At 39.2% G+C, this 144,179-nt stretch overlaps 3 protein-coding genes and 2 long non-coding RNA genes across 12 annotated transcripts; 3 read left to right on the top strand and 2 right to left on the bottom strand.

The window, feature by feature from the left end:
• Positions 1 to 69,921: 69,921 nt before the first annotated feature.
• Positions 69,922 to 84,753, top strand: LOC134872487 (uncharacterized). Its single transcript, XR_010166803.1, has 3 exons — positions 69,922 to 70,007; positions 80,492 to 80,690; positions 84,613 to 84,753. It is a non-coding gene; the product is annotated as an uncharacterized LOC134872487 (long non-coding RNA).
• LOC134872486 (core histone macro-H2A.1) lies at positions 73,495 to 89,018 on the bottom strand. 6 transcript variants are annotated; one of them, XM_063895811.1, is made up of 10 exons: positions 88,779 to 89,016; positions 87,953 to 88,164; positions 86,227 to 86,427; positions 85,689 to 85,795; positions 85,351 to 85,542; positions 84,626 to 84,733; positions 81,911 to 82,010; positions 78,493 to 78,582; positions 75,874 to 76,048; positions 73,495 to 75,081 (listed from the first exon to the last, which is right to left on the bottom strand). In XM_063895811.1, the coding sequence occupies exons 3-10, from the start codon at positions 86,396 to 86,398 to the stop codon at positions 74,916 to 74,918; spliced, it is 1,110 nt and encodes a 369-aa protein (XP_063751881.1). In that variant the 5' UTR covers positions 86,399 to 86,427; positions 87,953 to 88,164; positions 88,779 to 89,016; the 3' UTR covers positions 73,495 to 74,915. The 6 variants fall into 6 exon arrangements, with proteins under 6 accessions (XP_063751881.1, XP_063751882.1, XP_063751883.1 ...); XM_063895812.1 differs by lacking the exon at positions 87,953 to 88,164 and having other exon boundaries at positions 88,779 to 89,018; XM_063895813.1 differs by lacking the exon at positions 88,779 to 89,016 and having other exon boundaries at positions 84,626 to 84,730; positions 87,953 to 88,221.
• Positions 89,019 to 93,409: 4,391 nt separating this feature from the next.
• Positions 93,410 to 102,115, top strand: faxdc2 (fatty acid hydroxylase domain containing 2). Its single transcript, XM_063894685.1, has 9 exons — positions 93,410 to 93,617; positions 94,826 to 94,869; positions 96,570 to 96,667; positions 97,174 to 97,277; positions 97,828 to 97,949; positions 99,687 to 99,892; positions 100,381 to 100,486; positions 100,593 to 100,759; positions 100,995 to 102,115. The coding sequence occupies exons 1-9, from the start codon at positions 93,599 to 93,601 to the stop codon at positions 101,149 to 101,151; spliced, it is 1,023 nt and encodes a 340-aa protein (XP_063750755.1). The 5' UTR covers positions 93,410 to 93,598; the 3' UTR covers positions 101,152 to 102,115.
• A 9-nt stretch (positions 102,116 to 102,124) lies between these two features.
• On the bottom strand, positions 102,125 to 141,768 carry larp1 (La ribonucleoprotein 1, translational regulator). 3 transcript variants are annotated; one of them, XM_063894681.1, is made up of 21 exons: positions 141,157 to 141,768; positions 126,934 to 126,998; positions 126,299 to 126,364; positions 123,074 to 123,145; positions 120,690 to 120,852; positions 118,505 to 118,639; positions 117,635 to 117,781; positions 115,834 to 115,996; positions 114,702 to 114,846; positions 114,091 to 114,265; positions 113,653 to 113,834; positions 112,950 to 113,048; positions 112,162 to 112,488; positions 110,904 to 111,027; positions 110,208 to 110,413; positions 107,425 to 107,531; positions 106,841 to 106,998; positions 106,568 to 106,712; positions 106,246 to 106,355; positions 105,951 to 106,078; positions 102,125 to 105,653 (listed from the first exon to the last, which is right to left on the bottom strand). In XM_063894681.1, the coding sequence occupies exons 1-21, from the start codon at positions 141,530 to 141,532 to the stop codon at positions 105,429 to 105,431; spliced, it is 3,318 nt and encodes a 1,105-aa protein (XP_063750751.1). In that variant the 5' UTR covers positions 141,533 to 141,768; the 3' UTR covers positions 102,125 to 105,428. The 3 variants fall into 3 exon arrangements, with proteins under 3 accessions (XP_063750751.1, XP_063750752.1, XP_063750753.1); XM_063894682.1 differs by having other exon boundaries at positions 112,950 to 113,030; XM_063894683.1 differs by lacking the exon at positions 123,074 to 123,145.
• On the top strand, positions 112,108 to 121,894 carry LOC134871782 (uncharacterized). The gene is made up of 3 exons (XR_010166735.1): positions 112,108 to 112,314; positions 118,430 to 118,669; positions 120,655 to 121,894. It is a non-coding gene; the product is annotated as an uncharacterized LOC134871782 (long non-coding RNA).
• Positions 141,769 to 144,179: the final 2,411 nt, after the last annotated feature.

Here is a 144,179-nt window from a genome sequence, read left to right as displayed (position 1 = left end):
GTTGCTGGGCGGGTTTGTGTACAAATGCAAACATGTGTGACTAATTCGTTTTCGGGAGCAGCAGACAATGTATGCTGTGTGTGTGTGTGTGTGTGTGTGTGTGTGTGTGTGTGTGTGTGTGTGTGTGTGTGTGTGTGTGTGTGTGTGTGTGTGTGTGTGTGTGTGTGTGTGTGTGTGTGTGTGTGTGTGTGTGTGTGTGTGTGTGTGTGTGTGTGTGTGTGTGTGTGTGTGTGTCATAATGAGCACAATAGTCTGAAGGTAAATTCAACCAGGGAAACGGTTTCAAAAAGTAATTTCCCAAAGTTTTCATGCATATTTTTGGGTCTTAAATATATGATGTGGTTGTTCACGGCTGGATAAAGGACCAAACTATACTTGTAAATCTTTTGAAATTAACACACAATTGTTTTTTTTACAACATTAAAGATAGTAGTGATATTTGTGATATACTAAAAGATATATTAATAGGACTTTAAATTAAAAAAGTATTGCAGCCTAGATATAATGGAACCATTAGATAAAGAGAGTATGAATACAACAGTATAACACACAAGAGCAACAGAAATTAGAAACGTTTTTTCTTGTACTCTTTAATTTTTTTGTTCATGTTGCACTTATTATTACAATTATTTAACTTGAACTGAGTTATTTCATTACTTTTACCATCATTTTTGTACTAGAAATGTTTACAACTTATACAATTTAAGCTCCAATGTCTATAATTGATCATTATCTTGAAATTGTTATATATTTACATTTTTTGCCTTTATTTGATGGATTAAGAGTGAAGTATTACATGCAACAATGGTCCCATGTTTGGAATCAAACCAGGACATTTTACAGTTATGTGACATGTAATTTAACCTTTGGGTTACCAAGGCGCACCTAATGTCTTTTATTTTTAGCTGTTTTAATGCTGAATTTTCTACAGGGTGCCATTGTTTCCACCAGGTGTTTTTCTAAGTGCAGCAAAGGCTCTAAAACAACCCCGAGATCATCTCAGGACACTATAACTCTACTTTCAAAATCCAGACTAATAAAAATGTTGTCAGCAAGGCAGGGTGACCCCATCCGTCCAATAACAGGCGAAAACTCTGGGATGCAGTACTCCCTTCAAATAAATAATTGAGTTACGACATTAACATAAGGACATTACTCAACAATGAAAAGAAAGAATTCAGTGAGTATCATAATGTCATCAGGATCCTGTGTGGGAAGAAAAAAGTGTATGACTTCCAGTACATTGTTTTGTCTATACTGTATTTATAGAATTTTTAGAATTTAAAAATGAGAAATATACACCCCTTGCTCAAGTTGCTCATGAAACCAACATTGTTGCAAAATGCTTTTCACCACAACTAAAGACAAAGCTACATTTTTAACTGATGCATCTTTGGATGTGATACAGCAGCTCTTGTAATGTACTGAACAAACCCAACAAAAACTTTAAATACTGATCAATAGAGCAGCAGAATTTTAACATTTGATTGCAACAGTTCTGGATAAATGTTCACGTTATTTGTGTTTCATGGTGTGTGTGTCTTAAAGCTTTGACTACCGTGTGTGTGTGTGTGTGTGTGTGTGTGTCCTGCATGTGTGTTTGACAGAGTGTCTACCTGTGTGGCAGTAGCTAAGCCCAGTAATCTCTGTTTGTCTCAGTCTGAGAAGTATAATGCTGTGACTCATTCCGAGAACGGGTGTGCTAACAGGCAAAGCATTATCTATCATAGCAATCAATAGTCGCCACTATAATTCACTAAACTAATCCTCAAATGCCAAATTAATATGTTAAGTATAGATGTCAATGCTCTCTTGTGGTGAGCGAGTGTGATTTTAATCTGCTAATCCTAGAAATATGTAATTTCTTTCATTCAGGACTCCGTGGGTGATGCTATGCTGTTTCTTTTCTTGAAAATGATGTTTATTAGAGGTGGCGTTCCGCTCTCTTCAGCCGTGATCGTTGTTGTTGGCAGCGCTAACTAAGTAGTTTGTCTTCTGTTTAAACTAAACAAACTGCTTGTTCTGCTACCAGAGAAGCACTTAACTTTAACCCCATTGTCTATTCATATCTGCATATTTCAGCCTGTTATCTTCGTCTTTTGCTCAGTGGGTGTGTAAATTCAGCACATCTGGAGCTCTAATGAATATTTTCTGTTTCAGTCTAGGTCTTTGGAAAGCTCAGTCCTTGAACAAACCAGCGTTCACCTAGGAAACTTTCCAAACTAGGAATAATCAATCTCAAGTAACCACATCTCTTCAAGGTCTAGTTTTTTTATTTTTTTTTACAAAATACTTTATGCATTATCTACGCATGGCAACCATGTGGGTGGACATTGTGAGGTGTGAATAAAGCTATTATTGAATTAATTACAGTTGGCACTGGGCTGATAACTACCATAAAAATATCCAACAACAGCAACTCTTGTCTCTTATTTTTTGTTCCATCTCCTGCTCTTCCACCATTACCTTCTCCATATTTCTCCATCTTTCACTCCCCATATCTCCTTTCCCATCTACCCCCTTGCCCTCCCCCTGAGCCCCCAATCCATCCATCCCTTCCACTTGTTGTGTAAAACCAGCTGCTTCTCTTTCGCTCTCTTGGGCTGGTGAGCTGAGTGCTGAGAAGGAAGAAGCTCAATCCAGCTGGACATATTTCACAGGGACAGACAAAGAGATACAGAGCTAAAAAATGGGGAGAAAAGGGGGGTAGAGAAATAAAGAGTTGGGGACAGCGGAGGTACACAGTGAGAGGCCAAGGCATGAGGGAGAAAAACGAATATGAGGAGAAAACTGAGAAAAAGAGGCCCAGAGACATATTTCAGTTTGTAGAGGGGGTCTGTGTAGGATGTCAGGCTTTGATCTGGCCTACACATTGCGTGTGCGTGAGTGTAAGTGTGTTTAAGTGTGTGTCTGTTTGTGTGTCTGGCCTGTGAGAGGAGCTGATTGCCAGAGGACAGGGCTAAAGGATTAGGGAGCTGCTCTCCTGTTCTTGCACAATAGGCAGAAAGACTTTAGAGAAAAACAATGAGATATACAACTGACTATACTTATGACTTAAAATGTAAAAGAATAATAGTCTAAAGATAATAAGAGTGGTTTAAAAAAACAGACTAGAGCCAACATGTACTGTCCAGGTGTGTTTCCTGCTTTTGTTTCCAACCTTTTCTCTGGTTTAATCAGGTAGAGTAGTGCTTCAGTAATCCTGTGTGTGTGTGTGTGTGTGTGTGTGTGTGTGTGTGTGTGTGTGTGTGTGTGTGTGTGTGTGTGTGTGTGTGTGTGTGTGTGTGTGTGTGTGTGTGTGTGTGTGTGTGTGTGTGTGTGTGTGTGTGTACGCCTGCAAGTCACACTGAGGTCTTGTAGAGATTGGAGTGGCCTTGAGGTCAGAGGTCAGATAAACACAGCTGGCACTCTCCTCCTGGCTGTCTTAGAAAATCTGTTTTCCTTTTTCTTCCTCACCAGTCCGTCTTTCTTTATCTCCCTCTCCCTCGTCGATGTGTGTCAGTCATATTTTGTATCACTTCTGTCTTCCTTGTGATCTTTCCTTCTCCGTTTTCTCTCTTCTTTCTTACACTTTTGCGACTTTTTCTTGCCCTCTCCCTCTTTCCTCCACTAATCCCCTTTTTTTCTGAAGTATTTTTTTACCATGTTCTTTTTGCGACTCTTACTGTCTTTTGTTAGACCCTTATCTCATACATTCATCAATATATTTGCTGGGCTTTCTTCCACTTTTTTATCACTTAAAATATTTGCTCTGATGTTCATGTCTGACTGTCACTCCTGCTTCCTTTTTATTGTTCTACTCTGTCACATTTCAATTTTTCTCTCTACGAGGAATGCTCCCTCCATTCCCAGATCCATCTCTTCTCCACATTGTTTTCAATAAATCAGGCACTTCTGTCTCTTTGTCTGGCTTTTTATCTGTGACCTTGTCAGAGGTCTGTCTGTCTACACTACATGTTCGAAAGTATGTGGACACCCGAACCATATGTGATTAATGGACATACGTTTCAAAATCCATTTTTCCATCATAACAAAAGGTGTGGGCCGACTGACAAACATCACCATCCCTAAAGTTTTGTATTGTTATGTTCCCTGTTAAGCCTAAAACCCTATTACTTTGCCAAAATGAGGCAACTTCTTTTTAACATTTCACAGTAGATGTTTAATCTTGCTTTCTGTGAGCACATGTCTTTGACTTTCAGTATAATTTGAAATACACACTGAAGAGTATTTCTGTTCTGGTGGAGTTTGTGGGGCAAAGTCCATTTATCCCCTATGGTATCTTCTTCCCTGGTCCAATTAGTCACCTACTGCGGTTGATGAAAGCATCTCCACAACAACATGAGAAATTGTCTCCCTCAGTTTTGTCAGTTGCTCTCAGACCATCCATCACTACTTCCTCTTTTTAGTGTCAGAGGACATGTTATACATCAGCACAATGGGTCTCAGCAAGGTGGATGGGGACTGAAGGGTTTTGGTGATCAGAAACAAGGGTGTGAATCCCCACCTTGACCGGAGAAATCATGACCGAAGAAGATTAGGTGTAAATCTCTCTCCTTACTTCATAAACATACTGAAGGTGCCCTTGAACAAAGCCTGTTCGCTCGGCTGCTCAGAGATCAGCAACGCACAATTGTGGTTTTATTGATGTGAATAACAAAAAAGACGTGTATAAATCAAATAACAGAACAATAGAAAACAAAGAGCTTAGGTATAGACTGTAAATGTTGAAGCAGGGTCGTGTTACACAGGTGAAGCAAAGTTTAACCTTTCTGCTAGATGTCACCTGATTTTCATTTTGTTACTATTGCGGTCGGATTGACTTAATGCAGCGGATATGATGAGTGTTCTCAGACATTGTTACAGTAGGCGTGCACTTTTTTTATAGACGTATTCATCAGCAGGTGTAAGGAATTACACCTGCCCTTTTGTCAGGCTTTTGTTGTTGTTGTCCCTACTCTTTGGCACGTCTCTGGTTTCGCGGTATTAGTCAGATCCAGTCTTGTGCATTACTGACTACCTGTCTTGACAGCAGCTCTAGCTGGTTTGATTGCATAGTTGTATGCAGATATCAACACTGTTCAAAAGCAGACTTGGAATAATTCATGCTCCCCCCTCCCCTTCCTACCGCTACAACTAGCTTCACTTCCATTACTGAATGTCTCACACCAGCTCTACCTGCTTAATATGAATACTGGCCTGCTGCAAGGTAGGCTGGGATGTCCGCATCGCATGCAAAGGAGTTGGTTGGCTCCTGACAAGAGGCCACAGCTGCCAAATGAGAGACAATTTCATCATTGTGTTCATGTTACAGATGGATGGCAGTGTTGACAGACAGGCGGAATAAATTGGTGGGGATATCAAGGAGACAAGCTTACATTTCACGGCTGCTCTTTTTTTTTTCACTCTTTCAGTGTCAAGGTGCATTTTTATTCAGATGAGAGAGGATGAGAGACCGTTGGCCTAGTGCACATGTTTTGTTTAAGGGATTTGATGCAAAGCATTTGTGTGTTTGAAGATCAACCTTTGCATAACTGGGCTGTGGCAGATGGGCAAACAGGAAATCAAAATGGACTGTTAATGGCTTTAATTTGTGGTTCCGAGTGAACCACAAATTAGTTTAATGTTGACATGAACTGTTCATAGTTATTGGCAATATGTACAGCACATACACTAATGTTCAGTTTCTGTTCATTTCAGAAGATGTTTTCTCTTTCTGCAATGGCACTTTGTTTGGATATTTCATTGTGAAAACACACAAGGCCCTCAATGCTCTTGTCCAATATTTTTGTAGATTCATAATTTTATTTCTCACACAAAAATAAACTATAATATATTTTGGAATGACCTGTGAAGCCAAGTCATTTGTTGTAGTAAAAGTCTTGATCAAATCCCAGACAATAATAAGGTCTTTTTGAAACACTGTTTTCATTTTTTCTGAAAGTCAAGCTGTGCTTCAACTGCCAATTCTCTCCGGCAAGAAATGAACAGTGTTGTAAATGCACAATCTGCTGGAAAAATCCTGACATACTCCCATTTTAACATTTGTTTTGTAGCCAGACGTCACATCACATGTTCAACACACATTTTTCAGTCCTCTGGCTTTGGCCAAACACCTTTACTGTTGAATTACGTCTCCCATTTAGAGAGGGGCTGTTAAGGCACTCTTGGAGAAAAGGCAAGCAGTATATTAAGTCCAATTTCCATAAGCCTGGCTCTAAATTAGACATTTGGTGGTACTTTAAGTAAAACCTAAAGGTAGCAGAGGCCAGAGTGGAGCCAGAGAGATCAGGAAGATATATGGTGACATCAAAGCTGTTCTTTGCACGCTACAAAAACTCAACAGCATCAGAAAAATCTACCTAATTCAGAAGTGAAAGAGGGTACACATGAATTTCTGTTTCTCTGTTTGTGCACTTTCAGCATGTGTATGTGTAAAAGAACTTTTAAGCATCCTTTAAAGTTCATCATTGTTATTTATAGCAGCAACAGACAACTAATTTTTGGCAACAAAACTGATAAACCCACTTCATGTAACCTGCCTAGTGCCAAACAGGAGACATTTAAAGCAAAAACACAATTGACTGCATCAGCGTTATAAGGTGATAATATGTAATTGTTCTATAAACATCTTTTTGCCCTGCCCCCAAGAGGCCAAAAAAAACTAAATAAATTGCAAACAAGTTTTGAGTGCAATTTGCTAGTGGTATATTGCTAGCATTTTGCCAAAGATAACAAGTAAAATATGTAACATTCAAAGAATAATGGTGTGTTTTACTTACAGAATTTATATTTGCATTGGAGCGAATACCTATTCCCTCTCACATGGGTCCCTTTGGATTTTTGGTATTCTGTCTCCAGTTTGACGTTATATAATTGGCTTTCCATTGCATCAAGATTAATGACCAACAACTTGAGATGTCAGTGTGATGTAAAATATGTCTGCATGGTAGAAGTGAATCTGTCATGAAATCCAGTCACCAGAGGAGGAAAATCTGTGTTTCTCCTATCAAGGGGCCAGGTCTTTGGACTAAATAGCAAATTTGTATCTATTCTGCAGGGTTTTTGTAAAGGTATTTTATTATAGTTTAAACAAGCAAAAGTATATAGCATGCCTCAGGGAGACATGAATGTAACATTACGTGGCTGCACATGTCAGACCTTATGAGACAATATCCGGTTTTGTTAGAAAAGGTACGAAGAAACAAGGGGAAAAGCTAAAATGTTTTGGAAATTTGGCAGTTGCCATCATGTGTGAAGGACAATAACTGCTTTGTGTTTTTTCTATAACAAGTTAAAAAAGAAGTTGAAATGAAAGAAGAAGCCAGAAAATAGGTTATGATTCTTTTAAAATCTTTCTGTAGTCATGTGCCATTAAGGAACAATAACCTTAAACCTGCTCTCCGAACCTGAACTTAATGAAGCAGTTATGCTTTGATTTCATGTGCCAACACTGGCATTTTTAGGCTAAAGGAGATGGTTGCCACAAGACAGTAATTCCCTACCACACATATAATTAAATGCGATTACATACCTGTATCATTAGCTCTGCCTTTCCCTTCTTGCTTTCCTTTGATGTTTTACTCTGCAGTTCTTTTGAGAACTATGATTGTGCGACTTAAAATTAAGTTAATTTTTTTCTCTGTTGTAAATTGTGTGTGATTACAGATATTTCCCCATTTGTTGCAAACTGGTAACCCTGCCCATATCTTGGCCGTTACAACCCCAGATAAAAATCATTAGACATTCTGATCTAAAACGATAGCTTCACTATATAAATTAGAACATAATTTATATTTAAAAAGGGACTCAACAACATCTCATGCTATTATGACCTATGATTCCTCCACATTTGATAATTCTTTCATTGAATCTGCATTTTTACATGCAACTCAGTTAAGAAAATACATTTGAAGTAAGTGGTGAAAAGTTCCTTTCTAGTGCAATCTAATGCAATACATTTTTAGATTACAACTATTGACATCATTGTATTTAATGAAAGCAATGTGTTAATACAATAGCTATTCAATAATATAATAAATAACAATGACCGGGACCATTTGATGTATTTTATTTTATATTGCTGTTTTACATTCACTCTAGTATACATTTTTTTTGAAGAACTAAAACAGAGCTCAAGTTCTATAGAATTTTCTATAAAAAGCATTAGATTTGATCAGCAGAAATACTTTTATTATCTGTCTATTATTATGGATGCGGTTATAATAAATCTGTTATTTTTGTTTATATGCAATCATAGGAGAAACATTCTTCTTCTCCTGCTTCTTATTTAAATAAAAACTGAAATGTTGTGACAGAATGATTGTGGGGTAAATCCAGAGGGATGAACGTGTGACAGCCATACCATTGTGTTGACAGCATTTTAAGGAAAAGTCCAACCTGAATTATTCAGACGTAGCCAGTGAGGTCATTGCACACAGAACCCATATGAGCCCTTCATAAGCCCCGTCTGGAGGGAGGGTAAAAGAAAGAATTCAAGGAAGAATGACAGAAAAAAATAAAGCCACAGAAACGGTGAAGACAAGTTGGGAAAATCTGAAAAAGGCAGAGAAGTAAGAGATAAAAAGAGAGAAGTAGGCAGTGAGAAAGCAAAGACTTACACTGGACTTACTGTAAGTCCTTACCCTGCCACCCTGCTAGCTAAGCCTAATGCTGACACCTAAGTGGCCCTCATTAGTCCGTTAGGAGCCACCCTGGTCAGCACGTGTGAGCGAGTTGGAAGCAGATACAGGAGAGGAGGGGATGTGGGGGTTAAAGTGGGGATTGGCTGGATTTGGTGCAGCGCAGATGTAACCCGGTCTCTCTGCTGCTTGAGATACGACCCCTGTTTACGAACCCATATGCAGAGATTTGTTTCCGAAACTGGAGATACTGCATCTTTTGAATTGTTTCATAAAACTGTGTTACCAATTTGCTACAGAGCCACACTGTGTTGCGGAAGAGAGAGTTTACATTTGTGTGCCTGTTGAATCCTTCTTATTCCCTTTGGGGGGAATGTGGTTTCTTCACTGCTCAGCTCGAGGTTCTGACTGTGTCTTTAAAGCAGCAAACACACAGCTTCACTGTCTTAGCAGCCTTCACACAGGCTACACTTACAAAGTGCAGACCAAAGCCTGAGCTTACACCTGTAAATGTGCCTCACTGTAACTGCTTGTTATAAGCCTGTGAGCCTCCACAATCCGCCAGTACAAAGGAAATTGATGATAGGGTATTATGGCAATATGGTAAATATGGCCCACCTTTAGAAGTGCCTGAGATGATATATTAACTCTGTTTCCCCAAGTGCAACTGTACCAACATGAGCTGCTTTTTAGTTTGTAATTAGATGATGGCTTTTAAGATCAGTCACTAGATGAAACAACATTATTATTAGGGTTCTTTGTCTAGATTTGAACAGCTTAAAGAATAATGATTGTTTAGCAAGAATAATTCTTATTCATTTTCATCGCGCAAAGTCATTCAAATAAAGAAGTTCTTCTAAATCGGTACAAAAGTACAATAACGATGCCAGCATGACTGTTATATACCTCACACATCATTTCCCATGGTTTTCCAAAATAAAGCTAGCAACAGGATGATTATCACTGATGTCTAAGTATTAGCAATGCTTCTGCATTTTCTTCAACATGCCATGTCTTAATAGTTTCATACTAGTTGGAAATCCATAAGCTTAACATTTTAAGTTTGAGCCAGGCTAAAAAAGTGGTTGTATTCCACTAGTTAAATAATTGTTTGTTTTTTTTAGCTAAAATGGTAGTTTGAACGAATACATTGCTTTAGTATATATGTGAAGCAGACAAAATGCTGAGGAGAATCTTAAGGGTTCTTTAAGACAGTACACACTGGCAGTGTAAGATATGTATCTTGAAATTTAAACCCATTTTTCTGTAAGCAAGACCAAACCCACTGGATACACATAGACAGCTAATCAAGATATGTTACCTTTCAATAGGGAGCCGAAGTCCGGATGCCGCCTCCAAACTAGCCGCTGTTTCATTAGTTTTCGTGAATCAATGCGAATAAGTCACTGAACATTTTTATCGACCGTCATTCTGAAAAATAAAACGGATTTGACATCAATCCTTTTAGGTAAATGAGAACCAGCATCACCTGCTTTCAGATATTAAAACATTTATGGTTTTAACAAGGAAAATAAATACACTGCCTGGCCAAAAAAAAGGTCACACACTCGGTCCAACAATATTTTATTGGACCGCCTTTAGCTTTGATTACGGCACGCATTCGCTGTGGCATCGTTTCCTCACGCTTCTGCAATATCACAACATTTATTTCTGTCTTGCATTCATTTATTTCCGTCTAGTATTGATGACGGGAGATTCGGAACACTGCGCAAAGTCTTCTCCAGCACATCCCAAAGATTTATCAATCGGGTTCAGGTCTGGACTCTGTGGTGGTCAATCCATGTGTGAAAATGATGTCTCATGCTCCCTGAACCACTCTTTCATAATTTGAGCCCGATGGATCCTGGCATTGTCATCTTGGAACATGCCTGTGCCATCAGGGAATAAAAAATCCATTGATGGAATAACCTGCTCCTTCAGTATATTCAGGTAGTCAGCTGACCTCATTCTTTGGGCTCATAATGTTGCTGAACCTAGACCAGACCAACTGCAGCAACCCCAGATCATAGCACTGCCACCACAGGCTTGTACAGTAGGCACTAGGCATGATGGGTGCATCACTTCAGCCGCCTCTCTTCTTACCCTGATGCGCCCATCACTCTGGAACAGGGTAAATCTGGACTCATCAGACCACATGACCTTCTTCCATTGCTCCAGTGTCCAATATTTATGCTCCCTAGCAAATTGAAGCCGTTTTTTTGAGCCTCACTGATAAGGGGTTTTCTTACGGCTACACAGCTGTTTAGTCCCAATCCGTTGAGTTCCCTTCCCACTGTGCGTGTGGAAATGCTCTTACTTTCACTAATAAGCATAGCCACGAGTTCTACTGTTGTTTTTTTACTATTTGATTTTACCAAACATTTAAGTGATCGCCAATCACAATCATTCAAGATTTTTTTCCGACCACATTCCTTCCTGGAAGATGATATTTCCCCACTGTCCTTCCAGTTTTTAATAATGCGTTGGACAGTTCTTAACCCAATTTTAGTAGTTTCAGAAATCTCCTTCGATGTTTTGTCTGCCTGATGCATGCCAATAATTTGACCCTTCTGAAACAGATTAACATCTTTTCCACGACCACAGGATATGTCTTTCGACATGACTTTTTAACAAATGAGAAGCTACTCACTGCATCAGTTAGGGTTAAATAACTTGTTGCCAGCTGAAACATAATCACCCATGCAGTAATTATCCATTGGGAGGCTCTTACCTATTTGCTTTGTTAAATCCAGGTGGTGACCTTTTTTTGGCCAGGCAGTGTATATTTCCCATTCAAATGTACAAGCACAGCAGTAGTTTCTTCAATTAGCTATAATTTCCAACTCCACACACTTAGCTATGTATAATATCTATCTAAACACTTCTTTTATGTATGTGTTGTTAGGCATTTATTTGTCTTGATGATTGGCTGAACCTAACATTTTAATATATTCCATTTTTTAGTTATCAGTATTATTACGATTGTTGGCACATCACGAATACCTTTTAATAATACAGGGTAAGATCGTATGATGTGTCCAGTGTTTGCCATGGACATCAAAAGACGCAATGTTGCATTTTAAAATTTGTCCTTTACTTTAAAGAGAATATCACGTTTTTTGCCTTAAAAGTAACAACAAGACCTTAATTTCTGCCCAACCAACAATAATGTTTCCTTTGCTCTGCTGTATAATGAGAAGTACAGCCTCATGAGGCCGCCGGTGTGGTTACACACTTTCAGGCTTATAGAAAGTAAGTCCACTAAAGAGTGGATTTATTAAAGATCAACATTGATGTGGTGTTACTCATTCTCCCAGCTGGGCCTGACAAGTTGGTCAAAGGGTGGCTTTGCTCTACTAACATTAACCAACAAGACTCATACAAAATAAAACACAGTTTGATAAATGAACAGCAACATCAAACTATAAATGTTAAGTCCTGTTTGTATCAGCAGAGCTCCTCTAAAGTTCAACAAAACACAATGATAGAACTAATGTTAGTAACAACTTTCAATACTAATTATTACGAGTTCAGTGCCTTTGAATGGCTGCTAAATGTGAGTTCAGGAAACAATGGAGGCTTCGCTTAGTGACATCACAGCCTCGGGTCAAATGTTTTGCCTGTTTGTCACAAAGTCACTCTGATGAGGAAAGGTCACACACACATGCACACGTACACACACACGCAAACAACACACCACAATCGTGCAGGTACATAGGTATGTGCATACAAAGCAAAGGACCCAGAATGCACACACAGACGCAGATGCTTATACACTCTCTTTCTCCCCCTCTCTGTCTCTTTTCCCGGCACAATTGGAGTGTCAAAGTGTCACAGGAGCATTTGAAAAGCTGTAGTTATAACAGTTAAGGCAGGGCATGAGTGAGACGCAACACTGACACTCTTAACCTGCCTCCATCAACACACATGAACTGCCTCACCGGCAGAGCAACAATTCTCTCACGGCGTCAGTCAAAACAAAGTGCACTGTTCACACACTCTGCGCTGGCCAAAAAGCTCTTCTCCTCTAAAAACAATACTTATTTGTTGTATCCATACAGAGAGCACAAAAACATCATGCTGTTCTCATGAAATCAAAAGACCCCTGAATCCCGGTCAAAGCCCCTATTTCCTATTGATTTCACCTGTTAAATCCACTTCCAGCATAAAGACACAAAAAATAAAGTTTACAAAGGGATTTTCTGGATTACATGGGGCCTGTGAAGAGGCTGCAACTCAATATTGAGAAGATGGTCTTAATCGTTTCTAAAGTCCCTGTAGAGTATATCAGCGTTGTTCACAATCTATGCTGTGGCCCAGAGGTTAGTCATGGGGATATTAAAAAGAGCTTTGCGAAACAGTCTTGGGATATTGACATGAGAAAAAATATTGTCTTGTAGGATGTCGCCAAATCTATTTAGACTCTCCTCTAGTGTACTGAATGCTGGATAAAGTATCATTGTTGCAGACAAACATAGATTCTCAGAGAACATCTTTATGGTATTCCTGTTTATCAGTTTTATTGCCTTTATTCTGTAGTCCAACTTTAGATTGAATCTCTGCATTCACTGTTGCTGAACAGCAGAGATTTATGACCTCTAATCATTGTAGCGACTCTTGGTTGCGGTTTATCTTAATCATCCACCATCTTGTTGTGTCGCCCTTGACGAGTAAAAACTAGTTCCAACCCTTTTATAAAAACAAAACAACATACAACCTTGTGAAGTAATCCACCCTTCAAGCAGCCCACATAATTTCCACTCTGAAAGATTGATAGGGATATTTTACACCCTCATTGTGTTTACAGTAGAAGTGGGTGTAGATGTAACATGCTGGTGAATGTTTTATGAGCCTATATCCCTTTGGTAAGATGCACGTGGTAAACTACACGCTGCAAGGATGTAATGAGGGATGATGATAGCCTGGAGAAGTCAGAAGAGGGTAATGAGGATTGGCTAGGTTGGGAAAGCTTTGCACAAGGCTTTGGCTCCTTTTACGATGGGCAAGCATGTGTACAAATTAAATTGATGCTGAAATGCCTCAAAAGTCAAATGGCCAGTGGTTTGAATGGTTTTAAACTCTTTGCTGCTATCATACCATAGCCCTTCTGTACTGTATATGTACCTGATTCACAGAGATAAAAGGCTTAATTTGTGCTGAACACTAAAACATTTTCAGCTAGTTCCGGGTTTTCCCATTTCTAGTTAATGAAATAAACCTCACTTGAGCTTTATTGTATGATTCCTATTAACAGAGTTTGTCTAGTTCTTATGGAGTAGATTTGGATTTTCCTCATCTTGTACACTTTAAGGAGTCTCACGTCCAGTGTCGGCTTAAAAGATTAGATTAAAATTTTGTTCTTGACATTGGAAATCAACCAACTTTACCTCAATTCAATAATTCCATGAATTAATTTTAGGTTGACACTAAAAAAAGTAACCAGTTCATTTACCTTCTAAGTTAATGATAAAACATAAAATATGCCACCTAAGACACTCATGGCAAATATGAGCAATTAAACAATAAGTTTGTGATAATCTAGTTTTAACCATCACTATTTCTAAGAAAATGCTTCCTGTAGAGCAAGAGGAATGATTTAGATCTACATCTTGTTGAGGTTAAGTGGAGGAGGTGAAGGACAGAGTAATTATCACCGCACAGGTTTTCCCTCCAGTCCTTTTCGCTGTCTCTCACTGTCTGTATTTCTTTTCTCAACATGACAGAAAGCCCTCAAGGATGACCTGTCAATCACTGTCGTCACAGTAACACACACACAACCACACACATGGAAGAGGTATTACACATGTGAACAGATTAATGGAAATGTTTAACTAGCAAGAGGTTGGAGAAAGTGCCGATTACAGACGCAGATAGAATTGATATTACATTTTTTTTTTTTTATAAATATGAAAATGAAACGGAAATATGCAAGATCATGCATGTGCACACAATACAACGGAAATATCAACACACCCTAATGATTCATCATGACATTACCATTAAGGAAACCTGTAAATGATCTTTTGTCAAATTGGATTTCAAATTGATTTGGAAACAAAAGTTTCCTAGAAGGAGTGGAAAGCCTGTAAGGCTTGGGTGAAGTTCAACCGTCTCATGATGTCTGCTATGCTCCACCTTTGTGAATTAGACAAAATGAGCAACATTTTATAGTTATAAGGGAGTAGAGTGGTGTAATGTTGGGGCAGGACATAACACACCAAAATGTGTCACTTGGACAGAGAAGGGCAGTTTTAATTTTTAGGGAGGAACTGCTCAGGCTGCAGCATGACATCAACTTGACGTAAGAAGGGAGACTTTTCCTGGAATTTAATGTTTCCATTTCATGGGAATTAAAAAAAGTATATAAAAGAATTCATACAAAAGATTCATAATTTATTAATCAAATATACTTTAGATCATTTAAAAGATATGCTACACATCTTTTAATAGATGTCTTAACTTTTATCAGCTCTCATTTCCATTATGTTCAGCATCAACATATAATGCGTATTTAAGCTACAGTAAAGGGGTAATCCAACATTATCAACTATTAGCGATCTTTAGGTTTGACCAATGTGGCATTATCATTTTAAAGTTTTTACCATTTAAGTTTTTATTCTGAGACTGTCTTGTAATTACAAGACAGTCTCAGAGTTGAAAGACATTCAGGAATAGCATCTTTTTCCAAAACAGGTCTATCAAAATGTAAGTTTGTACACTGATCTGTAGATATATTTCTTCTCCTGCTACAGTACCTGGGATTGTTTAACAACCTTTTGAAAACCCTATTTTCTGAGACATCATCTGAGCCTCATCAGACAGACAGAGTCTTGTAATCCCCTCTCTCAAATATCATCCTTTTTTACATAACCCATACTGCTCTTATACAGCTGTGCTACAAATGGTTATGTCCAATGTGCAGCTTTAGAAATCTTTAACCTAAAGACACTACTGGATGGAGCTTAGGCTACTACATCACTGACAATTATTTGGTATTTTTAAGCCTTACCCATTCACAATGTGAATGTATGTTAATTGTGTTTTTTGTAGTTCAAATATTTTGTATCATTTCATATTGGAAAAGTCACACCAATTTAAACTATTAGGCCAACGCAACTCCACTATAGCAAGAGTTAACATGAATCACAATTATAAGTAAACAGAGTCTTTCCCTGAGCTGCTGAAAATGTGAATTAACCACTTAAGTGCCACAATTTCTTTTGAATTGACAAATTTGATAATAACATGTCTCTGTACAGGACAGCAGGATGTTGTTTTTTCTGGCCAATCCAGTGCCTATTTATCTTTGTTTAGCTTTTACATCAAAGTTTTGGGCACAGTGTTGTGTTTGGGTGTTAGCGTGCTAAAATTTTGATCTAGCACTAAAAATATTGGCCTTTGCTCATGAACCAAAGTATAGGACAAAGAGAAAATGTTACCCTAAGTTGACAAGTGCGTGGTTCAACAAAGGTAATACAAATCACACTGAGTTTGAATAGTCTGTAACTTAATGCCAATCTGTCAAACCACTATAGTGATACATTAAAACTAAAAAACATTATATTAGCCTACTTGTGGCACTGGATAAAGTCAGGTGATCATCGAACAACAGTACAATCCAAATGTGTAAGATAAACCTGTTTAATGAACTGCTGATTGATATATAATGGTTCACAGTGAGCCATTGTTATTCAATGCATTACATCAAGATATGGGTGCAGCGTTGATACAGTTCATTAGCTGTCAAACACAACCTCCCACGTCGTTATATAAAATGGTTCATGCCAGTTTTGTGAGTTATGTTCAGCTCTACTGGACATGCATGGTCTACGTCTACCTCTCACACTTATTTATGAGTCATACGTCTGTCAATACATACTGTCAGAGCTACGCAACCGAAGCGCGCTAACAACTAGTGCCAAGTATGTTGCAAAAGTCAGTGCGTTGCTTCCCATGGCTTCATTTATTCTGAATGTGTTCAGGTGATTTCTACTTTTTCAGGACTTTGAAATGTTGTTGATTCAGAGTTTACAGGAAATGACAGTTAATGTTTTGTTTTAGTATTTTTTAAACAAAGGCTTTTTCCTTGTGACTGATAGCATGAAGGCTACTGGTATTTGTAGTTCAGTTACAAGGTCAGATGAATGCCAAGTTATGATTGAAAAGATTTTTGCTTTGTCATACTTAACTTGTCAAAACGCTTTCAATCCATAGAAGGCAAAGCAGTCCGAGGCCAAAGAGATGCTTAACACATTTAACCTTTGGTTGGCTTTCAGAATATTGACACCTGTGGATTTTCAGATATCAAAACATTTACATTCTTCTAATGCTAACTCTTGGGTTTGGCTGCCTCGGGACATGAGAGTTTGTTTACAATATAGATCAATGGAATCAATCTGCGTTTATTTCCTCTTTCGACTCCCAAGCTGTTGTTTATTCTGTCTTGACTTGAATCATTTGGGCAGTAGCTAAAGCGAATGACATGTGTTTCACTCTGTATGAAAATACACATCAACTCACTGACATTTACAATGCATCTTACTGGATATTCCAGACTTGCTGTTGATCATGTTCAAGTCAACAAATCTAACATGGATGATAAAACTAAACAAACCATTAAGGCTGACATTTATTAATCCAAATTTATGTGTGGTTGTTGGTGGCAGTAGCTCTACCAATTATGTCTTTAATTGCTGGTTATAAATCTATTTTAAACCACAATCAGTCTTCTCCATGGCTTGCTAAAATGGTTTTGTATGTGTCTCTCCTTCTCAAAAGGACAATGCTAACAAGTCAACAGTCACTTTAAAAGCAATGACACATGCTTTTACATTGTTTGACTGTCTGTCATCTGACTATAAGTTAGTGACCTCATTAGGGACTGGCGTTGTTGAGATTTGTTGTCAAATATAATATTCCAAATGACAGGTTTTAGACTTGAAATATGAAATGTAAATACAAGCAGTTAATCAACTGCTTGTATTTACATTTCTTATTTAAAAAGTCAGTATTATTATTGTAATGAGTGATTATTGGGCCTTGCATGGACATATTTGTTCTTGTACAGCACGTACGAGTGATTTAAAGCAATGTTTTCCATTCACCAATCAGTGAACAGTAAAAACTTTTAATGGTCCTTTTTTAAAGCAACCAAAAGACAAGTGTGAAAACTTTACTCCAGTGTGATAATTTGTCTGGTCCAGAGAACTCTTAACAACTCCAATAACAAATGTCAAGGTCTCCATTTAATAAGTATTTTTGCCTCTTGACATTCGCTTCGGTGTCTCTGGTGTCAAATTTGTCCTTTCATTTCCCTGAAAACATACAGTATATGTCTATATGCATCTTTCACCCTTAAAAAAGTTCCAGTCTTCTTTAATTGACTCGTCTACAAGATGGGCTTTCACGTCCGTCTCTCTTAACAACCACATCCACGATTCACCCTGCAGAGGATAATGGCCAAGAGAAAAGGTGCCTTTAGGTGCCTCCAAGCCTTCTATTTCCTGCTACCTTAGCCTGATTAAAACAATTGAGAGGGAACATGCGGGGTACTTGACCCAAACGGTGCATCTTACCAAATTGCTTTTGTTAGGTGAACCCTGCGCTACGCCTGGCCTGCCTATCTGCCCGTGTCCAGAGGGGATTTGAGATGCATATACATGAGCGCTGCAGGCTGGGAGGGGAGTCAGGTGGAGATGTGGAGGCCAATTTAGGCCTGGCGGGAGAGGTGAGGAGGACAAAGGAGGACGGAGAAGAGGGCAGGAGACAAACCTAATAGAGCTTGCTCCTAACAAGCCCCATCTCTGGGCTTTAAATATGATGTCACCACATCTTCTAGTCTTCCAGCTATACTCACTGTTTGCCACTGCATAATTTCCCACACTTATTTTGTTACGCTAGTTATTCTGCTTCCTCGTCTTTTCTCCTTTCACACCAATTTGGATGGGCAGCAGAGAGTTAAAGATTTTTTCTCTTTCTGGCTCATTTGTGGAGGCATAGAACAGACAGGTTTTTGTGTTTGTTTGCATGTTTGTATGTATCTGTCTTTCTCAGACAGGTGCTTTGTTAAGCTGCTGCCAATCATTGTCTGGGTTGTCTTCTCCTGCCGAGGGCCTGAGTTTTTTTTCTTCCATGCACCATTTATTTGAGAGGGAAACTAAAAAGCTGCAGACAGATTCAGGAGATAAGATTACATATCCAAGTTTTACTTCCCTTTTGACATTTCTCATGCGTCCCACGCTGAGTTTGTGGAGATGGAGTTTCTCATTACAGTGCTTCAGGCCTGGCAGGTAACAGGTCAAAAAGTTTCAAGACGGCTTTGTTTAGGTGTGAGGCAAAGTCACAAAGACAAACCTTAAACAGATATTTTTGCTTAATTTGAATAAAGGAAACACTTTCACAACGACTATGTGGGAACTTTTAGTTTACTATGTACTACAGTACATCTTTTAGGAAGTTGTGATGCGGATACTGTTACTTTTTCTATGAGGCTGTACTTTCATACAGTGATGCTTTCGACTCAATGCTTGCATTAGCATGCTAACATGCTCAACAATGCTACTGTGTATGCTGAGGTATAGAAGGTAATGTTTAACAGGTTAAGCATGTGAGTGTAGCATGTCAGCATGCTTAAATGTGGTCATTAGCACATTAACACAAAGGATGATAGGAATGTTGTTAGTTTTAAAGGTCTTTGGGCATGAACTAAAGTACTGGACATATTGAAATTGTTAGCTGGAAATCATAAAATACAAAAATGTCTAAACGTTTTTATGGCAATACATCCGATAGTGGTTGAGATATTTTTGTCTGGATCAGAGGCGTGGACCGTATGACCGATGTTGCAATCCCCAGAGCTACGCTGCTTGCATAGCTCAAAATTCCCAGCATGCACCATAGCCTACCAAGCCAAGGAGACACTAAAATTGAGGAAACATGAAATGCAAAACCTCCTTTGACCCCAGAAAACCTCATGAACATGAATAACTTCTTTAAATGAGTTTTGTTACCACTTGATCATTCAGGAGACGTGCTGTCATACATGGAGGGTTAAACTGAGGGCTTGCCTCCTTGTCAATCACAGCAACAGACAAACATCTCTTTTAAAAATCAACTTCATCCCCCTGCCACTGACCCCCTGTGCCGCCATGCTCCTATTGACATCTGTGTTAAACAAGGCCTCTGACAAATCTTCTCTCTGCAGGCTTAGATCAGCTACCTGGGGAAATCACAGCTGTCTGAGTGTGTGATTGTTTCGACGCATGTGTCATACATATCCATGATGCCACTGCTCCTCTGCCAACATGCAAGTGCATGTGTATGTTCGCAGCATCCAATATGCTTTGGTGTAACGACTCCTGGGGGTAATTGACAGTCTTAGACTCCCTTGTTTAGGCTGGTCTCAGGGGGGGCAGTTAGGCTGCCTGCACTCATAGCCGCGGACGTCCACTCATGGAGAATGCATAGACGGATCTCTGGTGTATCTGCGGATTAGCTGCATTGTAAAGGGTAAGGAGCAAATAAGGCCATGGCAGGTGAGGCTGTGTGTGTGTGTGTGTGTGTGTGTGTGTGTGTGTGTGTGTGTGTGTGTGTGTGTGTGTGTGTGTGTGTGTGTGTGTGTGTGTGTGTGTGTGGTGTGTGTGTGTGTGAGAGTAAGATTTTGCAAACTGCTCTGAGTATTCAAGAAGTAAATATTAGATGTAATCATGGCTGGAAAAGTTGGCTGGTTTGAGATTCTGATTATTCATTTAATGAATAAGTAATGCAAGAAAGAAGAAAATATATTAAGTTTATAGTGCAATGAAAGAAAAGATTGACGGGAACAAAAGACTTGCATGAAAATAACAACTATATTCAAAATATAAATCTTTGTATTCAATTTCTGACAGCACTTTATTTTGCATCAAAAGTGTGAGACATACTGTAGGACCAGAGATGTCCCAGTTGGTTATAGTGTGTTTTTCGGTAGATCTCTGGCTCCCTCCTTCACATGCCGCATGTCCTCTAAAAAGTACATTTGGACATTTTTTCACAAGGATCGAAAAATGTTAAAAAGTATGATCAGCATGATTTACAGTGGAAGTAGTGATTTCTGCAGTAGTAGAAATGTTAGCCTTGTTACGACAGTCGTACTTGCTATTGTGTTTAATTGGTTCAAAGATAAATTGAGAACACAAACAAAGAGCACCACCCCTAACGGAGAATATTTGTATATCCTTTCAAGTTCTTCTTCTCTTTGCAGGTATTTCCTCATTGATACTACCCACCCACGGTCAGGCAGACATGACCCAACCTGTGGCAGGCCTGACGTGGTGGGTCTTTGCCTGCGGTGGCAGCATTAGCAAACACTACCTCTCATCCAGAACATCAAACAGGGCAGGGCCTCCAGGAGGGACCAGGGGAGAGGTAAGTACGTTTTACGGATGTTGTGTTTAATAATGTTTGAGTTAACATTTGATGAGCACTTGTACCCACAATGACTTAGCATGATCTATTTTCACAACAGAGTGCTCTTCTTATTGAGGCATACGGGGCTAATTATAAAGCCTTGGATTTATTGGTAGTAACAATAACAATACAAAAACAGGAGTAAGACAACATAACAGCAACACAAAGGATAGGGTCGCAAACTCCAACTTAGCTGTTTGATTAGCAGTTTGTCTTAAAGCTGCATAGGACATCTTAGGACAAATAGGTTCAGTGGTAAAAATAAAAGCTGAATAAATCAGAAAGGTACAGAAACGGTCACAAGTTATTACTATCATACACAGAAATGTTGTTTGGATGGAAACACAAATCTCTTACATGCAGTGTTTTTGTTAGTTTGACCCATGAAACCTGCAGAAATAATACTGATAATGCGCCAGTGGTGGAGATACAGTACATTAAATTGATAGTATCATTATTTGTAGTATTTTTTTACATTGATAAAAGAGAAGGTGCAGCAAAGCACACTGAGAATATACTGTATGTGCATATACTCAGCAGCTCACTATTGTAAGTCAACTTCATTCAATACCAAGATGGAGATGGTGGACATGTGAGGCAAGTGTTGGTCCCATTACAGATTTCCTGTTTTATTAACTGTAACGTACTGTATATTTCCCTTGCCATGAACAAATATGTAAGAAAAACTACACTTGGAGAAAGTGGATGTTAAAACATTTTGTCAATTACTTGTATTGTAATTGATGATGTATAATCACGAAAATGCAGAAAAGCCTTTACTTGATTCTTCTTTTACACAGATGTTTTTATTTTATTAAAAGCAAATGAATATTCATTATTTCCAATCAAATGTGGTTTGGTTACAGTTTGGCAAACTAGCTGGGGAGACACATCAGTTTTATTCTGCAGTACTAGACGTACATCACCAGATTTAAAGTATGCTAAAGAAGAAAAATACATTTGTTTTTTGTAGGAAGCATTTATATTTCTGAAAAGTCTTTTTGTATTTGTTTCACTCTCATATAGTGTTGTTATCGTTCTTAAGAGAATCCCCATTTGCCCCCAATGTGTAGCTAGTCGAGTGAATAGAGTGAATTCAACAAACTACTTTAATGATTAATACCAAAAACCAGACTGCGACTGGTATATAACCCAGAACGTTTTGAAAGTAGAAAGTTTATATTACACTATCATACATATTTCATTCAGTTTATAACCTTCTGAACATACCTTTGTCATATGATGCATCCATTAGTGTACATACGTTGGTTGTGTTTTTACTGTTTGTTTGCAAACCTTTTGAGTTTTATTGTAATGCAAAAAGACTTGTTCTGCTTTTTCATGATCAGACCTCACGCATCTCCCCTAAAACATGACAGCAAACAAACATGACGACGTGAGATGTAATCAACTGTTCCTCAAAACAGCAACCGAGATCACAACACCTCAACTGATGCGCTGACAGAGCAGCACAGCAGCGCATCATTTCAATGATCATCAAAAGTCTGTATCTCATGCTTCCCTTGATTCCACATCTGCTGCGGGACAAAAAACACCATTTAGTGATTGTGTAAAATTCTGAATCCTGTCAGGCATGTTAAACAGGCGTGAGAGATCACACAGGAGGTATTTATTTTATTGTCTCTGTGTGAGTCTGGCAGTCACGCTTGGCTTTACTGAAACTCCAGAACAGAACAGATTAGACAGATGTGATAAATTGAGTATGATTTGACAGTGCATGGATCCAAGGAAATAACTTAAAGACATTTGAGTCATCATCTGAAGGAAGATGCTTCAAGTTTTTTATGCAAGGTTTTATGCTTTTGATGTGCCGTATTTGGCAAATTCAGCTGTTTCAGATTTCCCTTGATGTTTCACAAAAGATAGCTATCTTGAAGTCCTGAAGAATATTAAAGCACATATTAATACATTTATAAATAAAAAAACATGTTTTTAAAAACGCATAATATACAAGGCAAAATAATTATTGTAACCTTCAATTATGCAAACATAAACAAAATAAAGCAACCCATGAGATGGTTTTTACAAGACAAACCTTGGCATTCATTTTTCAGTTTATTCATACACAAACACATAATCGCTTCCAGGTCTGCATGCCATTAATCTTAGTCATTTGATTATACACTGTGGCACTGTATTGTCTAACATCGCGTGGTGGTTTCTGTCAAAGGCCGACAAACCCTTAGTGCATGGGTGTGGTTCTCTCCACTCCAGACGGATGTTTGGTTGGCGTTTTGGCTAGTTGGCAATTTGATGTTCAGAAAAGACAGTTTTGTCCGTTGTCTGGAATTGAAAAGCTGTTGGATGCTTTTTTTTTTTTTTTGAGTCTTTGTGTTGGGATTTTACCTGATCAATGTTTGGTCAGCTAACATTGTTGGTTTGTTTAAGTGTTACCACTGACTTTATACGATTTTGGCTGCACAGTCTGAATTTGTACTACATGATCTGCCCGGAAGATGCTGCTTGCTAAATTGTTGAATCTGTTGTCCTAAAATAGGGTTTTCTAGGTCTAGTAACTGCCAATGAGCAAAACCCCACACTCCTGGCGTTAATTTCATATCCGTTCTTCTGACCAGTTGCCATTTTGTCTGTTGTCTGGTTACCTGTTTGTCAAAGTCGTTGGCTGGTTAGTTGGTTAGAGCGCTCACTGCATCATCAGATACAATGCAACTCCCTCCAGGCAGCCACCTATGCAAGAGGATTTTAAATTAAAGCTACAATTGGCCCAGGTGATGTGAACCCCATCTGGCTATACACAGGAAAACCAAACTGTAAGCAGCCAAGCAAAATAGTACACAAACTTGGTCATTTGTAATCTCTGTCAACATACACAGGAGACCGGCAAAGGATCAAGATAATGCTTTATGATCTGGATCCGTATTGGCTTGTTTATCTCCTCCTCCTCCTCATCCTCCTCCTCCTCCTCCTCCTCCTCCTCAGAGAGAGAGAGAGAGAGAGAGAGAGAGAGAGAGAGAGAGAAGGGACAGATGTTGTTTAAAAAGTTTAATCCTCGGGTCTGTGAGGGGATATGTGGCTCTGCTGTGTGTCACTGCTGAGGCTGTAACAATGTTTGGCAGCTTCATTGAGAATCAGCCACAGTCATCTTTTTATTTTGTTTTATTCTTTGTTGTAAAACTGTATTTACATGTTTGTTCATTATGTAGCATTCCATCCAGACACATGTCACATAACAGTGACTGAATAAGACTTAATTAAAGAAAGAGAGCTAGATCAAACAGAAAGAAAGAAAGAAACACACAAATCGACTATATTAATGCAAATGTGGAGTTTGATTTAAGATAAGGTATATTTATGTCCCAAAACATGACATGTATTGGAAATGTGTAGATTAATATAACATTTTGTGCTTTATCATTTTAAGAAACAGGCTACCAAAATGCAATTGAAGATATATTAAACACACACAGTAACAGATACAAGGTGAAGTATCTACTGCAAAAGATATTAGGAAATAAAATGCCTTTGTGTATTGAGTATGTGGGCAAGTACGATGCACACACACACACACACACACACACACACACACACACACACACACACACACACACACACACACACACACACACACACACACACACACACACACACACACACACACACACACACACACACACACATATGAAATACATTAAAAGGACAAACGTTATGTAGTTAGTTTGTGAAATCAATAAATTTGACTACACATCATAAAGAAGGTGAATCCTTTCTGTTCTACACATTTGATTTTCATCCGATATTTCGTGCTCACCTAGCTTCCTTCCCACGTCTTTATTGCAGTTGAGTAAACATGTCACACTTCAAAACGATCCGAGTGTCATTATCAGTTATGACTAAGACTCATCCCAGTAAGCCTGACTTTCATGGATCATCGGCAGCCTCTTTAGTTGATCCAGCATCAGTCATGAAGTTCATGGGTGGGTTGCTATCAATCGCCACTGTAGCTGTAGCTGCTCCTGTTAGCACAACAGCAAATCTTATGCATTTACTTCAGCCATGTAAATCTTTTTTACAACATGACACAGGAGTCAAAGTATAAAAAAAACAGTTGTTAACAGCACTCATGCTGCAAAAACTTCTGACAATTAAAATAATAAATACATTTTGCCATCTTAAATTCTTGTTATGTGATTCCTTTAACTCAAACCAGTAAACCACTAGTTGCTGGAGCAAATCATAAATAAGATCCATCCATCAACCTTCAGACCTACTTCACTCATCGTCATTAAATTGCAAAATAATGGCCTCAGTATTTTATTTTCATTAAAACAGGTATGCAGCTGTAATCTTGTACATTTTTACAAGATTACAAAATATGTATGGCAAACAAAATGCAGCTGCATAGTTGAGCAAACTGATGGAATTGTTTAGTACCAATTAGTTTTTCCCACAGTATACTGTATCTGCACATAGAGTATTTAATAAATATACATTAGAAAGCAGCCAATCTTGAAAATCTAACTATATTTTTTATGTTTAAAAAGCCTATGTTTAGACCTGGCAGCACTTTTGTCAGGCATTTCATTGTTGCAATAGACCAAACCATTCATCATTCATTCATTAGTCTTACCATTCTCAATCACATGTTTGTTCAGACAGAATACAGGATGAAGGTGTGTGTAGTCTGGGTGTTATTTCCTGTCCTATTGTGTGTTGTCACACAGCGAAATGGTGGGAACCATCGCAAACCATCACTGCTCTTTTCACAGGAGTGTTTGTCTGTGTTTCTGTGTCTGTCTGGCTGCGGTTTCGCACACAAACTAGTTTCTGCTTGCCATGCGGCTGCATCTGAGGTTCGGAGTGTGTGTGGGTGTGTGAGCGCGCGTGTGTGAAATGTGTACACGTGTATGTGTGTGGTAAGAAGCCTCAAAGCGTCAATCAAATTTAAACCCAAAGATAAAAGGAAAGGGATGCCCTTCCCTGTCTTTTAATTATGGTGTTTGGTGATGGAGTCAGGAAACTTAGATGCTAATGTAGCGTACAGCTTCTGTTCTGCTTACCTGGTAAAGAAAAAGATAAATGATCCTAATGTGAACTCAGTCTCATGCTTAATTAATCATTAATCACGGGGAAAGGGTGGGACGCACCTTGGGAGAGCCAAGATAAAAGCATTAAAAGTCTGGTGGCTTAATTGTTTTTATATTTCTCTTAAAATATGATGGTGCCGCAGGGGAGGATAGGGGGTTAAAAGCAGAAAGTATAGTTGCCATGGTAACGTGGGTATATAGTAAATTGTTTAAGGTGGAAGGAGAGGCTGGAGGCAGACAGGTTAATCCTCTCCAAGCAACCAATTACAGACTTCCTTCTCCCATTCTTCCTCCCCCCTATAATCTCACTGACTCACCCTCACACTCCCTGCCCTCCTCTCTACCTGACTTTTATCCAGCTCCTCTCCTCTCTTTCTTTTCCTGCCAGTATTGGGAATTATGTCAATAATGTATGATTCTGCACCTCAGGAATGACAGCCGAGTCAGGAAGTAGTGTTGTGTGTGCTGAAAGTAAGGGTGTGCACGGGTGTGTAGCACAGCATCTTTTCGTAAAGCTATTATCCCCTGGAGGTGTGGTAGTCCTGCAAGTGGTTAATGTGAGGCGACTAAAGGCCTTTAAGTTAAGGTTGTGGAAAAATTGTAGGTTTTTTTCAGGTGAATGTTAATGAAAATATGTTCTGATCCATGCTTCGTGTCACACGTTTTATTATGCAGATAAAGTAACTTCTGTATGAACATTTTGAAACTGAAACACATTTAAGCCAGACTACATGTCTCTTCTGGTACATAAATGTTTTGTTTTTTTTACTGCCGAGGAGCAAAGTGACAATTGAATTGTTTCAGTGTATTTCAGGTGGTGAACACATTTTCTACTTGTTAATCTGTTATCATCTTGTAATGAATTCATTTTAGATGCATCATAAAACAATGTGAGGCAGGAGAGGCAACATACTGGAAAAGACAAGATAGTTTGGTGAGGCTTTACACTGTGAAGTGGCAGAATACTACCTAGTTATTTAATATCTGGATTCTGAGGTTGGTCTTGGTCTGACTTCGGTATTGTATTTCCTAATGCAGTTCTTAAATGCTGAGTTTTATTCATCGTATTCTGTTTAAACTGAAAGCAACTTTTCATTTTTAGTTTTGTCTGTTTTTCTTCCCTTGTCTGGATGCCATTTCTTAAGATTTTGAGCTAACCATATCCAGCTTCAATGCGAAAAAAATTCTCACTTTGGGTTCTGGGTCATGCATTAATGTGTTTCAACCGACTGTTTGCTTTTTCACTGTTTAGACACTTAAAAAATAAACCCTTTCATTCTGCAAGTCCCCATGAAGTGCAGCCAAATAAGACACAGACTCTAAACACAATAAGCTTTCACTTTGTGACGACTGGCGACGTGTGTGAGGGGGTGCTGGTTCTCTGCAAAGCAGCTGCACACTCTCAGACAAATCTCAGCCTTTCTTCCAGACACTGATGAACACCAAAAGAACATCTTAAAGTAATTACATAAATCTGATCCCATTAGAAAGTCACAGCGAAAGTAAGTGTTACCTTAGAACTTGCAGTGCCTTCTTACATGCATGTTAATTATTATAATTCACTGAAATTAAAGCATTATAGTAGTGAATGAAACTGCCATGCACTGTATTCTTTATTTAGATTTTTTGAATTCATGTCAATGTTAGCACCACTTGATCAAAATATCTTGATCTTATTCCATATTTTTGATGTGAGTCTAAATCAGTCCTTCAAAAGATATCTAAAATCTAAACATTGTTACAGATAACCAGGTTTATAAAGGATGTTGTAAATACTGACAGATTCATATTCTATTGCCATTATGACGAAGCATTTGGCAACAAGGCACTACATACATTTATTTAACATTGTAATGAAACACATGGTAGAAATGGATCAAAAGAAAACCTAAAAGAGCCTTCAGGACAGTCTGTGGATGTTGTGGCTGACCCTTTGACGCCCCAATTAGGCCGCTGCTTCTGGGGTGAGAGTACCTCAGGGAGGGCCTCGCCCTGGAGACACTCTCCTTCCCCCTCGCTAAGTCTCTGTGCTGGGATTATAGATGGCTGGGCTGCAGAAAAAGATGATTCACAAAGCTTCTTGCCCTTTTTACTGTTCCTGGAGAAGACTAGGTGTGGAGTTAGTGGGGGAGGGATGGAGGTATTGTAGGTCTTTGCGCATGTGCACAAATGTAAGTATATCTTCTTGTACATTTCCATTTGACTGGTGACGTGTTGTTAAAAACTTCCCTTCCTATTAAGGTGTGTGTGTGTGTGTGTGTGTGTGTGTGTGTGTGTGTGTGTGTGTGTGTGTGTGTGTGTGTGTGTGTGTGTGTGTGTGTGTGTGTGTGTGTGTGTGTGTGTGTGTGTGTGTGTGTGTGTGTGTGTGCATGTTAGTGCCATAAGAAGGAATTGCACAATGGGTTAGAGGATCTAAAAATGCAGCTGACTGCGCTGAGATCCTTTGCTCTTTCTGCCTTGTACTTTGCCACACTGCAGCGTACATAGCTTTACGTTTTTTAAATGGTGATGCTGATGTTTCGACATATTGCACTTAGAAACAGCCCATTCATAAATTAGCCATCATCACACACTAAGGATTATGTAGCTTCCATTTCCCATGCAGCTCCTCAGGTGGAGGATGACATTGACACCTTTAGGGTCTCCACTTCAAAGGGCTCATCACCCTGTAAGGCTTTTTGCACTGCAGCATCCAACAAAATGATTACAGGTGCTGGGAAAGAGGAACAATGGGAAATAGAGCATATTCAAAATGTGTGGTGGAATATTATTTTCCTACAAAGGGCTACACAGGATAATATTTAAATAAGAACCTAAATTATGGATAGGCAAAAACTAGTGGACTCCTTGAACACATTTGGGAAAACTTAATTTTAATTTATTAGGTGATGTGTTGCTTACTGATACAGTTTCCTAGTTAGAAAAAAAATCTGTTCATGATTTTATTACATCAGATTCGTTGTGCTATTTTGGTGTTTAGCAATTTGTCAATTGGAATAGTTAAAATGTCTTTAGAGAATATACCTTTTTACTTCTTTATGCATTTTCTAATGAAGAAATGATTAATTAAAACCGAATAAACAAAGTTGTAAAACAATAATGAAATGGTGTTAAAAAATATAAGGGATTTATATACTGTTATATTGTAGTGCCCTGTTTATGCCCCTAAGCTTGCAGATTTTTCGCTGGACTGTCTAGTTCTTTAAACAAAATGTAGAATTATTCTGCACATAAAGTAGCAATCTTTTATAATTTCCCTTTGAATGCTGTTAAATATGTTTTACCCCATGTTCTTAAGTCTATTGCCATGAGGTATTTGTCCCAATTACAGCAAGGTTGACTCTCTTTCACTATGTACTTTTTTTCAGCTAAATCCTACCGGTTTGGTTTGAAATCATTGGCTTGGTTGGTATTTCACATATGTTAAACGAAGCTATATGGCGCTCACATATGCTGCAGGTGTTCCTTTTGTTATTGCAAGACTACGCAAGGCAAATTGTAGGAACCAGTCGTTTAATTTAATGCATATTATTTGATAGACAGTGAAGGAATTATTATATTTCTATAAATATCACACATTTATTTTTGATGTTTTCATATTGTTACCATGTTTTGAAACAGTGAAAGTACAGAAAATCTTGACTTCATGGTTTAGAAAAATGCGGGCTAAGCTGAAAGTGAAACAACATAGGTTTCAATCAAATATTCCACTGCTCTCAGCCAGACTCAAGACATGACACACACACACACACACACACACACACACACACACACACACACACACACACACACACACACACACACACACACACACACACACACACACACACACACACACACACACACACATACACACAAACACAAAATGACGCTGTTGGGCATTGGCAGGCATAAGAAAAAAACTGAGGTAGCAAAGAGGGAAAAGAAAAAACTCCCTGAGGTAGCTTGTAAATTGTGCTGGAATGCCAACGCAGCCAATCAAATGGCCGAGACGGAGCCAGATGTGTTCATACAGCAATGATGATGCTAATGCAGCCAATTAGAGCTGGGCCGGCCACTCTCCGTTTTCCCCCTCCACAATATCAATGGCAACATTTATCCCCCAATAAAACAGACATGATCTCAGGAGCCTGGACCCTGCCAGGGCTTTCCGTTCCTGCAAATTTCAGTTGATTGTACAGTGCTTTGCCTGGAAGCACTTCGATGGATGATTACTGAGCTTGTATTACATGTTTGAAAGGGAGATTCCAACATTTTTTAGGGGTGTCTCTCTAAAATGTGGAATTCTTCACTGGAATATTAAGACTTAAACATGCGGTATTACTCCTGACACATAGACAAACATAGCGTTGATACATTCACTATGTGCACACATACACACACACACACACACACACACACACACACACACACACACACACACACACACACACACACACACACACACACACACACACACACACACACACACAACCAGACAGCAACTCAGGCGGCAGGATTAACCCCCTAAGGTTACAGTATGAAGGACACAATTACCTAAAACAATTAAAAACAATGGTTCGAAAATCAGGAATGTAGATCTCTCTAAGTGTCAGGAAACGAGTTTAGGTGTTCATTCCTGCTTTTTGCTGATAACTGCAAATCTCTCAAATCAAATCAATCTCTTTTTTAAAAATTGTTTTAACATTATAAAATGTAAGATTGGTTTGAAAATGTCGTGAAGAAAGATGGCAATTACTCAAACATTAGTGGAATGTAGGAACTCTGGACTAAATCAATACAACATGCTGGTAACAATGAAAAACATTCAGCATTACTACAACAACATATCCTAGAATAAGGATTAAATGTTCTCATTACTTCACGCAATCTTTCCTACAATAACTAGGCGCATATTTCTCAAAGCTTGGTTCAAAAAAGGAAGCTAAGCAAGAAAAGTAAAAAGCAAAAATAAAACAGAACACAGAGTCGAATGGAAACCTTTTATGTGTGCGTTTGATATTTTTGTTTGTGATTATTTGATGGTTGACACATTTAATATTTTTTGGGGATTAAAATAACAAGTTTAGATATGATGATAATTATTATTTATTCTACATATTTTTCTGGACTACATATTTAATTTCCCAGTTTATATTTTTGGCTTGCAATTCACAAACGTGCGTTGTCTTTCAGAGGCTCTTTTTGTACGCACAAATTTAAACTGAAGTTGTAATGTAACACGAATCAAATCCTGCACAATAAATGAGCAATTCACTGTAATCCAGAAGCCTAATTACTATATTAAACCTGCACAAAGCACTTCCCTGTTGGGAAATAAAGGTTTCCGTTCTCTATTGTTGGAGGTGTCTGAAAGCTCTAACTGCCATCATTAGTCAAAGTTCACATGCGTACATTTTCCTAGCAAATAGTCTCAAATAATCAGATTTTCAGTGCCACTTCTTGTGTCCTAGATTTATTAAACACATTACTCAGATTGCTAAATATTAAAGTGAGCAATTACTCAGGGTATTATCCTACAGTGGACTCATTGTTTAAACGCAGCGCTGTGTTTCTGCCTGCCTGCTCTGTACCAGCAGGAAGGTATAGAGAAGTTGCAGCTAATCTTGACTATGCATCTGAAGACTATTATGTCGTGATCCACATGACAATGGTCCCTTAAGCCTCATAAAGCCTGCTGAATTAGCAACTTAGTTTGTCTTAATTGCTAGTGTAATTTTCTGGATAAGGTGTGTGGACGCTGTAAAGACACACTGTTTGTGAACACGCATTGTGTCACATCAAAAAAAAATTAAAAACCTATTTGAAATGCAGAAAACATGTAGATGTGATGTGTTTATTCTGCTAAATGCAAGGTTAAACAACAAAGAGATAACACAACAGTATGGTCTTCTTGTGTCTTTGCTCATTGATTCTTTTGTGAACATGGGAATTTAGTGCTTAAATATAAAGTTTTAAAAGTTTACGCTGCAAACCTGATGTCATCGGAATTTCATACTTAGAAAATAAACATAAATCCCCACCCTTTTGCATTATAGGAACAAATATATCAACCCCTATAAAAATGCTTTAAAACTAATATAAAATAGCATGTACACTATAGTCTATCTTAGGTGTGGTGGCAAATGTGTTCTTTTTGGCAGAAATAGGGAATGAAAAACTTGGCCCTCATGTTAACAGTACCTGCAGTGTTCTCTTCCTCCCATCGCACTGTGTTCATATTTTATTCTGCATTATGCTCTATAAAGATAACATGTTCAGCATTATCCGTAGTGATCCCTACATCTGCCTTGTCATGAGCAGCATCACTTAGCAGCTGTGTTATCTTCCTCAGACAATGCTTCATCACTGGATTACACTTTAATTGGCTGCTTTAGCTGCCTGCATTCTCCCTGGATCTGCAGAGCAGAGATCTTAAAGTAGCACCAGATACACTGAGGGTTTTTACCCGCTACGAGAGTCAGCAGGCAGGAATGGAAACATATTTTGGAAACTACTAAACTTCAGTTGATAGTACAATCCAACACTTGGAACATGGTTTCGTTTTTAGGTATTAAGCATGTAAATGGGCAAAGGAATTACCCAAATGTGAATAAAAGCAGAGGCAAATTGAGAAATTTTTGATCAAAGCAGGGCTAGGGACACAAGACCTTCAAAACCATTGGAATATGTGCAACATGCGTTATTCTTTATGTGTTTGCATGTTTTCATACAGTTTAAGAATTTTAAGAAACACTCCTTAAATGTTGTATAGTGCCTAACTGTCCCCCTGAATCCTGAAACATTTTCTTAAAGCTCATGAGAACTCAACAGGATTCAGGCACACTGTAAAAAAATCTGTACGGCCCCAAAAAGACTAGGGCTGGTCGTTTAAGTGCTGGTTTTTTAAGCTCTAAAGGGTTTTGATTTAATTCCCTCCCATAAAAAGGTGAGCAAGTTCAAAAGGACAAACAAACTTCCAAGAACATGTTTTCCCTCGAAGTTCTTCACACATATTCCCTTGGCCTTTTTCCCAAATGGACAAAAACATCTGTTAATTTCTGAGATTAACCTGAAATATCATTAGGACTATCTGGCTGAATTGGATTAATTTAGTTGTTGCTTTTATTGATAATTAATTAAACCAAATAAAGGATCCAGAGTGAGGCTTTAATGCAGTAAGGGTTTCAGCTTGGCTCAGCCAAGGCCTTATGTAAGGCCCTGCAGGCTGACCTCACATCTGCTGCACCGGCCTACCTAGGCAAAGCTTTGTGTGTGTGTGTGTGTGTGTGTGTGTGTGTGTGTGTGTGTGTGTGTGTGTGTGTGTGTGTGTGTGTGTGTGTGTGTGTGTGTGTGTGTGTGTGTGTGTGTGTGTGTGTGTGTGTATGTGTGTTTGCATGCATGCATGTGTGTTTGCATGCATGCATGTGTGTGTGTGTGTTTGAGTGTAGCTTATGGCTCTGCTGGCCCTGAAAACAGCCTTTATATGCCTGTGAGGTTTTTTACAAAGCGCTCTGCCTGCTTTTTGAGGTTAGTCTGTGTGCTCTCACTGCAGGAGACTTCAGCATCAACTCAAACTCCATATCACGTCATTTGAATTCTACTTTTTTATTGGATTGTTATTATGTTTCTTTCTCATGTTTGCTCTGTACAGTGTTACGTAAAACCTTTGGATTTCGAGAGTCCTTTCTCAACATACTCACACTTTTCAGTTCTACATATTTATGAAAGTCTCAACCATAACAGGATGGACTTGTAATCTAAAATATGCATTAAGGCAGATATGAATGGTGGAAAAAAATAGGTAAATATAATAACCACGCATAAATTATGAATTGGCTGTTATTTATTTTTTTAAAGAGAGAATATAAATAATATTACATTGAATTAATTTGGACGTTTGAAGAAAATGTAGATGATAATTATCTCAATTAAATATTTACTTGTTAATTGTACTTAATTCTTATTCTTATTATGTTTGGTATGTGAATATATAATAATATATCTCACATTGTTGTTACACTTGAGTGTATATTGAGTTTCCTTTACACACACACACACACACACACACACACACACACACACACACACACATACACACACACACACACACACACACACACACACACAGATTCATGTCGTCATGGCGTCCCTCAGCTGGAGACAGCGGTCTAAAGGCTGGAAATCGATCCGTGTCCATCAGATCCAGTGACATTTTCTGCCTCTTCTGGCTCCTGTTAGATGAGCTCTTCTGATATTTTTGACTCTTCTTGTTTTTTCCTTTTTCTTTTTCTGACCCCATGTTCTCCTATTGTTCTTCCTCTTTCCGTGAGAACCAAAAAGCCCGAAAAGGCTTAATGAATGTCATATATCCTTTGGATGGATGTTTGCCATTTTACTGCCATTTGTACGTTGTTTTCTTTTGTATTTTAAAACCTTCTTCGGGTTATTTTTAAATCTTGAAGCAAAAACTGGAAGTATGTGTTTATGTTCTTTGATGTCAACCAAAGATAGGTAATATGCTTATGTAAAAAAAAAAAAAAGGGTGTCTAAACATTAAAGAATATATTAGAAAGAACACTTCCAAGTGCTGCAAGAAATCTTCCTATTTTTTCTCAGTTATTTTCTTAAGGAATATATTTGTTCATGTATAGGTTATTTTTCTATATGTCTGTATGTTTTCTGTTCACTGGAAGCTAAGAAACATCAGCCGTTTTAAGTATCAGGAATCTCTGTCGCTAAGAGGCTTAAGTGTGGAACAATAAGGAGGGTAAGTCCCATTCCTCATGAGGCAAAAATAAAAAAAGAGCTGGAGCCCCCCATAAAGTCACACAAATGCATACCTTTTTTTCTTTCTATTCGTTTCATGGTGAATATTTATTTTTCGTTTTCAAAATACATTTCAAGATGTTCTCCAACGTCTAAAACAATTCCTTATTATAATATATATTTAGGATACTTTTCTGTAACTCTTTTTACACTGACCTGTTTTAACCACATATTATCAACTAGATTCACACATTTTTTTATTGACTGATTAAGCTGTATCTGCTCCTCATTTATCATCAAAGTGTGATGCTTTTTTTGGAAACTGTATTAAACATAAATCATAACGTGTCTTCGGAATATTCCGTTTTAAGCGACTAATCTGGCCACAGTTAAGCCTGAATGTGTCAGTTTTTATCTGCTTACTTTCCTTTTAGTCTGTATTAAAACTTGAATTCCGCTTTGATCCTTTTTCATCCTCTCACTTCGTAAAAAATAAATAACGTAAATGTATTCTTAACACGAAGATTTTCTTTGATGAGCGAAATATAAAAAGTATTTTCTGAGAGTAAAGCTTCGTTTAAAGCATCTCGGCCATAACAAAAAAAGTACAGGCAGTATTAACGACTAATTTCTCTGCGTGTTAGAATTAATCAACATTTCTTTATTTAGAGAAAATGGCTCACGAGATTCAATTCTTTACACTCTAGATTGCGGCTTTTGTTCAAAGTGGTAAATCTCTTAAACTGTTCAAATTAAAATGGATAAAGACACGTACGTAGACACAAATAGTTTCCAGCTTTCAGTAGTGGCTTAACAAAGGAGGCTAAATAAATGCGCTGTCATGGAAAAGTTAACAAGGCCCCGTCGGCAGACTGCACGTATGGAAATAGACAGAATAACCCATATATTTTACGCTCAATATATATTGAACATCGCTTTGGTTTTTCTTCTAATAAGGGTTAATGCGTTAACACGTGTTTTATTACAACACGGTCATTGTGGCATTATTCAATCATTTTATTGTACGCACAATATGAGTTCAAATACTTTAAATTTAGCAAAAAATGAGAAGATTAAAGTTTTAAATCTGCAGCAGCCAACCTGATTCTTTTTTTTCTTCTGCTGCAGGTATCAGAATCGGATGTATTGCCTAACGGAATTGGCATGGTGAATATAAGAAACATAACAATAGAAAAATAAAACAATGTAAAAGTAGTAAAATTAACCTTGTTTTTATTTTAACTGAATGCTCACGGAACAAATCTTATTATTATTATTATTATCATTATCATTATTATTATTATTATTATTATTATTATTATTATTATTATTATTATTATTATTATTATTATTATTATTATTATTATTATTATTATTATTATTATTATTATTATTATTATTATTATTATTATTATTATTATTATTATATTATTATTATCGTTATCATTATTATTATTATTATTATTATTATTATTATTATTATTATTATTATTATTATTATTATTATTATTATTATTATTATTATTATTATTATTATTATTATTATCATTATTATTATTATTATTATTATTATTATTATTATTATTATTATTATTATTATTTTCTTTGCACAAACAGAGCGAAGTCCTTTTTCCTAAAAGCTTAATTCGTATCTCCTTTTTTTTTTAACCAAACGGTCTGTTTTTGATTGAGGCCTAAAGGTCAGCTATGGAGTTTTTCTTTTAAAGCATCTCTGACTCCGGCTTTGTGGCCAAAAGCTAACAATAAAGCCCTAAACTATCCTTGAAATAACAGAGATTTTTTTATCAAGCCTCTGAACACCCTTTTTCCTTCAGAAGGCTTAAGTGCTTTCAAGTCCGTAATAACTTTGTATACAGTGTATGTATACACACTAAGCTACAACAAGGTGATAATAAACTGGATGCTAACTGCTCATGGCAAGGATAAAGCCCAGCAGAATTAGCACTGGCCCTGAGTTTCATTTCAGAAAAAATAAAATTGATAGCTTGTCAATACGTTTTGATTAACATTGCTGTGGTCAGTATAGCCAACTTGATCACAAAACCAGGCAATTTTAATCAAATTCCTCCATACAGCAGCTTCACTAGAGCAGTGTGGGATTTTACTGTCATCAAGAAAGAAAATGAGCTCTGATTGATGCTGAAGAGTGTATTTCTTTTAAATGTAGTCTTAATTTACATATTGTAAACCACCTTTTGTTTTCCAGTCTGCAATTGAACTGCTTGAATTTGTAATCTCTCAAGTGCTTGTAACTCAACACAATCTTTTAATCAATCATTTGGACAAATAATGCTTGAATTTAGGTACTCAAGACAGAGATGAAGGACAAGAGCTCTCTAACAGTGTCTTTATTTTTTACATTTTCATTCCCTTACGGCAAAAAAAAAAGAACTTGCACGAAAGTTGTGACTGCTTTGATGGTCTGCATGTGCATTTTTATCACACCAAAAACGGAACACAGAAACCCTTCAATAATGAGTACCAAAACTACACAGAGTGTGTAAGCAGTTATTTCTAATAGACCTTATTCCTCCACACACCCGTCCTCCAGCAGCTTGGTGTCTGTCCTTTGGGCCCAGAGCCAGCGTTTGTACCACCATGAATCATTATACCTGAAACAGCTGCAGGGATCCCTCTCATGCACTCCTCAGTGGCCTGTGCAAGTGCTTTTCATCAGGCCTCAAGTGTTGTTCATGCATGAGTATCGTTGATAACATGAAGCTTAAACACACACACACACACACACACACACACACACACACACACACACACACACACACACACACACACACACACACACACACACACACACACACACACACACACACACACACACACACACACAAGAGCATGTGAATGTGTTATCAGCCTTAGGGTTTGCAATATTTGTTTTGACTAAATATCAGACATGCACTTGTCAAAGTGATCTGTTAGACACCTGTTATTAGATTTGATCCTCCCCGCATCTTTTATTCATTCTTTCAATCATTCATTAAGGTTTGACATTAATTACAGTTCTCCCAGAGTGTCTAAAAGATAATGAAATGATTAATTATGCTATATTATAAGCTATTCCATCCCACTAACATTCAACGAGTAAAGACAAATTGACTTTTTAACCCATGAACATATACATTAACACACATCATGTGGGCATTCCTCCTTTTCTGTGAGTCTTGCACATTCCTCTTTATATTTTACACATTTTTGTTAAACGCTACCTCTTTTATTACTGCACAGCTCTGCCACTTTCTGATATACTTCACATATTTAATTCCTCAGGTATATCTATACTTCTTCCTTACTTTCGTCATTTGTTAGACCAAAGCGACTGATACGGATTCTGAACAAAAGAAACGTCTTACTTTAAGATACTGTATGTAGAGTGAATGCGAACAAACCTGTGATTTAAATGTTTAATCTGAGGCTAGCAAAATCAGTGGCATCTTTTAAATAACTTCTTAAAACTCTAGAGCCTGTCATTAATAATGCCACAACTTGATTTGACTCTATCCTGGTTTTATTTGATTTATTTTTTATTATTTCCTGAGTTGTAAAGTTGTATAGTTTTTGGAGTGGGTTGGGGATTGTTTGACCTCATGTTCTGCACTGAAAAAACTGAAACATTGACTATAATTAAATGTGTTTTGTTAACAGATTTCACATAACTTTAATAGGGTAGTTGAACGCAATACTATTCATATTTGTTATTTCAACCTAATATTATTGCTTTCAACTAACTTAATTTAGTAATGTGAAATCTGTTAACATAATAAATGTGATTAAAGTCAATGTTTCTGTTTTGTCAGTGTGTTGCTGCCTTAACAGATTTATTTTTTATTAATGTACAGCATTTAGTATGTTTTGAATAATTTTGTATGAATTAAGTTATGATTATTATATTTAAAAAATGATAGTTTGGGCCCCTTTAGGATGATTTGCTCTATTCCCCCCTGCTGCTCTGACGCACTGTAATAAGTGAAGAATTGGATGTCTCTGTGTCTATATCTGCTGCTGTTAGTCATGCAGAGGCCTCCTGTCCTCTGGGAGACACAGAGGCACTTTCTCAGCCCGGCTCTGCCGTTCCGTGATAATGATAAGGCCTTAAATCCCTCTGTAGATTTGACCTTTGTCCCCTGCCCCCTCCTCCCTTTATTTTTAAACTGTCTTGTGCATCGAGGAGTTGCGATCTGGCCGGTGCTGGGAGGATTAGGTGTATGTTTGGGCAGAGGTGACTCCAGGAGCCCCCCTCTGTTTGGTTTGGCAGCCCCGCAACCACCACACAGCTGCTTGCAAAACCCTGCTTGATCTACCAGATACCCAAAATCATTATGTGGTGTTTGTTATGGAGTGGGGAGAAAAAGTGAGGAGAAAAGAGAAGAAAAAAAGAAAGGTTTACTTCTGTTTGAGGAAGACTTTAAGGGGTTTGAAGTTTGGTCACTCAGACATGTTTCAGACGTCCTTTCAAACTTGACTGAGATGTTTACATTCTACTTCCCCTTTTAAACTCTTATCAGCAGCCTGTTGATTGAGATCATGTTATACTGCGCAACGTATTCCAACAATATTTGTTTCAAGAACAATCAGAAGCGGTCTAACAAAACGTCTCCACAACTTATGATTTTAGTATTGTTTGGTACTGTAATTTTAAGATGACAATTTATATCTGTAATATAATAATAAGTATGTCTGTCAAATAAATGATGGAGTTAAAAGTACAATGTGTCCTAAGTACAAAATAACCTCGTAGCTAGACTTAATAGCAGTGCATGAATAAATACACATTTGGGCTCAGATATGAGTTGGATTTCCAAATCACAAAGCAAATTTAGTTCAAAATGCTATACTTTTTCAACATTAAATGGTTCCAATATTTCATTACTTAAGGAACCCCAACAAAAAGTCTCTTTTATAAGGTGAATAAAGGCTCTGCATATTTCTCTCGACTACCTGAACCCGTCTGATACATTTGAACAGTCGAGCAGTCCATCATTCTTACCAAGACAAACTCGTCTCACGCTTGACAGTTAATGGGTTTGGCCCTCTGATTAATTGTGATTAATGGGAGCTCATTCATAACCCATTGTGTGGTTGGTCCTGTCTGCTGTCAGTGTTGCTGGATACAAAAGAAGCAACAGAGTCCAGTCAGTGAAATAACAACAAAAAGAGACAAACTACTGCCCCCTGTTGGACCACATGGAAGATTAAGCTCGGCTGCATGCTTTGAAAAAGTAAAATGTAATACATGATTAGTTTTTTTTCAAGAGAGATAAGCAGGAGATAAACAAACACGCACATACACACAACAAAAACACACAGGAATTATAAATAAGATATATATCTCCTGTGTCAATTATTGTGGTAATATGAAAAACACATGAAAAATGTAGCTGCGAGCAGCGATCAGGGGGTTTAAGCCCATATGGGAATGTTAATAATTTAAGGCTGTCAGGGGTCAAGAGCTACATGGGAATGTTGGGAATGCTGAGAGCAGAGGCTCTGGCTCAATCACAAACATAATGATATGGAAACCATCCACAGGAGGTTGTCTTTTTTTTTCATTTTAATATGTTTATCCAGTTTTATATCAGTGTTGTTTTGATGGGTTCACTGCTAGCTTCCTGTTTTAGGAGTAAATCCTGTATGATGTATGCTTCGGTAGGAGGGCTTTGTGTGCACGACATGTTTGACCGGGAGTGGATAAATCTACTGTGAGTTCATGTAACACACCCAAAATTAAAGATTGGTACTAGAACATCTAGATATCTCAGTCTCTACATCCAAGCATGGTGTTTTATGTCATTATTAATGCCAAAGAAGGAACAGCATTTCAGATTCCTTGAATAGTTTTCCAGATGTCATTGAAGAAGAAATCTTGAATGTTACTTAAACTACTTGTTTCAAATAGTCTTTCCTACTCCTTTTTACTTACAGCTTACTTTTTTCTTGCAAGAAGTATCTAGATAGTATTGCTTTTTTTTCTGGGCAATATATTAAAGCAACTGTTCGGTGTATTTGTGATATTGTTAGTGATTTTTCCAAAAGGTGTAAAAGGTTTTCACCATGTTAAAATTCCTTAATGAGACAGTTAAACATGGGCTATTTTGCCTAAATCCTTGTGGTTGGCAAGATTTGAGTTTCTGAAAATGCTTCTGTTTTCTTTTCTATGAAATTTAAGTGTCTTTTTGCTTGATTTCTGTTCAGTTTCGGTTCACTCTCCTTGAACTCATAGCGTCCAAAAACAGAGCAAAAAGAGAGACTGAATGTAAGACTTACATTCATCAGATGAACACCTCATAAATACTCCTACCTTCATTATTTCAACTTTAGTTATTACCTTTATTCTATATTACTCTTTGTGTATTTTTTTTTTTTGTGCACACAATTCTACCATGCTCTCACTGATCTCTCTCTCTTTCTCTTTCTCTCTCTCTCTCTCTCTCTCTCTCACTCTCACTCACTCACACACACACACACACACACACACACACACACACACACACACACACACACACACACACACACACACACACACACACACACACACACACACACACACACAGCACCGTGCAGCTCAACAAGATCTGAGGCCAGATATTTGATTTACACCAGCAGGGTCAAAGAGAATGCATTAGCCTTCTTTTGCAGGAGAGGCAAAGGGAATGGCCAAGAGTTATAAAGTGGTCGGACGGATGCTGACACATGGCCCTTCATAACAATCAGTAGAAGAGTGAGATGCACTGGTCCTGACCTCCTCCACACTAACACCATGATCTATACACTCCAGCCCCCAGCTTCATTCACCACACTCTGCCAAAAACACCAACTCCCATGTCCCACCCGCACAAAATCTGCCCAAAAAGCTCAGGTTTTTATTCTGCCCTTTCTCTTTTCATTGACTTTTTAGCACTTTTTTGAGCTGAAAGTATTTTGTCTTCCATTTAGTTTCTAGATGAGTAATTGTGATGATGTGTTGAAGTCTTGTCTCTCTTCTACATACCAACTGAAGACACAGAGCGAAGGCCGAGCTACTCCCATTTTAATGTGTTTTCTTAGGGTTTTGGGTTTTTATGTCTGTCGTAACTGCTCTTTATCTATCCATCTGAGCTGACTAGATATAGATACTAGACAGTATAAAGGTGAATCAAGCAGATTTTTAAACTGTAAAATAGCAAAAACGGCACCTCATTTATGCATTGATTAGTCCTTGTTTAGGCCATCAACTATCACATTAATTGTGGACTTTTTAGAATGTAATGTTAACATGTGCAGTGAATTGTGAATTATTTTTAATCTTAAGCTCTATACATTGGTATTGCTGTTATTGTATTTAAATTTCACTTTTTTATATCAAGTAAAATATGAAACTTACCTAGCATAAAAGTATGTATGTATTTAGTTTGTTTTCAAGCTTATCTGAGTACATACAATACAGTTCCTTACTTTACAAAACAACTGCAACTACAGTATGTTTTGCATTTCATGTCAAAGTTGGATTAGGATTTTACTCTGTTCACTTTAAACGTTTGGCCTTTTTGTTTTGTTTTAAGTATACTAGTTTAAAACCTGCAGCTGCTGCATCTCCCGGTCTGACTGTTCTTGAGTGATGTTGCCATAATCCAAGAGCTCAGTTTTTATAAATTCTACTTTGTTTTCAATTCTTCTAGGATTGACTGGCTGTTCTCAAATGACGTTGTTGTTTGCCCACTTCTCCCACGTAATGGCAGCCAACTGGAAAATAACCACCACCAGCGTTTTTAACTGGATGTGCCCAACTCCTAATATTGCCAAACAATGTTACTCGAATAAAATATGCACTTAGTTTGGTTAATTGGTGAATAATAGAATGAGGGTAAATCATGCATTGCACATTGCATTTAATAGTATTAATAAATAAAAACAAAAAAAGGTCCGACTCTACTACAGTTTCACATTCGGCTGGCAAACTGCTCTCTCTCTCACACACTCTTTCTCTCCAGGCCTCTCTCAATGTTTACATCACTTTTATAACTCCAGGATGACAGACACAGACCTACTACAGTCCAAGTTATACACACACACACACACACACACAGCACACACACACACACACACACACACACACACACACACACACACACACACACACACACACACACACACACACACACACACACACACTTGGGTCTGGACAGCATCAGGCAACACTTTAAAGTGCAGGATCCCCCTTTTTACAAGCCATATTAGGCTCACATCAAAGCACACTGCGCTTCAGACCAGAGTTTTCTGGTCAAACGAACGTCTCTGCCTCACAGCGCAGTGATGAAGCACCGCAACACAGCGCGTCACGTCTGACCCGACACCAGCATACCTCCACACAGATATTACAACATGGACTGAGAGCAGGGCACTGAAGAATTCACCTTTGAACTCTCAACTACAGGCTGCATTTAATCCCAGTGACTGTTGGATGTTTTATTTTTGGGTTTATTATGGATGCAGTGTGACATTGAAGAGGTTTGACAGTGTCTGTCTTTGCTTTAATTTGAGATTACTGGTATTGTAAATATGTGTTTGAAGAGTTGTTCCTATTTATTTTCTCTAAATATTCCCAAAATGTTAAGAACAATGTGCTTTTTCAGTTTTTGTCTTCCAAACAGGATTTGGCAGCACATCAGGAAATAATCCACATACATCCACTTTTTTAAATGTTATTAATAATTAAACTAAACCTGTAAAGCTCTAAAGCTATTTAATCGTAGTCTTAAATAAACGTACATGTGGTGGACTAGTTTGTATAACCACAGTTGATTTTAAAAGTCAAACTAAAACTTTTGAAGACACAGAAACAATATCGCTCTCTTCTTGTTCATTTCATATTGCTACTGAACTGGATTTTTTTTTTGTTTATTCAGGGTGTTGGAGAACAGTGAGGAATATTTCAAAGCAATCTTTTATTTTTTCTTCTCCTGTCGATAATCTCCTGATGAAAAGCACTTTAAAGCGTCACGCAGAGCCCTGCTTAGCCATTGTTGCCTTAGTGTGTTTCATGCCTGGATTCTCATGCAGTGCAGGTAAAACGCTGCATGTGTCATTAGAGAGAATGGCGTTGTCAGAGCGCTGAAAAACCTCATACATCAATCCTCTCCAACTGTAGCTATGGCAGCAAGAAAATAAATAATCGGGCTCGTTACGCAGAATCATGTTGACAAAGAGCAACTATCTGTCTTTTTGACAACAGCCGAGTCCTTCGATAAACACTGCAGCACCAACGGCTGCTCACTGACACTGTAGGCTTTGTTCAAAAGCATTACGTTTCAATAGAGTGTACACAAGAAAGTTGATCATGACTTCAAGTGTTGTAAATGGCTGAATGTTAAGGCCACTGTACAATAGTTGATAATGTTTAATGTACTTGCATATCCTCGGAAATCTGTTGTTGCTGTATGATTTACATGTAGTAGCAGCTGTAACGTCATGTACACTGCCTACCTTTAGCCCACTCCAAACTTCTGACTATTTCTGCCACTTAACCTTTATCTCCACTTTTTCTCTTTAAGCCTCTTCTGTTTGAAAATGGCTCACTTCCATCGTCACTGTAGCAGTTAAATACTGGATCAATTGGAACGTTTTTTTGGACAAAAGCGTGACTCCTTAACGCAATACATCACGGCCACTTGGCATGAAACAACAGCAAACTTTGTCCTCTGTAGAAAAAATGTCAGACAACATTTTTCGCTTGGGTTTCACTTGCCACTCCTCTTGCACTGTCAAACATACATTCAGACCACCTATTCATCTGCATTTGTGAACTCTTTGTTTTAGACTCAGTTTGCTTCTTCAATGAACTGTATTTCAAAAGGGGAAACACCCTTTAAGATATTTTTTTTGTGCAACTGTACCACCCGTCAACTTTGTTGTCTCAGAGCTGCTGTTGTCCAAAGTGTTACTACCCACCCCAATGCCATACATGCAGTTGCTCTTTCTCAGGTCACAACATTGAAACCAGACTGCATACAGTATGTCTACTGAGTATGCTGTCGATGCTGTTGTGTATTACTTTTTTCATAATGCAGAAAGTTTTCCTGCATAACAATGTGACTGTTACTCACACAGTATGCTTACATTAAGCCTTTAATCCAAGATGTGTCTCATTCAAGTCACCAAATGAAAAATCTAATAAATAATGGTGGAAAAAGTGTACCTAATCAAGTACAATTCTGAGGGACTTATACAGTACATTACTTACGATGAGTATTTCAGTTTTATTCTGTTCTTTTCTGCATTCTACTTCATTTATTTGACAACTGTACTTACAACTTACTTTACAGATTAGGATTTAAAAAAGAATATGATCAATTTATATTATATGGTGTACCGACAAAGATTTAACTGTACAACATTGTTTAAAAAGTTTGGAAGCTTCAAGTCAACCAGTTTGAAGTCAAAATGATGCTCTCACACTGCAATAACAATGACAATAGAAAATATAAATTATTAATAATTCATTAATAAATGATAATAACAATTCAAATGAGTACCCTTTTCCACAGTTAACAATTATTAAAGGGAATTACATTTTTTTTAGAATGTGACGCCATGTTAAAAAGCAGAAAATTATTCTATTTAGCTCATTGTTTTACATGACAGTTTCCCAGGGAGTTTCCGTTTTAAGTTGCCTTGTTGTTGTAGTGAAATCTGTGCAATGCTCCTTTTTAACCTTGAGGTAGTTTGTTGGTCGATCCCATAAACGTTTAAAGGCCCAGTCATCTTTGGCCGCAAGAAAAAGCAGTCTTTGGAGATTTGGTTCGGTGTAACATAACGTGTTAAATGAATTAAAAGTTTATGGCTCAATTAGGGACCAAACTGTATTGTAACTGTAGGCTGCAATTAAAAAAACAGCCCTTATCCAGAGGTGTACTGGTAGCTGTCAAAGTTATGACCCAGGAGGAGCAGGGAAGCTGGTTGACAGTGAAATAAAACCAACACCAAAGCCTCGCAATCCTGTTATCCTTTAGGCCAAAACACATCATTTAAAGTGGATGAATACAACAGCAAGCTCTCTGCTAACAATGCTATTTTGCACACAGAAAAGGTCTATGGAGACACTGTTTCAGAAAAAAGAAAAAATAGCTGCAATAACGGCAGCTTGGCCTTTAATGAACGCCATGCAAAACACAGACTGTGAACATTGTTGATGTTTTTCTGGCAGGGAACACAGACAACTCCACATTTACAAGCCGTTTCTTGGTTTTTATTTTTTTTGTATGCAAAATGACTCACTCCAAGGCGTTTTCACTGCAGAGCAAACCGTGCAGAAACTCCCATTCATCAAACAGGTATGTGTATGTTGTCTTTGCTCACAGGAGGGATGCAGAGAAAAAGGGCCTGTGAGTTATTTTAGCAGTGTTTGGGCTTCCCTCCAAGCCTTCATACCATCTTTGAGCTGTCCTATCTCCCACACAGAGGCCCAGGGCGGTAAGGGGATGGCAAAATCCCTGCAGGATTAACACAAAGTCCTCTAATGGAGCCCGAGGTGCAGAGACCCTGCACACAGCAACAAAATTTAAAGATCACCACTTGAGCTCTTGGTACTTAGGCTAGAATCTCAGCTTCTCTGGCTCCTGGTGTTTAGCAGCATCGCGGGTGTGGGTTTGCATCTGCTGATGGCTAAATTTTGATTGTTAAAACTGGAAAGTGGCATTAACAGTTTGCAAGTGGCTGTGAAAGCTTGCTATGGTGCTGATGGGTTGATTACATTCTCAGTGATTATGTAATAAAGTGTCTCCTAAAGTCGGAGCTGTATATATTTCAGGTTTCTGCTCATTTCTAATTAACCCTAATCCCGGTTTAACACTGAATATATCCACTTCTGGGCCTGGTTTTAAGGAAGTGTTTTAGGCAACTAGTGCTTCCGTGTTTTTTTTTCCTAGTCAGCACCTCTTTCTGCTTGTGGCCTATGCATTTCTGTTTTTGCATGTCATAAATTTAAAAGCACTCATTAGCCAACTTCCTAAAACCACAGCAACGCTGACAAACTGTGAGGAAATGGTCATTTGCTATTGTTTGAGCAGGGATTCATATCTCCTCTAGAGAGACAGAGGGAACAAAGACGTAGAGAGAGATAGGCCACGTTGACCGAAGCCTCCCAGAATTATTCCCCCAACTATCTTCAAGTCATTGGTCATTAACAAGGATCTGATGGGCTAATTGCCATTAGTGATGGTTGTTATCAGTGCAGCTTAGGAGGCCTATTGCCCAGTGTGAAGTTTGTGTATGTGTGTGTGTGTGTGTGTGTGTGTGTGTGTGTGTGTGTGTGTGTGTGTGTGTGTGTGTGTGTGTGTGTGTGTGTGTGTGTGTGTGTGTGTGTGTGTGTGTGTGTGTGTGTGTGTGTGTGTGCGTGAGGGCCCTCGCCCTGAGGAAAGACTCTTGGGTAATCCTGTGTTGACCAGAGGGCTTCGTGGTCCATTACAGGTCATGGCTCTAGACGGAGAGTAAACAAATTCCTAACTAACGAGGGATGAGGAGGGAGGAGGCCAACCTTCACACCCTCATCCTGAAGACACAGCCTCTCTTGTTTCGTGGAGTCAAATCAGGACGTGACTAATCACTCTTCCCCCCCATTACAGGGTTGTTGAGTTTTATGTTGTTATGATATGCCTCGAGTGTCATCTTTTTTATGTCCCATGGATTGGTGTACAACTGATATACTTAAACAACCATGCAAACATGCAAGAGAAGAGAAAATACCAAGGAATAATGGAGATGACCATTTTACAGTTTGATAAATAATAAATAATGATACCATTGTTTGAATATTATTATGATAACACTCAATTTAACAACCCTCATACTTGTTGAAAGGGTAGCTGGCACTTTCTCTCACATCCTTCATCATGTAAAAGCTGACTGTGCTGTTTTAGCCCACATTTCCACAGGATCAAACACAACATTGCTGCTATTTGTATAGCAGTTGCAACGTGAAGGATTTTATAAGAGGGATGAAAAGAAATCATTGTATTTTTTGTCAGAGGAGTTTGGATCTGTGCCGCTAAACAGTTTAGCTTGGTTAAATATGTTTAATTAGGGTAAATACACTCATTTAAACTAAACTGTAATTTTGTAGGTACTTTCCAGCTTTTACCTGAACACCATGATGCAATTATCATATGAAACAACAAATTAAAAGTTTTTGTTAAACACACAGACAAGAGATTTCTGCTCAGACTTGTGTCTTACTTTAACTGTCAGTATCTACCGAATATAATTGCCTTTCTTCTTTTATTATGACATTCAGAGCTGTAACCAACAATTTTTATCATTATCCATTATTCTACCGAATCATTTGGTCTAGCAAAGCAGAAAAGAATTTACATGAGATTTATTTTTCTTGTTGCTTTTGCTTTAAAAGACATTTAAAATATAAGGTATTTATCAAAAATGCTGATTTATTTTCAGCTCCTTGAATATACTTCAATCATATTTTTGATAAATCTCATATCTGTTTGTTCAAAAAAGGCTCTCGAAACTTATCCCATTGACTCACTATAGAACTAATTCCATCTCTTATGTTAATGCAAACTCCTTAGTTGCAATTTAAAACATCAGTAGGTTATTTTTACTAAAACCTTTCAGCTTGAATACTAAATACTTTTAATCCGCCTATGCACACAAGTTGACACTTCCTCTCGTCCTGCTCTCCACGCCTGGTTTACATAAGCAGCCGCTCACAGTGGATTGTTTCCTCCACGTTAACATGCAGATCAGATAAGGACAACATTCCCGCCCTCACTAAGACTCTGGAAAACAGTCACTCACAAATCCATCCTCTCAGACAATGACATCAGTAGGAAGCCGCAGAGTTACACAACATTTACCTCAACTCATCAAGCATCATTAAAACACGGCCGCCCTAAATGCTTATAGAAGCAGAGATGATGCCAACATTCAAGCTGCAAAAGCATAATTATTCTTATCTGCCACTCTAAACTTCTGTTTCTTTCTAAATTAAACACTGGTTTTGTTTTTTTTACAAATCGACCTTTGTGACCTTGGCAACCCTGATTTCAACTGACCTTAAGAATGAAATCCAGATGGAAATCTGATTGACCCCTGCAGTGTGAAGGAGCGTTTTCATCTTTGTTCCACTTTACTATCACAGAGGGGCTGGAAGGCAACCCCTAGCATAAAGTTGGCAATTCTCTTAGTTCAATAAAAGAATATTTGGGTACAGTTTCAACATTTTTCAGTTAGGTCTGACCCAACTCGGGAGACCATGTGTGAAGTGTCATCCTGCAACTTTTATTAGTTCGTTTTCAATGAAAGTCTCATAACAATTTCCAGTATAATATGTTTGCATCATATGTAATGTGTGATGTTTTACAATACAATTGAACTACTTGAAGTATACAAACTGCTGTGTTCTAAAGCAAAGCAAATATTTATAAAAATAAAAAATTATTTTTCTCCTGAGTAAATCTGAAGAACCTTTGCTCAGGCTTAACTCCTAGCTGCTATGCTTCCTTATCTTAGAATCACAAATCCACATTACACTTCATTGACTCTCCCACCAAATATTTAACCTTATAAATGATTTTTAGATTACTTCGCTCAACAGCTATGAGATGGATTGCCCTGAAATGTGGCATCAATGCCCTCCTCTGGATAAATTGGAATACCTTTTTTGATTCCTTTACTTTTCATATAGTGCCACCATCAGGTCTAAATTTAAAATGTTCCGACACATTGATTTAATACACCTGAAAAACTACGACCATCAGCCTCAGTACTTTGGGTTGTGTGATAATTAGTAAACATTAGAATGCAAAACTAAGATAGTGATGAATACTAGTCTATAAATATAATACGATGCTGAATGTCAGCATAATAGCATTGTCATCATGAGCAAGATGATTAGCACTTAGCAAAAGCTTTACTGTGAAGCCAGTGTAAAAATATCCTCTGTGGTAGACATCCAGTATTCATAATGTTACTTAAGTAAAAGTACAAAAGTATTAGCGGCAAATACATTTACCAGATCTCAAAGTATTCATTATCCAAAGTGATCCTTTTTGGAATAATTATATCACTTATTAATAATAAGTGATGCATTAATGAGTCTCATTTCAATTTGGCAGTTGGAAAAGTATGAAATAATACCCTTTTATACTGTGAGATATCTCAATCCGTGATAGTGCATCATAATGTTTTAGTTGATTTAAAATTTGTATTAATAAAATTAACAAATTAATATGAACAAAAGCAACTAGTAAGTCACTTTGTCAACAGAATGAAGAGCAAAATGTTAAATTTGTGCAGCTTAAATGTATTGAAGTAGAAGTATAAAGGTGCATTAAATGAAAATAGTCAGTGCATGTACCTACAGTACATGAGTAAATCTACTTAGTTACAATCCACCGCTGGTCACAACCTAAGCACAGTTAAAGTTTGTATCATAAATAGCTAATTTGCTGTTCCTCTGGTGGAAAGCTCATAAATACCTGTAATTTTTTGATGAAATTATAAAATATAAAGAATTCTTTATCTGCATAACGTCTCTTTGTGTAACCCTCATCTATAAGCATCCTGTTATGTCTGGTCAAATCTGTTAGTTATGTTTATTTATTATGTCTGTCATTTCATGTTTAATCTACTATTTATGTCATACCAAGTGAGGTGTTCATGTATTCACGTCATGTCATGTCTAGTCCGGCTGCAGTTCCGGCCCTAACAGCCATGTTTCCAGGTCAAGCCCTGGCCGCTATGCTCCCAGCTGCAGTCCGGCCCACTCCAGCTACTCCTGTTCTGTCGGCGGCCCGGCTGACTCCAGCCCCGCCTTTCCTGTCGGCGGCCCGGCCGACTCAAGCCCCTGCTGTCCTGTCGGCGGCCCGGCTGACTCAAGCCCCTGCTGTCCTGTCGGCGGCCCGGCCGACTCAAGCCCCTGCTGTTCTGTCGGCGGCCCGGCCGACTCCAGCCCCGCCTTTCCTGTCGGCGGCCCAGCCGACTCCAGCCTCTGCTGTCCTGTCGGCGGCCCGGCAGACTCCACCCCCTGCTGTGCTGTCGGCGGCCCGGCCGACTCCGGCCTGGCCTGTCCTGTCGACTCCGGCGTCTCCGGCCTTGCCGACACCGGCCTCGCCGTTCCTCTTGACTCCGGTCTCGCTTGTCCGGTCGACTCCGGCCTCGAATCCAGCCTTGCCTGTCCAGTTGACTCCGGCCTTGACTCTGGCCTCGGCCCCTGCCTCGACTCCAACCTTGCATGTCCAGTCTACCTCACCCTCGCCTGTCCAGTCAACCCAAGCTTCTCCTATCCAGTCGACTCCAGCATCACCTCTATCCTCAGCCGTCGAGTCGACTCCAGCCTCGCCTGTCCAGTCGACCCCAGCTTCGCCTGTCCAGTTGGGGGTCCCATGACACCTGTTCCGTCAGGGGTCCCGCCGACATCTGTTCTTGTTGTGTTGGGGGACCCGCCGTCACCTGTTCTGCCGGGGGTCCCGCCAACTCCGCATCCCGTCAAGTCGCTGGTCCCTCCGACACCTGTTCCGTTGGTGGTCCCACCGATCCATGTCCCTTTCCAGTCGGGGGCCCGGCCGACCCATGTCCCTGTCCTGTCGGGGGTCCCGCCGACTCAAGTTCATGTCCAGTTAACTCAAGCTCATGTCCCGCCAACACCTGCACCGGCTCCATTGGGGGTCCTGCCGTCACCTGTTCCGATGGGGGTCCCGCCAATCCAGGTCCCTGTCCAGTCGGGGGCTCCGCCGACTGAAGCTCATGTCCCGCCGACTGTAGTTCATGCCCCGTCAGTGGTGCTGCCGGCCCCTGCACCTGTCTCTTCCGGGGTCCCGCTGACACCATTACCACCCGGGTTCCCGCCAAAGCCATGTCCTCCCTCTTCCGGGTCCCGCTGACACCATTACCACCCGGGTTCCCGCCAAAGCCATGTCCTACCTCTTCCGGGCCCCCGCTGACACCATTACCACCCGGGTTCCCGCCAAAGCCATGTCCTGCCTCTTCGGGGGTCCCGCTGATACCAGTTGTTACTGGTATCAGCGGGACCCCCGACTGGTGCTCCTGTCTCCTCAGTGGCCCTGCCGCCTCCTGCTCCAGATGCTCCTTACTTTCCTCCAGAGGCGTCTCGCCATCCTACAGCCCGTCGTCCAGAGGCGTCTCGCCGTCATACAGCCCGTCATACAGCCCGTCATACAGCCCGTCGTCCTCCAGCCCGTCCTCCAGGCTGTCCTCCGGAACTGTCTCGCTGCCCTTCGGAGCTGTTCCGCTGTCTTCCAGGCCGTCCTCCGGAGCTGTCTCGCCACCTTCCAGGCCGCCCTCCGGAGCTGTCTCACCACCTTCCAGGCCGTCCTCCGGAACTGTCTCGCCGCCCTCCGGAGCTATACCACTATCCTCCAGGTCGTCCTCCGGAGTTGTCTCGCCGTGGGCTCCGCCCATGTCTCTGGCTTCCGGAGTTCCCTTACCACAAGCCCTTTCCATGCTCTGTCTCATGCTCTGCCTTGCCCGTGGACACCCTCCTCGTCCTCTGCCTTGCCTCCAGGTCGTCCTCCAGAGTTCCCTCGCCATGGTCTACGCCCTTGCCTCCGCCCCTGTCTCCGCCCGTGTCTCCGGCCTCCGGAGTTCCCTCGCCGTGGCCTCCGCCCATGTCTCCGGCCTCCGGAGTTCCCTTGCCACAAGGCCTGTCCGTGCTTTGTCTCATGCTCTGCCTTGCCCGTGGGCCGTCGGCCCGAGACACCCTTCTCATCCTCTGCCTTGCCCCCGGGTCGTCCGCCCGAATCCCGCCTCCCGACCCCCTCCACCCACCCTTTTGGCCTTGGTCATGCGTCCCTCCTCCAGACCCCTTCCACCCACCCTGTTGGATTTTTTGGGACTTTGTTGGGACGTCTGGAATCCGTCCCTAGAGGGGGGGGGTACTGTTATGTCTGGTCAAATCTGTTAGTTATGTTTATTTATTATGTCTGTCATTTCATGTTTAATCTACTATTTATGTCATACCAAGTGAGGTGTTCATGTATTCACGTCATGTCAAGTCTAGTCAAGCCCCTGTGTTTCATGTTGTGTCTCGTTTTCCATTTCCTGTTTTATTTTGTACTTACCTTGTTTCTCATTGCAGGCCCTGTTACTTTCTGTCTTTGTGTGTTTTCCTGCCATTGTCTGCCCCGCCCCTGATTGTTGTCACCTGTTGCCCTGGTGTTTCTGCCTCCCCTCCCCAGCTGTGGCTTGTGTCGTGATTAGTGTCTTTGTATTTAGTCCTGCTTTCCCTTGTGTTCTCTGTCAGTTCGTTGTCGTCTTTCATGTATCAAGTCAAGCGTTTTTCATGTCTTGGATTTCCCTATCGTCTTCATGTGTTCAAGTCAAGTGTTTTTCATGTCCTGGATTTTTCCTAACTTTGTATTTTTGCAAAACAGCTTTGGAATAAAGCTCGCCTTTTGTTTGTATCCATACCTGCCTCCCTTTGTTGCTGCACTTGGGTTTCCCCAAACCCTGACACATCCATATTGGCCTTTACAAACCCATTAGCAGTTTAGAGCCCCTATCTTCCACTGACATGACAAAACATTACTCACAGTCAGTGATATTATCTCTTAGACAGTTAAAAAAGGAACACAGGTCACAGATCAGATCTTCATGTCTGACACAGTGGCCTCGGGCTGTTAATACTAATTTAAAACAAACTAAAAATGTTTACACTCTTGCAAAGTATAGACACACTTTCTCACACACACACACACACACACACACACACACACACACACACACACACACACACACACACACACACACACACAACCCGCCTGTCACGTCAGAACAATGACACATAACTCAAGCTCTTTACATTTTCAGACAGTGCAGCAGCCGGACGCCCGGAGCGGTGTCTCCCCCTGACGCCACACATGTCATACTAACATGTCACCCATGTCAGCTTTGTTTTAACACCTTGGGGAGGAAGTAGGCGGAAAAGCAGCAGTACAGCTGACAGACAGCCTCCTCCGACCCGACTTTCACTGCTTATCTTCCTGTGATGCACCAGCTAAATATTGAGAGCATGTGAGCATTGCCCCTCAGATATTTGTTAACATGATGTGTGTATGATAGCTGCAGATAGTGATGGGTATTACAAAAAATACATAATAACGCCAGTCAATTGACCTCATCATTTAGGGTCAAACTAACATTAGTCTTACTTAATATTATCAGATTTTTACTGACTGATCTTTAGTTGTGTAAACATATGTTGCAAGGTGACATTTTAGGTTTGTCAATTGAATGCTTAGCTGAAATCAAAAACTCTTAACAGTTTGTCAGACAAAGAAAAAGCCTTGTAGGAAGAATTATATGTTGTCAGTGAACATTTTTAGTTTATTCATTCCATTTTATAGCAGGAAGCAGACAGCGGTTGAATCCAGTTTAGCGCTGTCCTCTCTGCAGAAAGAGCGCTGGATTGTTGATTTAGAAAATGCAGGGTTTGTTGAGTCTGTCATGACAAGTAAACACACTGAACTTCATCACCATACAAACAAGAGAGCAGGTTCCAAGCTGTGCGGTGAAGATGTAAAACATCATCATCTGCCAACAGGGAGAAACACATGCGCTTTTTTGTCGCTCTCACTCAACCAGATATTAACACGTATCTCCAAATAGTAACTCTTTTTAACAAGTAATGATTAAAGGCTTGCTTCCTTGACATGCAGGTCATTAAATTGATCAATAACCAGCACATGTAACCTCTCTGATGCCACAAACACAGCCAGTCAGTAATGAGCACCACAGATTCCTCTCTGAATCTACAGAAGTGTTTGTCACGATTGCTTTCTCTCTGATAAGCACACAGCTTTGTGCGGTTCCTGTCGCAACACAACGGCAGGAGGTAATCATTCACCAAGAGTCAACAAGACCCCTCGACAAACACAACGCACACAGGTATGCATATGGAATGCTGGAATGTGTTCAGGTGAATGCAGATTAGGAAAAAGAGAGGACATTTAAGATCCTAACATTGTTGTGCATGAACCCTTTCTAAACTCCATTTCATGCATTAAAAATGTTCATACATTAAAATAGCTTTATCAGAAGTTAAAAAGCTATTTATTAATCTTCTCTAGTTGTAATAAGCAATGGTCAATGGGGAAGATTACTTTTATTTTTTACTGTTTTAAAAAATGTGGGTTTTTTGCCAGATGAGAAATCATTGTGTTAGTGATTGAAGTTACGCACTTGATGAATTATTATACAGTAAAAAAGTAGTTCATAAATTACAAAATGTACGACTATAATTTTGCCTTAGCTACGAACGGTTGGCAGCTCTTACGGTGTACATCATCATAACGTTATGTATGCCTTATTATGAAAGGGTAATGATTATTGTTGACCATATAAAGGGAATTAAAAAATGTCCACTTGATTTATCAAAAGAGCACAGACTGGTGCCATATGTTGGCCCACCTTATGCCACAGAAACAGCAGTGAGAACAAAGGCCTCAGCGGATCCAAACAGCATATTCAGCCCTATTAACTAAATATCACACTGTACATCCATAGATTCATGCATTTCATCATGGTGGCATACAATTAGACATCAGGATCTTTCCTCAAACTGCATGTGTTTTTAATAAAATATTAAAACACATTCAGATGAAAATATTTGCAGATGGATTCCTCGGATTCTTCTTCTGTGTGTGTGTGTGTGTGTGTGTGTGTGTGTGTGTGTGTGTGTGTGTGTGTGTGTGTGTGTGTGTGTGTGTGTGTGTGTGTGTGTGTGTGTGTGTGTGTGTGTGTGTGTGTGTGTGTGTGTGTGCTTACAAAGTGTCAGTGATTACCCCGGTGTAATCAAATGGGGAAGTTACCACAGTATCTCTTTAAAGCTTCCCACTACTCCCCCCTCTCTCTGAGGGTCCCTCAGTGGGATGAAACAAATCTCATAAATACTAGCATTGAGGAAGGGAATGCACCTTAACAAGGTAACTCTAGAGGCGGCCTCAATGGAGCCAATGTGGACCAGCTGTGCAGACTAATCTGTTACCTTACAGGGGATTTGGGGGGACCATGTCAAGTTTAATTGAGCATTAATTACAAACAGTGCAATTTCCCAAAGAGATGGATCTGGAGCGTGATTAGGGGGACCCTGATTTGGATTCATTGAATCCAGTTTTCCCTTCTTTTTGGTCCCTCACACTCTTTCTTCCCGTTGGTCTTTTGCTGATCTCCGGTTACCTTGGGTGGATTTAGGCCTCATTACTTTAATTTGTCAAAGGAAAATCTGGGAATGTCTAAGGGTTTAGTTTAGGAAATTAATTTCAAACGCTCTGTGGGCTCTGTAGTTTAAACATTTAGTATTTGTTTTGGTCCTGCTAACTGTGTTGCTTGTGAGATATTATGTCCAGGTTGAAATATCATAATTTTTAAATTTAATGCTTGGATTTTTAAATTTTTATTTTGAAAACCTTTTTGGGATCCCCTTATATTTCCTGCAACTTAACCAGCCCTTTAACATTTGTGGTTATGAGGGTAACATTAGGGTGACATTAGGGATCAGTTGTTGATGATCCCTCTCAGGATAACTTAAAATAACTTTGATGACCCCTTGACTTTGCTCTGCTACCTGCCTTCATCAGGTCAAATATTTCATTATTTCCAATATATTTTAAATATTGAACAAATTAAAATGGAATAATAGTATGGCTTTCTTGTTTATTTAATATAACTTGATTTTAAAATGTTGCTTATTATAAGGAACCACCCACATTCAGCTTCAAATGACTATGTTCATTTTTAATACAATCTCTATTAAAGCGCTCTTTAAAAAAGCACCTTATAATTAAGGTCTTATATTCAATCTACTTTTTGGCATATGTTATGACATCCCTCTGCCAACAAGATATCAGGTTCCCTAATCAATTATACATACAACACTGACTTGCAAAGCACTACACACAGACACATAGACACACAAACACACACAGACACACACACACACACACACACACACACACACACACACAACACACACAGACACACACACACACACACACACACACACACACACACACACACACACACACACACACACACACACACACACACACACACACACACACACACACACACACACACACACACACACACACAACTGATATAGTCCACTGAGCTTCATTTGAGCCCTTATCAGCCTGTTCTTCTCAACTGAAGTGTTTGCTTCAATTACAGCACTTGACCCAGACCTCTGCTGTATATTGTGTGTAAGTGTGTGTGTGTGTCTTATTTGATATGTGTGCCTCAAGCAGAGGACTGTGTGTGAATTGCATGTTTTAGTATTTAGTGTGTGCGTCTGTGTACATACTGTAAACAAGACTGTCTGATTGCAAGTACTTCTGTGTGTGTGGCATTGGTGGAAAGTAACGAAGTACATTTACTCAAGAACTGTTCTTTGGTGTCACATTTGAAGTTCTTGTACTTTCCCTGCAAGCAAATGTTGTACTTTTTTTCTCCACTACATTTATTTTACAGATGTATTTACCAGTTGCTTTATAAATTCAGATTTTCACACACAACACCACTTAGGAAAAACTTTTAAATTAGGATTATTTGATATATATTAAACCATCAAATTGTTTTTTAAGTGACTAAATCAATGAGTGGGTTCACAGAAAATTAATTGGAATTAAGATTTATTCTGTTCAAATATTTAAAGTACGTACATTTTCCTAATCATACTCAAATACTTTTACTTAAGTATCACTCTCAATGCAGTATTTTTACTTGAAATTTAGTGTTTTTCCAGTGTGTTGTTAGTACCTATACTACTAAGTAAAGAATCTCAATAGTTTTTCCACCACTGATGTCTGGAGGGGGGGGGATGAGATACTCTTGACAAATTGTGTGAACTGTAATAAGTCAGGGACAAATGATACTGTGTGTGTGTGTGTGTGTGTGTGTGTGTGTGTGTGTGTGTGTGTGTGTGTGTGTGTGTGTGTGTGTGTGTGTGTGTGTGTGTGTGTGTGTGTGTGTGTGTGTGTGTGTGTGTGTGTGTTTGTTGTAAAGAGATTTACAAGCTATCACTTATGTTTTAAAGAAAGACAGAGTGTAGTGCCGTCATCACTCAATCTTTTACATTTTTTTGTTTGCAGCAGCTGTGAGGCGATCCCTCTGTCAGGATTTTCCTCAGCAGCAGCTGCTGTTCTGTCCACTGCTGCTTCCTGTGTAACCTGCAGATGATCTGGAACATCTTCAGCCGGTAACAGCTGGTTTCTGACACCTGTTGGAAGCGCTTTAGAACCTCTTGCTGTCTCTCACACACTCTGTCATCTCTGTAGCAAAGGCAGCGGATTCAGCCGCCACTATACATTATAGTAATTAATACATAGGAGCCAAAACTTAAATCAAAAGTAAAATCAGTTGCAGACAAAAAACATTGTGAAAAAAGCACTATGGCATGCGGAAAGAGATGTACACACCCACATACAGGAACATACACACACACACACACACACACACACACACCCAAAAACACTTCAAACTTGTTCAAATTCATATAATAAACAAGCTCCACAGTTATTCAGAAGTCCATAAAGCATGTTAATCAGATCACTCAGTCAATACAGATGCCATTATGTGTTGACTTGTCACATGTGATGACTCAATGAAATAGCGCATGGCATTCTACCTGTGAGCTTTGCATTTTGTTAAAACAAAATTGTGTCTTAATGACTCAAGAGGATGGGGATGGTATCAAGTTTGTTAACAACAATAAGCATTCCCAAAGCTATTGGCAATGAGAGCAGTTGGTGGTGATTGTACCCAGTGTTTCCAATGGTTCTTAAGCTGCAAAATGTAAAAATTATTAAATCTAAAGACTGAATACCAACCCCAAAATAATTAGCTAATAGTTTGCAAGCTAGTTGTAAATGATTTCAAAAACAATACTCTTTCTGAGACATTATTATAGATTGCTTATTTTCTTTATTGTACCTAGACAATCTAATAGCATATCTCAGGTACATAAATCTTATTTGATTGAGTTCAACTGACCTGACTTAAAAAGGGGAGGAAGGGTTTGAGAAAAATGATAAGAGGATGAATAAATGGAGGGCTGGAGGAAGGAGAGTAGGGAGGGTTGAGGGAGGAAGGCAGTGTTGTTTTATCTTGACCGGCTCTGAGTGGTCGCCCCCTCAGTCAAATATACACGTCGACCCCAAGGCTTTCATCTGCGCTCAGAGAAAGAGATGGAGCCAAGCTGCTGGCAGAGGATATACAGTAAAAAAATAAGCAGCTAAAACAGGCTGGGATGACTGGCTGACACGAGAGGGGGAAATGGGAGGGTGTCATGGTGTAAACACAACTCAATCCTCTGAGGCCATGATGTGTTCTTTGTGAGGGGAGGGGAGTTAAATTGGGTGTGGGGTGTTGGCTTGTTTTTGTCCTTTATGAGCAGGGAGGGAGCTGCGAGTTTAACATGGTCATCTATGGAAAAGTGGACCGAAATAGAACGCAATAAAACCAGATTTCCATCACTAAATGTTGGTGTCACTCAAAGGGTACAGTTGAAGTACCTTAAGGTAAGCTGTGCGGTTTTCTGGTAAACAAAAGAAAAGTCATGTTTACATTCATTATTACTCACCAAAATGCATTGTGTTGATCCATGAGGTTTGACAATCAGGTTTAATGCATTTTCTTCGTCATTGTTTGATCATTTTTTGAAAGTAAGATTTACAAACCTTCAAAATCTTATATTGTTAAGTTCTGTGGTTACTATATGCCAGATCTTCCCAAGAATTGTTGCTCCACTGAAACGTGTTACCACAAAAAAATATATAAAAGGTCAAAAGTATCTTGGGATACTAAGTGAGAATGACAAGTTTTCTACAGACTGTGATGGAAAATGTGAATCATCAGTTGAGGAAATACTTGATAATACTAAAACGGAGTGCTATTGACAAGACCAAAATAAACAAATACTGAAACAAAACGTGAACAGTCAAAGCCAATCAACCAGTTTTAAAGTTACAGTTTAAACTACTTGTCTGTCCGAAAGATGTATAAGTACAAATATTAAAAATGACAAATGTGTTTGTTTTCCATTTGGTTTTGGTTCGATCTATGATTTGTCTCCAGATAGGCCTGTTCTCGTTCGAATACAAAAACATCCTCTGCCTGTCCACAGCACTTATATACAGTACGCCTAGTAACAAATAAACAAATCCTGAACACAAATGTGAATGTCTGGATCTCATCGGGTGTGCGGTTGTAAACAACGAGGTCCTCTAACTTTTCTCTTGTCTCTTGCATTTTTGATTACAAAATACTCAACATTTAAAATGTTTTGACCTTAAAAGTTCGTCACTTCTCGAGAAGAAAACACCACTTTGTGCAATTAATTTAAGCAACCTGTGATCTTAGTGATTTGAATTTGAGGGTCACAAACCAACACAGGTTTAAATTGATAAGCATTTTCTTGTATGTTTATTGTTTATTGTCACTGAGGATCAGTGAAAAAGTGTCAAATTTAGCAGAAGGAATTCCTGCATGTACTGAATGTCTACAGTTAGAGTTTGCAGCAAAATGGAGAAACACATTGTGCAGCTAATCAAAAACTCAACAAGGTACCTTTAAATAAATGTAATATTAGTGTTTTTAATAAACAGCCTTTTTTGTATTTTTTGCTTGGTTTAAAAACATTAGGTGCATGTTGTCCCATTGCGCGAAATTCAAAATTCGGTGCTGTGTACTTCAATTATTAAAAACATTTCCCTTTAGTTGAGCTTGACTTATATAATGCTTTTGAAAACCTTGAGTTCTTCACCAAAACTTAGTGGAGTTTTGTGGGTTCAAAGGTCATGTAATAGTTTTACTTCTCTATGGAAACTCGTTAAAGACCAAAAATAGCTTTAGTTTTTATGTAAAAAATAAAAAATAAAAACATTTCCTAAACTAATCCCTAACCCAATATGCCTGATTCATCTTGTTTTTCTACAGAGGTAATAAGTCTTCTGGCCGTACAGTAGCCCCCCTTCAATGCAACAGCAGGTTTTTGTGACAGAGGTTTTGGTTACAGACTAATGATCAATAACAGATTCATGTTTAGCCTGAGAAAGAGATAGAGAGAACATCTCAAGACAAATGACATACATGTTACATGGCTGAGATGTTGAGTCATTTAACCATGTCTGACTGTCATACCATCCTCTCCATTCCTGCCCTCCTCTCCTCCCATCATCCCTCAGTGTCATGTTTTAGAGAGAACCAGAACGGGGTGTAAAGATGATCTGAGGTCTTCAGGAAGAAAAGCCTCTTAAGGTCTAGACATCGCTGACATTTTCTCTGGTCACCTATGGCCTCCTCACCATGTGTCTGTGCTCATCAACATTTTTAGTCTTCGATCAATTTGATTTTTCTTTTTTTTTTCTCTTGACACATTCCACTGCACTGATTGCGTTTCATGAGTGCGTGCAAAGTGGTTGCCGCTTTTGAAGTGGTAGAATCAATTGTTATAAGTCACTGACATGGTACCCTCTGCTTCGACATGGCACCACTCGCAGGACATACTTTTCCCAATGACACATTACTCTTCCGTGGTTGTCTTTCAGATACTTTTTCATGTAGACACTGGCAGCAACTTTGAAGCTGGAAATAAAAGAAAACCATGGTGAGTAACAAGCTTCTCCCAAGGTTTCATCTAAATCACAAACCAGCTTTGAAATAGTTGTTTTTACTGATTTTCTATCCCAGGGAAATAAGTTGTAAAATTTAGCGTGACCCTTCACTTTATAACCATCTGTCAAAAAGCTTGTGTAATGTGGGCTTAAATTAGTGGAATAAGCTTGAGTCGCTGAATAAAAAGGCCTTAGACCATCTACTGGCCTCGTGTTGTAGTGTTTTCTTTAGCATGGTCCCCAGAGGATGAAGCCAGACAACTTTGACGAGCACCTTCCTTTTTCCTCTATTCTCCACCATGAGGTTCACATGTCTAGTATAAGTAAATTGTTTTGGGAACCTTTCAATGAATTGCCATGACATTTGCTATCAACAGTCATGATCCCTTCAAGTTGAAATGTATTTGCTTTTCATCTAGTGCCATCATCAGATCCAACACATTTTCGAAAAAACACTTGTAAGCATCCTCTAAACTGACATGGTTCATATAGTTAGACAATCCTTAACATTATAAAAAAGTCAGCTTGTTAGCATTGTGAGCATGTGTTCAAAGCACCAACTACCTCAATCACTATTTCCACTGGTGTATTAATATATCTCCAGCACTCTTACCAATTATACATCAGGCTACTAGCAGCAACATGAGCTCCTGTGTGTTGTTAAAGGTCTGTTATTTGTATGTTTGTATGTCTAATGAATGAGTGTTTGTGTTGTCGGGCTGCTAACAGGGGCGACGGCAGGCTGCTCTCTGGTTTCAGATTGATTCAGCTGCATGTTTCTGAGGATTAGAGCCAGTAGCCAGCCAGTCTAGACTGGTCTCCAGTTACACTGGACGCACACAATGACTGGGACGCAGACAGAGAGGACACCATGGACAATATGCTTAATAGGCGGAGGGGAAAAGAGGTGTGGGTCTTTGATTGTGTTTGAGGGTACAGTTGTAGTTCCTCATGTTTACATGTGGGAGCGAGTTAATACTGAAATAATTGCAAGTCGATGGACAATGATGTAATCAACAACAAATTTGAGGATTTTATGTGTTTTTTTTCTTGCAATAAATGTATTATATTATAGGTTTGAACTCTTGATAGGACATCTTTACAGACATAGAGTTAATCAAATTGTGACACTCCTTGTAATGTTTGTGTCATCTAAACGATGAGGTAACTTTTTAAACTTTTGCCAGCGTTTTAAAGGTCTGCTTGTCATAGCATTTTTCCAAATGCACAGTAAAACATCTTCCTGCAAATGGACTCTATGTGTTTAGTTTATCACCAATTGAAACCACTTCCTCTTAGACCACCAAGTCATTCTACAAGTAATCATCTTAACGGGATTTATAGGGGGGGGGTCTCATTATCCCTGCCACTCCGCAAAATTACAACACTCCCATCAACAATGAGAAGTTTTTTTAAACACCTATCTTTTGCAAGGCAAGACCAGAAAAAGACAGGTAAATACAGATAGAGGAGAGAAGACATTATTAGAAAGACAGAAGTACAAACACACACAACGATTTTCCTGAGCTTCTCCATCAGTATCTGTTAACCCGGCAGCGAAAGGCCCAGATCCCCTCTGTAAGCTCCTAATTGTGCTTCATTGTTATGCTGGACTTTGAACTCAGAGGAGGAAAAGATGACACCCAGGCCTTCTGTCTCAGCTTTGCACACACAATCTGTGGACTGTGTGTGTGTGTGTGTGTGTGTGTGTGTGTGTGTGTGTGTGTGTGTGTGTGTGTGTGTGTGTGTGTGTGTGTGTGTGTGTGTGTGTGCGTGTGCGTGCGTGTGTGTGTGTGTGTGTGTGTGTGTGTAAGTAATGCCTCAGGTCCTGCCTTCCTCAAGGTATAAAGGGAAAAGGCTTAAAGCGTCAGGGCCCTGACACCCCAAACACAAAAAGAGGAACATGTGTGGCCTGAGCAAGCACAAGAAAAGACGATACAGCACAGACATGCAGACTCAATCTTTTGTGAAAAAGACACACACAAACACACACATATACACATGTTTACATATGCATCCAGAGACACAATTCCCACCCTCCGACTGTAGTCTTTGTGATTCAGTCTCCATCACAGCTAAAGACCACCGGGTTGGCTCCACCTGTCCATCCTCCTGGGTTTTCTCAGACATAATCTGTCTTCTCAGGCATTTGTCTTCACTCACTCTGCTTCATATCTGTCTGACTGGACTGAGATACCTGCATGACACATGTTTTTGTCAAAAATGTAGGGCTGGTTGTCATTATTTTCTGAGGTAATGATAATGACCGGTCTTCACAACACTTGGTTTAATAGAGTTTGAAAGATATAGGCATTTAACAGAACAAATTAGCCACAGAAACAGTACGTAATATTGGCGCCACATGGGTGTAATATGTGTCTAATAACAGTGTAACATGGATGTAACATGGGTGTGATATGAGTGTTATAATGGTGTACCCTGGGTGTAATAACGGAGTAATAGGGCTGTAGTAGTACGTAATATGGATATAATAAAAGTGTTATATGGGTTTTTAAAGAAGGAATTCATGTGAATGCCCATTTAAGAGTTAATATGTAAGGGCTTTTGTAGATAAAAGTATGCACATTCAATGAGAATAGCCTGATGTATAATCTTATTAGCTAGCATGTCTTCTAATGATTTCCTTTCCATCAATACATGTGCCGGTGTCTCTTTCTGCAGAGGATATTACTTAGGATATTAATATGAAGATGCCAGTTTTAACAGCTTTGGATCCACATGAAGTTCATTACAGCCAGGGTGGAGTCTCATTGTGTCCATGTGGAGATAAATCTGGCACTGCTTTCATGCCAATAGTATTTTTTCCATTATGGTGCGAGGTCGTAAACAGTGAGATGATCGCATGTCACCCGCTGTTTGATCATAAGCAGTTGTGGTTTGCTTTTTAAACAGCTGTTGTTTACCCACAAAGATGGTTGATCTATGACGTAATATAATGACAGAAACGTTATTTTTCAAGTGGAATATTTTCACCTTGGTGCACACCCTGATTTTAACCCTGCAGCATTAACCACTCCGATGGTATCAGCTGTTTAGTGGTCCAGACTCTATCTGCTAATTTCATTACTTTACCTGACACACAAACCTCAAATAACTGGTTACATGTTGAGGGAAACAGCACACATCATTTACTCCTATTTCCCCTGAGGAATAACAAATGTTTTTTATATCTCGCCACCACAATATAATCTCCCAATAAATTATAGGCTGACGCTCTTCCTGTTTTTAAACCTCATTACAAGACAGGATTTGGCTTCAATTTACAATGTAAGAACAAGATGTAAAACCTGCTTTACCTACAGGAAAGAAGTCATTTAGTGGAAACTTTAAATTAAGTCCCGGGGATAGTATGATTTCTATGAGCGGTTTTCCTTTCTGATCTACTTGTGGGGTACTTTTGAAGTACATTTAAATTATGAACCCTAAATGGTGAATCACATAAAAATATTTTGAAAATGAATTGATTGTTATTTTTTACATTAGACCCTTGTTACACTATCACACCCATATTACACATTGATACACCCCTATTACAACCTAATTACACCCGTATTACACATGGACACAGCCTCTCAGATGGCTGTAACCCTCTAGGATTATGTCAAATTGTGAATTTTACAGTTTATAAAGTAGTTGAAATTACACATGACACATTAATGCGTCCCTTATTATAATTCATTCATCAAGTATAATTTTGTAACTGATGTTGTCACATTATGAGATTATTATTGATACAAGTGATTTTCTGTTGTTGTTAAATAAGTCACATCTGCATGTTATCTAGCTAGTCGTAGCCATTTCACTAATGGATCTCTGACATGGTTGCCATGGAGAACGGTAATGCTAGTGCAAAGCTTGTGCAAAGTTTATCTCCATTTCTTCCCATCTGTTGCCATCCGACTCCTGGCCTCTGATGTTTTAGGAAATCAGCTGGCTGAGGAAGGTGGCGTCGCTGCGACTGCATCGCTCAAACTGGCCTGATTGGATTTAGAGTCACACCCAGCGTTTGAAACTAACACCGGCCTAATACCAAACAAATGCTGATATAGATATAATCTGCAAATTGTCTCAATCTTTTTGACAATATTCTGGTAAAGCTTTTAATGTTGCCTCTCTTCTGTCCATCAAATCATTTCAAGGTGTGGGAACAGGAATCAGAAAAAGTTTTAAAAAATACCCCCTTTCTTCCTTTCTCTAAAAGAATGAAATATGATACGAAAACAGTGCTTAAGTAATCGGTTTGATTCATGTTGTAAGGTCAACATATTGAGATAAAGTAATACTTTAGGCCGATGTGTATTAGCACATTATTCACAACATATTGAAGACTTAATATTTAATATAACAAAATCTATTTTAGAAAGGAACCCTTTTCTGGGAAAGGCGTTATATCACATTATTGTTTTTGCTTGATTTTGAATCATTTAATATACTTTATAAATTAGAAAGATATCTTGTGATTTTACAAAGACGAAAATACCCAATGAAAAGGAACTATTTAAAAACATAAACTATACAATATCGTATTGTATTTTAACCATTTCTTTTGTCAAAGAAAATTTGTTTTGAGGCATAATGTTTATTTTGTATTTGATTTTGATTCATTCATTGCTGCTTTATTTGTTCTTGATGTTGAGAGTATGTATAACTTGACAAACTTAATGTCTCCGAATGTGAATTTCATTTTGGCGTGCCAAAAGATTGGAACGAGTTGGATGGGTCTGTTCCAGTCTGGGTAGATACGTAAAGAATTACATCTTCAGATGCATTTGCTGCCATAGTTTTTTAAAACAATATTGGATTTCATGAAGTCATGCTAACTTCTTACCAATGAATGTGCTTTACGGCTAATATTCCTGACATTAGCTTGCTCGGATCATCATGAATTGCTTTCGGATATGCTGTGATGGAAACATTTTACATGTGAAATCTGAAAATCACAGTGTTTTGGCCTTTTGAGCTCAAATGTCTCTACATGCAATGCATGATGCTGGCTGCCATCCATGTTTGTTTTGGGACAGAAACACAAATGGCATTCTCACAAAATATCCAGGATTATCTACAACCTGATCTCCAGTCTTTACAGTCGGTCAGTGTGTTGTGATGTCTGGTGCATTCACTAATACTTTTGTTCCTTCCTGATGAAGATAGGTACATAGCTACATTTAATGTTAGGTTGGTAGAAACAATGTTTTTATGAGGTTTGTCCAGTCTTTGTATGTTTCAACTAGTAATCAGGTGTGTCCTAAACTTAAATGTAACTACTTACTAATATATCATTGACATTTAGGACATTTTGAAACAGTTTGTCAGTGTTTCACACAGGGCTCACACCCTGTTACACACCCTGCTAAATACCTATAAAGAGCCTCACGGTCAGACAAACACTCACCGGCTTCAAAGTGTGCAGGCTTCCACATGTTTATGCATGAATACAGAGACATACACACACATATTGGGACATGGGTAAAGAAACATTCACGCAAACAGAGATGAACCTGAGTCATGGTGCCAAAGCTCGCCCTGAGGTGTACCTTCATCCTACTTCCAACCTTCTTCTTTCGATCTTCTTGGGTGGGGGACACCTTGGCGTCACCTGTCTCCTTTTAAAGGTGTCAAAGCACCGAGTTGAGAGCCCTCTCTGTCCTCTGAAGAAGGTACGAATCCCATTTAGCCGGAGGCCGACCTCCCCCCGCCCAATACAGGTGTCACAGTGATGCAAAAACATTATGACAGGAAACCAAGTCCTGTTTTAAAAGACGATAAAGGAAAACTTTTTTTGTTGAAAGGACTACTGCTGCCTTTCAGTTTTAACCTTCACCTTTTTCTCATGGCTCCCTCTCTTTTCTTCAATCTCATTTAAAGTTCCTTCTTACGCTCATCTCTCCCACGCTTCTCCTTTGGCGTCTTTCTTACCTTCTCTCTCTCACTCACTCCATGGCAAGCCTCCATGCTTTGATACCCTTCACTTAGCATGTCAGCAGTGATGACATATGTACCCATTCACCCGCCCCTGTCTTCATTGTTAGAAGTGTATTCCAAATCAAGCAGGAACAAGCACGGCCTTTTGCTTTACCATTTAACATTTTCTGCCTAATAAAGCCTCCAGACATTCAACCAGGCTGAATATGTGGCTCTTCAATAGAATTCCTTCTTAGAGATCCCTTATACAAAGCAGGCAGAAAGCATAATTTGCCTCGTGTGTTTTCAGTGAGATCCCATCCTGTCAGGGGTGAAGGGTCTTTTATCTCTAGGGGTGTCTTGAGTGGCTCTCATGTCTGGTTCAGAGCATGCAGAGGCTCAAATCCCAGCGACAGAGTAACGTCAGCATGAGTGGCAGCGGGGTCGACAGCAATGGCTCTGACAAATCCTTCTGTATCTGGTTCAGAATCCACTGGGGCTACTCGGTGAGCTGCCGTGAATCACTTCGGGGCTTAATGATTTGCAGATATACGGGGAGAAGAGGGCTGGAACCTCCAGGGCCGGAGTTTATCTCTCGGACCTGACCCTTTGATCTGGCCCACAGATTAACCCCGCAGACAAAGAGATAGAGCCTGTTTGTGGGTGTGTGTGTGTGTGTGTGTGTGTGTGTGTGTGTGTGTGTGTGTGTGTGTGTGTGTGTGTGTGAGTGTGTGTGTGTGTGTAGAGCAACAAATATATTGTGTGGGCATATATCTCATGGGTGAATATATGTGTGTGTCTGGAGCCTTGAATAACCTCAGTCTAACCCTAAGACCCTGGAAAAAACAATAAAAGCAATTTACAACGGTCCAGTCAGTGAACCATTACCTGACCTATTGTCCCGTTCCCGTGAGGAGAAATTCACTGCACATCATTGTCACAGTCTGTTGTTCAGCAGCATTGTCTCATAACAACTGCTCTAATTTTGGATGACTAATATTGTGTTCCACATGGCTTTCCCACATAAAAAGTTGAAAGTGCCTCTATGACTTCTCCCCTGCTGTTGTAGGTTGAGGAGTAGGCATAAATTATTTTTGATTTGTTTTATCGCATTAGGTAGCGATTGATCATCCTATTTCTGATGAACTCAATCTTAACCTTGACCATCACTTTGTCCTGGCAACATTTTAAAAGTATTTTTTAGATAAAGTTTTAAATCCTCATGTTTTCAGTGACCTCTCTGACAATCATATGATGGACGAATTGCTCTATGCTTCCAAAGAAGTAAAAACGTTTCAATGACCCTACAACCTTTCCTGTAGCACCACCCTCAGGATAAACTTAACATCTTAGGTGCTAATAAGGCCCTATAAATAGGATAAACATCACTGTCTTCATCACATGTTAGAATTATGGGTGTTATTGGACTTTGGTTAGACTGTTGGTCTTGTTTAAAGACTGATTTCTTTCTTGAAGTCTTAAAAACCTGCTACAATAAAAAAAAAAAGCATTTGTTCATTACCACATGAAAACATTTTTGGTACAGATCTGGATTGGATATAAATGATAGAAAACTCGACCTGTTCAAATAGGTGATACAACTGAGAGGTTAAGATCATTTAAAGTTAATAGTCCTTAGATTGTTAGACTTTATCCTTTCACTTTATTCACACCATGTTTTCTTCAAAATGATTCAGTATATTTTAAAAGTCTTTTATAGGGTTATAAAAAAAGTATCCATGAAGAACACTGTTAGCAGTTCTCGAAAAACAGAAAGATACTAAAACTGGACACACCAGGTCAACAAAAACCAAAGGCAAGTTCTGCTTTTTTCCACTGAAATGAAATTCTGTTCCGGTTTGATTGCTCACCAAACAGTGGATGAAGACATTCCAGCGACCACCCACTGCTGCTCATGTATCACACAGGAGCAGCGCATCGGCCATATTTGTCTGCTGGTGACAGATGAAAGAAAGAAAGATCCAGCTCTGCATTTCCATCCACAGGCTGATATTAGATTGACATGAGATGACTCATTTAACTTCATAATGGAACGTGTCTGGCTTGGACTTTGTAGATTCCCCTCCTAAAAGCCAAATTGTGCAACAGTTTTTGATACACACAAAAGAAGAGCTGCATTAAAGACCAGCCAGTCAAAGACTCACTCTGCTTATTAAATAACAGCCTTGCAATTGTGTCGATATTTTCTGAAAGTAAGATACTAACTAATCTCACTACTGAATCCAAAGTGATCAGAACTCATTCTTTCAAAGCCCTTCAGTCCTGGTTGCAGGACTACAACAGAAGCACTATGCAGCTTTATATCATGTACTTAACAGAGATGCATTCTTGTTTCATTATCCCTTAAAATCCAGATACAGCTCTGCCATTCAGAGACACAGATCAGTAGTCTAAACACGTATAACAGGCTTGTCATCGGCCCTCTGTATAAGACTGGTGGCTCTACTAAAGCCTAGCATACTGCGACAGGGCATGGAGGATCAGGACCAAATATTCTGGATCTCAGACTGGTGAGCCACTGGGTGACACATCTTCATCCCTATCTTCTAATTTTCCCTTTCCACAGCCTTCAAATGCCTCTTCTTCTTCCAACGCACGGCAGGGGCTGTATTTCGGCTTCATTATGGCCGCACGAAAGCCATATTTTTTACCATATTTACCATTTTCCTCAGTGGGCAGGGGTGGTGGGTGGATGAAGGGAGGCGGGGTGTGTGGAAGAGGAGAGCAGGAAGGGAGGGAAAAGCTCCCCAGATGAAAATCCTAAATCAGTATGCCCTGCCGCTGCAGCTGAGGCCTAGGCAGGGATTTCATTTAATTTATTCTCCTAAGCCTGGGAATCAGGCCATCAAAAGGAACCAAACTATCAGGTTTCCTGCACTAAATGGCCCAACAGTGTGATGTGGCCGGCCTGTGATCTGACTTAACCCTTTCGAGGTGGCAGGCAGTGTCAGAGCCAGTTGCCTTGCTTGTCTGGACCGATTTATCTCCTGACACTCTGAGGACAGAGGAACAGACACTCAGTCGGGACTTGTGAACTGAAGGTGACACGCTGGGGACGGGTGGCTCTCCCTCTCAGTGTTTGGTAGATTTGAATATCCCTTCTTTAGCCTTGTTTAATGGTTGTGGATCATGGGATTAAGGGACACAGGCTCATGGTAGGCCACTGTTGAAATGCCAGCACCAGTCTCTCTAGTGAAGTATGTTGATATGATGGTTCTGCAGCATGTTCTTTGCATCCGGTGCCCACATCCAGCGCCAGTGCAGGAAGTAGTGTCCTTTTTTTGTAGTTAGTCAGAAAAGTCATTGAGGTCAAAGCTTTGGTTGGACGTACAGTATAAGGCTTTATAACATCCTTTGGAATAGCATACCCATTGAACATCAAGCAATATGGGCCAAGATCTGCAAATTCATTCTCCCTTCTTTAACAATTCATATAAATGTATTTAATGTTGCAGAGGGATTAAAAAAGACAAAGCTTTTTAATTAAGGAACTGTTGCAGTATTCCTACATGTTTTAGAATATCTTACGTCGTAAAACATTTAAATCAGGTCCACAGGAGATGAAAGAAAACTTTTTTTACTATAACTTCAGATAATTCTGGAGATCCAAGCTGTAGTGCTGTAGCTTTATTTTTAAACTGAGATTTACCCGTGATGCCGTGTTGGCAGGTAGCTGTGGACAAGAGGAAAGTGAAGTACAGAGAGAGATTATGGATTTATAATTTATTTTATTTTTTTAATTTGAAACAATGAATTACTCATTCAAGTTGAGTCAGGTCTAATTTGAGCCCAGATTCCACAGTTTCTCAAAATAGGTGTTTGAGTCAAATCCAATAGTTCTTGCTCTTGTGTAAATCCATCTTTTGAGTTCTTGGAAATGTTCAAGCTTCTCCATTTGTCTCGACCGCATGAAACCTGTCTCTGACCAAAAAAAAACCATAAGCTACTGTTTAACCATCTCTGAGGAGCACAGAACACCAAACAAGCTCAGAATTATATTTCACAGAGGTTTTATTTACTGCTTGACTCATTGCAAAGAGGGTTTAAGAGGTTCTTATTAAGTTATTCTAACATATAGTGTCCTTTGGTGAACTTGTTTCCCAAAGTGTGATCAAGGGACGCTCAGAGGTTACAGTGGAGGTTAAAGCTGTGTCCCAACTCTACACAACACACTGATTTTAACCAGGTTTAGAGTATGTTGTACATAGAAAATTATGTATACACATCTGATAAGAATACTACTAATAATAATCAGAATAATAACATAAAAACAGTTTACTAAAGGAAAGTAATACACACATTTTACCTACATTTTTTAGAAAGGATTGCTCTTGATGAGATATTTTTTTCCAAATAATTTCAGATTTTAAAACATTTTATATTGTATTTGAACAGTTAGTACTTCTTTCTTGTGAAACACATTTCACTCTAAATGACAAGAGTCTGCAATCTGGTTAATACTCAGTTCACACATGAGATCAGTTAACAAAAAGGTAGGTAATTGCAGTACCATGCACAGCACACAACCTTGTATTGCTATGAGGTCAATGCATGGTCACAACGGTTACTATGACTTTTTGATACCAGTTTTCTAAAATACTGAACGTGATAAGTTTTAAGGTAACAGGCTCGTGGGCCTTTTCTTGACCCACATTTTATTGACTAAAACTGACGTGTTTGGTGTTCAACAACGAGCTAAAAGGAAACACGAACACTGGAAGAGTACATTTTAGAAGCAGTTGCAAGCACTTGCAGGCTCTAGCGAGGACTTACGGTCATAAAGAACATAATATTACTTTCTTCTTATGAACACAGTGGAAAGCAGGGCAGATATCTGATGACCAGCTCCTTACCCCTCATCTCCTCTTTTCCTTGATCTTCCCCCACTGTTTGCTTTACTTTATTTTCTGTTTTTTCTCCCCCTCCCCCTGTAATTTTTTCGTGCAAAGAATAAAATTTCATCTGCGCGGGCTCTGGGAAAGGCGGCCCTCGGATTGGCCCTTGCCCGTACAGATGCTTTGAATTTACAGGGCTTTTCTGCCTGCGAGGAGAAGCAGGGAGAGATGGAGAGATGGATGGTGGGGTGGAGGGAAAAAGATGGAAGGGGGTGAAGGGGGGTGAAACCTGCCTGTATTTCCTGGGGATTAGGCGTCAGATGGGCGCCCTCAGAGGAGGTCTCAGGTCCCGGCCTCCCTGGATGGCTGGGAAACTGACCCCCATCTGACTCTGAGGACTTCTCTATGCCCTGCCAGCATGTAGCCTCAGGATGGGGCCGAGGCCCGGGCTTTTTACCTGGCCGGCTCACCGCTGACTGCCAGCAGACCAAAACTTTCTCATTTATTTGTTATACATACATTACATATAAATAAACGTCTGTAAAGTCTCATTATATCGCCAAATCAGGAAGACCTTGCATTTGCATTACAACCAAATTACCTCGTTTTTGTCGAAGTCTTCCTTCTATATAATAACAACACCTGCTAAGATACACTACCTATCTATGTGATGTTGACAATGAAATCATGTGTGTGCAGTTATAAAGCAACACTTGTTCAAGGCCATTAAATGGTTGGTTGCAGAAATGTCATCAATTTGAATTGTTAAAGCCAAGCAACAACGGCAAAGACATCCAAAACAGTGTAAAATCAATGTTAATGGTCTTAGGCATCTCCGCACAATGGTCAACGTTAACCCATTGTTGAACTTTGACTCTAAATGTATGAGTAACCTTTAAGTGATATTGTGTAAAACGCACTAATCTTCCTCAGTTGGTCCTCATAAGTAAGGAGACAATTGTTCTGTAACACTTTAAATCATGCTCACTTTAATAGTTTAGATGCGCGTGCGCGCACACACACACACACACACACACACACACACACACACGCACACACACGCACACACAGACACACACACTTACAATTTATCTTTTCTAAATTTCCTACAGTTCTGGCAGTAACCAGAAGGGCAACAAAAACACAAACAAAGATCTCCATATCAAGAAGTAGAACCTTATGTTTTTTTAAAGGTATTTTATTAACGGAGTGTGTACAGACCTTTTGTAGACCCATTTATTGTAGCAATTCTTTAGAAAGCATTTTACTTTTTTTTTCGTTTCATAAGAAAGTTAGGCTTTTGAAAAGTCCAAATGCAGCAGAGCGGTCAGGTTTCTCATAGATGTCCGTCAATACCAATTCAAATCCAACTCAAATCAAACAGTGTCTGTGTGGAGAGGCCTGCTGCTGCACAGAAAATGGCTGAGATGAAAAATCAAATTCTTGATTAGAGGGAGCCATCTGGTGGCGGCTGGATGAAAGAGCAAACCAAAAGCAACAGCAGAGAGCGTATATTTCCTGCAAAGATGAGTACATTACTTTTGTAGCTTAATAAAGACAAAAACACACAAACAGCAACTCTCCCACTAGCTTTTCTCCTCTTCAAAACCACCTATGCCTTTAACAATCAATTCAAATAGAAAATAAAAATCTGTGTTACAGTCCAATATTTTTTTTATAACATTGCACAAATACTCCATCTATATATAAACATTGATAGGAACTCACAATATAAACCACTCTGCCCTGCAAAAAACCTTTAGTTCTACCGTTTCATCTCATAAAATAACTCAAATTTACTGTAAATGACAACCAAGAGGTATTCAGTTTACAGTTTAAACTCATGACACTTGAACCAGGATGAGTATTATAATACAAGCGTCAATTAACTTTCAACTGATTAGTTTTGTGGGTATTCAAGGTCACACAATAATTATTTATTTTCTGCCCATGTAAAGAAAGGCAAACACAGAAATTTGCAACACACAACACAAAATCTCATTCAATACTTCTGTGGTCTCCTGAAGACCAAAGTAGAGCAGAGATACCCTTTCATTATACAGTACTGTAAACAAAAGATGATCAACAGAGAATTTATTTTAAAACAACTTTCATCTTGTGTTTTTGAAAAGAAAAAAAAAATAGCTGTTTTAACTGTTTACTGCCATTACATGCATTGACCCGTATTCATCAGACTTCTCTGGGAGCCTGGCAATTGAGGAGTACTGGAGCTATCACACATAACATATTTTACCGAATGTACCGAAAAGTACTGAAAAGTAAATCTTAAAGTGAGTCTTTTCACTTGAATCTCTTTTGTAGGACACTGTTTGTATTAAAAGACAGCCGAAAAAACAGTGCACTTTTACATTTGAATGCCAGAGGTGACAAGCAAATAACAAATTAAAAACAATATAGGAAAAATACAAAATAATGCAAAAACAGGTTTCCCGGCCTTTAGAAATTTTCCTCTTTTTTCGATAATAAAACAAACCACCAGGAAAACACCTTCCTATCTTCTTGGAGGAAAAATGGGGTAGGGGGAAGGAAAGGAAAGAAGGAGGTGAATTGCTCCAAGCACTTTTAGCTCGTCTCCAGCTTGGCCATTTCCTGCACATAGATCCCGATGCTCTCGCTGTCAAACAGCACAAAATAAACGGTCTTGATGGTGGAAGACATGGTGGCCACAAAGTAGGTGGAGATGGCCTTCAGGATCAGCTGAGCCGCCGTCTGCTTCGGGAAGCCATTCCTGAAAGAAAAGAAAAAACGTGGGGAAATGTAGGGCTGTCCTCGAGTAACACCTAAACGATTTGGGTGGCAGATCTGTAATACTGACTTTCTTTAAAAAATGTGTCCTCATGCTAGTAGCTACTACAACTAGCATGAGGAATCAGTTGCTCTAACGTCAAAGTTGAATAGCTCAACAAACTTTTTCTTTACCTCTTTCAGCTCAGGCTTGAATTTTTGATTTTCATAACATCAAAGCACATGAATTTTGCAAGTTCTTTAGGAGTGTGAACACATAGCACCTTATTCTAAAGCTGTTTGTAAGGGAACCTGATTTTGACTGACCCCCAATCATTCAGTGGTTCCAAAACTGTGGATTCACTCTCTTACTGTTACTCCAATACTTGACATGTTTGTGTAAATCTTTTCAGATCAAAGTGAAGGTGTTTACATCTGTTGCAAGGAAACTATTTAACCTCCCATTTAGAGAGAAACCTGAGAGAAATGTACGGGCAAGCAGAGCAGATGAGCAGGCACATTTTACTGCTGACGTCGCAAATATGCCACTTCTTTTGGACTGGAACCAGTATTGCAAGATGTGTTACGTACCCACACTTTTTGGCAAACCACCTGTAGTTTTTGACTTAACTGAAGCCAAAGAAAAAACACGCTTGAGAGACACTTCATACCGTCTGTTAGTATAAGATGGGATTACATTTTCTTAAAGCATCTCAAATTCACAAGCCTCAGAGAAAATGATAATGTACCTCAAAATAATGGATTGTCTGTTTTTTCATTCGAAATGTTTTCTTACCTCCCGCTACCAATGGAGGGGAAAGCCACAGACTTTAGTTTCTTCTCATCCGCCAGAGCCAAGCAGTTCTTCACCGTCTTGTCCAGCATCTCCTCACATTTATCGGAGCCCCAGCCTGGACTGTTACAGTGAATGACGTACTTAGCAGGCAAGCCAAAGCCAGCGGTTAACACAGCTGAGGGATGAAGGGAAGTAGACACTTTGGTCAGAAATGAGGTTGATATAATTGTTCCTAGCATTACCAGTGGGACTAAAGCAGGTCTCTGTTGCGCTGGTTGAACATTTGTAGTAAGAAAACTTTTACGATTAATGATGACAAACGATTGTTTTTAGTTACAACGTAATTTTTCATTTCAATTTACCAATTCTCTTTCTTTATAAATCGTCAGAAAATGTTTTGTTACAAGTACCAAACAAAAAGCACACATAAGCAGCAGATCGTCAGGGTTCAAAAAGCCAGAGCTAGTGGATGTTTATCTTGGCTGAAAACAAAAAAAGTCACACAAAAAATCCAATGTCATCAAGCTATAACATTTTTTTAAATAGAAAAAAAAGAATATTAAATTAGTTGACCTTCATCTGTGAACCAAAAAAAAGAAAAATAACTGAAGAAATAAGGCATTACTGTACCACCGTATTCCCCAGAAATGTTGACATGTTTACATGATGGTTTGATCAACATTGAATGCTTGTAGTCACCCAGAGCTGTCACTTCTAATAATCAGTGAAATAAGTACCTTAAATACATTTTCTCTGACACCACATTTTTTGCTGTCATAACTTTGTGCTAGTAATGATTAGTGAGACTGACAGTAAGGGAACTTATTTACTGCTGTCATTCCGCTGGAAATGTTCCTGTCACTTCGTAATTGTCCACAATCAAAACCCGCTTCATTAACTCATTTTGTCAGAAGTTAAAACCCTGGAGGCCTGAGTAGCTAGAAAGAACACTTTGCTTTGTGGAAAATGTATGTAGCAAAGCTCCAATAGCTTAAATGGTTTGGCCGGGGTATTACAGCGAGGTGGGCCAGAGAAATCATTTCTCCAGACAGCTGAAAAGTGGCAAAGAAAGGAAGAAAAAGTAAAGGGAAGAGAGGAGGAAACCGAGATGAGAAGGAGGAGAAGAAAAAAAAGAGGAAGATGAGAAAAAAGAAGAAGAGGAACCTAACCATTCTAACCAGCAGCTGTAGACTCAGCCAGTGCCCCTGACTCCGAAGTGAGAAAGCCTCCAGTCAGATTTTATTAGCCCTCAGTGAGCGTGTGACTGGCCTGGATTCAAAGCTGAGGACAAGTTATTTCCAGATGGAGAGACTTCACACAGCAGAGCGAGAGTCACCCCACTTGTCATGAGGTAAAGCGTGTGGATGATGATTATGGTTTTCATGACTCCCTGCAAAGTTCGACTTGTTTTATGGTTTGGGAAGAAAGAGCAGTGTGGTATTGTTACTGAACTGCACGTCTGGAGATCAATCAAACTATGCAACAACACTGGGACACTTCACTTCGGTGAGTGGTGTCCTTTATCTGCCAATTTATCCAACCATGTTCTTTTATTCAGCATGAAGAAAAAATTAAAACAGTTAAGTTGCTGTCGGCAAACTGACTCATTACTTCCTATGTGCAAAATTGTTGTTTATCTTCCAAAGAGCCACCCGGTGTCTTTCCTTATTTCTCTAATTGTGATAAATGAATGTATGACAAAAGATCAAAAACAACAATGTCTTATTTGTCTTTTCTCTTACGCTCTGCTGGCTCGGCGTTCAGTCACCTGCTAATCTATTTAAGAGCTCCACACAGAGAGCGGGATTTAGATGCTAAGCTAACTTGGCTGCATGAGAGAGAGCAGTAGTGAAGGTGGGGAGTGTGAGTGATGAATAATGATAGAGACAGATGGAGAGAGTGGAGACAAATGGACTGAAAGATAAAATAATCTGACGGCTCAAACAATATGACTCTCTAAAGACCGTTGCCTGTAGTTTTAGACCAAAGTAGATATTAAGTGCCAATAATAATATCTTTGATCATTTTTATGACCAACTAGAATTACAGCATTGGATTTGTATGCCTGCGCCAACCATGTCATTACTTCATCATTTGCTTTCTTAGACATTTGTGTGGAATAGACATAACTAGCATATGAAAATGAGTTATGAACTAAAAACGTGTTGTGTGAGGACCATGACCTTTGACCACTTGAATCTACTCAGATTATTCTTGAGTCTGAGTAAACATTTGTTCCTATCTGTTTTTTATTTCCCTTTGTTGTTTCTGGCCAGGGTTAATCCTTGCTGCAGTGCCCTTACATCATTTGAGTTATGTGTAGGCCGAAAGAACCCAGCCTTGTTTAGTTTGGTTTGTCTAGGAGTGTGTGAGACACATTGACATTACCGTCATGGGAGTAGGGTAGTGCTTGATTTAATGCATTTGCAGAGTAACTGTTTGTTTTGACGTGTTTATCTCTGTTAAATCACCTGTCGTTTTTTTTGCATCTCTAATTTAAAGAACAGAAAATCTTACTACTGCAGCTGTTTACAATAAATTAAGAATGAAATATTAATTTTGGAACAAAAATTGTCAGGATGTAGGACAAAAAAAACATTATTTGCTCTGTGCACTTACCGCCAGCCACCTCTAGAGGGCCGTTCTTCTTCTTCAGCTCCGATAGCGCCTCAGTGAACTCCTTCCCTCCCTTCTTTTCCAGAGCAGCGCCTGCAAGTGGATGAAAGGATTTGAGTGATCACATCCTCACATACTGCTGATAGACTCACAGACAGACAGCAGGACGGTGTAGGGGTGATGTCATGCAGACAGGCAAGCAGGCAGACATGGGGACAACGATGCTGTCAATCATTTCACCTGGTTTCTCCCAGAATATCTGAGCTACAGGGTCTCTGTTACCTGGTTTGTGAGACTCAGGAAGAGTTTTACAACCAAGCGCAAAGATTCAGGGCTGCAATTTTCCAAATGACTCATTGGAGTCAGTAAAAAAGTTTATGTCTTAAAGCTGCGGTGCCTAATTACTTCCCTCTGTCCACACATACTGGCTTTTTTGCCAAGGACTGAGGGTATTTTTCTTTCACTCCCAAGTTAGAGGGTGAAAAGTTGTTTAAAAAACAGAAAACAATAACAGCTATACAGTTATAAATGAATGTATGAAAACTCTAATAACTTGTTTGCATATGGAGAACAACCCTAGGAGGAAGTTCAACAAATGTATAAGTTATGATGCAAATTATTTGTTTTCTTTGATTGTGATGGCTTACAGGAGATGATTACATAGGTTACTTAATTTGACATTTAGTCCTAGCAAAAGAGAAAAGCCACAAACAAAACCAGAGATCATAGAGGTGGTTTAAATATACCAGAGCCAGGGAAATCAATGTTTGGGCTGCAATATCAATAAATAAATCAGGCAGGAGGAGAACAATTAAATAAGGTTAATATTAGCTCTTTTGGAGAAAGCAAGCAGTTCAAATAAAGCCTTTTTTGATCATCTAAATGAATCATTAATTCAAGGGTAAATATGTACTCATTAATTCAAATGGCCAACAACACTCATACGTTTCATCTAAAATCTTCAGGAAATAAACTTCTCAATCAAACTTTTAGTTGATTTTCTTTCAAACCAGCCAAACTGACAGCAGTCGAGGGAAACAGGAAAGGAAGCGAGTTCCAGATCACCCACATTTCAGTCTAGTGGAACAAAGCAGCAACAACAAGCAGCAGCAGCAAGGCTTTAAGACGCACGGACAGAAAAATACAGTTGTGTATGCATTATGTGATGCATTATGCGATCATGTTTCTGTGTAATCAATGCACTCATTAGACTACTAAGGGAAACATGTTGAAGTTCTGTATTTATTTTCATCAGTGGGATAAGCTGTATAGTTGAGTTATATGTGGGTGAACCACAGATGTGACATATGGGGCTCCACTGTTAAATACTTTTTCCCTGCACATGATGTAGGCTTGCTTTGGCTTGAGCCTCTACAATGTGCAAATAAAAAATAAACTTGTGTTTTTTTAAAAGATGAGGATTGAGTAGTAGCTCAAGCAGAGGTTTGTCTGTTGAAGTGGGAATACTAAATAAGAAAACACTGCAAAGGGCTGCATTGGTGTTAACATTGAAAGAGTTGTTTTTGGCCTAAAGGTGGATAAGTGCTTTGAGAAACAGACCCTGGATAAATGCAGAAACTGTTTTGAAAACTTCAAAATTTCTGACATCTGACAAAATAGTCAGCTGCAAACCAACAATGTTTGGATGCCGTAAGCTGCCAAATTTACATTTTTCGTGTCCACACTGAGTTTGCCTTCTGGGTTAGGTTTATTGAAAACCAAGTGTGTGACTGCAACTCTGTTTGGCAACTGACTTTCACATCCTAGAGTTTCCCCACAAGCATCTCTTTGCATATATAAAATAATCCCTGCGTAATTAAATGTTCACTCATACTAGAGCAATAATTCTTTCAGTCACTGTTTCCCCAAATTACAGGAATACAAAAGTGAAACATTTAAAGTAGAAACCTTATGCAGTTGGGTTGTCGATTAAAAGGTGTTATCACATTATAACTAAAGAGCAATATTAAAATTGTGCTGCTGCTGTGATGTTTGTCCACAGACTACAGTGCGGACTATCTGGAACATGCAGAGAGCGAGCAGACAGGCACTGGTGGTCTCCGGTGGTTCCTTTACCTACTTCACCACCTGTATAGAGGGAGGAGTTGGTCGGGTGAATGATAGCGTCGCTTTCCACGATGGAAATGTTGGCCTGGACAACTTGCAACTACAGACAACAACGACAGGCAAACAACATGGAGGTAAAAAGACAGTTTGTGTTTGTGTGTGTGTGTGTGTGTGTGTGTGTGTGTGTGTGTGTGTGTGTGTGTGTGTGTGTGTGTGTGTGTGTGTGTGTGTGTGTGTGTGTGTGTGTGTGTGATCAGGGGCAACAAGATGGGAAGAAAAAATCTAAACTAAAAGAGATTAAAACAAAAGGAGAGGAAGAAAAGAGACACGGTGAGCACGCTCCTTTTTGGCCAAGGATATCAGATGAATCAAGGAGGCAATTGGTGAAGAGGGTGCAGCACATTAAACCAGATTAAAAATGACAGTAAATGACCATAAGTTTTACCTTACAGTCATCAACGCACAAGATTGCATTATTTTAAACAATCACATTTTATTTAAGCAGTTTTTAGTTGGTGGAATTGAGAAAAATACTTATTGTATAGTCCTGATTACTTGGCTCATAAATGAGCTGAGAACTGTATGATATCCCCTCCAGGCCACAGACCTTACTGTCTGTAATTACAGAGATTCTTTAGCATCTAAAACAATCTGATATCCATCTAAAAGGAGGACAACCTGGAATGAACCTCAACACATTTACATGAGGTGAAGAGCAAGCAGGATGCTGCTCTGAGGAGTTTTGATTGAAAAATCCTTGAATGTATTTTTTGTTTATCTGAAAATCAGTTTTCAGTCAAAGAGCAGGCTTTGTTACTTGAGGTCAAAGTCAATATATTAACCAGACATGCACAATGCGAGCGCCCTAAATACGTTTCTTTCCCTGAGAGTCCAAAAGTCCTTAAGCACTCATAAAAATCTGCTATAGCTGAGGTTCTCCTATAGCACAAAACCGTTCATATACAATATGATAAGAAATGCTGCCTCTTTCAATAGGTTTACTGTATTTTTTCAACTAATTCCTGCTTCAATTTTAACCTGGCCTTATGTATTGATTTGTGCTTTTATGCATTTCTGAGAAATGCTTCTAACTCAAAATAAAGAGTTGTATTTAATCCATACATTGTAGAAATTGTAGATATCATCTTCCACTTTCCAACATCTGTGCTTACTGATCATAACTAAAGTTGCCCACAGTGTGAATGAACTAAGTTTTTAGAGTTCTTAATTCAATGACTAATTTCATTGAGAAGTGAAAATAGAAATTGTCATGCTGTTAACCAGTCAAGGATTTTTGACCTAAAACCCTACTTGGACCAGAGATGATGATTGGGGGGGGGGGGGGGGAGCTCACCTAGATCATCTTTAAGTTCAAGTTCAGCATTGATGGGGTTGATGACCCCCTCCACGTCAAAGCCAGCCAAGTTACTGACCTCGCTGTGAATAAGGTTTAGCTGCGTCAAGCGGGGGGAGGCATGCCAACGGAGGAAGATTAAGAAGGAAGGGGGAAGGAAGCAAAGCAATTAAAACCAGATTCATAAAACTCTTCAAAGAATACCTTGACATTTTGATGATTGATAATAAGAACTGGACATTAAACGTATCTGCACTACTACTTATTATTAGTAATGTATGCAGTGACATGTACGATGTTATGTCTTAATGTGGACTGACGACCAACACTCAACGTACAGCTGTATTTAAAAAACATCTCCCGTACATAACACAGCTACAAAGGTTATAGTGCTAAGTTCTACCGCTAGTTCAGCATTAGTCAGCATTGTAGTAAGGCTCTGGTTAAGCCCCATTAAAGTAAACAGTCACAACTCAAAAAGATCAACATAGGATAGCAGGCCTGCTGATGCATGGATTAAGAAATGCTTAATTATTTAAAATGTCAATGGAAAGTATTAGGATAATGAGTACCACACAGACCTCAACAGAAGAGGGACATCAGTCACAGGCTGACATTAACCATCAGGGAAATGATGGAAACAATAACTAGAAGGTTGAAAAATATTGTTAAACTGGCCTTTTTGTAATTGTAAGAAAAGCACTTGTAATACGAATAACATCTTGGTTATATTAAAGTGTCCCAGTAAGCCGAGACAGTGAGCCACCATAAACAATACCAGGACCCTGATCCCGCAGCAGCTAAATTCAATTGAACCCTCAATAGTTTGACAAAATGCTCTCTGATTTGACCCACCTTTGCAGCTGTGGTGTACTTGTAGAATGTAACTCTATATTATTAGCTTCTAATGTAGTTGTGTTTGCAAATCCAGTTTATTTATATGTTTTATTCTTTGTTTGCCAGAAACTTGACAGAGGGAATTTTCTAAAATAAAGTCAAAATATCAAGGTATCCTTCAAAATGTTAAGATTTTTCAATGCATAAGGAATATCTTGTTAGTATTTCAGAGTCAAAAGATTCATTACTAATCTGTGAGACAAACAGCACATCAAAGGTTTTGGAAAGGAAAAGGCCCAAATCATCCCAAAATAAGTAATTTATGTGTGACCAAGACCTGAGCAGGTAAAGTACAGCAACATTCTTATGTCAATAAAGCAGAAAACAGACACGCTTTTCTATTTATGGTGCCATTATCTTCAATCAGTCAGCGATTAAATGCTTTATAAAATATTATGGCCTTTAGAAAAAGGCACATTAAAACTAAAACATCAATTCATTTATTGTGCAGGAGAAGCAAGGAGGGTCACTACTTCAAAAACTAAGTCTGCCATCACCAGAAGTCAGAATAATTACTTAGTTATATATCATTTATTAGTATTAGCATATGCAAAGTGAAACAAAGCATGCAGTGCGATCAGCAGCAGCTAAAAGTCAAATTGAGCTGAAACGCTGAAATTTGGAAGTACATTTTCCACATTTGCTCTTCATTTCTAGCATTAGTTGCCAACTTGCAAAATAATTATATATTGCATCCCTTCAGAGACCATCTCCTAATATTTTCTGTTTGGGTTTGATCGTATGTTTTACTATGCCTCCCATAAGCGAGAAGAGAAGCAAAATATAACAGAGGACACTGTTGAAATTATACTTCTCAGTCAGAGTGCTAAACACAGCACATATAATACTGTTGTCATATTTTCGTATTATACTTTTAGAACAAAGAGTGCACTCAAAAGCCAAAATCAAAATAATAAATGACTAAGACATATTATCACTCTTTGCAATTATAGAATCAGTGACGCTTCTTGCATCACTCTTGAGTCATCCATTGTCTTACACAATGTCCCTTACCCCCTCTGCCTTGTTTTTAAACTTAAATCTATTTTCATACGCTTCAGTCCTGAAGTCTGAAAAATACTGCTGTAGATACAAGAGCAAAATGTACTTCCATGTTTCAGTTCAAATCAAAAATGTTAATGCTCAGTAGGACAAAAGCGAGGGGAGTAGGTAACACAGCATTCAAGAAGCACTGCAACGTTGTCTAGCACGTTAAGCCCTTAAATGAAGTCTGGTGGATTATAGCAGACATAAGGAAGTACAAGTTGATGAAATCTACAGTTAAAGAACAAAATATGAACAAATTACTCATCACAACACTATCACATCTTTTTTCATTGATTTCACCTTTTTTGAATCAGGTTAACTCATAACTGAAGGGTAGAGATTTAAAACAATTGCATGAGAACTGTATTTTGAAAAGGCAGATCTAGCAGTTTGTAATCTTAAATCAGGAGTAAAACTTTTAATTAAAACCCTGTGGCTGAGAACAAATTAGAAAAAAATCTGAAAAAGGCATAAGATTATATGTTATTTCTTTAAATCTGAAAAAAAAGTACTACCTATGGCACTGACCTAATATCTATACAGATAAGATTTACCTATGTATATTTTTCCTAATGTATTTGTAAGTTATCAAAATTGTGTCTTGTTTTCTTTACGTCTTATTTCTTATTGTTTGCCTTTTTATTAACCTGGCATTAGTAAGGCTTCTCTTTATCCCAAACTTTAAACAGTTATTTGAGACTCTGAGACACTGTAGTTTATTGTGTATTTATCTTAGTCCTTCCCGTCTATCTCTACAGAAATCAAACTGACCTTTTGACCCAGGAAGAGGCTCTTGGTGGATAGCACGGTGAAGCTGTCAGTCGGAGAGCCCTCTGTGGTGCTGTCTGCTGATGCTGCCTTGCTCACCTCACCCTGCTTCTGTGGAAGACAAAAATGCATGTTGACACAATGTGGTACTCAATACGAACATTGTTTTTTGTCGCCTCTTTGTGAGGTAAGGGGTCCACTTGACCTTCACTGCTGAAGCATGATAATATCTTGTCTCTGTAGTGTGCTTTTAATTAGATACACCTTGTTCCTGCCTTTCAAATATGTCTAAGTGTTTAATAATGTTTGGTTGATTTTTACACCAGTACTTCTAAAAATCTGAATGATTTAAAAAAGAAATGTACTGTATACAAGCAAATCAAAGTGTAATTTAACAGCTAAACACAAATTACACTTAAATATAGGAGAACAAACCCTGATTCATATTTGATCAGCACAGCCTCATTTTACGGCTTGACGCTACAGCAAGAGCAGTGACACTGCATGAGAAGCCCCTCTTTTCTCTCCTCTTTTCATGATGCACTGCTCTCCTGATATAGGGACCGTCTCAGCAAATATAGCAGAACATTGTATTTATAAAACTTACCAAATGCAGATTTAATTGCAGGTTATCATTGACAAAACTTTTTCGAATTTTTCGACAGTAAAGATATTCATTCAGTGTTGACGACGACCCCCTGAATCCACATGCTAACATGGATAGGTACCTTAGCCTTCGGTCCTGCCTTTTTCCCACGCATCTTCTTGCTTGCTGATTTCTTGACCGGTTTGGGTTTTTTCTCAGGTGCGGGTGAGACAGGCATCTCCAGTTTTCCCCTTGCTCCTCTCTTCTTAGACAGCAGCTCTGGATGGATGTTGGGCAAAACTCCACCTGATGCAATAGTCACACCTTTCAGCAACTGAGACAGGAAGACAATGTTAAAATCTGAGGTTAACGTTGAACCACACTGAGGCATAACTTCAAAAATGAACTTGACATAATATTAAGTTAACATAAAATGAAACATTTCTAAAAAATGTTGTTTTTTTTCGTGCAGCAGCTGACCTGGTTTAGCTCTTCATCATTGGCGATAGCCAACAGGATGTGTCGTGGTGTGACGCGACCCTTCTTGTTGTCTCTGGCAGCATTACCTGCCAACTCCAAGATCTCAGCTGCATGGGTGAAAACAAACAAAAATATCATCAATAAATGTGTTTTTAAAAAAAAGAAAAATGTAAGGCATCTGAATGCATAGAAAAATATAATCAATGGTAATAGTGTCTCATCTCCCTTTGTTTTTCATCAAATAGGAGAAATAAGGAGTAACTTGATCGGACTAAATATCACTGAAAATAAATATATCCAAAAATAAAATATATATATATAGTGTCAACATTTGAAAAAAATAAACATGGTAAAAAAACATTTGTATTGTTTTGTAATCATCCAGATACTACAAAAACAAATGCAGGCTTTTAGAGCCATCAACATCCACTGTCATAGAGCTTTGCTTAAAAAAGTTGCCAGTTTGTTATAGTTTGCTATGGAAAAAGTAGATCAGTCCAAAGAAAGATGCATCTTGTATATTTCATCATTCTCTCACCAGTGAGATACTCGAGGACAGCAGCCAGGTAAACGGGCGCTCCCACCCCAATACGATATTTTGGCAGACCCCTTTTGATGTATCGCAGCATGCGTCCTACAGGGAAGATGACCCCGGCCTTAGTGGACCGGGACGTCTTGGTCGACTTTTTTTTTCCTCCTCGGCTGGACATGGTGCTGAAACTGCTATCAGAGTGGACCTCTGCAGGGACACAACAACCAAGATCCATTTAGAAATCTGAATTAAACTGATTTTCTTTTTAATGGTGAGTAAAATAATAAAAATTAAGTAATACAGTACTGAATATTCACATGTGACTAGTTTGTTTAATAAATCTTGACAAGATGAGAAAACATACACTTGTCGTACTGGTGGAAATCCCTAACTGAAGATCTGTTTCCTAGGGTGCCTAATTTCCCCACATGTGATCCCAATGTTAAGTTTAAAAATATGGTTGACATCTAGTGATGTCTTCCTTTACTGAATGAAAACAACTTATTTGGCAGTATGACAGTCATGGTTCTCAAAACAATTGTACAAATGCATTTTCTAAATTTGTTACCAACAGGTTTAAAACAAGTTTCTAAACTGTTGATACCGTTTAATGTGTTAAATATATATATTTTTAAACAATAGCTGATTTCATAGATTTAACATACCAAAAAGAAACTCTTTCTGTAATGTGAAAATATTAGTGTTTTTAAGCATCACAAGTTAAGTTTATCACTCCATTAATATCTGCAGCGCTTAGTTGTGTGCTATCTTTCTCTACCAATCAAGTTTCGAAATGTATTTCCTTTTACTGAAACAAGTTAAGAGTTTACCAATTACCAAAGATCCACATTTGGCTTTTTAGTGTGTTTTTTCACACACAGATCAACCTTGGGTCAAATATCAACTTAAAAGTCACACTAGCTGCAAAAGGATATAGTTGTGCTGTGTGATCACTGCTGCCAACCATAGACTGTATAAAGCTGCCAACGGACATTTTATTAAAAGCATGCTTTAGCAGCCTGACATTTCGGGAATAGCCAATTATGTGAATTGCACGTGGACATTGTGTTTCAGTCTAACTATAATAATATTTCAAGTCAATCCCCTGGTTATTGCAAGGAGATGTAAAAATAACTGGTGGAAATCATGTGTTACTATAGCACACCAATTAGCTGTCTGATTTGGATAATTAACAAGATCCACAAAAGGCCAGGCTGTTTATTAAACCTGCTTTCATGCATTTATTGATACATGATATAAAATCAAACACATCAAGAGGCAATTAACCGCCAACGAGGTTAATGGCCGGCAAATAAAACATCTGCGGCATTTTCCACTCCGGACAGGTGCAGGTGCGTTGGGTATTTCTTTAGACTGCCCACTGACAACGATTTCCGCATGTCCACAGCGTCAGGATAGCTCGCACATGTACATTTAATGCATATTATAGACAACTATGCATAAAATATATTTGTCAGACGACCTGAAGACATTTTCCTGCTCCAGGTCAGCAAGCTTTCGAGTAGAAATAACCCCGGCGGAGTGACAGCAGCTGCCCGCTCCTCCTCCCCTCCCTCCCCGCCTGTCAGCTCCAGCAGTCTCGGCCTCCATGCATGCCAGTAAAACACGAAATGGCAATGTAAACGGCACAGCACCGTAAAACCGAGACCGCCTCTGTTGAGAACCATACTCCACCCGAAAAGACAGCATGCAAGCCCGGTGAAATACTCACAAATAATACAGCGTTGGGAAAATGTCTCCGGTTCTCCAGGAACAAGTCTGGACAGAATCGACTCCCACAATCCACAGCGAGCGTTCTGCCCGCGGAGCAATGCAAATACTGGGAATGATCTTTAACCCTTTGCACCTTCACTTTGTCCAGGAAAACACGTGGTTTGAGTTGAAAATGCTGACCGTTTTGGTTCCAGAGCAGATCGATGCTATCTTTCACATTAAGGGAACGGGAATTGACATTATTCAGCGTGTGTTACACAGTTGGTTACGTCGAAATTGTTTCGACCAGGGGTGTCGCTAAATCTGGGTATTTTGTACAAATATTCCCCCAACCAACCCACACAAATCCTCATGTTTGATTACACCACAAGCTTAGATTTTACAACAATGTGTTTTACTTGATTTTAATATGATTAACTGAATTGTATTTTATTATTTTATTTTATTTTATTCTGGCTTTATTCAGTCCTGCGGTAAGTGTAGTTTTAAATCACAAAGCTATATGTTACTGTGGTTATTACCTGGGAAGGGGGAGATAGTATTGTATTTATGTTGTATAAATTGTCTGTGAGTTACACACAAAGTGATATATAAGTTTAAATTTGATTTGATATGATATTGATCAAAAACATTTATCAAATAGCCGATGGGCACAACACGGTTCCATGTACTGGAATAACATCACTTACAATACAAAATACAAATAAAATGCAAGCAAAACAATGAGCCAATTACAAAACAAGATAGCTCCAGGAAAATATATGCAGCCCCTATCATGAAACAGGTAACCTTTCAATACTTAATTGATTTAAAAGATGTCAAACCTGTCTGAGCAGCTTTTAGATGGCAAACTTGAAGACATTAATGAGCTTTATGGTCTTGCATTACCAAATGGTGCTCAGTTGACAGTAAACAGTGCTGCAGTATAGTTTTGTCGTTGAGGAGGTATTCAATATGATCAATTAACCCTTAAGCGTCGACGATCACGCCGGCATGCTCAGATCACGTGAAATGTTCATGCAGGCGCTGCATAAAAAAACAACAGTCCGGACAACATTGCCGGCTGCTTCTGTCGAAAGTACTGGCTTGAAACTCTATGCCAGTCTTTGTTTCATCCAAATTGACGTCAATACGATGGTTTAAAGTTTATACAATAATATTTTTTCAAGCACTCAAAAGTTTGAAAATGCAAGCGCATTTTTTTACATCTTCGCCGTATTTGATCATTTTACGGAGCGGAAAAAGACGCTGGAAACTTTAGACCGGGCTCAACAGGATGCATTTACCAAGGAAGGGGAGGGGTATTTAGCTATACGAAGCTAGACGAAACAAGACGAAGAGAGACGAAGAGAGACGAAGAGAGACGGCAGGAGCCGAACAGTGACCGCGGGAGCTCGAGAGAGAGAAAGGAAGATAGACCATGAGAGACCGAGGGAGATCGAGAGAGACGAAGATGGACGAAGAGAGACGGCGGGAGACGAAGAGAAACAGCGATTGAAGAAAAGTGACAGACAAACATTGAGAATTATAGATATAATTAGATTGATTTACAGTTTTGAAGATATAATACTTTACAATAGGGCCTACTCTGTTTCACCGTTGACAGAACTTTGAGGTATGAGTGAAAAACGCCTATGGATGCACCTGCTATTTGTTCATAAAATGTCTATATAGGTTCATGATACCTCAATCAAACGTTTACATTATCATAGTGACATCCCCTGTATATATTTCCAGCTTTCAAAATGTTTAGTTGTGCATGTTTGTGTTACCCATATACAAAATAATATAATTTTCAAAATCCGTGTTTACGTTTTTTGTGTGATTTTGGGTCCAAAATGTTCATATTGTATGTCAAAATGGAAAAAAAATAAAAACTATCAGGTTTTATAGGTGAGGTTGCCTTAAAAAAAAAAGATACCAAACATTGACATGCTAAACATTTCTTAATGGGATTTAGTAAGACAAATAAAAAATAAAAACGTAGCTTGAAAACGACCAAATTAGCCCCAACACTCCAAAGGGTTCAGTCATCAGAAAATAAGATTCTATCTGTGTTGCCTCTATTGGTATTTTTGTCATTATATATTTTCCAATGAGTCCTGTTTTCCAAAAAACACAAAAGGCTGATAAAAGGCAAGGTCATTTACTTTTCAATATTCCCTGTTAAATAATTATAGTGTAAAATATTCAACATATTTTGTTTAACTCTTTTGTCCCACACATCTAACCACTCAGTAATAAAAACGCAAATTGTAATGTATTTCCTAATGTCAGGTTCAACTCAAAACAATATCAAACAATTCACCCTTTTATTTTTGAAGGTGAGTCTCCTGGTAAATTATATGAATACAAATTAATAACATTATTGAACACAAATCCTGAATAAACTTCAGGCTGAAATTCAACACACAAGCATCGGTATAACAAAATGGGTCATGATTTGGCAGCCCTCAGTGTGGCTGTGAAGGGCGAGTGACAGATTTATGCCAGAACCCAGCAGCACACTGATGCAGTGGCAACGGTTTTACACCAGAGGTCAGACCAGAGCAGTGCATTAAAACCCAGTATATACAGTGTATATTTAGAATACATTTTATGCAGTTAGAATAACCTGAAAATGAATGAACTGGCCGTCTTTGTCTCTCATACAGACTACAAACACTTGTATCTGTGGGAAGAATGCAGTTGTTTTCCTATTTGATGAAATCAAATGACGACAATAATGGCTGTAAATACTGAATCATGTCTTGTATGTGCATAGAAATCAATTTAAAGATACTAGAGAAGAACATTATGAAATTCAATTCAATTTTCTTCAATAAATCATTTTTCATTTGTCTTTTTTGGCATGTGTGTGTGTTTTAAGTTTCCTGCTTACACATAGTGAGTTATCTGAGTTCAGGTTTAGGTCTAGAACCAGATGAAGCTTCACTATCACAGAGTTCAAGAAAACAATATTTTAGCAAATGTTATGTTCGTCACAACACTTAAAACGGCAAGATGGTAGGTTGAATATACTAGTGTTCAAAGTCACAGTCATTTTACATTATGGTTATAGTGGACCAATCACCTGTACGGTTATAATGGGTGATAGCGGAGCCACATGCTTTTGACAGCCTGAGGGGCCTGGAGGTTATCTGGTCAGGGATTGTTAAGCGATAGTTGTCCTTGATGAGAGTGTGGGTTCATGTGTACAGCCTATTAATCAATATTCTAGTTAAAGGTCATAAAGTGTTCATAAATTTGTGGATAGCATGTTGGAGTTATGTGTAAACATGTCTTGGAGTAGGAGCAGCCATACATAACGTGTATAGTACACATACATACATATCTGCCATATACATCTGTTTATACATAATGTATGCATCTGTCCATACCTCCTCATTCAACATTGTAAAGTATAAAGTATGTACAGTGTATTTAAATACTTTCACTGTATTCCACATATGTATATATTTCACATCCTCAAATCTTTATTGTTGTTATTGTATATATTCTTCTCTCTTCTTCTCTGCACTATTTTATTTATCTTATTTGCACCATGTATGTTGAGTTGTTGGGGGAGCATGGGATGTAAGATTTGAATTGCTAACATATAAGTTGTGCTGTGCATATGACCAATAAAACCTTGAAACCTTGAAACCTCTTGGGAGGCATCAAGCCAGGATGCCTCCAGGGGCCCCTGGGCATTGGGCACTGAGAGCTACACGTCCACATGTAACACCACGTAATAAGTCTGCACTATTGAATAACAGGCTGTGAACGCTGCACACAGTTGCTTTATAGTATAAAAAAGCTCTTTCACTGATCACTTCATTAATTCCCTCCAACTGAACCAGGGGCGTTGCTAAAATAAAATAAAAATGATAATAAAGTTGATAGTGTACAGTGTAGGGAGACCCAGAGACAGTTTAGAAAGAATATTCGACCTTATCGAAAATCATAGGTATTTATGGCGGTTAAGAATGAGTTTTATTTCAAATGCTTTACAATGAGTGAGGTTGTCCACTTGCCCAGGTTGCCCATATGGTAGATCTGGCCCAGGGAGGCACATATGTTATTGGTCAGTCCACTTCATTTACAAACAGCATTAATATAGAAAACCTTTTGTTTTTGCTTTTAGCCAATTTTTTTGTGGTTTATTCACCATTCCTTTTATGCATTTTGATCAGATATCCTGCTTTGTCAGCTGCATTGCCCTCCCAGTTTCCCTTTCCCCATATAATCTTAGTATGTCTTCAATAAATTGTAAATCTTAAACAAACACTGCAACTAAGGATTATTAACAGTCTATCTATCGTTGCTTTTTTGATTATATGTTTCTAATCATTCACAAATGTGTGTGTTTTTTGTTTTTTAGAATTAGCACTGACTTGACATTATCAGTCTAATAATAATTGCAACATAGTGTTTTGTACTGAAATGCACTTTCCCCTCTAGGAATACAATGTAACACAAGCATACATGCTGAGTTTCAACCTTCACCTGATACATGTGGACGTCCCCTCCTCATATCAGGCGTACTGTCGAATAGTAAGTTTAGCTTAGGTTTCTAACGGAGCGAAATGACCCGAAAGTACCCTAGTGGCCGCCATGATAAGAGCTGTTCGAAGATAGGAAAGGAGCTCTATAACCTCCTTTAGCTGATGAATCACTGGACCTTCCTTTACGATAGGAAAGGAGAAAATGCTGTCCCACAATGCCTTGCGGCCGCAACATTTACCGTGCCACAACATTCGGCCGTTCACAGAAACAGGCTCACAGCCGATCGTGAGAAATGCGTTTCATGAAAGTTACGGTGCTTATTAAGCAATTTAAAACTTATACCGTAAAGCGCTTTGTTTTGAACGTTCAACACTGTATTAATCAAAAGGAGAAATATGAACGTTACTTTTTTACTGAAATGATCAAATAAAGTCCACATTTCAATGTTTACTGAGGTGTGTGGGGTTTCTTAAACGTTTTAAAACATGTTTGAATTGTGATATACAAAATGATAGGTTAAGGCATAACTAGTTTATTATAAACACATTTGTATTTATTTTAAAATATTTCAGAAAATCATACATATTGGGATTCATGTGGGTTAATACGTGTGGACCGGAGGGTTGAGGGTGACAAGCATAAGTTTAACTTTTCTTTTTTATTTCAATTCCAACCTTTGTAATGAAAAATATATGTTTCACTGTTGTCCATGTTCATAACGCATAAAACAACACCATCAGAGCACGGTGCAGAATAGATGCACTTTCAGTAGTCCGCTTTATAGAGACTATAGTTCCCCACAGCAGACGCACATTAATAACGTCCTTCACCATAAATACGTGGGATAGTGTAAGTGCAGTCGGATTCTCAAAGCACCGCAGCTGCTTCTCCTAAGTCCTTTTGAATTCTCCTATCCACTATTCCTTAACCCCGGGACGTTTCACGCAAAGGTCAAGGAATAGTAGATAGGAATAGAGGATAGGAGCTGAGTTTTTGACTATTCGACCATACCCCAGGATCGAAACATACCTGCCGATACTTCCTGATACGGCTCAAGACAGCTGACCAAGAACCGACCAATCAGAAGTCGTTCGCCTTTGTAAATACACGGTTGATTTAAGAAAGTGTAAAGAGCAAACGGAGAGAGCGAGGAGCCATGACGGTGGAGACAAGTGGTAAGTAGGTGATTTACTTTATACGGCTGTGAACATGTCTGGGAGTCTCACTGTGTTACGTTTAAAACTAAAGTTGGTTTACAGGTGACTGCATCACTGCAATAATGATCCAAAAACAAATCAGTCTTATTAAACGCAGGTGATGGGTCCAACACAGCACCATTTATATCCTGCATGTTCGGAGCTCAACGCTATGTTTGATTTCAATAAGCATTGACTTCTAGGCTTTGATATTTTACATTTAGCAACATGGTTGTATTATTTTGACTTTGTATCTTTTTAAAATCTTAATGTATTTTAACTTCTTCAGCAGCCAATGATAATACATTATAATGCAGTGTTGTTGTTTTTTTTTTAAATTGAAAACAGATAGAATGTACTTTTCATTTCTGAAGCTACAGCTTGGAGATTGTCTAAATGTTTAGAATCGAAATCAATATAAGTTTTGGTCACTACGTTTTATTCCTCTATTTCTAATGATTTTTTTAATTTAAATGTTGTATATTTTGTTCAACAACAAACAGAGGGAAAGAGTGGATGTAGGGCAGGTTGTTATCCCCAAGAATGTGACTAGAGAAAGTGCTAGCTGTAAAAACCATGGATTATAATTGGATTATGTAAACCTCCAGTTTTAACTTTAACCTCAGGCTGCTCAGCACTTAGATGATTTTTGCACCATGGAAAGTTGAAAGACCGAGATCTTATACTGTTTAATGACTCAAATATTTGTGGTGAAAATTAGTGAAGGTTCAATATATGAGGCCAACAATGGAGTTTCATTTATGCATTAGAATTGATCATCATACAATAAACAAGTACAATAAAACACTCTGTTAGCTGTGTGAAACTCCAGAAAAAACAACAACATTTTCTTTATTTTGAGAAAAAAAACTTGATCTTACATCTTTAAAATTAAACAAATGTAAACACCCTATTGTTTCCCAATCAAACTGGATGAGGCCATCTTTATTTATTTTTTAAAACAGCAATATGTTACTTATCTAAAGTCAGTTATCCCATTTCTCTTCAAAATCATCCATTTACATAGTGTTGCATTTTTAGCTGATTAAACTTGTATTACTGAAAGTCAATTTTGTATTTTTAGTGACAAAAGATTTTTTAACTCCTTAAATATGTGCTTAAATGATGAATTTGTACTAATCCAACCAACAACAAAAAAAACCCTGTATTTGTTATTGTGTTTACAGACACGAGAGGATCTGCCCCAACACGCATCAGCAGCAGCCGACAGGTAAGAATAAAACACCTGTAAAACTCCTCTGTCATAATACCATGAGTCATCTGCTGCACCGGCTCAACCCTATTACAGGGTAACAGGCTTTTAAATTATTTAGAAAATTGGGATTACATTTCTTCCAAGCCCTTAATCTCTGTGGCATCTCATGAAAAAAACTGGTATCGAGCAGTTAATGTTATGTAACATCCACAACCAGTTTATAGTGTAATACTCCTGCTGTAAAACCTGCTTTCCTTTGTTTCAGTGCCTGAACACAGAATTATTGTATGAAAATGTTGAAATGTAATTATTATACGACATGTCTTCAGAAAACTTGCAGGGTTCTTTTTCAACATGTTGACCCTGAGACAGTTCATGTCATCAAGTCAACACTGTTGAAATTAGGGTTAACCAATTAAAAGCTTATTTCAAAGAATGTCACATTAAGATACAGATCTACAAGCACTGTCATGTTCATATGGGTTGATATTATATCTGAAAAATATAAATGTCCACCTGCCTGGTTTCTTTTTCCGACCTTGGATATGTCACTTCTTTCTGTTTGTCTTTTTGTTCCATGGGACAGGCTCAACCTGACAAGTTGCATTTTTTTACCCTCGCATACCAGTTTTTTGAGCCCTGAACATAACAAAGAGGATTTTAAATAATAGACCTTGAACATGATGAGTAACCATGGGCAAGGTTAATGAGAGTTCATTTTACTCCTGTAGAATGGGTGTGTGCGCTATATTTGGAAATATATCTGCCTTTGTCCTTTTGTGAATTTTTGCTGACTAAATGTCTTAAAGAACAGATTTTAGGCAACACATTTAGTCAATTCATTCTCCTTACAAGGATTAATGCACAAGGATGCATAAGTATCAGCGGAAGGTTCTGTCAGTGACATTGTTCCCACTGTTGCCATGGCTGTGTAAAGGGCAGCCGGGGTAAAAGCAGCAGTTTTCTTTTGAAGGTCTTTGAATTGACATCAATCCCTAGATTTTATACCTGCTGAGTGGACTGATCCTGTTTTTTCTCACTGTGGCTGGCTCAGATTTTGCTTTTATTAAAAGCACTTGGTGGTCGGACACTTCTGCACAATTTACATTTAAGTATTAAAGATAATAGAAACACTAGGATGTCTGAAACAGAACATTAAGTTCATCTGTTGTCAAGGGACACACGATCCCTTTAAATCTGTTTAGGTAACACTAAAATATTTCAAAAGTGTTTATTGAAAACCTTAATCTCAGATTAATTTACTGCCTGGTCATCACTGTCAACAAAACTCATTCAAATATCATATATGAATAATCTCAATACAGAAAATGTAACCTTTAACAGTGTTGATCATTTTTAAATGATTTCAACATGCACAAATATATAGCTTTTTGAATATGCCAGTACCTTATTTAACTTCATATTTTCTAAACAATGCTTTCTACGTGTACATTATTTATGGAGTAGAAATGTGATGCTAAATCTTGGCTTTATAGTTCTTCCAATAATCAAAACCAAAAAACAATAATGCGTAATAGTATGCTTAGGATAACTGGATACATTGCTGCCATCCTCATTTTTTTTATGCTCATGTTTGCACCCTGTGATGTTTCTGTGGGAAACGCTGATGTAGCTCCACATCATGAGACTGCACAGTATTATCAGAGTAACAGAGAGTCTCATAGATACATCATTGTTGCCTTTCCTCCACCCAGGAGGGCTCTGGAGGACTGTGGGACTCTGTGAAGAAAGCTGCTGTGGTCATCGGATCTGGAATCTTATTCTTGGCTGCATTCGGCAACTCACTGACATGGTAGGATCTCATTACAAGTTACATTGTTACAATAAGACAAACCAAAATCTTTTCCGGTGTTAAATTAAGGAGGAAAGAACAAATTAACTTGAATGTTTTCATTGTTTGTGCAAGAAGCGGAAAAATGATTTTTACGAAGGATGTTTATAAAAAAGTTGGAGTTCTTGTCATGAAATTAACTTAAGGAGAAAATGTATAATTGAACTAGAAATTAAATTAACTTCACTGGTACGTACAGATCACCACATAAGAAAATATTTGTATCCTGTCAAACAGATTCATGCGATTATTCGTATATATTTTGTGAATTCTTTAATTCACAAATATTGAATTCTTCGGAAAACAAAAAAAACAGTTGGCTAACATTTTTTATGGTTGATTCAGTGGATGAAAATAGTACTTTTTATCAAGATTATTTCAAAAAATGAAATATAATTTATTTGCAGGAGTAGTCCTCTGAGTTTTATTGTTTGTTATGTGATATTTGACAAGGTTTCCTTTCCCAGGCATCTTCAGAGATTCTGGGGAGCTTCAGGAGATTTTTGGCAGAACTTGTGGACCAGGGTGTACGTGGGGTTTGAGGGTCATGAGACTGCTTTATTCTACTTGGGTAAGAAATAAAAACACAATAGATATTTTCTTTTTCAAAAACGTGTTCTGTAGAAGAGCACTTTGCAGCCAACACACAAAAGAGTACAAACCCCAGAGGAAATGCCACATTTGCATAGCTTTGACAATATTTGTTTAGCTTTGCATATCAAGGAATGACCTCTGGTGTCTCTTTTATGATGTACCCATTTTGTTGTTGTTGATGTTGTGTCAGTTGTGTAGCTGCTTTAACTTTATGTGCTGCCAGTCACAAATGCATTCACAGATAGGGCAATTATCAGTGAAACGTGTAAGGCTCTTTCTCCAGGAAGTAATTATGTAACAGGTCTGAAGGTAAATCAATAAAGCATAGAGCAAGTCACAGTAAAAAAGTGCAACCCTGCATGATTTCTGTGATTTATGTTAATTATCAAAATCCAAATTCTAGTGAGCTCAGAAATAACAAGGCCAGACATTTAAAAACTTCCGCACTTATCTGCAGAATCTGTTTTGAAAATCGTGGTTTCCCAGGTTCTGGCTAGTTACAGTATGTCTCGGTATTTTCTCAACAGGGACAATGTTGGTCCCCACTCTGGCGTTTTGGGGTACAAACACTCTGTTGCTGCTGGTGGACACCACCGGGAAACCCTCCTTCATCACTCGCTACCGAATCCAGCCGGAGAAGAATAACCCGGTATGTCCTGCACTGACTCTCTAACAGTATCTCTCACTTTAAATACAAAAACAGTACTACCTCCACCAGAGGAATTTGATTATCACTGAGATACCAACTTCCACTCAATCTCTCCTCCAATACTGATACTGCATGAACAGCCTCTACTCTAGATTTTCTGACCCTTTTTAACCTTTGAGTCATAAGAGAAACTATTTTATGGCATACATTTTGTGTGTTTACAGATAATAAATCCATGTAATCTCAGTCTCCTTATCTTTATTCGGCCCTTACACGCCAGGTTAAACTAAGCATTATTGTAATGATAAATACATGTGTTTAAAACATGTCTCCTTTGACAACAAATCAGAGATTTGCTTAATCAGTTGTTGGCATCACAATTATTATCAAACATGAAAAACGACAGGGAATAAAATAGCAATATATTATTTGTGTCAAAATTAGAAAGATAAATACACAAATGAAGGGTAATAAATGAATAATGATTATTATAACATTCTGTTTTTATCAATTTATGTATACATGTAGTTTCCTATTTATTTTAGACATTTATTGATATTTTTATATTTAATTCCCTCATTTAAAAAATTAATTTATACATTTTTCAACCTCTGCCTTTTATTATGTAATGTGTTCCTGTTGGGAACTCAAAGTATGAGCTGTATTGCCTGCATGCATGTGTATGAACGGCCCTGAGTGCTCTGATGTGATGTGAACACCTGGCCGTTTGACCAAAGTCCTCTCACAGTGTTTGATTAAACAGACGTTGATGGAGACTGGGGAGATACAAGCTGACATTACTGATAACCAGAGGGGCTGTAATCAGATTAACCTTTAAAGATGATAATGAGGAACACATTGCACAAGAAGCTCAATTATCTATCAGTCAATTTGAGTTGGTCAAAATCCTTTAATAACACACATGCAAAGATGAAGTATGTTATTCCCAATTTGAATATACATAATGTGGGGGGTTCAACACCTATAGGTTTACATATATTTTTGCAGCATACCATTGTATCAGAAACTTTATAATGAAGCTGCACAAGTCCTTGTTTGTGTCCTGTGAGCTTTCTATGGCCCATTATTGCGTGAAAGGATACGTGACGTGACTGATTGTAACCTCCTTAACTTGAACCCTAGTTGTCATAAACAAAGACAGGATGTTCTGTTTTGTAGCATCAATTCATCTTTTATCAAGCAATCTATCTATATATCTTGAATTCAATACTTTGAAATGCATGGCAGAGCCCTTGGGTCAATCTTCAGAGCGCAACTTTAATAAAACCAACATTCACTCTCATCGGTTAGAAAGGCATATTGGTAGGTTATTATGTTGGTACTTGAGTAAACACATGTTCTTAGAGAATTGCACTGCAACTGTTCAAAAGTTCATATGTGTACACTGCAGACAAACACACAAGGGGCCAGATGTTCATAACACATAGGGTCCAAAGTCTATTGGGAACAAGTTGACTGTTATTGACAACTGTCCTTTGTCTTCAACGTAGTGAAGCTGATCACTTGAAAAAAACAAGCTTCCAGTGTCAATTCTGACCTCTAAACATACATATCTTTGTTGTATCTTACTGCTAAACCTAATAAACAAACTTCATAAAAAAAGAATCTCCCATAAAAGCTGGAGATGTTATTAAAAATGTGCAAAAGGAGAAAAATGTCCAAATACATGTCCAACTCAACATGTAGGTTATGTACTGTAATGTCCCGATCTTCCAGGTGGATCCAGTTAGGCTTCGCCATGTGTTGAAGACCGTCATCTTCAACTATGTGTTCATCTCGGGGTCGATGGTGGTGATTTCTCGATACCTGATGACCATGAGAGGAAACCCCTGTGGCCCTGAGCTGCCCACCTTCCACTGGGCCCTCGCAGAGCTGGCTTTCTTCTCCCTCTTGGAGGAATTTATGTTTTACTATTCACACAGGTTTGGATCCATCATTTTATTTACACCTGTGCTTTTTCTGACTGTAACATGACATAATGTGCCCTTTTTCAATTTAATTTCTAACCAGTAAACGATCAGTTTTCATTGAAACAATGAGCTTTAAACATTACTGCCACCTAGTGGTACGTGTGAAGAATGTCAACACAAATAAGAACAACATTGCAACATAATATAGTTGTACTATAATTTGGAAATGCTTCCCACATGTTGGAGTTCGTTATTTCTTCTATAGTATGACTTATTTTCCACATACTAAACTATTATATATATGCCAAGTATTTTTTCCACATAATTCGTACATGCTATGGTATTACTTTTTATGGTAGGCACAGCACTATTTTGAAAAGGACTTGTAATTGTGTGTTGTTATTATTACCAAAGGATCTGAGTATTCCCGTAAACATTACGTTTTGTTGTTAAATGTATCTGTGAGTAACCATATTTTGTCCTCATCTTATTTCTCTCAGACTTTTCCACCATCCCAGCCTCTATAAGAGATTCCACAAACAGCACCATGAGTGGACTGCTCCCATTGGAGTCGTCTGCATATACGCTCATCCTCTGGAGCATGTGGTAAATGACTCCCTCCTTTCTAACTCTCTCAGTATTTTTCACTCTCCATGTTATCTGGATATTTATCAGCCATTAAAAGCAGTTTGTTCCTCATCTTCGCTGTTAGATCTCCAACATGTTGCCGGTGGCGCTCGGGCCGGTACTCCTTGGCTCCCACGTGTCCACCACCGCCATGTGGTACAGTGTGGCTCTGATCAGCACCACCATCTCCCACTGTGGATACCACCTCCCCTTCCTGCCCTCCCCCGAGTTCCATGACTTTCACCACCTCAGGTGAGCCCAGTAATGTTTTTCTGATGGATTCCTTATCTTTTGAATTTACACAAATCATTGTTGAATTAAAGACAACTGTCAGCAGGAGGGTGTTTGTGGGATTGAGACAAAATAATCTTTAATGTGTGTGATGATGTAATTACAGGAACATGCCACCCAGATGTCTTTACTAAATATAGAATGACACTTATTTAAAAGGTCATCCTCATTTAATCTATTTCTTTTCTGTTTCCAGGTTTAACCAGTGCTTTGGGGTCTTCGGCATGCTGGATCGGCTCCACGGCACCGATACTAAGTTCAGGCAGACCAAGCAGTATGAACGGCACTCAGTCCTCACCAGCCTCACACCTCTGAACGATAGCATCCCCGACACGCCCAAAAAGGGCCATTGATGACGCCTGACCCCTGATCTTTAACTACAGGCCTTGACTAGTTTCTGATCAAGACATTTCTAATCTTTAATGAGATTATTATTTATTCTATTAAATTTCAATTATTTGAATCCAGAACACTTGTTGCTTTAAACTGTGAAGGTCTGACACACTATAGCCACCAACCCCATTTCCAAGTAGAACTGCTGTACTTGATTAGACATGCAGATCAAATGATGCCATTTATTTTTATCTTCCTGTGAGCTAGAAATGCTTTTAATGTAGCTCATGATTTAGGGTTATTTTCTATTCCTTCTGGATATGAAAGTGTACATTTTGTTCTAATCACCATGGAGAAGTTTATAGAAGCTCATGTCCACCAAGACACGAATAGATGAAAAAGAAAGCATGATATGGTATTATAGAATATGCAGACAATGGTATAAAAAAAGGCTGATTGGGACAATTTCAGGTTATTGAAGATGCCGAGTTGATTTCCGACATTTTCAGGATAAAAACAATTGCAGTTTTAACCAGAAAGAGGCAGTTGTCCCTACTCAAAAATTCTGTTTTAGGATACTGGTACTTTGAGGGGGGTCATACATTTAGGTGGGTAAAATAATGACACAAACTCTTTTTCTACACTTGCAAATGTATCTTAAGTCATGTTTTAATTCTTCAAAACACAATTGGTATTTTAAGTAATGGCAAGTGTCAGCACTCCACTTTGTGTTCCCTACTGCTCAGGCAGGAGATACGTTTGCACTTTCCATTTCTGTTTAAATATCCTTGAATGTAAAATGTGTATTAATTGTGGCCTTAGTAATGATTGTATAACAAAAGCATGAATGTTCAATATTGTGATATGTTAATATTTTTGATGGGATCGTTTACTAATAAAAGATTGCACGAAAAGCTGTGGATTTTCTTCCTACGTTCCAAATAAAACAAAACTCAACATGCATAGAGAAATAATCACTCAAAAGTCCGTGTCTGAGGTTTTTTTGTCCGTTTTGTGTTTTTTTTCTTTATTAAAGGAAAAGCATAATTACTACAAATTACAAATAACACTAATAGCGAATCACATCAGCCTACAAAGCAGATATTATGAATATTAAATGTTATAATACAAGATCTCATTCAAGTATTTTACATTTTATATATTTTTTTTGTTCCTTTTTTCCTTGTTTTCATATTTTTTTCCTCATGACAAGCCTAGATATAGTAATGCAATGAACTATTGTAATGGTTCATATACAGTTATTTTTTATTCATATGGCTTTATGGAATTTTGTCCTTTTTTTTTTCTCAGTCACCAGGCATCATAACCAGCCATAACCTTCTGAGCAACATCACAAACCCAAGTTGGGCTCTTTCTGTCCTTTCTCGTCTCACTCCTCTCTCCGCTGAGCAGAGTGAGTTTGTCTGAAAACTCCCAAGAGACCTGGAACCCAAATGTCCGGTGACAGGTGATGATCACATTAGAGAGAGGGATCATGCAACTGCCCCAGGAAGAAGGTCTATTAGCGGCAGACTGCCATGTGTCCAGCTGACCCATTCAAAGGCTTTGCTGGTTTAGGGAAACAGGTGTCTTCTTTCTGAATGTTTTGTAGCTCTTATTTTAACCTCCAGTAAACACTTTTTTATGCATTAACTGTAAGCTTCTGTAACTGATCCAAATCTCCCTGAATATAAAGCAACAAAACATTAAAAAGGAAGAAAAGAAAAGCAAGTACAACTTTGCAATTTCATGTTCTCAACAATTGTGGATTCAGAGGAAGAAACACTGACAGGATTTTCTCTCTGCTAGAACATCAACCAATAGGCTGAATGAATATAACGCAAAAAGGACCAAAACTTTTTTTTTTTTCTATGGTCAGGCTTGTCCAAACTATTAATTCGTCAAATGTACTTTCACCTTGTAACTAATGAAGGAACTGTTTGAAAGTTAATAGCTGTCACTTGGAAGCGAACACATTGCTCCCTTTGTCAAACTGAAAATGGCTCATTTTTCACCAACCATCTGGGTATCCATAAGGGAATTAAGACTCAATATTTTCTTTCCCAGAACTTTGTGAATTTCTTCAATTATGGTCCTCAAATCAAATTCATCCAGTTAATAGACTTTGCAGACATGTTTGTCGAAAAACAGGAGCTTAAATATAAAAAAAAAAAAACGAGTTAGTTTTGGGAAATTCTTCTGTCATCTTGGCAAAAACATGTTTTATAGAAGAAAAAAAAGAAAAAACTGATTTCAACGTGAAACACTATAAACTTACAGCTTTAGTTTTTGCACTGAATACTCGATGACGCCCTGATGCCAACATTCCCTTTTGTGTTGTGAATTATGTTCCCGTTTCTGAAATCCACAGATGTTTGAAACAGTCTGACACAAACCCCACTTCCATTATAACAACGCTAGCAACACTGCAAATTGAAATTAAAAAGCATTAAAAAGATAATCATGAGACCTTTTTAAAAAAAAAAAAAAAGTTAAAGAGTACGTACACGTGTAAGGCAAATATATAATCTGTTCTATAAACAATAAAACAAGTAGCAGGGAGCTGTAATCATTTTCTCTTCATCTGTCAAATTCACATTTACATTAGTGGAGGAAGAAATCTTCTATTTGATATCATCAGTACTGGATAAAGATTTAATTATCCACACATGACTGTAGGACGTGTGACGACAGAACAGAACAGAGTCCAGTCTTGAACTTTTCTTGACAGCAAGGCAAGACATCAACCTGTTTGTGTTTGTGTAGAACTAGCTCACACTGCTACATCTGTACCTGCGCGTGAAAAACACCTGTCAGTGTTCATGCTTGTAACTGATCTATGTATCCGAGTGTGGGACAGGAAGAGGTGGCGAGCACCCGAGGCCCGGTCAGGCCGTACGAGCTTCACGGTGAAGTCGGAGGCCGAATGTCTGAGCCTCGGGAAGCGTCTCCACCCAGAGCACCTGCAACAAGAGCATCACGGCTCTCCTCAAAACCATCGCTTCTTCAAGTAATCCAGATTGATGATTCCAGTCCTGTGTCGTCGCTGATGGTCGACTGATGGATGGATGTCACACGGATGGATGAACGGATGGATGCAGCTTGGGAGGCGCAGCTGGGGCGAGAGAAAGTCGGAAAAAGCACCCAAAAGGAAGATCAATCGGTGAGTCAATCCCTTCCCGACTTCCCAGCCCATCAACGTTTTTTTGTTTTTTTTCCCTCGGGAAAGTGGCAAACATCCGCCATGTTTGTTTCAGCACAAAAAGCCACAACTTGCAAAACACAGGGAAGAATTACAGGACTTGTAACAGACCAAATGACACTTGGAAGACAGTTCAGAGTGACGGAGGGGGGAGTGAGGGGTGAGTAAGTGGAACAGTTTGGCAGCACCATCTAGTGGCCTTTGCTGGAAACGGTGACCGGATATATGGTTGATTCCAATGCTGTACAATCGACAATAAGGTGGCGGGGCACATGTTAGAAGCAGTAAAACCATTAAAATAAGGCAACTTTCAATTATCGTGTCCATACTGAGGGATTGGTATAAGTCTTTTTTTTCCCCTCCTCTTTTTTAAATCATTTGGTTCTTTAATATTTAACCCTCAATGTCCAGCCATAAAGTAAATCAAATATTTTGAATTTTAAGCCCCTCAACTGATAGCACTGGGGGCTGTGCGGATGGAAATGTCAGTCGCTTGGTTTAAACCACTTTGGTCCGGTTGGATGTCAGGAGCAGCACGGCCTCCAGCGTAGCCGCTATCCGGCTTTCAGATGCTCAGTGTTGTTCAAACTATTTCCAAGTCTCCAATCTCACCACATGCCAAAGAAATAATAATCATAAATCTGAGATCTGAGGGAGGAATAAAATATCTTTCAGCCAGCAGGACAGTGATCGAAGAGGGGTCCCAGTGTCAGAGAGGGGGGTCAACATGAAAATGTAAAAAAAAAAATATTCCAGGGTAGTACATCACCACCGAACCATCCACCGTGTGGACTGGCAATGATTTGTAAGAGAAAAGAAAAAAGTGTTTGACACCTAATCCATTCCTTGCCTCATCAAGACAAAAAAAAATGTATCTTTTTCTCACAAACTTACAACTAATTAATAAACCGAGCCATCATTAATTATTTATCTTCCTTATTTAATAATAAAGTTGGTTGAAGTAAAAAAAAAAAAAAAAAGATTCTCATGATAGTTAGCACAACCGGACGCCCCCTCCCCTCCTGTGGTGCAGACAGAACCAGCGACTAGCAGACGTGGTTGAGTTGATCCATGTGGGCCGGCGTGTTGATGGAGTTACTTCAGTGTCTTGGCATCTAGAGCTGGGTCAGCGACGGGAGCGGGGGCTTTCTGGCTGCTCGGTTTGGCGTCATCCTTTGCTGCAGGGCCCTGGGCGGTGGGGGCGGGGCTGGGGCCGGAGCTGGCCTGGCTGTGGGGCCGGCTGGAGGGAAGAGATGGGTGCCGGCGGCGACTGTCCCCGCTGGACGAATGCCTCCTGCGGCCTCCTTCCTCCATAGGCGGCTGGAACCAGAAATAGGGAGGTTAGATGCGGATTTGTTTTCAAAGCACAACAACATTTAGAATATAAAACAAAATCAGTGTGTCAACTTTTACTTCTGAAATTAGTTTACTCCGAAGAAAAGATTTCACAATTCTTGATTTAAACTTCTTTCAGTGATTTTACTGGCAATAAAAAAACCCTGCCAATGCTACGGTGTCATATTTTCGACACAGAAACATGCTCAGGTGAGATTTTGATCCCTTTCAGGGACACAGTTGGTGCCAATCAGCTGTTGAAAACCACAAACATTTACTCACGTCAATTCTGAAATCTTCCAAACGTTTGAACTTGTGCAGGTACTCCTGCAGCTTGGGGTCGATCTCCATGGTCTTGGCTTTAGAGTATTTAAGGAAGGCCCAGAACTTCTCCAGTCCATAAAGCTGGCCTGAGGACAGAATAGGAAAAAGAGTGTGTTGAGCACAGAGTGAAACCTCTCGTATGAAAGACGGAAACCTAACCAGACACACGTTGGCATTTTGTTGCTTTTATCAATCATGTTTTCCCTTCTGGTCTGTGCATGTTGTGCCATTTTTTCCTCCAAGGAATTCTTACCAGCTTCATAGTCTTTCATTGTCTCTTCCTGGAAGTCCTTAAAGATGTCTGGCCTGAACTTCCTCTCTAGACCGTAGCTGTAGTACCTGAACAGGCACTCCAAACCGTACCTGCAACACACAAGTTAGACTTTAATTTTCTTTTCTATTATTACTAATTTGGTCTAATTTACCCAACCACCCACCCACCTAAATCTCACAGTAAAAACTGATTTTAGCATGGAAGATAATATCTAGTTAATTCTGCCACAACAACCCTATTTACAACCCTACTTATATTTACACCCCTTTCTTATTTGTCCATCAGTGTTCAAAGGCCTTACCTGTATCCTTCTTTCCCGTCCTCCACCACCAGCTGCCTGAACTCTTCGTACATCTTCCTGTTGAAGTGATCCCGCAGGAAAAATGACCAGAAGCGGAAGAGTGTGTTCATCTCCTGTGATTGGCCGATACCCAGCCGCTTTCGCTCTGTGATTGGTTGAATAAACAATGAGATGACAGGTTTATTTGAATATATAAGACCAGTATCAAATTTTACTGATATTTGAAGAAAGACTTTAGGATTTAGTAGTAGAAAAAAGAAAACGTGCGTGTACCATTTAGGCAGCGCCGGCGGTACTTGTGGTAAACGTGTTGCGTGAAGCCGTTCTCCTTGAGCAGCTCATGCGATGGGTGCTGGAACTTAGGGAGGGACTGAGGTGTGCAGCCGAAGTTACCCAGGGCAGGGGTGCCTTCTGATGGACTGGCGGTAGAGCTGAGCAGGAGAAAGGTGGAGGAGGACAGAGTGAGTATTAACTAGATAAAATACTAGAGCAACCTCAGTGAAGTAAGTATCAAGTATGAGGTCACACTGTGCCGTTTTATCTAAAAATCATGAAAAGGCAAAGAAGATCTTGGTTGTCACATTTAGAAAGCCAAACATTATGGGTTTGGGTGAGATAAAAAGGTAATATTAAATTCATTAATTAAAACCAAAAGTAAAGCCTTAATGAGGTGTTTTCTCCAGAGTGTTTCTAGACATGAATGATTAATACAAATGTAATAAAATGTAGGCAGCTCCTTCCCTATTTACAATATATTTGGAACTTTTGCCATTTATCTGAAGTCTTATAATGTTGTACAACAGAAATCAGATTTTTTTTTTCTGTCCAAAAGACGAGCGCAGAGCCGTGAGTCTCACCTGACGGAGGCGGTACGGGAGCGATGCTCTCTGGAGTCCATCACCCAGCCCACGTGACACTCCATGGGGGGGTTGGAGCTGTGTCGGGTCTTCCTCTTTCTGGGCGTCTGAAAGGGTACAGAGATAAATAACATGGTAAGAAAACCTGGAACGGAGTTTTGAGGATTATATATATTACTTTTTTGACAATTTTTCAGGAACTATATATTGCACACACACCCTCACTTACATGGGACTGAACATTTGAATACTGTGTTTTTTTCTGCATTTTAAGAGATGTGTTGTGTGTTTTGTTCAAATGTGTGAATTTACCAGGTTTAACAGAATTAGAAATATTGAACTGGCTAAGGGGGACATGTGCTTTATGGTTCCCCTTTAGGTAACATGACCGACTACTCTGGCTACCCAGCAACTCTGTCTAGCATCTAGAGCAGTGGTTCTTAACCTGGGTTCGATCGAACCCCAGGGGTTCGGTGAGTCAGTCTCAGGGGTTCGGCAGAGGTCAAGACACACACCCGACTCATATGATTTATGATGACACGCCCCGCTTGGCCATCACTGGCTGCAGGTGATCACGCTACATCGCTTGGCCTATCTGTGCTGCAGGGAATTTGGTGCGCTCAGTAGTCGACTTGTGACTGTCGTGATGGTACGTTGTGTGATTTCTTTCTTAATATTTTCATCCCTTCATACTAACTATGCTGAGCAAAAGAAGAAAGTGGTCGGACGAATACGTACAATATGGATTCACATGTATAACGGAACGTGATGGGAGTCAGTGTCCTAACTGCATGATTTGCAATGCTAAGTTGAGCAATTCTAGTCTAGCACCGGCAAAACTAAGGGAACACTTCCTTAAGCAGCATGGAGAATACAAGAACACAACACTTGCTGAATTCAAGGTGAAGAGAGCCAGATTCGATGAAAAGGCTACTCTGCCTGTTCTCGGCTTTATACCCATCAACAAACCGATCCTCACAGCATTGTACAAAGTTGCTTACCTGATCGCAAAGCAGGGCAAACCACACACCATTGGTGAAACACTCATAAAACCAGCTGTGTTGAAGATGGCGAATATCATGCTGGGAAAAGCGGCCTAAGTTAAGTTATCCCAAATTCCTCTTTCAAATGACACCATCAGCGACAGAATACAGGACATGAGCAAAGACATCTTGGCTCAAGTAGTTGCAGATCTGATTTCAAGCCCGGCAAAATTCAGCCTCCAACTCGACGAGACCACAGACATTTCAAATCTAAGCCAGTTTGCTGTATTTGTGCGCTATGTGAAAGACGACGTGATAAAGGAAGATGTTTTATTTTGTAAGCCTCTTACAACACCAACTAAGGCAGCCAATGTGAAGAAACTTGTGGATGACTTCTTCCGAGACAACAATCTTTCGTGGGATAGGGTTTCTGCAGTTTGTTCGGACGGAGCTCCAGTCATGCTGGGAAGAAAGTCTGGTTTTGGTGCGCTAGTGAAAGCCGATGCACCACACATCATTGTTACGCATTGTATTCTGCACAGGCATGCGTTGGCAACAAAAACGTTGCCTCTGGCAGAAGTATTAAAAATTGTAGTGGAATGCGTGAACTATGTGTGAAATAGTGCTCTGAGGCACCGCATCTTCAGTGAGCTGTGTAAAGAAATGGGCTCTGAATTCGAGGTACTTCTGTACCATTCTAAAATTCGGTGGTTATCCCGGGGACAAGTGCTGAATCGTGCTTTTGCCATGCGTGTGGAATTAGCCCTGTTTTTGCAAGAGTACCAACATTGTCATGCAGATTGAGTTCATTCTTATTTTAGCGTACATGGCTGACATCTTCGCAGCTCTCAATCGTCTAAATCAGCAGATGCAGGGCGGTGGAGTCAACATCATCGAAGCGGAAGAGAACCTGAAGGCTTTTCAAAAAAAGCTACCGTTATGGAAACGACGAACAGAGAACGATAACTTCGCAAACTTTCCCCTGCTGGACGACTGTGTAAGTAAGATCGAAGACGTGTCTGGAATCGGAGACATTTCTGTACCCGCGGAACTGATTGCCACGCACTTGGATGAGCTTGCAAAGTCTCTCGACGGATACTTCCCTGCCAGAGAGTCATATCCAGCATGGGTGAGACAGCCGTTCACGTTTGGTGTTGAGACAGCAGACGTCAATGATGAATACCTCGACGAAATCATTGAAATTCAGCAGAGCCAGGTTCAACAGCAACTCTTCAGAACAACTACGCTCTCAACGTTTTGATGTCAACAAATGGTAAATTCCCTGTTATTGCTAAGAAAGCCCTGGAGATTTTCATACCGTTTGTTACAACATATCTTTGCGAGCAATCCTTTTCGAGGATGCTGGCCATAAAAACAAAGAAAGGGAACAGACTTTGCTGCAAAAATGACATGAGAATGGCACTTGCCAAGGTGAAGCCGCGCATTTCTGAACTGGTCTCTCAAAGGCAACAGCAGAAGTCACACTGATTTGCAGTAAGTAGGCCTCTTCATTATTATGTATGAAAATCATGTTTTGCTGGTTTTGTTCTTTGAACACAGTGATGTTGATGCACGGTTCATTTTGTGCACCAGTAAAACATATACCTATGTCTTTTTTTTTCCAATAAAGAAGGGTTCGGTGAACGCGCATATGAAACTTAGGGTTCAGTACCTCCAACAAGGTTAAGAACCACTGATCTAGAGTCTTAAATATTTTCTTTATCCTGTTAGACCTAAGTTTTGGGACTACAAAAAGTCCACTTTTATAAGTCTGTCCCCCACACATGGGAGCCGACTTACCTTGGCATCTACAGGTCGACTCTCCTTCACCACTGGGTAGAAGCGCGGCGTCATGGTCGAGTCCTTCCTGTGCGGTGTGCGAGGCGTGCGGGGCGTCCGGGCACTGCGGTAGTTAGGCGAGTCAGGCACGGTAGTTGGAAGCGAGCGAGCTATTGAAGAAGGCTCAGGGGCTCCGAATAGTTTGTTCGCCAAAGCGTCTGTGGGGACTGAAGAATTGAAGGAAAAGATTGGATTAAAATCTGTGAAAGACAAGCTGCCATTAAGACTTCAAATGTAACTGTCATTTCATATTAGCAATGCTGAAGACACACTTTTGAATAACATTTTTTTATTAAAAGAGAGAATATAAAGTCACAAGTTGTAAAAATGTCATATCAATTTGTCGTATAGTAGAGCCTTCAAAAGTTATGAAGTATGTGTTATAAGCAATATTATAGCATGTATGTATAGTATAGGATATCAAAGCATAGTATTCCACGAAAAAACATCGTCATATCATCGTATGCCTAAAAAATGCCAATTAATCAAAAATATTGCATAGTATGTAACAAAAATATGTAACATAATATGCCTTAAAAGAGTAACAAAAAGTATATAGTACAGTATGCTATTAAAATGTCATTACAAAGAGAAATATCATACTATGTCATATAACCTGTGAATTAAGTCCTGTTCTATGTGTTTTTGTTTCCTTACTCTGCTGGGGTTTGGGGGGGGCTGGAGGGACTTCCTGGTTGGGGTCGACAGGGGGTTCGGGAGTCAGGTGATCAAACTGTTCGCGGCTGATCAGGTGGACCTTCTTGAAGTTCTCCACCTCTTGCTGTAAAACACAGAAAAACAAGTGTCATATACCACAATAGCCTCTTTGACAAAATGATATATATTTTTTGAATCCCAAGGAGGGATGAACAGGATTAATATACTAATACACAAAATGAAATGTGCCAATACGAAGCTCAGTAAGCATAACATCAATAAAGACTAACATCGAGAGCATTTCCTATGGAATAAATCAAACCCCAAACTGAAACCCAAACTCTTTTACAAATTAACATCGCAGGTAAAACAAAACAATAAAAAAATAACCCTGAACATTTAGGAGAATGCTAACATGTATTTCATCAACAGACCTTATCTGCAGTAATCTGGAGATTGTGACGCAGCAGCAAAACATGGCTGCCAAAAACGCTCTTTTCACCTTCATGCTGACGACCCTCACTGTTCTGACACGAGTAACTCAACCAGTTCAGTTTCAGCAACAAAAACCCCTGAATTTTCCACGACTGTAGACCTCAAAACAAAACTGTTCTGCTCCTCCAACAGCTCAATGTAACGCCTTTCTACTAACTTGTCTTATGTACCAGTCTTAGTGTGTTAGATTATACACTCACACTCGCTCCTTTATTCCACCAAGTATCTTCAGATCTTTGAGCGTTCATCTTTGTTCCCCCTGTGGCCCGTTGGCTTCAACCCTCAGGCCGAGGCAATGTTTGTGGGGTGTATTTATAAACAAAGTGTCCCCTGTTCCACACACAGCTGGATGTGTGCTGGCGAGCACGTGAAAGCCTCACAATGAGTTCAACAATGCTACAATGGGCAGCAATGACAACAAAACACGTCGGGTTTCCATATCCAGAAAAAGCTCTAAATCTACATCTGGTTTTGGGCAGAAACACCTCCAATCTGACAATGACTGAGGTGGAAGCTGTCAGAAGAGCCTGATAGAGTAATGGAGTGTTGTTTTCATTGTCTTGATCTCTGATACATTTCCAGGTGGAACATGTGGTCACAAAACTCACCCTGACACAAGACGCTTATCACATGTTTACATCATTAAAAAACAGCAAACTACAAAAACTAAACTCAAATACAAGTTTCAACCACAACATTATTTTAAAGTATTTTGTGGAGCCTATTCAGAAGCATTGGGTTTTTTTCCAGAGAATGAGCTCACCTTGATGATGGCGTACTCGGGTTCGCCTGTGTCGTCCCATAGGTCCTGCTCGTAGTAGAAGAGCCCGTCGTTGATCACTTTCCCGAGCTCGCAGGTCAGCTTGGAGCGCGAGGTGTGGTGTCCCGTGCGATCACCCCCCGGGTGCTTCCTCAGGTAGGGCGGCGTCTGTGTCACGATCAAGATCTTGTTAACGTCGTGGTCGTCGATCTCGCCGTCTGTCTCTTCGTCCGACCAATCGGTGAAGGTGTTGCGCCGTCCGTCAATCTGCTCCATCTCTTCATCGAACATGAAGTCGAGCTCCTCTGGTTCATCCGGCTCCGCTCCGTCCTGCTCACATTAGAAAAATAAAGACATCGTTAGAAACCAATCACATGCTTTCACTTTTTGATTACCATATTAGATTACTTTCAAACACTTAAACGTAAAACAGTTCAGTAGCTAACTGCATGAGATGATTTAAAATGACAAATACACATTGCCAAGTTAAAAACCAAATTGTCAGAATTGATCCTCAGAAAACCCCAAAACTAATAAATAAGATACTTCGAGAAAAATATGTTCTTGAGCGAACATCTCAAATGTGAGGATTTGCTGCTTTTCTCTAATTCTGTCCTTTAATTGAATAACTGAGCATATAAACTGTTGCTCAGACAAAATTATTAATTAAGTGCAAATTTCTGACAATTACTACAATAGATGAATAATGAAGAAAAATGGAGGACCTTTTAGTTGTTCCTAGGAGGACAAGTTTTGTTCCTAGAGGAATAATAATTAAGAAACATATTTACCTTAGTGGCTGTGGTAGCAGGGGAGGGCGAGGAGCCGGGCTGAGGCAGCAGGCAGCGGACCAAGTCGTCCTTTTCCTTCTGCTGCTGCAACGAGGGGGCCTACATCAGTCAATCAACACCGAGCACACACGAGGAGAACGGGAGGTATGTGTAGAAGGGAATGGATGGAAAAATAATAAAATGACAAGTTAAATATACGATGAGGAAAACTCCCAATTGATTTTCTTGGGCAACCAAAAATAGATAAATAATCAAATAGCTTAAAAAAAAGGAGAAATAAAGGAAAAGCTGTCCTGGATGTTATTTAAAGGTGGATAAATACAATCCAGTGCATATGGCTGCGAGAATGAATCTGCTAAACAATACCCAATGGCTACATGCCAGCCTTGATCTTTTTTATTTTATAATTCCTTTAACTGTTGATGAATATTTTTTCCGTACATTATCTAGTCGTGTTAGAAAGTCCTGAGAAACGTTCACATTTACTTATAGCCGTAAGTATTTAAATTGTGTATTTATTTTTGAGAAAATTGGATTCTTCATAACTAAAAGATGACTTCTTTACATGTATTACCCCATTTTCATTTCTTTAGAAAGTTTATATGCACGTTTCTGTTGGCCAAAAGGCATTATGGGCGATGTGAAAACAAACAATGGAAACTTAGATCAGACAATCTTATGAGTGAACGCCGCTGAACCTCACCTTCTCTGCGCTGGCCTTGGGTCTGGCCGGGGAGGGTCTGGGCCGCTTCTTGACCTCGATCCAGCACTCGGAGTCCAGGTCGGGGAGGCTGGCGGAGAGGCCCTTGGGCATCGTCTTGAGGTTGGAGTTGTCTAAATCAGTCTTGCTGTGTTTCCTCACCGGTGTCGAGGACCTGGGCGAGCCTGCAGCAGACAGAACATTTCATTTGATTACTTTAAGTACTTCGTGGATATTTTTTTCAAATTATATTTAAAAGAAAGTTGTCAAATTAAGTTTCTTGAAATCACAAGATTATGATGAGCAATGGCGTGTGAAAATGTTTTATTTTATACTGACTTGATTTCAAAAGTTATCTTAAATAAATTAAGGCAGATTGCAAAAGCATATTTATTTTAAATCCAAATTTCGGTTTCATTAAAAATAGATCAGACAGTTTACCTCTGGGCTCATCGGGCATCTGTCTCGGGATAAACTCGGGGCAGTTGATGAGCTGGGAGAAATCGGTTTGGGGTTGGTTAAGCATGGCCAGTCCCGGGAGAGGCCACTTCTCTGGGTCCACCTTCCGACGGATCTTCATGTCGATCACTTCCACTTCCTGACTGTCCTTCAAAGCCTGACAGGATAGACGATGGGTCAGTTAGTCTGAGCTTTAATAATAAATAACTTTAATACGGTACGGCATGAAGTATCTGTTGTAGTTCAAAGGGCATCGAGTTTGTATTCAGTTAAGTCTCAAGAATTTTGAAAGACATCTTTAATTAGCAACTCCATTAGTGTTCCACAAACACCTTGTTAAGAATTCAAAGTTTCTATTACTATGATATGCTTTTATAGTTGAAATGTAGCTGATCTAGCTCAACTCTTGTAATGATCATATTAACTTTAATTGTGTGGTGTTTTGTGACTCATCACTTATATTTTCCAAAACTTGAATTGAATTATAGAAAACAGTTTCTGACATTGTTTCAAACCTGTTTTAACTCTGCTAACTGCATCACAGCTCAGATTATGCTCCTCAAACGTCACTGTACTGTTGTAAATGTGCATACCTCCATGATGAGGTTGACGTCGGTGGTGAGGGCCTGCACTCTGTGGAAGCTAGCGACAAGTGGGATGGGCAGGAAGCCCTCATCATCCATTTTCCGCCGCAGGAAGAAATCCCGTTCCAGGTTGTCCAGGCTAAAGTAGTACTCACTAAAGGTAAAAAGAACAGGAAAGCAAACCAGCTGTTAGTAGCCAACTCCTCACATCTTTTCCCTTTAAACTTTCCCTGCTCCACGGGAGCACAAAAGACCAGTGAAGGAAAGTAGAGACATCTCATCCAAATGAGAATCCAGTCAGAGCAGGAGCAGAAAAAATGAAAACAAGCATTAAATATATTATTGGAAACAGGCAGTGCCCCATGGAACGAGATACCTCCCAAGGAACAGCTAATCAAAACCAGAATATTTGACAGGATTTCAAAGCCTTTAAGTAACTTGACAGAGATTTAGACTGAAAGGGGCACTGAGTGCACACGAGGAAAATGTTATGATCCTGCAGTTCGGCTGTCTCAACACACGGTGAAGTGTCTACATCTGCCAAACTGACTGCAAACTTTTGTTGATGGGTAAGGGGTTTAATTTAGAGGAGACAAATAGTGTGACATTGTTATTTTAAGTTGTATATAAAATCAATTAGATTATTCATAACCACAGAGGTCAATAAGCAGGGAGGGCATATATAACTTTAAATAACTTCTAGGGCTGTTTCCAAATGATACTGAGTTCAAAAAGCTTCCAAAACAGATGACAAGCTTGTAGCCTTTAGTTTGGTAAAAGGTAGCAGAGATGAAAAGCTCGACATGGTTTAAGATTATTGAATCTGTTTCACACTAGAATAACTTCTCAAATAAATATATACATATAACATTTTAAATGTACTGTGATTAGACGGTGTTTGTTCACAGATATGGCTTTGTCACTTATTGGTTTGCTCAAATGCTGAGATCAGAGTTGTGAAAGGTTTATCTTCATTGATGTTTAGTCAGAGAAGAGACATGAAGATCTCATCATCTCTACAGCACGTCTGCAGGTCGGATCTGGTAAAACAACTGGTGCTACTAAAGAACGTGTTGTTCCCATGTTCAGTGTTTTAGCACTGCCTCCGTGTGACTTCTGTGAGAGAAGGGGCCAAACTTACATCTGCCTCTTGATGTAGTCCTTCAGATGGTCATGGTCCACAGAAAAGAGGTCGTTGCTGCTCATGTTGTCGTAGTAGTAGGTCACCGTGTTGCCAAACTTCTGGCCGTAGGAACCGTCTTTCATGTCGTAGGACTTGTAGCCGTAATGGTAGTCATAGTGGCCTTCAAAAGGACAGAAACAGACCAACGTTTAGTAGTGGTACTCAAATTGAAAACTTAAATTGAATATTCCATTTTAAAATTCACCGTTAGCTATTAAAACAATAGCTAAAAATGTCCTTAAACTTTTAACAGATGACAGTAAATATAGTCCCTGACAAATGAGTTAGTGTACTTGACGAGGAACATACAAATAAAAAAGGCAATGAAAACACAAAAACTGTTAATCTGCTCAGCAACCGCTCAGAGCGTCTCGTTGGTGCTGCTGAAGTTCAACAACTTGTCCATAAAGAGACAGGAGGGACGTTAATCTAGACTTAAAGGAATATTACTCTTATTTCCTACTCTAGGCAGTCGATTGTATTGTTTGTTCTGTCTTTCTCTAACTCAGTCGGGAGCGGGGTTTGGGAAAGAGGAGGCTGAAACCGAGAGACTTAATAGGAAAATCAGAGTGAGAACAGGGGGGACGGTTAGAAAAGACAATGTGTATAAAAGGAGAATGAAACACAGGGAGGGAAGAGAAGGGGAACCTGCCAACACTAACAGGCCTTCTGCTGCTGGATCCAACAGGCCTCTCCTCTTTCCAACACTCACTGCTTGTTATTGCACTTTCTGTTTTCTCTGTACCCTCTGTGGGGCCAGTGAGGGTCGCCAACCACCCAGTTTGAGAGAGCAGAGTCAGCCAAAACATTACCTAGACAAAACGTTTGTTTGTTTTAAAATACATGAGAGGATTGATGCCACTCATGTCTGTGTGCTATGAAGCTTTAGTCTGCAGTAGGTGAACTTGGTTGATAATAAAGGGGGGGAAACATACACATTGGAGCTTTTTTGTGCTATACAGGGAAGACATTGCCTTTCGGCTGCACAGCATTTACACGTCATAGCTTCTCAAAGCCACAAGTTGTTGTTTCTAAATGTCTTTAACCGTTCACAAGCAACAATGTGTGCCATGTGTCTGATTGCAGAAAACTCTTATCCCAAAAAATGACGTACTAACCTCGCTGTTCGTAGGGAAACGGGAGTGTGGATGGGATTGCAATACCATTGATTACGAGTGCTGAACAATACAACTTCAGGGCTGTAATTGATGATCGATGGACACAGCATTAAGCTGGCTTTGTATTGGTTTGCTTCAATGCTGAGATCAGAGTTGTGAAATGTTTATCTTCATTGATGTTTAGTCAGAGAAGAGACATGAAGTGCTCATCATCTCTACAGCACGACTGCAGGTTACATTTGACCCATATATCTCCAAATTATGTAAAATACATTTTTATATTATTGTGTTCAACAAAAATAGCCATAAGCTTACTACTAAGATTATGCATATATGACGTTTCATCCTGTGTGTCATACTTCATTTATATTGTCCTACCTCAATCTACATTCTTAATGTTTGAGCGTCAACATCAAAATGACACCTTCATTAACATTTGTTACACTGGTAAGAAACAAAAAAATGGTATTCAAAAAGCCTCTAGCAGTAACCAACACACAAAATGAGGAAATTCTAACCCCCATATTTCAGGAAGAAAAAATAAAGTTCAATGGTTTTTATACATCTTTCGTATTTCTAAGTTCTATTTCACATTTGCTTCTATGAGTGTCCCATGAAAAAGAGCAACCCCCTGCACATACCTCTTCCTCTGCCTCTTCCCCGGCCTCTCCCTCTTCCACGTCCACGACCTCTGAACCCTCCTCGGAAAGGCGCTCCCTCGCTCTTCACGCTGGACACCTCGTCGTGGTCGTCACGCCACTCCCGCTCGTACTTTTGACTGTGCCAGTCTGCAGGGAAACAAACAGCCTTCAGCACAAACGCATCACCGCAGTAGAATGAAACCACTATAAGTTGTTTTGCAGAGTCGTGTGCATAATTATTTTTGGATTTTGATCAAAAGAAAGTTACTTTTAACATGAAATCTTGCATATCAAGATATAATATCCTCTTTGCTGTACACACATTTCATTTCCTTTATAAATTTACTTTTAAAGAGCAGGGTTGTCAAAGCAGAAGTAGATGCATCCACATCCTGCTGCTGAGTCATGCTGAGTCTCAACCAGCTAAAAGCAGTAATGTCTCTCTGATAGAGCAAAAGCTCCAGATGCAGATATACGGACACATTCTGCTGTCTCAAGTCAAACAGTAAAACTAATGTCAATACCTCCTGGCACTTAAATCTTCGTGTTGAACCAGCTACTTAAGATTGACTCACTAATCTTTTACACAGCACTGAGGTCATTTGTGTTTTGTTGGTTTGCTTCAATGCTGAGATCAGAGTTGTGAAAGGTTCATCTTCATTGATGTTTAGTCAGAGAAGAGACATGAAGATCTCATCACTTCTTCAGCACGTCTGCAGGTCAGATTTAACTGAAAAATCTGCAGTTCATCCAAAGACTTGGAAAAAAGCTACCAAAGAACATGTTGTCTTTCAGCACCGCCTGGGTCAGACTTCTGTGGGAGCATCTTTCATTACCCTTCACTGAAGTAAGTGACCTGAACACACTGACCTCTGAGGTCGTTCCTGGCGTTGGGGGGCAGACGGGGGTTTTCGTTCTGCCGGCTGTTGTTCCTGGAGGCCGAACGCTCCCTTGGACCCTCGGACTTCACCTCGATCATCAGGGGAACCCACTTCTGCTTGTTTCCTATTTGTCACGACGGAAAGAGGCAACACGGTTAGCAAGCATTTTTCATTTAGATCCTAATTCAGCTCTATTCAGGAAGGTGTATAATCACCTCAATCATTGCAAAAAAGCTTTTTGTCATAAAAAGAATTGTTATTTCTCATTTCAAATATACGAGTAAGGTAAAAGGGGGCACTTTTTTTTACTGCAACAATTTAAGATTTCTCTAAGGCAGCCAAATTCACATATTGCTGGCTACAAGGAATTTAATTGTGATTTCTGTTAAATGGTATAAATATATATATTTTAAAGGAGCAGCTAAGCATCTACCACATTTAAACTTTACTAAATGTAAGTATTTTGAAAGCATTGACACCTTTAAGGCCATTTTTGCTAACTGATAGACTCTTTAAAACGTAGTAGGCCTAACCTGCAAATACCTCATATCAAGATGTCTATTTGGGATATGTAATCACTGTTTATTTGAAGGAACTGAATTCAGATCTTTCATCATAACTATTTGTGACTATATAACTGTTGAGTCTTGGTGTTGGTCAAAGAGCTCAAATCCCACTGCAGTACCTCTGCTGGCCAACAGGGTGCAATAGTGTTCTGCTGTTGAAACAACATCTGGCTTAGTGGGGTTCGTGTGGGTGAGTGTGTGACATAACAGAAGCAGCAAGAGAGGAAATGACGGCCAGGTTTAAGTGACGTGGCCCTGTGTCTATCTGCTAACTGACTAGGTAAGGGAAGGAGAGGGAGGGAGGTAGGGGGAGGGAGAGAATGAAGGGGACACAGACGAACACTGTGGCTATTGAGTCACTACTACAGGAGCAATAACATGCAAAGTACTGCTGGATACATTACTACTGGATTATATTAAAACAAGCTCAACACGCTTTATTTACTATGAGATTTCATTCATCATCAAACTATAGCCTAACGCTCCCAGTCAGCAGCTCCTAGTTGAGGGTTTACAATCTGGCCAGGATCAGTGTTTCTATGCATTTTAGTTTTGTTTGTTTACTTGCTTCAATGCTGAGATCAGAGTTGTGAAAAATTCTCCTCATTGTTTTTTTTAGTCAGAGAAGAGACATGAAGTGCTCATCATCTCTACAGCACTTCTGCAGGTTGAATCTGATTGATACATCTCCGGGCAACTTAATACATTTTTTATTGTTTTACATAAACCTGATTTGAAAATATATGAAAAAGGGATATGCTTATGGAAGAGTTGAAACACTAAACTGAAAGCTAAAAATGTTCTCTGTGGGGAAACCTCACCATTTATTCTAAATGCCAGTATTGTTTCTGGAAATAAAACAGGCTGATGATAACCAGAGAGAGGCAGGAAGTCCACCCCCTACAACAAACACTTTCTGGGTACACTGAGGGTAATCATGCTGGGAGGGTCAGAAAACACCCGCTGTTTGGCTGTTTAGTTTTGGCAGCAATAAAAAAGATTAAACTACATCAGGCAGCCATCACAACTTTCTTCTTAAGCCATCTCCTACATCCCCATAAAGTAAGGTACATTTAAACAGTTGCCTCATTACTTTTCTTGCATTGCAATAAATTGCGTACAATAAGGAATTTAGTTAAAACCTAAACAAAGCTAAATACAGCTTCATTAGGCATAAACTGCACTTGCCTTACAGTCCCATCTTCAGGTTAAATGTCTATTTAGAAATAAATAATGAGACTAGAAAACAAGGAGGTCCACTCTCCCTGTCATTGTTGGAAAACGTTTGAATATAGGGTAAAATATTATTGTTTGTGTTATTTAGAATGCTAAAACAGTGTCAATGCACTGTACTGACCGCCCTGGGCTTTGACTCATATTTTCTGCTAAGTTTCACTGACAGAGGTGAGAGTTGATTTCCTAAAAAGTGAAAGTGCTTGAGACAACAAGCCAGTGAAATTGTGGGGTTACAATAAATATTTAACCAATTAAAAGAGCTTCTTTAGACAAAGTAGTTTGATTATGCGGCATTAGCACATCCTACTTTTGATTAATGAATCATTTGTTCTTTCAGCATGCCAACTGACACCTGCTTAATCCAAAATGTACCTTTTTTCTTCGGTCCGTTCTTCTGGGAGTCATCGTCGCCATTCTTCTCCTCTCCAGAGTCGTCCGACTTGGCCTTCAGGTTCTCCTTGCTCTCCTCGTTGCTCTCCCTCTTCTCCTTCAACTCCTTAGACTCCTTCTTGACTGTCGGCGTCTTCTTAGGAGCCTGCAGAGGAAACAGATTCAAACATTTAGAAAAGAGCTGGAGAAATCGTTCAATCTTTCACAGGAGACTGAAGACCTATTCAAACAAAATATGAGTTATTGGGGAAATTGCACAAAACTATTTGGGGGTAAAACATTTTTCCAGGACATGAAATTGGTTGAAAATGATGCCACAGATACAAAGTTGTATTCTTACATATTCAGGTTATTTTATCCAATTTGGCAAAAGTGGAATCCAAGCTTAAAACCATATATTTGTTGGTTAAACATGCACAAGGAAATAACAGTCATGCTATAGACTGCTAGCTTAACCCGTCCCCAATCAAGTGAAATACGGTGCTATGCTAGCTGTCAAGCTTTTTAGCATGCCAAAGCAGTTGGCATAGAGCTCTGATGAGATATACATGAAGGGTTATGAATTTGGACCTTTACAACAAGTCAGACTACGTCGTTAGCATAATCGAGTTAACGTAGCTTATTCATCTAACAACTGCTAATAAAAAATGCCCATGATCATTGTTCAAATGCCTTTTAGTTTTCTTTGTTTACTTGCTTCAATGCTGAGATCAGAGTTGTGAAAAATTCTCTTCATTGTTTTTTAGTCAGAGAAGAGACATGAAGTGCTCATCATCTCTACAGCACGCCTGCAGGGTAAATATGATTGTAACATCTTTTCACCGAGCAACCAAAGGGTTTTAAATTGTTTACAATAAAAAACAGACTAAAACTAAAGACTGTAAAATATATATATTTTAAAGAAAAGGTATACACATATGGAAAAGTTCGGAACGTGTTTTAACCATTCCTATTCCTCGCTCTAAACTGGAAGCTAATGACAGTTAATGTTCATAGTTGTCATTTCAGATAGATCTTTTGTCTAGCAACAGTTATTAAGTGATTGGGTGGGGCTTAGGGAACAGTCGAATGTTGCAATATGAAAATACGTTATCCGAGCATATGAAGCACTGTAAAATAAAACATCACTCATTTCTATATTCAACTAGTTTGCAACAGACATCAAATGTATCATTTAATATCTTTGAAAAAACAAACATAAAATAAATGAATCCAATTCAAATCTTTGAGAACTGTTTGTCTTTTTTTCTGTGTCATTATATTTGATATCAAGTAATAGCCGTGACCACTAAGCCGCAGTAACAGACGCAGGGTCTGAATCGCCTTTGCTTATCTTTTTCTCACAGAACTGATATCTTTATACAATTCAAACAGTAGTTCCGACACATGTGTGCTACAGCAGCTCAGCTATCACTAACGCTCAGATATGCAAAGTTTTATACTACTGAGGCGTTTGCATGCAAAGCGTTTTACTCGAGCAGTCACTAACTAGAGGTTTTGACACATTTCAAGCCTCCGTAAACTCTGTCCACATCCACACCCACTGTGAACTGCTCAGTCTGCAAAATATAACATCGCAAACATAGTCTGTTCACTCTGAACTCAAAGACTCCCTTCAAACATGCAGTAATGTTCTTAATACCTTTGTTACACCAATGTCTCAATAAAAGACTAACGTCAAGGGACGCACAAGCAAGCCCTTTTGCACAAATTAGAACCTTTACGAAGAATACTGGTTTTACAATGATTGTGGTTTGACTGGTAGAGAATGACTTTTAAAAGCTGAATGGACACCTACAATCACATTTTATTTAGCTTAATTTGGGCGTTTAATTGTGTTATTCCCAATACTATTTTTTACAAAGTTTGTATATAGTGTTCAGGCCACAAAATAAAAAATATATCCAATAAAAGCATCATTTCAAAACAAGTCACCACCCCAGTGTGTTTAGGAAAGTTAAATTGTGGCGAAGGGGGAAACATTTGTTTTTTGTAGGGATTTTTGATGGTATGATGCAAATGGCCCCTGCATCAATGCCGTCTTTACATAAAGGACAACAATGGAAATAAGCCTTTTTTACTTGTTATTTTGTCAAATAAACTAAGAAAACCTACCCACCTTTGAGGGTTGGCATAGCAGTGTTAACGTTAGCAAGCTAGGCTAACAAACATCCACTTTCTTACTGGAATACCAATTGATCAGCACAACAGGCAATTTAAATTCTCCTGACTTTTGTAAAAATAATCAATTTGACTTCAATCATGTTTAAACCAACAATGACATTGTTTTAGGTTTCTTTCTTTGTGTGGTGTATCCTTTGTTTGTTTTTTTGCCGCAGGTTTCACAGGCTGCAGATGGAACTTACAGTTGATCTCCATGAGTCTCTGACCTGCCTGACAGTCGGCGGGCAGGACACGGTCCGTGTCACTGCCTCGATCTGAACAGAGGGAGGGAAGAGCAGTTTAGAGGAGACAATGAGGTGAACCATGATGAACATGAACACACACACACACACACACACACACACACACACACACACACACACACACACACACACACACACACACACACACACACACACACAGACAGACAGACAGACAGACAGACAGACAGACAGACAGACAGACAGACAGACAGACAGACAGACAGACAGAGAAGAAAATGTATTAACATAAAGCTTGCTTTTAAGAAAAGCTGTTCTGTTAGTAGTTAGAAATGGACTTGACATTAACCTTCGATCTTTGGGGACTTTTCAGGCCCTTTACTGAAGATTATAAATCCTTTCAAGCCTCTGCAGTTATAATCTGTTAATTTTGTATAATGGCTGGAGTCAACTAAACGTTATTATTGCCTTTGTGGTGCTGCTTTTTAACACCACAACCGAAACGCTCCTTCCTGTTGCGATGAAACACAATGAAAATGCGAAATGGATGCTACAAAAGCTGTGGATGATAAAAGCATTTGCTGCTTCCAAGTCCACATAGGTCCCTCAGGGTTTTATAGAGTACATCCCATATCATCTCAGTGGCTAAATGGTTAATGTGTCCTCACTTGAAGATGAGCATACATTTCTTTGGTTTATTGCTTTGGATTTTGGACCGACAGGAATAAGAGAAGATTACTTTCAGTTAGAGGTGTGAAGTGACAAATGAGCCATCAGAGAAGAGCGGGTTTATAGTTCAGGAGTGAAGGTTTTTCATGAATTAATAAATACATGCGGTGTAATGGGTGAGGAAATGTTGATGGTACTGCTAAGATCAGAGATATGCTGATTTATTCTCCTTCTGCCACAGGAAGCCACTGATGAAACTTCTGTTATAGATTCTTAAACACATCTGCAGAATTGAACATCAGCCCAAACAGGAAACCAAAACTATACTGACAATATTTTTACTCTGGACACAAAACGGACAACAAAATGGGGTAAATACATCACAAAAAAAACACATAGAAGCCTAATCCACAGCCCGTGTGCTGAAAATAAACACAAGGATTTCTTAATAAAAAGGCTCCAAAGTTGGATGTTGCACATTTGATTAATCTCAGACAGTTATATTGCTTATATTGTTAATTTTGCCCCTAACCTCTAAGGTGGTAAATCTTGCTGCATCAAAATTCGATTCATCTTGCATCAATATGTCCGATTTAATCGCTTTGTTGTTGACCAACTTTTCTCAAGCTCTCAATTACTTGTTTTATCAACGTTCAAAACCCAAAATGATATAACAATCTTATATTACAATTTACCACTTTCATGTCACGCTCAAAAGCCACAAGCCCCAAATTATTAAACAGAATCAATGTAAGCGTCATATTGCATGAAATCTCAGGTCTAAATTTAAACTCAGCACAAAACTCTTAAGTACAACCTAATCGAAAACCCCTCCTTAACAAAGTTCTTTTCCCAGTGTGAGTAATGTGAGGAATTCAGCAGCTGATTGACAGCTCTAAGTGTTACATGGTGGACAGTGAACTCCAGCCCCCTAAGAATAGCAGCAGCACCAACGATCCAGGTCTGGTTTATTGAAGGGGGATCCCTAAAAAGGACATCCCTTCCCAGGCCTCGGTCGCCGTATCCAAACTCCTCCCTCTTCGCACCTATGATTTCTGCCACCGAAGCCACCGGTTATTCCTGGCTCCAACTATGTGACCCACATTTCACTGCTAGGGGACATGTAGCCATCCCTCATGTTCGGCCAGAACTAGCTGCCTAAAATAGGTGAGGTTACAGGGGTCAACCTCCCGCTGACACACTATAGCCCAGGGATCAGAAATAGAAAAGGGCTCTGAGGAGTGACTGACTACTGCTGCTACTGTAAAGTGACACAAATTAAATGCATCCTTACAAGAACAACAGCCGTAGGGGTCGAGAGAATAGGTATAGAGGGAAGGGGGTCAGTATGTTGCACGTGTGGTGAAGTGTGTACACAGTAGTTGAGCTTATGACAGGTGCTTAAGGCTGTAAGGTTTTCAAGTTTTCCTTACGTCAACCGAGGGTCTATTAGAGAGCCCACTATGTGCAACGAGGACAAAAGAGTGTGCAATAATTGTTTCATTAATGATTATTCGGTGAATCCTTTTTTAATTTATTTAAATGTTAGATCACAGGCCTAAGGGACAGCATGCAAGATCATATGGATTTCAATGACATCCTTTTATCAGAAAGGATTCACTCATAATCCCTCAGGCTGAGAGTTTACTTAATTTCTCAATTTCTCTTCCAAACTACTGGTCGTCTTTTTACAATAGGATTTATTTTGCAGATCCCTGCTTTGAGGTCAGACGTCTTTGTTTCTAAAAGTGTCAATGAGGCCCTGCCATGGTGGTGACTAACCATAGGCCTTAAAAAAAAAAATGCAAGACTGAGGACAGAGTCAGGCCAGCAGGAGCAGAGCAATGTGTCTGGATGTGCCGTTTAGCTGCTGTGTAATTACAGCCACAGCCACTAAAATAACCATTGTAGAAAACTACACTCATCCAATACGGCAAAGTGCATCAGCCCCTCCTGAATGGTTGGTAAATATTATAATTGTGGACTTAAAACCACTAAGATTTCCTTTTATAAACTGTGTTTTCACTTATGTTGACAAAATCTTGAAGGAGTATTTCCTTCCACAGTCCTAGTATAAACTTCATTCTGTATGGAAGCATCACGTCATACTTAAAACACTGTAAAATTACTGGAACTCGAGTATCCTATTGGATCTATCTTGGGTGTGTCCTCCAACAATGAAGTGGATATTGATTCCTATTGTCCAGTCACTTAAAAAAAGCATTTTCCAATTTCCTATTACATTTCCTTGTCCGGCTGGCTCCAAGTTGACAGATGCACAACAATCAGAGGATAACGCTCATTCTTAGACTTCAGGCTTCTTTAACCATGAACAAATGTGAATTAAATAAAAACAAGCAACTACAAATGAGAATCTAAAAAGGGGCTTGTGACATTAAAACCTGCCGATCAGCAAACATTGACATAGTTGAGTGGTTTAAGTCCCCTATAGACACCTCCCTCATGTCAGTGTTTCCTCTACAATGCAAATCTACCAACCTGTGAGTAAACACTTCTCAAACAAACAGGAACACCCACCTGCATGTCTTTAGTTGCAATCTCCCCTGGAGTCGGCCAGTTGGTGGCGTCGCCAAAATCTCCAACCTGATGAACAAAGAAACAAACAAGCTCTATCAGCAGGAGTGTCACAGGTAACTGTAACCTGAGATGTTAGATCAGGTTATAAATGAAAACTGGTGACTCTGTGAAAGACCTTCAGAGCGGATATGCAGGGTCCAAATTCACCTTTACCGCATATCTCTCTTTTGTTTCTGCAACCCTGCACTTTATTCAGGTGTGTCATAAAACCGTGTGGTGAAGGCAGAGTTTACAACCATGAAATACAACAGTAGCGAGTCTTGCAATCAAGGTAGGAAGTTGTGAATGAAACGCTTTGGGGAGAGTTTGTTTGCTTCATATTACGGGCCATTTGCATTCTAGGAAGTGTGGAGGGGCGTTAATACACAGATAAGCCAAACAGATAAGGTGTAATATTAACACAGTCTTAATCCTCACAAGAGCCACCCTGTAATCATACAGCCATTTTTGATGACTCGCAATAGATTTACATGCACACTGTAGCATTACTAAATATTTACAGTAGAATGTCAACACAGTTTATATCCACCTGTACATACAGGCTGACAAACACACACACACACACAGACTATTACCTTTCCTCCGCGTCTGGCTTTGGGTGGATTCCCTGCTCTCACCACCTTGGCGGGCCCAGTAGACTCTGTGAAAACACAAACGATGGTCACATTACAACCGGCCCTGCAACCAGGAACACATAAGCATCTGACAACAGAGATACATGGAGAGGAAAGCAGGAAAATGTACAAAAAACACTAGTTTTCTTGTAACCAATCTTTCTTTACCCAGATCGCCTTTTGTTAATATGCGGCTTTGGCAGCATTTTAAGATTAATATTTAATTGAAGCTTTGATATAATTTCATTAGAGAAGCTCATCACTCATCCCTGACCCCATGTGAGGTGTTTTTTGTCCGACCAACGATCCAAGGCCTGAAGATATTCAATATGCAATGATATAAACGAAGAATATCCTTTCAGGAAATGGTAACAGAAAGAGTTCGCCTTTAAATAAAGAAATCTTCGACATAAAAATCAGCACTTAAAGTATACAGCACTCTGAATAATTGTTCCTGTTTGTATCAGTATGCATATATAAAATGATGCATGGTAGCTAACGCTTGTAGCTGCTTTGTTGTTTCTTATTGTTTTAATGAACCAGATCCCTGTTAGCGACTTAGCATTTGCTAATCTTCTCCGGCCAAATAAATAACCCTAATACAATAAATAAAGCAAGGTGCAAACAGTTGCAGAAAACAAAAGCAGCAGATCTCTATACAACATAATCTAACTGAACAACACATGACCTTACGATGTCAAATAATGACAACAAATATCAGATACACTTAGTAAAGTCAGAACAAAGCGCACCAAACACACACAATGAACAACTCGAACAATAAAGCCACATTTAGAAACACAACTTTCCAACAATTTGAGATTTAACAAAAATGCCCGTATTTGACATTAAAGCTGAGAACAAGATTGAACACATCTGGTCGTACCTGGTCACGACTCTTCATAAAGACAAACCAAAAGAACAGCTAGGCTCACTTTATCGTGCTGATCTGTCTTGTGGCCTCAAGTCAGAGATCTTGCTGTTTCTGACTGCAGTGTCACCACGCTCCGACTACGAGGGAGTGAAAGCGGCTCACAGCGAGAGAAAATCTCAGTAAGCTCCTTAAGGACAATCATGTCAAGGGAAGAGGCCAGAAAGAGAGAGAGAGTGGGGAATTAAATCCTTCGGCGGACTAATAACTATCACTAACAACACAGAGCAGAACCACGGTTTCATAACAAACGTGTGTATGTTTTCAGGAGCACGATTAACATTTGTCTAGCAAAACAGGAACCTATCGGGCTGAAAAATAAACCTAGTGTATTGATAAATAAATATGACACTGAACTCAAATATACTTCTTTAAATTTAAGTTTTGGTTAAAACGAAAAACATTCAGAATAAATGAGAATTAAACTGAGAATAGTTTTATTTTCTCCATTGATTGCTCCTTCGTTGAGTCAATAAAACCAATGGAAACCCTTTCTCTCTGTCTGTAGGGTCTTCCCATGTCTTTTTTTCTGAACAATAGTACAAACGTTAAAACTATTCCATTTACCATCATGTCAGAAACAGCCAATAATGCACAATGACATCTGGGGAGCTAAAAACCAAGTAATAATTACATTATGCTCAAAAAAGTACTTGCAGCAGAATGGAATTTGATTGGTTCAGCGCTGCATACAACAAAGCTCAACCTTTAACACATGAAATGAACAAATATCCTGAACTGAATTATCTGGGAATGTATCATTATTTTCATTGTAATAGAGATAACTGTGGCAGGTTTTCATAAGCTTTATGTTCCTTCTAGACCTACACTGTGCTCTGTGTGTTTGCACAACACACAGAACTTTCTTTATATGTGGAGCAGGCATTTGCTGCAGTTTCTTCACCATTGGTTTATAACAATTCTCCCCATTTCTAGGACTAGATTCAGAGAGAAGGTTTATAAATAACAAAAGGCCTGGACCGAAGAAACTGAGTGTCTTGATTGGCTTTGAGGAGTACTTGAAGATGTCTGAAGCAAGCAAAACCAGCATATTGTTAACTGAACACATGAGGAGTGGAGTCTGAAATGTTGTGTGGTTAAAGAGTTAAAGGTCCAGTGAAATCCTGGGGCCAGTGAGGGAGGCCTACTCGCGTTTGCAGAGAGCATGACTGTACAACCACACTGAGAGCTCTGTTAGGCTGAAAGAAACACTTAACTGTACAGGAACATGAGGCTCCGCGACAGAGTTAAGGAAAATCCACAAAACTGTGTCCTGTCCTGGAACAAAAGACTTTACCGTCCGCAGAGAGCTGCATTGAACAACGTTTAGGTTGTTTTCTTAAATCTTAAAGGTCCCCTATTATGCAACATGCACTTCTTGCTGTCTTTTATACATGAATGTGTCCCGGGTTCAAGGAGACTCACAAAGTGTCAGAAAATACAACTCTCTCTTCTCTTCCTTACAAATGAGCTTATCCAGATTTGCTGTCGATATGATGTCATATCCGAAATGTGGGCTGGCTTTACATTGAACTCCTGGCAACGTCCGACCCATGCGACACGTCCCAACCTATTGTCCCCCATATACAGTCGCAAGCTGAATCCCCTCATGCAGCACCTCTGTGTCTCCGTGCAGGATGTCTGCAGGAGGGACTTATAGTTGTATATTTAATACATATAATGTCTCTGTTCTAGTGGTAGACACTGAGAAGTGTTTCAGAAATAATGCTTGATGTGGTTTGGATCATAATATGGCGTTTAATCTCGGCAGCGTCTCCCTTAGAAATCTCTCATGCATGACGCTCCAAAGGGGCGTGGCCAGCTTCAGGTCCGCTCAAATTTAAAGCTACAGTCACAGAATCAGCACTTGAGGAACAGGGCTGAAATAGAGGGGTATGAGGCGTTGCTACAATGGGTGATCTGTTTGGTATTTTGAGCAAAACACTTCACAGACACGTTTTGTATAGATATTGCCCTACAATATATTGTTCAAATATAGCATAATAGGAGACCTTTAAGATATCATTTAGGTATGAAAGGAAACAAAACACGTGTTTGATGCATTTAATTCGCTTGGCTAAATATTGGCTATATATGGGCTTTTACTTGAGCTTGGTAAAACCTAAAAGGCGATTCTAATTACTTTTGAGTACAAAAAGAATACTAAATGCTTACAAACTGTTACCTCATTACTTAAAAGTATTTTAGCTGTGACTATTTATAGCTGCAGAGGGCTCTGTTCCACTATATTCTAAATCTATGCCCATAAGTGGCCAAAAACATAAGACAGAAGCTCAGCAGGTCAAAGGGTAACTTTCAAGAACCGTTGAACCGAATCATAAAATAACTTAACCAAATGAGCGTTATACTCCTGTGATAAAACAAAATGAATGCTGCAAAAAGTTGCATAATTATTTTCTCTTCTTCCGGGTCAAATCATGTGCCAATGAACCAATCCGCCTCATCTGCTTGTGCGGCTACACTGCAGCGACCATTGGATCCACAAAAAGCTTTAGAGAACTTCTCATACAACTCATACAAAGTGGTTTTAATGTAAAAGCTGATCAGAGCCTGTTTGTCCATTCACTGCTAAGCTGAAATGTTGTTAGTCTTTGGCCAACTCAGAAATGTGACACATGTCCTTTACCAAAATTACCTTACTCGACCTCTGAACTTTATACCTCACTGTGTATTTAGTTGGAGTGAGAGTTGAGGAATTGTTTTACAAAGATTTAACTGGAAGCTTCCTGAAAATACAGTTGTTAACCTTTGTCTCATTTTGTTAGCTTAACTGTGTAACAGTACGGTGTCTTCCAGGAATTATCAAGAGGGCAAAACAACAAAGAAGAATTATGCCAAAAGGCAAATTAAAGTAAGCCACCGACCTCAGACAGCAATAAATGCATTAATAGTATAATTAGGAACCTTAGTTGACATTTGCAGTATTTTTAAAATACATTATCTATTAACGCCAGATAGTAAACAGTCAAATTACTGCACCAACTAACTCATTAGTGATAAGTTGTTTGCAGAGAGTGCCGATTTAGGCTCCAAAAATACAGCCTACACATGTTTGCTTTGTGTAGCTTAACTTATGAACCTGCCAACATGTTACTGCTGAATAAAAGCTTCTTATAACTTGCCATTTCCAGTGGCTAACAAAAGATCTCACATTCAGCAGGCAGTGTTACCTCAACAGTCTGCTTCTTATTCCAATCATGGCTGACCATATCACGTGCAACTACCATTACACTTAAATAAATGATCACCACCAACAAATCCAAGACTCTCAATCCAACTCAAACCTGAATCCTGTTTAAAGCATTCTAATGGTGGATCAAGCCAAGGCATAAATGTCTTCCTTTGTTTTATGAGCAGTAGCCGTGGCGCATTAGCTGACCCCTGACCTCCAACCACAACCAGGTTTTGTCTTTTTTCTATTCATGTGACCATTTCATCAGTTGGATTTAGATAAACCATTAAACCACTTGGGTTAGCGTCAGCTACAACAAATGTATGAGTTACTCTGCTAATTAAAGTCATTACTTACATGTGTAATTTAAATTATCCAGATATTAATTTATAAGTTCTTGAGTAACCAGGTCTCAACAAACAAGAAAGAATACATAACTTCAACGACAGAGGTAAATATGTGATAACTTCTCAACTAGTACCATAAACATTATGACTTACTGTGAACAACCAGTGTTACAGGCAAAGGCTGATCAGGCATTGGTCCAGCATCTCATAACCCTCCTGGAAGGGAGTTAGTAACATGCAGTGCCAATATAAAGCAATATCTGGGTCATGTAAACAGATAGTTAATAGAAAAACTCATTGGAAAAGCTTTTGCCTGTGCAACAACTCTGTTGCTAAGTTAGGCTGACGGATCAGCAGGAATGCCTCGAGTATTTATCCGCACTTATCTGCTTAGTTTGAACAAAGTGTGAACAACAGTAGTCTGAGCATTTCTAACGTAACACTGATGCTGCTTACAGAGCATGACACAGCATCTTTTACAGGCACACACACACACACCATCAGATCTATCCTCTAATTTCTTCTGACGCCATTTTTTGACAACGGCTGATGTAACTTTCTGCAAGTCATGGCAGAGGACTATACCATACAATGTATTACCTTCACATAATTGGTTACCTAGTGTTTGCTTATTAGCCACAAATTGAAAGTCTGAATTCATGTAAAGTGATATTAGGTCCCTAGAGACCAACATGAAAATGAGTTTCTTAATTGTAGGCATTATGTGTTCAAATTAAATCATACAAGGTGGAAGCCTAAAGTCCATATATTTGTTATTGTCATTAAATCTGTGACCATGACATCACATTTACTATACTTGCTTTAAAAGCTATTCTTGAACCTAACAGACCACGAGCCATGCATTCAAAGTGACTCGGGATGCTAAATTGAATTTTGTCTGTAAACATCTACAACAAGTGGACAAACGGTGCTTGTTCAATAATAAACAGCAGGTTTGTCAAGCTCCACCACATTCTGCTGATCAGCTGAGGCGCGCATCACGATTCCCCCGCTGAGGGCAAGTATGCATCTCGCTGCCTGGAGCATCAGATGATGGTTTCCTGTCAGATTAGAGCCTCCCAGGGCCAAGATGTCTGCCCCACTATAAGTGGCTGCAGCAAAGGCAGTCACACATTCAGCAGTGACCTGAGACAAGAACCTTTTTTGTGAAGTCTTCCTCTTTGCAGTTTCAAATGTCTTCCCGGATTTTAAATTCCAGGACGTAATACAAGCAAACATTAATATTTGCCTTTTGGTCAACTATTATCCCTAATCTTATTATTTAAGTAAGTACTTTAGCTAAGGACTTCATACATTGCTAAATGAAAACAGGGTCTTAATGAATGTTCTACTGCAAGATGCTGATATCACGGACAATAAGTACAATTGTATTTAGGAACTTTGCTTAGATTTCAACCATGGGATCTAGTTACAGATTTGGTGAAATATCTTAATTGTATTGACATTTGGACAAATCTATATTACACCGTGATCATTTGGCTGACCGAAAACCAAAATAGGTTTGGTTTTTTTTACCCCGAATTCAGCTGCTGATCACATATGGGATTTATATTTGCTATGGATTATTGGCTAAACAGCCCCACAGGGTTAAAACCACCTTGGGAACAGCCCGTGTGAAGGGTGGGTGTTATCTAAGAGAGCTGATAAGGGTTATATTTAACAAAACTCAAGGACAGGCCATGCATGTTGGTTACTGAAATGGCATATCATAGGAACATAAAAAGGAGAAAAATGTAGGAGACGTGTGGAGGCAAGGGCAGGAGCATTTTTGATATTGCTTTGTTTGCGAGAGCAGCGAGGAAAAGTGTTCCTTATTAATCACATAGTAGCATCAACAGAACAAAATTAGTCAGAAGTATAGAAAGACCTCCAACTAAATAAAAAGGTTGTTCCATATTTGCAACTATGCAATGTTACTATGAATGTATGAAATCATTAAGAGCAACGACTGGTACATTAATTTCTAAGAAACTCTAACATGCAACCGGACAGACAAAAAATAGGTTTCACATTTTATTCTTATAATGGTCTCTCCCCCACAACAAACAAAGGAGACTACCTTGTTTGACACGTCACTGTATCACTCCATTGAAATTATGAATTAACAAAACAATTGGCAGGATTGAGCTGGATCAGATGTACCTGAAATACGACCCGGCACACAGACTCTGCAGCAGAGTATTAACACACCAACACAGCTACAAGAAATTAGGGGAGACAACGAAAATGTACTAGTGTTCCTAACTTGGCTATAAATAAATGTATATTGATTTGTTTATGACCAACAATATACAAGTAGTTTGTTTTCAATGTTTTTTTGTATTCTTCAAAACACGCAATGGTGAGATCAGTTAGGCGCTATGAGGCTCTTTTACACTCAATCACCTCTCTCCTCCTGTCAGTTCCTCCCTTCATCCGTCTTGCTCCTCCTCGTTCGTTAATTCTCTGCGTCTTTCTTCACAGCACTCGAAGACAGTTGTTGCAGCCTGTGGAACAAGCCTGACTGCCGGAGGCTAACATTAACCTTCCCTAATCCGTAGCCAGTTTGCATTAACTGTTACCTCTCCATCTGCTTCGCTTATACTTACGTTGCAGGCTCTGTGAGATAACTTTGCACATCAAATAATTCACTGCGGCTGCAAATTACCTCAGCTTGTATAAAAAAATGTATAATTAATAATTATAATTTCACCACCATTTGACAGAATCAGCCCCCTCTGATTTTCTGAGAAAACCTAGTACAGTGCACAGACACATCTCAGGTGGAGCTCAAAAACAAATTCTCATGGGTGCTGCACAACTCACAGTGACAATACCTGCTCCAAAGCCCCCCCGTGTTTCGCTGCTGAAGCCTATAAATAAACCTTAAGCCACGTCGGCTCTGCAGTCTTAGATAAACACAGTGCTAGTGTTGGGAAGCAGAAACAGCCCTCAGCCAGATGCTGGGACTTGTTATTGGCCATTTAAAAATCGACGAATTGTTTTAATTCTGGGATTTTCAAGTTACTGTGGTCATTTGTAATGGGAGAAGCTGCAATCTGAGTCTTTCCTCAAAAGTTTGATAATCAACAAATCAATCACAAAAGCCAGGCTGTAACAGAATTTAAAAAAAATGTAAAACACACTTCAAACTACATTTCTCTTTAAACCAAAGATATGAGAACATTTTGAAAACAGGACAAAAGTACTTCCCAAAAGGCGACTAGGACATTCCCAGATGACTTATGTCTCCCATTACAGGGAAAGGGAAAATGGATGAGGATGCTTAATAGTCATTATAATGGATTTCTCACATAAACCTTACGTTAAGTCGAGGTGAAATTTTAAAGTTAAGAACAGAGAGACAACAGGCGAGGGAAACCTCTGCAAGAACCAAATATGGAGGAAACGACAGTCAGAGCATATGCCGGTACACTGCCTGCGTGCCACACACACACACACACACACACACACACACACACACACACACACACACGAGGGGCTCAGCGGCATCTCCCTGTGTACGCCCAGTTGCAGCTACACCCTGCAGATGAGTTTAGCCCAGGTCATGTAAGAACTGTGCAAGGGCTGCAAAACAAATCTGACCAGACATCAATACTCATCCGACAAAGAGAAGGATTTTCCTCAATATCTAAATGTGTTATTTATAGCCTAATATTTTTTGTTACAATTTGTAAGGTGTAGGTAACTGAGTCTGCAAGCCGTGCTAATACAATACGTCCATATCTTGTTGTGCAGACCAATTGCTATAGAAGTAGAACAACATTTATTGTTGCTTCCCCACATTAAGAGTCAAAACATTGGTTTACAGGTAGAAAATAAAATAAACTTGACATTGGAGAGTGTAAACAATTGACCTTTGCACAAGACAATGCTTTACATGGGGCAGGAGGTCATCACAGGTGGTCTTCTGCCAACAGGCTGGAACAGACCAGTGCAGGTGGGCCTTATTTTTCAGGCAGTGAGGCTTCATTGGAGACACGTGCTCACGCTTGGAGCATCATGATGAGACATTTTGAATATAAAATTCCCTTTATTCTTAGTTATACTCCATTTTATGAAAAGAGACATAAACACGCTACCTCTACCCGGTCATCAAGCTACAGCTACTTCTTTCAGGTCCACAATGTCTCAACCCGCCACTTTATTTACATTTTAAAAATTATGTGAGACAAAATACAATTAGACTCATGATGAGGTGTTTTGTGACAAAGGGCTTGGTCACATCACTAAATGGACACATCCTTGATGCAAGCTGTCCACACCCTGAGCACAGAGGGATGTGCCACTATCATCGGGTCCAGATACAAGCCTGAAACTGATAAAGCAGCTTGAGTATGGCAAATTAAGAGAAGAGCTCATCTGAAAAAGCCGACGGATATGTGTGTGTGTGTGTGTGTGTGTGTGTAAAAGGAGCAGAGGGAAACATGAGGAAGAGTAAACACAACAGACAGTAGGTCGCTAACTAGCTTAGCATCTCTCCTCAAACAGGACCTACAGTTTAGCAGAAATCATTTAATATTCAGGTTAAATTTAGATTCTGAAGTGGTTGTGTGAATGACATCTGTCAGAAAAGTAGCAAATTATGAAAGATAATAATCTGTCAAGGAAAATGCCTGACATTTTTCGCCTGATAAAAGATCAAATTAACTTTCCGTCGATACGTGCTACTCTAACTGAGGACTCAAGTTATTTTTTCAGTTCTAGAGAAGTCCAAGTCTTTGGACGCGTTACAGGAAGAATCCTTCCGAACGGAATGACATTGTGTTATATTGCTTTACAGTATACATTTACTTAGGATGGAGGTTTTGCCTTCACAGCAAGAAAGAGATGAGAGACTCAAGGATCTAAAGGACCAATGAGAATATAAGGATTCTTCATTCATTCAGCATTAAGTTGTTTTAAACTCTGCAGATTTGTGCCCAGTACCTCGAGCAGCAGACATGAAGACACAACACGTTGACATTCAGAAGCAGTAGCCTCTCCTGCAAGAGTAGTTCCAATTTACCCTTTTATGTGTCAGCACTTCTTCCAGGATCGTGACCTTTGTCGGGTTCCGACAGGTCGTAAAACTCGGCTACAAACAGCATCGAAGGCGTCTGTCGCCTATGGCGGGGGTCTGTCTGTTTAATGCCACAACAAAGAGGACAAGATTCCCAGAGCAGGGACACGTGTGGGAAACAAGTGAGGAGTCCATGCTAATTTTGAAACAACCCCCAAGTAGAAGTGACTTCTGCAGGAAGGCAAAGCAGCCTCGAAACATCACCAACCATGGTTGTAAGACCATCATCAACAGTCTCTATAATGCCAAAGTCTCAAACAGAGAGGGCCTTATTTGCAAGTGTTGATTAAGGCTCCTGCATTGTGCTAAAGAAATGTTAATGTATCGAGCCCAACCGACATTTACATTTATTCATTGGCCCCCCTGACAATGGGGTCAATCCTCAGCGGCTGGACAGCGTTACAACATTCTTCCCAGCAGCAACAATCAAAGTGATGCTCAGTACATGCTCTGTTTCACAAAAAAAATAAATGTAAAAGGTAAATTTAAGAGCATAATAAAAAGATTAAAAATGTACTAATGTTTGCCTCAAACCAGTTTTTCAGCAAAATGCAAAAACCTTTATGTTATTAGACATGGTTATTAAATGTGCTTGCTATTTGAATGTGCCTGTGTTCTGTGCTGCTAACAGGAGGTCCACTTCACATTGCTGTGGCTCAATCAAGCCCCTCAAACTCCTACTTTAAGGAAACATCCCTATGCACTAACTCACCTAGCAATAAAGTCAATTCAATTATCAACAAGGTGAAAGCCTGTGAGCCACGAACATCCACAAAGCAAGAAGGATACATCTGCAAGATACATATTTAATTTGGCCTTAAACTTACAGTTAAACTACGGTGGAACAGTACAATGGTGAAGAAAAACAAAGAATTTTAGTAGAAACCACAAAAACAAGTATGAACCTGAAAATGACTAAGCCCCATTCAAACTACAACTCAAATTAGATTTTCTGGTTTATCTTCTCCCAAGCATGTATAGCTATACCATCTGCATTCTGCATCTGCACACCAAAACCGCAGCCAGGAGATTTGACCACGTTATACCGCCAACCGTTTTATGCTATAGCTGTCCATTTATGTTCAAGTATGTGAACTTATGTGACCACATTTTATTCCATGTCTTACATATATAACAGTGTATATTTTATGTATTCTCTTTTCTTTACAATGTTGAAGTCTGAATGTTTGTCTAGGTTAATTAAGACAAGAAAAGTATTCAGAAACTTAAGCTAACTTTGAAATGATAATGAACCACAAGCTACTGAGATGCGTAATGTGAAATATTTTTGGGCAAGACAATTATTTACATCAACCAAAAGTAAACCCGGTCAGTAGTAGTAGTACTAGTAGCATCTTTAACCCATTTGTACCGGATGCTGCGCAGCGCAACATTCCATCTACCGCCGGCTGCTGCAAAGCGCAACATTGTTGATTTGTCGTCATTTTCATGAGGCATGCAGCATATAATGCACTGTCAATGATTCAAATACACATGAGGTGGGTCTTGTTGGGTTTTTTAAACCACGTGACCACCCAAATGTCGTGTGGTTGGCCGACAATCACGTCAATGAATCAGACATTCACGTGCGTTTGTTTTTAACTTTTTTAAAGGCAAAAATGGCTACGATCGACGAATACTTTGACAGCGACGGCAGCGATTTGGAATTGGGAGAGAATGAGGAGTTTGAGAGGGAGGTGGAAGTAGAAGTTTTTGTACCTGATGATCCTTTGGTCTTTCCCACCCCTCCCCACTCCTTTCCCACCTCTCTCTCATACCAAGGTGCCTTGGTCTGTGTGTTGGCATGTTTTAAAATGGTATTTGTTATATGAAATGTTATTTGTGATTTGTTATTTTATCATATAAAATATTTTCCCTACCAATCTGATTTTGAGATTTTTTATAAAAATCTGTTGGTATGTTATTGCTCAGGGAGCATGTTTTAATACAACCTGTGAGTCTTACCTTTTAAATGCAATTCATTTCATGTTTCTATGTGCTACAGAGGCTTAGATATTCAGGTTTTCATAGACGTTGCCAATTCTTAGTATTTTTCCAGAAAACCCTCAGGAGATAAGGACATTTCAATCTATTATACATAGGGTTTTAGAGCCGTTTTAGGAATAAATGGGTTAAAGCAATAGTTAAAATGGGATGCTTATTATAAGTTCAAATCCATTTAGGAACTAGATAACTACTACTAACACAAGCTGACTGGGCCGTGGAGATTCATTTTCAGCCTTTCAGCTGGTGTTCTTATCCAGGTAGGAGTTCAGGGTCTTGTTCAAGGACACACTGAATACACAAGACAGATTAGGGAGCAATCTACCAGTTCAAAATATTAATCTCCTTAATGTTGGTAACAACTTTGACCAAGATGAAACATTCTAGGACAAGAATTTCATGGAGGAAATCACCTTTCAAACAGTAAAACATTTGCTAAATATCCATCCACACAAGGTCTATTTCCTCTTGATAGAGACAGTCTTTTTTTTTTTTTTTTAAACACCTTTGAAGTTATTTATTGCTTTGACATCTTCTCTAAAAAAGAATTCAAGAAGGGACTAACCATTTTCGATTGAAATGCTTACAAATCTCAACCCCACGATAACAACTTCTACTTGGGCATGGTTTTGTATCACAGGGGCAAGAACAAATAAACAGCTCTGAAAACACAGTCAACAATGCAGCTAACAATTTGCATCCAACCAGTTTTGTTCTATGAATGTAACATAACAAAGTGAAACTATTTCTTGCTTATCTGGTAGCCGGCCAGGTTTACTTGCTGCTGTGACAGCTTTTGGAGCACAAGCCACCCAACCCTCACAGACCACTCCAGATTCAGGGTACAAGTTGTACCCTAAAGTCTACATCAGTAACAGCGAGCGAGCAAACAAACCAACTGGCAAACAAAACAATTTGCTGACAGGCCAGGTCAGAACCACTATGACCCGACTCTCTAAAGATGACACTGGCCAGGAAAAAGCTCACACATGGCTGTGAGAGGAGACACCACGTTGCCTTGCCACAGAGCTGAGAGCTGTCTCCTTGTGTAATATTAAGGTCCCCCTCAACATAATCGATTAGAATCCACATTTAATGTGAAGCATTTCACAATCATTTTCTTGATGACAAAATATGTTTGAGTAGTTATTGTAGCCCCGACTACTAATCTCCTGCACAAGCCATGATGAGTCTCATAAGCCTGATTGGTAGCATCCATGCTAACTGTTGCTAGCTGGGTGGACAACCAGACAGGAGCCGGGTTAGTACTGACAACAGATGCAATACATGACAATCGGGTTATTACCCACGAAACACACAACATGTCTCACACAGGACCATCTCAAATGATATCTGGTCCATGACTTTGCATGACTCCGACGCAGTTAGCCTGCTACGTAGCTAGTTAGCTAGCTATTATCGCCCATGCCTTTCTCTCGTGGAACACGTGGAGTAAACACGTGATGTCTCACAACAACCCAGCTACCTTTTAGCGATTAAACAAGCAGATGTTTCATGTTGGACCATCTTAAAAACTTGATAATTGATCTTCAGAGAGCTTAAAGGGAAGTCATGCCTTGCACAAAGTCTGAAACGACTGGGAATGCACAGTAGCGACTTGGAAGCTAAGCTAATGTCTGAGTGGAAAGGGCTTGACGAAGCACTAGGCCAAAGAGTAGTCGCGCTATTGTTAGCTGGCTAAGCAGCTAGACAGCCAGCCAAGATCGTGGCTTTTCTTCTAATTGATGCAATGCAAGACATGGGCGGATGTGTCGTTTATTTGTGTTGTGGCTATGTGTCGAAAAAGAGGGCCTCAAAACAAACACGTAAGCATTAGTAAGCATCGGTTTAAATATTTTGCAAACACTGGGAGTGTATTAGCTAAGGTTTAGCTGATTGGGTGTGTGGGGCAAAGGATGAGACACAGGGGAGGAAGAACATAGTGATGAAGAAGGTTAAACATGAGGATATTTGGCTAGTTCGACTACTCTTATAAAGCTTCCATAGCCAGCATGCATTGTGACACTGTTAAAATAAGCATACTCTACCTCGAAAGATTTCCAGAAAATACACAAAAACGTGCTGCACTAAAGTAAATACAGATTATGGTGAGATTGCACCAACCCAGCAAATTCACAACCATTGCACGACAACACAACGTGTCCATAAACTTGAAGAAGAAGCTGATTAACAAGTAAACCACCAACTATTTAGAGAGAAAAACATTATCATCTTAGGAGGGACCAAAAGTGTAGCTGCCATTGCTTGGCATGTGATTAAAGGCAAGCAAGTTTACAATTTAGAAACACAATTATTTTGTTTGGGCATGATCATTTTTTAAAGGCAAACAGTCAACTATGGGTCCACAGCTCCAGGAATAGCCTTCCCTAGTAGGAAGGAGAGGGCTTTAACTCCAAATATATCCAGCTTGCATGGAGCAACAAGGGGTTGACCACAGACAGGGCTTGTTTATGCAATCGCTCTGCTCTTTTGGTTTTTAATCAAATGCTACCCGATCTTTAAGTGACAGCTGCTCAGTCATTGTTTGTGACCACACCTGGACGGACAGACACCGACACAAAACTGACAGCGAGTAAAATCAACATGTAAGGGAGGGTGTACCAACCGTGGTGTGCTTGTCCATTCACGCTGACCACGGTCACCGCATTCATTTTCCTAGTCCACGGGTTCACCTTGGGCGGGGGAGCTTCAGTAAACTCCTTTCTGCCTTTTACGCCTTCCTCGTCTTGCTTATCTTCGCTGTCACAACCTCCTTTGCTCTCCTCGGTCGTTTCTTTGGAGGTCTGCTCCTCCGGGGTCCCTCCCTGCCCAGGGCTGCTGCCGCCGCTGCTGCTCCCCTGCTCGGCGACACCAGTCTGCCGCTTGGCCCCGTCGCCCCGGCCGCCCTCCTCTTCCTCCGACTCATCGCGGATCACTTTACCGTGCTCCTCCGCTTTAGCAAGCGGGTTGCCGGGCAGGAGAGCCTCCACCTGAGTGGCCATTTCCCACCGCCGTCTTTCTTCCCCCCTCAGGATTACCAGTCCTCCCCACGGCCCGAATTCTCCTTCAATTTCAAGAAAATGTGAGGTCGTTTCCACGGAGTCTGTGCTCCTCAGTCGCTCCTAGACCAAAAGAGCTTCAGTCTAGACGCAGAGCATTCAGCGCCAAATTAAAACACGTATAAATATAAAGAAACGTGTACGAGGGCCTGGCAGGAATACAACCTTATTTCCACCACTAGCAGCAATATGGATGATCCTCACCACGCGATAGAAGGTTACGCGCACGTACGGTGAACAGGGGGCGTAGCCACGTAAAGCCGGGAGCGCGCTTTTGGATCAGATCGAGGTGATGCCTTCAAGGGCTTCTTCGTAGTACAACTTCTTAATTCCCAGGTTCAGGTGGCGTATCATCCAATTGTGCTGAACGGAAATATATTATAGCATAGGCCTATATTCTGTGATACACAACTTTATTTCGTGTAGTAACCTTTATATATCCTCTCGCTTCATAAACACATTTGTTTCTTATTTGAAGGTCTGTGTGACTGTGTTGCGTGTGTGTTGATACTGCGTCCACTCCAACACCATCTACTTTTGTATTACTTAAAAATGAATACAATGAAATGTATTTTTACCTGAATTAATGAACCTTAATATTGAGGAAATACATGAGAAAATGCTCCCTTTAATAATTCAAAAGCGTTTTAATAATTACAGCTCCAATAACTAGCTGAACTACTACATATCATTCATATAAACATGTGAATAACAAACGGAACACAACACATGATACAGTTACCCATGTACATCAATACCACATCAAAGCAACTTTAGAAAACCAAATGAAGATCACCTATGTCACATATGTAATGTGTGATTTGATGAGATTACAGCTTTCTTTGTGTTTGAGGGGTTGATTCATTTGTATTGCCAGTAAGATACACAAAGGCCTGCTTTAGCCTATCACTGTAACACATGACCAGAAAACTATTCACAATCAGTCATAGATATCAATCCTTTTCTAACACATGGTTGTTACATTTAAGGTTTTAACCACTCTCATTGGTTGAATAAGTAGCCTTTTCAGATGATTTATTAAAGTAAAAGTTATACAACCACAACGTAAAAATCCATTTTAAGTACAAAAGTTAACCATTTCAGAGAATACAGCTAAACCTGTATCGAGTTCCTCAGAAGGGGGCATTTCAGAACGGAAGCCCTTAATTGTTATTGTAATTGTATTGATGCATTGACATGAAATGTTTTTAAGTGTTATTTATACAGCAATTATTTGGTTTCATCTGTTAGAGTATGGCTCATCTATAGGCCACAAATATATTATTTGAAACATCTTAAACTGCAAGTTTACTAGTAACTAAAGCTGTCAAATATTGGCAGTGCAGTTGAAATATTAAGTTGCACAATATTGAATTACAAAGTATAGCCCAAAGTACAAGCACCATAAAATAGTTTGATATAATTTAATTTCCTTGCTTTTGAAGTGTGCATGCTTTTGTGAGACAAAGGGAACACCCAGTAAACGTTACAGACAACACTTGAACAAATAATAGTAAATTCTATAACAAAGGAGGTTGTATTTATGTTTTTTGTTTTCATTTTCTTTGACTGCATACAGGCTACTTACCCATCATTTATTTATCACCCACATTTTTTTTTTCGATGGATTTGAATGCAGCGCGGAGACCGGATGACGTCGTCCTAGACCCCTGAACGCACCCTCAAATCAACGTTGCCTAATTTCATCTTTTCAAAACACAAGGTTTTACTGCGAGTAGCTGTTAAACATTTTGTTATAATTTGACAACTGCTTACCCCTCACGCGTGAATTGACCGTTACTCAGTTTACTAACATTTTAAAGAATAAAAGAAAGCATCTAACCCTATTTACTGTATCTACACGGTATACACGTGTCCATGCCGTAGCTGCACGTGTGCGCTCACGTTCAGTTTTCTTGAGTGTTTCATCCTTTTTTCTAAAGCTTTGTTATTTTATCGTCGCAGACAACGGTTTTAAGTTTGTGTGTTTCTGATGTTAGTCTGCAAACTGGTGTGTGTTGTGCTCTGTGACATTCAGTTCACGCGATTCAACATAAAAGTGTTGTTTTTAAAGAACAACCAAGGTTGATTGTATAATAGAACAGGATTTAACTTGTGCTGTTTGATAGGCTACTTGTGGTTCACTGTGCCTCTGAGGTGGAACTTTACTAAAAACATTTAGGCTACTTCTCATTTCAGGAAGGTTAGGTGTGGTCACATCTTTACATTTTATTAAACTTGATAGGCTTATTTTTCTAAAGAATATGATACATTCCCAACATTGGGCTATATAAAGTAATCAAAGAAACACCTTCAACACCTACAGCAGTGAAATGCAACAAAATTACACATGAATGAGGCTGAAGCCAATACAAAATCATTGTAGGCCTAAAACACTGACACTGAATATTTTACTGCAATGTGGGTACTATCACTTTGATTAAGTTTATTCGGCTCTATATACTTTTACTTTAATGGAGGAATCTTACTCAGGTACACAGGAGGTGAACTACACCCATCTTCATAATTAGCCCACATTATTAAATCAACAACACATCTGTATAGTTTTGCGATAGTATCTTACAGGGTT

This window comes from Eleginops maclovinus, chromosome 11 (genome assembly GCF_036324505.1).
Source record: "Eleginops maclovinus isolate JMC-PN-2008 ecotype Puerto Natales chromosome 11, JC_Emac_rtc_rv5, whole genome shotgun sequence".
Lineage (NCBI taxonomy): Eukaryota > Metazoa > Chordata > Actinopteri > Perciformes > Eleginopidae > Eleginops > Eleginops maclovinus.
The sequence above is the reverse complement of the archived record's forward strand: the minus strand, read 5'-3'. Positions and strand labels throughout refer to the sequence as shown.

Coding starts and splice junctions, on each gene's coding strand:
- LOC134872486 (XM_063895812.1), bottom strand. CDS start 86,398: ATGTCCAGCCGAGGAGGAAAAAAAAAGTCGACCAAGACGTCCCGGTCC. Junction 85,543..85,688: donor ATGATGAAGAGCTAAACCAG/GTCAGCTGCTGC, acceptor TTCCTGTCTCAG/TTGCTGAAAGGTGTGACTAT. Junction 82,011..84,625: donor GCCTCTTCCTGGGTCAAAAG/GTCAGTTTGATT, acceptor CGCTTGACGCAG/CTAAACCTTATTCACAGCGA.
- faxdc2 (XM_063894685.1), top strand. Junction 100,487..100,592: donor CTCATCCTCTGGAGCATGTG/GTAAATGACTCC, acceptor CTTCGCTGTTAG/ATCTCCAACATGTTGCCGGT. Junction 100,760..100,994: donor CATGACTTTCACCACCTCAG/GTGAGCCCAGTA, acceptor TTCTGTTTCCAG/GTTTAACCAGTGCTTTGGGG.
- larp1 (XM_063894681.1), bottom strand. CDS start 141,532: ATGGCCACTCAGGTGGAGGCTCTCCTGCCCGGCAACCCGCTTGCTAAA. Junction 120,853..123,073: donor GAGACTCATGGAGATCAACT/GTAAGTTCCATC, acceptor TTTCCTCTGCAG/GCTCCTAAGAAGACGCCGAC. Junction 111,028..112,161: donor CCGAGTACGCCATCATCAAG/GTGAGCTCATTC, acceptor TGTGTTTTACAG/CAAGAGGTGGAGAACTTCAA.